General features: G+C 38.4%; 1 protein-coding gene across 4 annotated transcripts; it reads left to right on the plus strand.

Moving 5' to 3' along the window:
- The first annotated feature begins 11774 nt into the window (after window positions 1-11774).
- Window positions 11775-89194, plus strand: CYTIP (cytohesin 1 interacting protein). Of its 4 annotated transcripts, XM_035007994.1 has the most exons (11): window positions 11775-11831; window positions 13200-13298; window positions 13791-13893; window positions 58192-58351; window positions 65290-65339; window positions 65557-65611; window positions 69789-69891; window positions 70100-70193; window positions 73056-73125; window positions 83351-83417; window positions 86002-89194. In XM_035007994.1, exons 4-11 carry the CDS (start codon window positions 58196-58198, stop codon window positions 86457-86459), a joined length of 1053 nt encoding a protein of 350 aa, XP_034863885.1. In that variant the 5' UTR covers window positions 11775-11831; window positions 13200-13298; window positions 13791-13893; window positions 58192-58195; the 3' UTR covers window positions 86460-89194. The 4 variants fall into 4 exon arrangements, with proteins under 4 accessions (XP_034863885.1, XP_034863887.1, XP_034863884.1 ...); XM_035007996.1 differs by lacking the exons at window positions 11775-11831; window positions 13200-13298; window positions 58192-58351 and having other exon boundaries at window positions 13765-13893; XM_035007993.1 differs by lacking the exons at window positions 11775-11831; window positions 13200-13298; window positions 13791-13893 and having other exon boundaries at window positions 58122-58351.
- The last annotated feature ends 54985 nt before the right edge of the window (window positions 89195-144179 follow it).

Consider the following 144179-nt stretch of genomic DNA (forward strand, 5'->3'; position numbering starts at 1 on the left):
CCATTTCCAGTCAATATAAAGTCGTTAATTTCATTGCATTTCCTTTGGATTTAATACTTTGAATTTTTATTTTGTTTAAGTGCTCTGTCTTAAAATAATTAAATGCACAGTTTTATTATGGTAACTTTTCATTTTCTCTAGCCTCAATCTGGTCTCCTTTGACCACTAATTTCCCCATCCAGGGCTCATGTCTCAATTAATGTCACTTTAGGGGGCCAATACGTATTCTAGTTCCCATGGATGACTGTGTTTCAGAATTTTCTGGAGAGATTTGAAAATTATGGATTTCTAAGACCCATCCAAAGCTAGTGCACCATAATTCTTTTCATATCTGTCCCTTCCTTTCTATTCTCATTACTACCTAATCCAAATTTTCACTTGCTGGGTTGGCAATTATCCATTAAATGGTGTCTCCAGCTAGTCTCCTGTCTTCCCAAGAATGCTTTTGCTGGATTAATATTCCTAAAAGAGTATATCACACATGTTGTTCCTATGTTCAACAACTGTTAATTTATTCCAGTTGCTCTCAGGAATACAACTACCTTTAGTCTGAAATTTAAAGATTCTACCACTTGTCTTCTACACACCTTTCCAATGTACGTCAGTTTTTTTTTTTTAAGATTTTACTTATTTATTTGACAAAGAGAGATACAGTGAGAGAGGGAACACAAGCAGGGGGAGTGGGAGAGAGAGAAGCAGGCTTCCCGCGGAGTAGGGAGCCCAGTGCAGGGCTCCATCCCAGGACCCTGGGATCATGACCTGAGCTGAAGGCTGACGCTTAATGACTCAGCCACCCAGGCACCCCTGTACATCAGTTTTTAACTGACTTGAGTTCTCACTAGTACATAAGTTCGATGAATCTTTCTGTCTTAATTTGGGTTGCTATGACAAAATACCGTAGAGTGAGTAGCTTAAAAACAAGACTTTATTTTTCACAGTTCTGGATGCTGGGAAGTCCAACATTAAGGTGCTAGTAGATTCAGTGTCTGATGAGGACCCCTTTCCTGGTTTGCAGATAGTTGTCTTCTTGCTGGAAGCTCTGGTTTCCCTTTCTCTTCTTATAAGGGCATTAATCCCAGCAAGCGGCCTCACCCTCATGACTTAATCTAAACTGAATTACCTCCCAAAGGCCCTGCCTTCTAATATCATCACACTGATGTTAAAGCTTCAATATATGCATTTGGGGAGGATACAATCATTCAGTCCACAATACTATCCTTCCTATTAAAAGGCTTTCTTCACATGAGTTTTTTGATAACATAAATTATTTTTTTAAAACTTTATGTTGAAAAAACTTCAGGCTTACAGAAAAGTTGCTAGTATAAATAATTCCTGATTACCCTTTACTCAGATTCCTCATGTTAACATTTACCACATTTGTTATATCATTCTCTCTCTCTCTTTCATATATATGGCAGACATGATGCTTCTTTACCTCTACCTATTCAATTATGTATCTCCTAAACACAAGGGCATTCTCCTAGATAACTATGTACAGTGATAAAAATAGGAAATTACCATTGATAAAATGCTATCCTCTAATCAGCAGAAAATGAAGAAGCAAGACATTAAATAGAAGAAAATATGGGCAGAATATACATGTGCAAGGACCTTGTATTGAGGCTATTAAAAGAACTGTTATAATTCAACTATAAGAAGATAAATGCTCCCCTTCCCAATGGGCCAAAGGCTGGAACACCTCACAAAGAATATTGACAAATGGTTAATAAGTACATGAAGAGGCAGTCAGTATTAGAAATGCGAGTTAAAACCACAGTGAGACTACTATACACTCGGTAAAATGTCTAAAAACATGAAGATAATATAACAACCCCAGATGTTGCAAAACTATGAAGTGATTGGAGCTATCATGCATTGCTTATGAAATACAAAATCATTCAGTCACTTTGAAAAACTGCTTGGCAATTTCTCAAAAAGATAAACAATAGATTTTCCCTGTGAATCATCAATTTCACTCCTCTTTAATTGAAAAATGAAAACATATGCTCACAAAAAGATTGTACAAGTATACAGATAACATCTTCAGGTATAAAATCCAATAACTAGAAACCACTTGAATGTCCATGATTAGGGGAAGAGATCAGTTGTCGTCCTACTCATACAATGGAATAAGACAGTGAAAGAGACAGGAGTCAACTATATGATCAATCTCATAGATGTGATGTTGAGAGCAAAATGCAAGACACAAAAGGATAAAAACCGTATGATTCAATTTATACAAGTTCAAAATAGACAAATGTAACCTATAGTGATAGAAATCAGAATAGTTCTTACCTTGGCAGACAGTACACTGACTGGAAAGGGTCACGAGAAAACTTTCTGATGAGATGGAAATGTTCTATATCTTGATTGGAATGTGGGATTTCAGGTGTGTATGTTTTTCAAAGTTGATTGGCTCATGTGCATTTTACTGTGTCAATTATACCTTAATAATAAATGTAATACAAAAGATGTAGGCAGGGTGCACTGGAACTACAGAGTTATGCAGGAGCCCAGGTTTACCGAAAGTAGAGCTACTAACATCTCTGGATGGGAAGGCCTGGGTGGGAGCAGAGATTTCCAAAATTCAGGAGAGTGAGTTCCCTACAACAAGCCAGTGAACTGACTTCACTTAGGGGCACAGACAACCTTTGGTGAATTTGCAGGGATGGAACCAGGTACAACTTGATTATCCTCTATCCTTTCATTTCCTGCCAGGCTTTTCCATTGCTTGAACCATTTGAAAGCCAACAGGGCATGGTTGTTCTGTAATATGTAGTCCCTATAGGTCAGCTATAGAGAGGAGAAGGAAGGAGATTGGATCTTAAGATGAAAACAGAAGATATCGGCATTCACTTTATTTTTACTCAACTTCAAAGGGCATTATTTAATTGTCATAATGGTGGCTTGGCCAAGAGATTCTACAGATTGGGTGGCGGGGGGTGGTAAGTCAGTTGGTATAAGAAAGAGTGATCAAAAACTAATGATGTAATGTATGGTGATTAACATAACATAATAATAATAAAAGAGTAATCGGAATGATTGGTTCTGCAATTTAAGTTGTTTAGTAATGTAATGGATATAAACACATGATGGTATGATGAACAGTGTGATCCTGGTAGTATCAATGGAATAGAAGTCCCAGTAGGGTCAAAGGATTATTGGAGTTGGCGTACTAGAAGGAGTTTTGCAAATAAAACTATGGAGGGATTTCAATTAATAGTAGCAAAATGTCAAGTATATGTCCATGGGAATCAGTGGCTAAGGTAGCCTAGAATACAAAATGATTGAAGAAGAAGTCAAGGAACCAAACAATCGGGGTAATGGGAGAATTGTTTGAATATATCTTGAAATCATCAAGAATTATCACAGGATGGTGAGAGCGAAAGAGAGTGCGGAGCTAAAAGTTTCAAAAGAATGATGAGGAGTAATGAGAGCAGAACCAGAGATGACTACAATCAGGAGGAGAAGTGGGTGGTATAGTCTGTTAACCTGAGTCATCCTTGATACCTTCTCTTTCTCAGCCCGAGTTAACCAATCATTAAGTCCTGTCGATCTAATGCTTTTCTCAATATTGCACTACTCTAGTCACCAGTCAGATTTTTTTTTTAAATCATTTCTCCCTGTTTCATAACATTTGTTTTCTAATTGGTCTTCCAGTACATACTCTTGTCAGTTTGTTTTCTTTGCTGCTATCACAGTGAAATTTTCTCAGTAAATATGATCATGCAGTTCCCCCTTATCTTCCTCTAATCTAGCACTTAAATTTTTTCAGTGGGTCTCTGCTGATTTTAAGATTAGGGGCACAGTCCTTCAGGTCTAAAGGGTCTGAATGATCTGGCCTCAGGTCTACCCATCTAGTCTTATCCGGTGACATATTCTCTATCACCTCTCAGTGCATCAGTCACGCAACTCTCCTGTTCTGTTCTCCAACTGGCTCTTTGTAGATTCTGCTTGCTTTGCATGGGATGTGCACTCCTTTACCTCCCCATGTTTCACCAGGTTAATTAGGAGTCATCAGCTGAAGCTCTGTTCAAATATCACCTGCCTAAGAAAAAAAAAAAACCCAAACCAAAATATTCCCAACATTTCCCAGACTGGGTCTATGCTGGCGAGACCCTCTCTATATGGAACTGTATGAGTGCTTCTTATGAACGACATCCAAGGGGCTATCTCATATGGGAAATATTTAAAATTTATGTTGGCTTCTCCTTTGTTTAGGGTTATGCTCAGCTGGTTGCTGGGACAGTAAAGACTAACAGACACGAATAAGAGAACACCTTTAAAGAAGTCACAAATGAAGTCTGGTTTAATGACATAGTTTCACAGCACGAGTCTCGTGGAGGAGAACTGGTTTGGACAAGTGTGTAACTTTTGCTGGAAGCTCCCTCCAATGCCATTTTTATAGCCCAGTGATTCTAATTCCACGTTGAAGAATAAGGACTGATTTTGAGCTTCATGCTTTTGTTCCAAGTGAAACAGGTTCCGCTAGATCTAAGCCAGTAGGGGCGCTGCAGTAAAGGAAAAGCCCCGTCCCTCCAAGTAGCAGAATGGGCCTTTAATAGCGACACCCTGTGGTACCATGTGGTACTGACAAAAGTGTACCCGTTAGTGGCCTCAAACTTGATTTTCATCAGCTTTGAAAACGTACCAGTACGGGTGATGTTTGAACAACTCTATGAGTGTACTTGAAAAATTATTGAACTGTACACTTACGGTGTGTGAATTTACGGTATAAATTATACCTCAATAAAGTGATAAAAAAGTATAAAAAATGATACCAATGCTTGGTCCCATTCTTTAGCCAATTATATCAGAACCTCTGGGGGTAGGGCTTGGATATCGTTAGGTATTAAAATCTCCCCAGGAAAATTTAACAATATCTAACAAAGGTCCATATGCATTTACCTTTTGACTCAATCCTGTTTCCAGAAAATTATTCTGAAGACAGCATACAAATAACATGCACAATGTTATTCATTGGAGCACTGTTTGAAAATGCAAAATATGAAAAACCATCTAAATGCCCATACATAAGAGAATAGTCAAATAAACTATGGTGCATCCACACCAATACAAAGCATTATGCAGCTATAAAAAAAAAAATGAAGAAGACCTTTCCAAACCAACATACAGTGGTATCCAGGATAAACTTTGATGTGAAAGATAGCAAAGTTCCAAAATATATCAATAGGAGGGTAGGGTACCCTTTAAGTACAAATGAAGGAACTGTAAGAACATATACATACATCTGCTTATTTGGGCAAAAAGGAATATAGAAAGAATAAATTAGACACTGAAGTGCTGCATTATGTAAGAGGTGAGTGGGAATGGAGTGGAAAGAATGTGAGAGTGGGAATGGGTGGAAGGCATGAGTGGGGGCACATCTCTAAGCCCACCTTCTTGTATAGTTCTGACTATTAGGACCAAGTAGTGTTGCACATATTAAAAAAAATAGGTAATTAGTGTTAACTAGGATGTGTGGGGAACCCCAACAGAATACACATGGTAACCAATGAATCCAACCGCTAAAAATGAATACCATAACCACAACAAATGCGATAAAGAAGAAAATAATAGGCCTAGTACTAGAAATATTTGGCCTACGAAGCCAAAGACACACAAATGTGGCACTCTTTTTAGTAAATTTGTTTCTCACAGAGGTTTGTATTAGTAATTCTGAAACTAGATATATTCGAAAATTGAATAAATAAGTAAATTGTGGGTAGTGAGAGCCAATTTATTACTGTCAGAGAAAGGAGTTACAAATGAAGAAAGAGGGAAAGCTAGAATGAACTCTGTGGATTAGGAGCATAGGGATGAGTTTTAACTAGTGGTGTTCAGTATGTCTATAGAGAGGGAGATACAGAGATATACAGATGTGCATGTATTGGTGTATACTTGTATATATTTCCTGGCTCTGTTCAATTAGAGGACCTAGAAACAATGAAACCCCAGCAGCAATGAGTATACCTAATGCCCAAAATTTGGTTTCTAAGTACTATTTTTCAATGAAATAGCTGAGTCCAGGGCTGAGTGCCAGGTAAGCCTGGATCACCTTGTGGTGCCAGAAAGTGAATGTTCAGAAAATGATGGAAGCATATTGAAAAGGTCAGATACCAACCTGAAGTAGTTCCCAATTGCCAAAGCTGGGAATATTGGATTATAATTCAGAGGATAAAATAAATAGCCAAGTCTGTACTGATAAATCAGGTAATTGAACAAATAACTAAATACATATAAAAGAAAGGGCTGTTTTTCCTTACAGTGGAATTCCAATGAGTAAATGTAAAAGGAACAGTGGAAATATAAAATCACCATTTGGCAAATGCCACTGTAATAATTGTTTTAGGGAAGCCTCAATGGATGCTAAAATTAGTGGGCAAACATATAATTAGAAACAAGATATTTGCATAATCTCAGAATATCTCACCACAAGATACTAATTACAAAGAAAAAAGTAGTATCCTTACAGTGGAGAAACTTGGCAGACACTAACTTCACCAAGTAATCAAAATGAACGTCACCAACAGGGTGACACATTGACATCCTGGACTTCCTAATAGGATGGCCTGGGAAGGGCATGACATCATTTCTGTGGTTTCTTGTCAAAAATACATAACTTTCATTTAAACATGAAGAGACATCAGACAAACCCAAACTGAAGAACATTTTACAAAACAACTGACCAGTACTCTTCAGAAGTGTCAAGGTCATGAAAGACAAAGGAAAAGAGATTGAGGGCCTGTCCCAGACGGGAGGAGACTGAGAAGACGTAAGGGCCAAATGCAATGTGGGATCCTCAATTATGTCTTGTTTGGGGGTTGGGGAGGCTCTCTGGAGAGCCAGGCAGGACTCGGTGCTTTTGGAATAGGTGATTGCTTGAGTAATGGAAGAGATAGGGCCAAATGCACAATCCAGGATGTGGTACGAGTCATAGAGTTTAAGAATGGTCTTGTGTCACCCTGTACTTTTCCAGTGTAGCATTTATCAAACTATAATCACATGCCTGTTTCCCCTATAAGAATATAAGCTCCATGAACAGATAGGTGCCCATCTATCTCATTCACCACTCTGTCCTGGGGCTGAATCCATTATTCAATAAATGTGCAGAAAAACATACCCTTAATCTTCCTTTGCTGGTCAGGTCCCTGCAAGCACGTTCGTCTCTCACCTTTGCTCCGAGTACCTCCAGCGGTTGGAATGCTCTGTTCATAGGTGAGTGAGGGCTCTATCCCTTTATTTAATGCCTCTCCTTCTTTTGGATTCAATGCAAGCCCCATTTTTATTGGGAAGCATCTTGGGCTTTGGAGACTAGATATAAGTATTCAGGTGCCTGTTCTTTCGTACTCCAGCCTACAGTCCACCTCAGGTCTTTCCCCCTTTCCAGGCTCAGTTATTCAACAGTAAGCAATGATTTTTGAGCAGTGATTTTCAAACTGCTTTTAAAATTTGTTCTTTTGTAATTATTGATGAGTAGATTGTTTATGTTTACAGACCCCTTTTCTTTAAAAAAAAAAAAAATCATTGTATAATACCCAGAGTATACATAAGTAATACAGGTAAAAATGGAACTGCTTTCATCTGGTTGGAGGGGGGGGGGAAAGGAGGGGAGGGGAGTGGGGAATAATGCAGAACGTTCCCAACTGACCACCCCATTCCCAGCCGCCACTCCACTCTCGGAGCCTCTGAGGTATGGGTGACAAACATTTTGTCCATAGTTTGAAAACTCTGGGATAGGAGATTGCTACAGTTTCTCTGCCATCTTTAGAAGCACTGGTTGGGGTCTCCTGTGAACTCAGGCATTCATCCTGCTCCCTTCCATTTTGTATTTACTACACTACAACCTGGACTAGAAAGAACGTGTGTATCTTTTTAGACCCAAGACCTGACACAAAGCCTTTACCTCTTGATTCACTTGGTGAAAATTTCTTGATGATGGTCGCAAGACCAGGATTTCCAGAAATTTTCCTGAGATGGCCCCAAAATCTGGCCTGGGGACAGAGAGAGGATTTGAATTAGTGGGCAGAGCTCACTTTCTTTCTTTCTTTCTTTTTTTTTTAAGATTTTATTTATTTATTTGACAGAGAGAGACACAGCGAGAGAGGGAACACAAGCAGGGGGAGTGGGAGAGGGAGATGCGGGACTCGATCCCAGGACCCCGGGATCATGACCTGAGCCATAGGCAGTTGCTTAACCGACTGAGCCATCCAGGCGCCCCAGAGCTCACTTTCTTTTATCAGTGGGGGCTGTGCAGTAATGTCAGACAGAGGAGGCCATTAAGTGAGGAACCATTAGGAGTTTCGGAGGACACAGGGAGACATCATAGGTGCAGGATGGGCTGGAGTGGGGGAGGGGCGCTGACAAGGCCCATGAGTGTAATGGCCCACTGCAACCCAAGATGGCCTAAATCTAGAAACAGAAATGCTCACGCTCTGTCTTACATTAATTCCCTACGGCGGCCTCTTCAGCGGGTTATTCCAGGAAGGTAATTGGAACTGGCTAGTTTCCAGGTACCTTAAAGATCAAATCCCAGCAAAACGTGGGCAGACTCCAAAGCAAAACTTTCCCCGACATCCCCAGTCTTCATCCCGCAGCCCCTATCCTCGGCTCAAGCCCGAACTCTTTCTCAGATCCAGATGAGAAAATGACCGCGACTCTAATGCTGAGCACTCTCCGCTAGGTAGTTGTGCGGGCTTGATGGGCGGCGCCGGCGGCTCCCGGGCTGTTGGTGGGAGCATCCTGCCCTCTGCTGGATTTGGCAGGAAGAATGAATTTGCATTGCCTGCTAAGGAATTAATTAGATGGAAAGTTTTTGATTTTCTCTGAAAGCAAATATTTGCTTGCATGTTGATGAGGTCTAATTAATCAGGGAGCACATCCTTTAAATGATACGGTTTCTTAGGGGATTTCCAGGTATCCAGGACAAAATCATTTTCGAACGTCTACTTCCTGCTCAGTAAGCAGGGGTGTAAAATATGCAGTGCAGACATTTTTAAAGAACTGTGAAGAATCAAAGCCACGTCTCTAATAATTTTTAATGTATGCATATGGTCTGATGTGATAGAAAGAACTTCGGGAGTACCGTCAGATTGCTTGGGTTTAATTCTATAAGATACTAAATCTCCCTGAGACTGAGTCTCTTCATGTGTCAGGCATCGAACCCACTTTGAAAGGTTGTCGTGAGGATCGAGTGAGCTAATCACATATGTGAAGGGACTTGACTGCGCCCACTAATGCTGTGGTATTTTATACGTATGCACTATGCACAGGTTTGCACAAGAGGACACAAGTGTGCACGCACACAAGCACACACACACACAGACACACACAAACGAGGTTCACACAAAAGTACCAGGCGACATTGTTTGATTATTGACTTCTATTGACTTTCTGAAATTGATTCTGGGTAAAACTAGAAAACAGACCAATATTTCAAATCTAGAGAATGAAAGCAGCCTTCTTAAACATATTGAAAGAAAGCAGGATGCCCTTAACATAACTTTTGCAAGAGGGCCGGGAGACAGAGCAATATTTTACTGAGTAGTATTTACCTTCGAGGGCCTATCATCATGTTCTGTACAACCCATAAGAATGCCAGTATTTCTCACTTTCATAAACAGAAAAATGGCCAAAATGAATTCTAAGGAGAATCTTGTACAGGAATCCAATCCCCCCTCTTCCCCCCTTCCTTCTTTTGTTCTGGGTCCTTCCCTATTCCTCTCTGTCCTGTTCTCCTCCTGTTTGATTTGAAACCAGAAATAAGTTGTGTCCACTAGCATTGTCATTGCTGGTGAGGCTGAGCCTTTTCTTATCCCCTATAGCCATTCCATAAGCATACCTACCCTTTTCTCTTCGGTGCTATTATTACCATTGGAGTAGAATATGGCCCCAGCTCTTAAGTCGTTGGTCATCCATAGGGTGAAAAGTTGAACGACAGTGATGTTGTAGTAGCTTTTTAATAAAAAAAAAGATTTCAACTGAAAATTTCTTGATTTTATCCTATTCATCAGCAGCTCTGCTTAATAAAGGGTTTTAAAACCTCCCATTTGTGCTTGCAGCTGAAGACTAAACCCAAGTGTAATTGATCTCCTTGCCAGCCTCAGTAAGTGCTCTACTGATGTTTTATAGAAAATTTAACTTCAAGAAAAATGTAATACTAGTTGCTGAAGATACAAAGGAATAAGATACGATCTTGATACATGAGATATTCAGGCTTTAGATACCTATATGAATAAGTATGTGATAAGGTGGTGATGTGGGAATTGAGGAAGAAATAACCAGAAGAAGTCATCTAATCTTGAAGAATGAAAAATTTTCCAGATGGGCAAAGTGTGTGCATGTGTGCGTGTGTGTGTGCGTGTGTGTGTGTGTGGTTGGAGTAGTAGGCAAGGAGCAGCCTTCAAGGCAGAGTGTACCAGAGAAGTATGATATAGTATTATGGAAATCTGTGCTCTCGCTAGAATAACAGGGAGGGTGTGCCTGAGGCCAGAAAGGTAGTTTGGGGCCAAATGAAAACCCTATTTAAGGGCTGAGATACGGAGCTTGAATCTCACTGGGTATGTGTGTTAACGAATACACGTGAGTGGCAAATCAATATTATAGCTCTATAATATTCTGTTAGTCAGAGAAGTGTTTACTAGGGAGGAAAGTTGGGTTTAAAGTGGTATTATAATTCCCTAGTCTTTAAACACATGTGTAAGTTGCTGACTGAGAACTGCACTAGCCTCTATGTTCCGTGCAAACTGGGTTGAGTTAGTGACTCCCAGAACAGACTAGAATCCTTACTTAGCATCTTTAGAACACAACAGCTTAAATCCCTTCCGATGCATCAGAGAGTCATGCATTTTTAAGAAGTAGTTATGTCTAGTTAGTCTTAGATAACCATATACTCTAAAATATCTGGAATCCAGTGCCTGAAGAAAAGGGTTTACAATGGCATGTGTCATTTCCTATACCCGACCTGCCATTTTTTTTTTTTCACATAAAATAAAAGAGAGGTCAGGAAAAGACCTGTGGATAAAGGCTCTCTGCTCCACCAAACATGCTTGCTCACCTGACTAATCATTTTTAAAAAGCTGGATTATTTATATAAACTGCTTGGCGTGATATTACTGATCTTAACTCTCCTTGTCTGACTATAGTAATCCCATAAACATCGCAAGAGACAGGATTGCTCCCAATAAAGCTTTGTTTATGGCATCTTAGGAGAAAGCACTTTGAATTGATATTCCCAGTCCCTATCCTCATAATGAGATTTACGTGTAACCTAAAAAATTTTTCTTTTGTGTGTTTGCTCAGCACTTAGCACGTTATAGACATTCTGAAGAATGGAGCACATTCCATTAAACTATTTGGACAAAAATAACGTGCAAATAAATGTAAGTAGTGTAGCCTGGAGCTTAGTGCCCCCACCGCGGCTGTAGGAGCACAGATCATGTCTGTCTTGTTTGTTCTTCTTCCTCTAGTACCTGGCACACAGCGGGTGCTCAACAAACATCTGAGGGATAACGAACACAATGCCTAGACTCCCTTTCCTCGTGACTTTGCTTGCTGTGGTTATCCTAAGGGCGCAATAAAGTAATACTCCCTCCATGACTGCTGGGGCTCATGAGTTAATGTTTGCAAAGCACTTTGAACTTCTTGGGAAAAAGAATGGTGTTTTTGTTGGCACTGTATCATGTTTGCAGTGGCACATGAATTACCCCTCCTTCTCTTCCTCCAGGTGCTCGCTCGGTGCCCTCCCCCAGCTCTATGCTAGGCCAGGATCTCGCCGAGGACAGCTGCATTGCTCCTCCAGCCACCTCCAGCCCTCCAGCCCTCCAGCAGAGGTAGGGGCAGAGCAAACACTGGAAAGATTTCTCTCAGGCCTCCTAAGAGACTCCGGGGAACTGGAATTCGGGTGGATCCTAAGGATTCTTAGGGCAGTTGGGATTGAGAGGGATGCAGCTTCTTGGCCCACCATGGAGGGAGCTGTTAGGTTAGACAGGCTGATCCCTGAGCCTAGATTCTTTTTTTTTTTTTTTTTTTTTAAGATTTTATTTATTTTTTAGAGAGCGAGCGAGAGAGAAACAGCATGAGAGGGGAGAGGGTCAGAGGGAGAAGCAGGCTCCCTGCTGAGCCGGGAGCCCGATGTGGGACTCGATCCCAGGACCCTGGGATCATGACCTGAGCCGAAGGCAGTCGCTTAACCATCTGAGCCACCCAGGCGCCCTGAGGCCTAGATTCTGAAGGAGAACTAGAGGGCATCATACGGGCAACTGGGAGTATGTGCACAGGTGGTTTCTTTCGTGTATATAATTTTGTTTACGTTGGAATGATACCCATTTTTTTCAAGGATTTTATTTATCTGACAGAGAGAGAGCACAAGCAGGGAAAGCGGCAGGCAGAGGGAGAGGGAGAAGCAGGCACCCTGCAGGGCAAGGGAGCCCGATGCGGGGCTCGATCCCAGGATCCCGGGATCATGACTCGAGCCTAAGGCAGACGCTTAACCAACTGCACCACCCAAGCGCCCTTTTGTGAATATAATTTTTAAACACATAATACAAAGCCTTGACTAGTAACTGGCAGAAAATACAGTTTCATTACAAGGAACTCCTAAGACAAGCCCGATTGCTTTTACATGGGTAAAACTTTCAACTATTAGTACTCCTTTCTCCATAATTTTTAAATATTCGATAGTGGCACATAGAAGGGTTCTATTTCACAACAGATACAGGCTTCAATGTTTTCCAATGTATTTATGACTACAAAAATTGCCTTTATTTTTAGAAACTCAATAATTAAGCAGTTCAAGGTTGATTTGGGAAACAAGAATTTTTGTTTTCATTTTGTTTTGTTTTATTAAGAATGGCTGTCCCTTATGACCAAATTCGAGAAAGAGGTTTGTGTTTTTTTCAGGTTACAATATATTGACTTTCAGCTGATCACACACAACAAATATCTCAAAGTAATGCAGGGAGAGCTGGTTACAGGCAGAATAACCAAACTGACCATCAGCGGCAGCTTTTGCCTTAAAGGCAGGAACAGGTCCTATTTTCCACAACATTGAAGTGACTTGTTTTCCAAACCAACTCATGAAGTTTCCTCTGTGTGTGGAAAATTTTCCACGATGTATATTTATTTTTTTCCATGATACACATTTATATGCTTGTTTCTGTACATGTAGCAAATATGTTCTCTCTATATATTGTTCCTAGGGCCTGGAAATGAATGTTATGTGGACAAAAACTAACCTGGTTTCCTGTTAAAAAAGAACACATAAACAATGACTGTTTTGCTTCAGAGAAAAATCTCAGGTAAGTCTGGTTTTAGTTGACAGCATGAAGTTAACCAAAAGTCTTACATTTTGTTTAAAAAAATTATGGCAGGAAACTTCTCTCCAATTAAATTAGGCTCATTAATCTGAAAACAAACACAAGCAGAGGATATTTTATAGTAACAGTAAGCAGCATTTGAAACTCTGAGAGCTTAGTGTACCCATAAAAGCCACATGTGAAACATTTATTTGGGAGTGACTCCAGATAAGAAATGGTTTCTTTCTCTACTTGATTCATTATAAAATGAAGAACCCTGGTTTTCCATTTGTTTGGGGCTTGAAAATCACATAGGTGTTATTGACTTTTTATTATCCCCCCCCCTTTATTTGTAAGTTATTTGATACTAGGCAGTTTGCCCAGGTCCTAAAATAAACAGATGGGATCCCCCTTCAGGAAAGAGGAGGAGGGCAGTATGAATTAGGGAGAGATCAAATTTCTTTTTCAGAACGTCAGTGTCCTGTGGTATTGCAGGGGACTGTAAGTTCATGTAGAGAAGACAGCAGGAAAACTCGGGTGCCCCGGCTCAGAGACCAGGAGGAGTCACTGCCTGAGATTTGCCAACCAAAGTTCTATGGTAAGTTTGAGTTTGGAATGTGTGGGTTGATTCTCATTTTGCGTTATTTTCTTGCGTTTGGGAGGGGAGGAAGTGAACAAGTTTTAATGAAGTGTTATATATTAAGGTAAATAAAATATTGAGGGAATTATTGCTGGGAATTCCTCATTCAAGTGTTTAATGAGTAAGCCGATTGGCTCTTTCTGGTTTCTCTCCTAAATATCTTGGACTTCTACTTTTTGTTACTCAGTCTCTCTTTTTTGTTTTTGTTATTCTTCTTACTAGAATTCTACTTTTTCTGTACTAATGGGGTCAGTGGATTTGGTGGTGGGAATGTCTTCTGTAAAGGCAAATGTTGAGTTTGTGACAAACTGGACTATTTTTGGTCATAGCCGGAAGGTCCAATAAGTATGGGAGTGTGACATTACAGCAAGGAAAAGGGAAAAGAGAAAAGAATGGACTAGAACGTTGAAAGTTCTTATTAAGAGGAAAGAAAAGAAAGAGCTGGTTAGGAGCCAAGTTTAAGTTGGCTAAGCACTGGAGCTCAAGCCTGATACCGCCGTGATAAAAACAGTGTAGGACTGCTCATGGAAATTCACCGTGTGTGAGTGTGTGTGTGTGCGCGTCTCCTCAGCTCTGTATCATCTGCAAAGAATAAACAATCAAAATATTTATTGAACAAAAAAGCCATCTCTTTTCGTAGCTGTGACAAGAAAAAAAAGGTCAGCAAACTAGTTGCTCTCAGGTCCTTTTTGTGTGATGGGCCTGAAGAAGGTAAGCAGAACTCAGACAGAGGCAGCTGAAGCTCAGTTGAATAAGTTGCAGCCAGAAGGTGAGCCGTGAGCAGATCACCAAGTGTTCCCTCAAATCGTCATGATGGCAGTCACCCTTTTGGGTTAGACCACCAGGGGTCAGCGCATTGTCGCCAGGACTGGGTGTCAAAGGTACAGGGCAATGGATCCCAAACTTTTAAGAATGACAAGTGTTCGAGTACTGGTTCCTGGGTCTTACCTGTAGCGATACTGACAGGAAGTCGGGGTGGGAGGTGGGGGAATATCCCTGGGAACGTTCATCTGGTAAAAGATGCAGGTATCGAAGGACCTTACCTTTGAGAAAGATGTGTCGGGTTTCTCTAGTTTGTTAATCTCATTAGAGGACTCTTGGTTTGGAGGACACCAGGAGCCTGGTTCTGAGAGAGACTCACGGCAGCTGAGATGAAGAGGAAGTGCCTTTGTCACACGGACCTGGGTTTGAATCCCTTGTAGCTTTGCACAAAGTGCTTTTCTTGTCTGAAATTCAGGTTTCTCTTTTCTAAAAGAGGACAACCATATGTCTACCTCTGGGATTTACAGAAATAATGCACACAAGGCGCTTAGGAGAGTGGCACAAAATAAGGCAATTAGTAAATACTACACTTGCGGTGGGGAGAGAAGGGAAATGTCAGTGCTAAGCCCTCTGTGGCCAGGAAAATGGTCTGGGGCAGACAGAGCTAAGGTGTGACCAACCAGGAGGCTAGTTCTTGGATCTTGGGGGACAACGTCTGAAGATAGATCGTAGACCAGAAAATGCATAAACATGAGGGTGGGAGACACACTTTCTCACCTTTACAAATGTTTCCCAAGAGTGGTAATAAGCAACCCAGATGGCACAGTTAATTGGAATTGTCATTGATCCCCAAATAGTATTTAAGTCAATAGTTAATTGATTTTCCTCAGGAAAACCTTTATAAGAACTTCTAGAAGGGAACAAAGAGAAATGCATCAAATTCAGTGATTTGTTCATATCTGCCACCCACTCCTCATGAAAGGAGTAATGAATGAGGAGAAAAATGGAAAGGAACAGGGACCACAAATCATAAGGCTGTAATGAAATGAAATCCTTTTCTGGTAATTCAGTGCGATGTCAGGTCGTACTGAACCGGCTGGCTCGCTTGCACCTGACTGTTGCCAGGTACTCTCCCAAGATGAAGCAGGAAGGGTAGAGGAAGCAGGCTGATACCTTAGTTAGGTGCCTTTCTTCAAAGACAAAGATAAAATTTAGAGGCACTTAAATGTATGCTGTAACTGAAACAGCTAACAAATTAATGGATGGGGGATATGAAGGACCGGTGGGGGTGGGATGCGACCAGACTGTCCCTAGGCAAATTAGTTAGCCTCTTTGGACCTTACTTTCCTCCCTAAGTGCCCTTCTGATCCTGATGCACTGTGATAAGGCATAGATGGTGGGACAAATCTCAATGCTTTCATATTTTCACCTGGGAAGTAGTCCCTAAACTAGGGTACCTAAGTTATTGCCGAACGCTAGCTATTTTGAAGATTTTTGTTTACTCTGAAATAGAAATTTTTCAGTGATTTTCCATAAACCCAAATTTCAACTTAAATATATTTTGACCAGTGCTGTTATTTCTCTGGATGCTACTGAGTATCTTCTCAGTAAATAACCCTGATAATGCATGGTAAGGACAAATAAATGATGAAGAAAGAAATGCTAACAGTAGCTACCGTTTTTTGAGCACTTAATGATCTCCTAGGTATTAGGCTTGGTATATTTCCTCTTTGATCCTTATACTGACTCTGTTAGGAGGCATCATTGTGGTGATTTTCTATGAGGATTTTAAGAAGTCACAGAGGTAGCAAATAGTAGAGTTGGGATTTGAATCCAGGTCTTTCTAACTCTAAAATCCATGTTTCCAGTCCTGTAATATACCACAAATCTGATATTCTAAGTGCATTCTTTTACTTTTCACTTGTGAGCACTTTAGGGGAGCACTTTTCCTAACAACAATATCATATACTGATATATATATATGTACATATACATATATATGTATTTTTTTTTTTTTTTTTTTACTTTGAGCAGTGAGTTTACTGACTAGTGTGAACTTGCCTGTGGGCATATACATGAAAGTAACAATTTTTTCTTCTCCAGTTACTTAAGCTTGGTCAAATTTCCTTTTTCCTTGGGCAGATACCATGGTCTTTGTTTTTTCTATAAAAAAATGAAAACAAAACACTACTGACTCTGTGTTATAAAAATTCAATCTCAATCCAATTTAAAAGTATCTCCTTTGACATTATCCATTCATATAAGGTCTTAGAATGGAAGGATAGGCTGTGGTATGTCCCTGGGATACCATCTCTCTCTCCCTCTCCCAGGCTACTACAATTGGAGGAGATCTGGGGTAGGGAAGAAGGAGAAGAAAAGGACAAGTTTTTCACATTTCATGGTGAAGTTTTCATCCTTCCTCTAGTCAAGATTTTGATTCTTTTTCTGGTTAATGTTGAGTGGCGGGCTGAGGTCTGTGTATGGTAGGCATCCACATGACAGTTTTCAGAGTGTTCTTTGGGGGCCTCTCCAAATTATTGAGATGGGAGGTCCAGCTCCAGTAAGATCTTATCCATGTAACACCGCCCTTCCCCAACACTACCACCCAGCCTCTTGGGGCTGGGTCTGCTCAGTCAGCAGCCTGCGCTTGCTCATGGAATATGACAAGGTAACACAAACTGGCTTCTTCCCCTGAGTTTGCTTGCAAGTTGCCCCAGCGCTGTGCCCTCTCTCCACGGCTCTTTTTTCCCCTCAGTTCCAATAGATACAGTAAGTGAACTGGCAAGGCCACTGTCTATGCAGATGTCAAAGTTAGCCAGGACACGCTGGAACCCCCTTCCCACAGCCCCTAGCCCTGGCTTGAAGAATGCTTCTCTGGGTGGCCCCTGCACTGGGCTCAGTGGTGACAGGTGTGTCCTTGGGGAGTGGATGAAAAACCAGCAGAGTCACTCTCTTCCACCCTCGTCAAGGGCGCCTCACAGCTTTGAGGACTTGCTGCTTCTCTTTCCCTGCTCCAGTCGTGCTTTTAGACTTCCCCGGGGAAAGGGGGGGAGCACAGTTTGGGGTGGCAGTTGAGAGCAGCAGAGCCACTTACTCTTCCCTCAGGGAGCCTGGAAGGACATGGACACCACACTTGTTCTCCAGTTTCTTTATCCCAATATTGGGGCCCCCAGTGGCTCATTGCGGGGTGGCAGAAAAACTTGCACTTAACAGCTTTGTTACATTTGTGCACTTCTGGGAGCAAAAATTAATTGATATAAAATGAAAAACTTCTTCTTCGTAGAAGGCACTGTCAAGAGAATGAAGAGGCAAGCCACAGAATGGTAGAAAATACTGGCAAAAGACATATCTAATGATAAATTGTTATCCCTAAAGTACAGAGAACACTTAAAACTCAACAATAAGAAAATGAACAAACTGATGAAATAAGTGTGCAAAAGATTTGAACAGACTCCTGATCATGGAAGATATACAGATGGTGGATAAGCATTTGTATGATGCCCAATATCATATGTCATTAGGGAATTGCAAATTAAAACAACAATGAAATACTGCTACATACCCATTAGTACAATGAAATCCCAAATATTGACAACACTGAATGCTGGCCAGGATACGGAACAACAGGAACTCTCATTCATTGCTAGTGGGAATGCAAAATGGTACAGCCACTTTGGAAGACAGTTTGGCAGTTTTTTACAAAATTAAAAATACTCTTACCCTAAAAGACAATGATTTCACTCTTTGATATTTACCTAAATGAGTTAAAAAAAAAACCTTATGTCCATAAAAAAAACCTGCATAAAGGTGTTTATAACAGTTTTATTCATAATTTTCAAAGCTTGGATACAACTAAGATGTCCTTTAGTGGGTGAATAGATAAACTGTGGTATGTCTGCACAATAGAATATTATTCAGTACTAAAAATAAATGAGCCATCAAATCATGAAAAGAAACGGAGGAACTATAAATGCATATTACTGAGTGAAAGAACCCAGTCTGAGAGGTTACATACTGTATGATTCTAACTCTATGACATTTTAAAAAGGCAAAACTATGGGGACCGTAAAGAGATCAGTGGTTTAGGAGGAGGGAAGGGTGAGTAGGTAGAGTGCAGAGGATATTTAGGGCAATGAAACTAATCCGTACTTATTACAATGGTGAATACATGTCATTATGTATTTTTTCCAACTCACAGAACATACAACAGCAAGCGTGAACCCTAATGTAAACTATGGACTTTCAGTGATAATGATGTGTCAGTGTAGGTTCAATAATTCTAACAAAGCCCCTGGTGTGGGATGTTGATAGTGGGAGACACTGCGCATGTGCAGGGGTAAGAGGAATGTGAGAACTCTATACCTCCTGTTCCACTTTGCTGTAAACCTAAAACTGCTCTAAAAAGTAAAGTTTATTAAAAATTAATTTATATTAAAACTATTCTTTTTAAAAAGATTTTTGTTTATTTATTTATTTGAGAGAGAGTGGGTGTGAGAATGAGAGAGCAGGAGTGGGGAGAGAGGCAGAAGGAGAGGGAGAAGCAGACTTCCCGCCCAGCAGGGAGCCCGACCCAGGGCTCAATCCCAAGACCCTGGGATCATGACCTGAGCCGAAGGCAGATGCTCAACCGACTGAGCCACCGAGGTGCCCTATTGAAACTATTCTTATAAAGAGTCACAGGTAGCCAAAATAGAGAAATCTGCTTTCCAAATGGATAACAGATTTCTTCACATCTGTGTGGGACCAAGTAATCTGTTCTATGTTTGTCCATCCCTTGGACAGAGAATGCCTAGCAAATGATAGATGCAGTTTCGTCTTCTACCTCCTGTCTGTATTTTATGCTAGGAGATACTGATCCTGAGATGACTAGACAGCAGCCCAGGTGGAGGGGTACAGATACCTCTTCCTGGAAGCCTTCTCCTAGATAGTGCAGCCACCTCAAGTCTGCAGAGAACTCTGCATCAGTTACGGTTCGGCATGATGTAACTCTATAGTGAGTCATTATTACCTAAAAAAACGACAGCTGGGATTCTGTTTTCTTAGAACACTCTTTTCTCTGTTCACGACTTTGGTTGGTCTTTAGTTGGTAGAAGAAGCAGAGAAAGACAAAACTGAAGCTGTCAAGTCAGACATGGTATAGCTCTGAGACATTTAGTCTCAGAGGGCAAAACCGGCATTTGACTACTGTAGTGTCATTTCACGTTTAGTGTGGACATCCATTCTGTGCCTTGGTCTCTCAGACACCCGCTACCCACATAAGACGTCACACACAACTAACGAAGAGTTAATATTTGGCATTTTTCCCCCATGTGTCTCTAGGTGATGGGGTTATAAGTGATTTTAAATTACATTTATGCACTTTCTGAAAGTTGTTCTTATAATGAGTATGCATTGTTTATCATCAGAAAAAAATAAATCTATTTCCATATGAAAACTTGGATTACTCCCAAGAAAAATAGAGTAGTTATGAAAGCGTTGAAAGATGAGGGTTACATGGGCTTGTCCTGTTAACACAGAAGAAGGACGACAAATAGCCTGCACTTCTGTGGCACTCTGTATGTGCCCAGCACTGGTTCGAGCTCATTATTTTACAAACTAATGTAAGCTTCAGAACCTCATGAGGGAACTAACATTGATAGGCCCATTTTACAGAGAAGGAAACTGAATCACAGAAAGGCCATAACCAGCCCATTGTTAGATAGCTAGTCAGGGGTAGAGTTAAAATCTGAGAACAAGCGCTTAGCTTAGCTTAGCTTAGCTTTATCACTCTGCTGGGTTACAAAAAAACAAAATAGTAAGAACAACATTGCATTAGCTAAAGATCAGAGCTCTTAATGTAATAAAAATAAATAGACTGGAAATAGAATATAGAAAAGCTTAATAGGAAAAATGAAGCACCATAAATCAGTGAAACAGAAGGTGGGTAGTTTTACAGTGCTATTTGGGGAAAGTAGTTATTTAGACTTTAAAAATTCAGTTTAGCATACCCCCTCCATAAAAATAATTACCCATTTTATTCCACATAAATTCAGAAGTTAAATCTAAATAGTTAAGCCAAAATAACTCGGAAGAAATATAGATGGGTATCATCTGATCTCTGGATGAAGAAAGCTTTTCTAAACTTAAAAGCAATTAAGAAAATCACAGAGGAAAATACTGATGGATAAAATAAAAATTTTCTGTATATCCTAAGACAAGAAAAATAAGATAAACAGTGAACGTATTTAAGAAATTGTTATTTTTCACACATACCTATAAGAAGACCACAAAAGAGGAATGGAAGTGGCTAGGAAATATTAAACATACTCTCTAATAATACAAGAGAGACAAATTTTCAAAAATTCAAATTACAGCAAAAATTAGGTGGCATTTTTCAAAGAGCAAGTTTTAACTGGGAATAATCAAGGTTGTCAGGAGCTCTGCAGGGTGGATGGATGGTTGCATGTACAACCTTTCTAAAAATAATTCACCAATAGCCACAGAAAGTTTGAAAACAGCCGTGTTTTTCAAATCAATATTTTTATATAAGGATTTATCCTAAGAAAATGGTTATGTGGACAAATATTTGTGTTCAAGTTTTCATCACATCATTATTTCTAATAGTGAGCTGTTAGAAACTACTTAATATTTAATAAAATTGGATTAGTTGGTAATAACTGGAAAATATGGCATAGCTTTAGGGTGGACTATCCCACCACAATTAAAATCATGTCATGAATAGTTCTTAGTGAGAAGAGAACATGGCTATTAGATAGTGCTTTATTTATTTATTTTAAGGATTTTATTTATTTATTTAACAGAGAGAGACACAGCGAGAGAGGGAACACAAGCAGGGGGAGTGGGAGAGGGAAAAGCAGGGGGAGTGGGAGAGGGAGAAGTAGACTCCCCGCTGAGCAGGGAGCCCGATGTGGGGCTCGATCCCAGGACCCTGGGATCATGACCTGAGCCGAAGACAGACGCTTAACGACTGAGCCACCCAGGCGCCCCTAGATAGTGCTTTAAGTGTAACCAAAGGGGATACATAATTATTTATGTATCTAGTTAAAAATAATAACAATGAAAAAGGACTTGAAAGATCATGACAAATGTTCACCATGGTTATAAGTAGTGGTAGGGATTTCTATCTCTTATAAGCTGCCTAAAACAGATAATAATGGAAAAAAGCTTATTTTCAATAAAAAGATAAAAAGTATAGGGGCAATACAGAGACAAAGGAAAAAGGGCAGATCATTGAAAATGGTGAGAGACACACAAATATGATCCTAAATCAGGGATGATGGCAGAGTGGGAGGAATTCTAGAATGAATAAAAATAATGAAACCATTAACGCTCTTGGACAACCCCTTCAAAGCAAGAGAGTCAATAGAAAAACTGCAAGGATAGTTGCCTCTCTCTCTAACTGTGGGAAGAGCTGCCAATCCATCTCCTGGGATATGTTGATAGAAGCCGGTTTTTCTCTAAAACAAACCAGTTCTCTGCCCAAACTCATGTTTTTACAGATGTCACGTAGATTCTCAATGTTACCTCTAAAATGTCTGGCTAAGATGTTTTCAAAGGAATGAGTCTTGGAATTCAGTCGGTAGCATTTCTCTTTAAGTCTGTGAACTTTCCAATTCATACTCTATTATAAATTGGGGAGGGGGTCAGCAACAAAGGTATATGTAATTGGTCTATTAGCTGTTGCCTTTATTTTTCTATAAATACACACAGAATTGTCCAACTTTTCCCACTGTCATTTCAACTGGACTTTCTAAAATGTCTTAGAGAAATTTGAAGCTCTGATTATTTTCTTCAAACGCTTGTCTCTCCCGGGAAGTTGGACATATCTATCTCTTGTAGGCTCTGCTCCTTGTCCAGGAGGATTTATTTCCCTGCATTTTTAGTTCTCATCTTGACCTCTTGGTTCCAATCAAACCCTTCCAGAATTGGGCCCTAACATGCTTGTCTTCAGCATACCAGATCCCTGGTCCACACTCAAGTTTATGCTCTCAGTTTCTGTCTCCTCAAATTACTCTGGGATCTCTTCCTATGTTCCCTTGTACTAGCCTGCCTACCACCACCTAATCCCAGATGTCCAAAGTGAGTGGCCATGTATGTCAGCATTGTAGAAAAGAATATTGTTTTCTCATTCCTTTTTGGGAGGTATCAATGCATTTGGTTCAAACATGAATGTAATCATTTCTAATAAACTTGAACAGAAATTAGGTGCATTTCAAGCTGTATTTTCCATTGAGTCATCACTGAGTTGTTTTATATAGAGAAGAACATTTTTTCTCCCTTCTCTTAGTAACATCCCGTGGGCTTCGCCATCAGCCCACAATAGGAGATTCTGGCTGTTGGATCTCAAAAGGTGATGTCACCGATTCCAGAGCCTGAATCATCATGGTATGTTCATTGTGTCACTGCTTTGTTCTGTGACTCCAAGCAGATGATGTGTGTGAATTCACACTCCGCCATGCTCTCTTTCTTTCCTCTCTCATCTCTCCTTTCTCTCTAAGGGCAGTTTTGGCTGTCACCAAACACTGTCCCCCAAGTGCCAAATTTTCAAATGCCTATTTATAGGAACATCTTGTCACTTGGGCCAGGTCATCTTTCAGCGAGCACATGCCTACTGGTAGTATAGCTATGATTTTAGCTGCTGTTTTGTAAATATAGAAGTCAGGAACAGAATTGTAAAATGCTAATTTAAAATCAGAATGTCTATAGGTAGGTTGAAATGCCCGTGGAGTCACTCAGTGTCTTCAGAAGTGTGGAGCCTGTTTAGTCTGGGGTTGTACTCCACGTCACATAAACCCCTTTGTTTCCTCTTAGAAATCCTGGTGCTGTTAACCTCTCAGGTAACCCTGCCACTGCGTCTATCTCTAGCACTCAGTAACTCGTTTAGCAAATCTAAGGAGAGCACCAATCGCCAGGCATTCTGGTAGGTGTTACAGACACAAGTGAAAAAGAGTTGAGACCCTGCCCTGAGGGAGGGGCAACCTACTAGAAAATATGGAAAAGAAAGAGCCAGTTAATAATATGGTGTGGTAAGAAAAATCCCCCATGCTGTAGGACCATGAGTTCAAAAGAGGGATGCTCAGAATGGCTTTGGAGAGGGTTGGTCAGGGAAAATTTCCTGGAGAGGCAGTCTAGAATCTGAAGGAGAGAGGCAAAAACTGTGTGGGTCTGATGCTTTCAGGTCCCTCCTCCACGGGAGGCACCTTCCTGATGCGTGTGACCCAGGCACACACAGGGATTCCAGAAGCACTAGGGGGAGAGGGCAGTAAATCATGCAAACCAAACTTGGCCAAGCTCTGGGAAAATAACAACCATTCATCTCTGGTTCTGGGGATGTCTTGGTTTGTTAAAATTTGGGGGCGTTTTCTCAGTGTTACTAAATACACGTTCTACAAAAACTATATATAAATGGTGATTTCTTTTTTGTGAACAAAAATCTTGAATGTGTCTTGCTGGATCCCAGGGTTCTTCTGGTGCCCGACTGCAGATCTAACTTTCCTGGAAGTTAGCGTGAGGCCCAGACTGAGCTCTGAGGATGGACCCACCTCGTGAATAACCCATTTGAGAGGATCTGTGCCGGCAAGGCTGAAGCGACGCTGCCAGTTCCCCAGGATGCCCTCCATAAAGTTTTCTTTGTTCCCCTCATTTTCTTTGAACCTTTGTATCCTAACGCTGGCCACGACCGCTCTTCAACTTGATCTGCCTGTGATGTCCAGGGTCTCCACTTAACTCCTCCCTCCTCCTCATTCTCCCTGCAGCGTCCCGATATCCTTATTCATGTTATGACTAACCCCGCCCCCCCACTGCTATGACTTGCACAACTACAACCACCACCACCACGGTTTTTACTACTACTGCTATTTGTACTTCTACTCCTCCCACTGCTGCTACTGCTAGTAAACTACTACTTGCACTACTACTACTACGACTACAGCTCGTACAGCAATAGCCACTTCTTCCGCTACTGCTTAGACTCCTACGCCTTCTACTTCTCCCCCTCCTCCTTCTATTGCTATTTGTACGTTTTAAAGATTTTTTAAATTTATTCATTTGAAACAGAGAGAGAGAGAGAGAGTGAACATGAGCAGGGGAGGAGCAAGGACAGAGAGAGAAGCAGACTCCCCGCTGAGCAGGGAGCCCGATGTGGGGCTCGATCCCAGGACCCTGGGATCATGCCTGAGCCAAAGGCAGACGCTTAATGCCTGAGCCACCCAGGTGCCCCCACTTGTCTTTTCTTACAAAGGCACTAATCCCGTCACTAGGGTTCCACCCTTATGACGAAATTACCTCCCAAAGACTTCATCATCAACTACCACCTCGTTGCGTATTAGGGTTTCAATATATGAATTTGGCGGGGGTGGGGATGTAAACACGCAGTTCATAATCCAAGGCAAACAAAGGGTCTTCTTGGGGGCAAGTGGGCCTCATTAGAGGAGAAACACAGTCCGGAGGACTCCAGAATCAGCAGTCAGTGAGGAGCCCTGAAGACTCCATCCTGACACTCCGGGAGTGTCCCTAGGCGTTCCTTTCCTGTTTTGTTCTCTTTTTGTTTTTGTTTGTACTGTCTGCTGAGTGCTGGTTGTCATGGGCTTAGAGATGTTATTTCTTGGCCAAAAAGATACCCTGAGGTACTGTAGTTGAACCCCCCCCCCCCCTTGGGGACAGGGAAAGAGGTGCCTGGACTATGAGATCATTGTTAACATCAGCAATTCCTATGTAACCCAGCAAATATATGGACTCTTTGACATACTCTACAAGTTTTATTATTTTTTAAAAACCACTTTTTTTTTATGGAAAAAATCTTACTTATTGTAAGACTACATAAAATAAAGAACACATAAACTAATTACAACGTTTTTGTCTATGCTAGTTGAGGGGCTGTGTGCGCGTGCGCACTTTAACAAATGGGTCAGAGAATGTAGAAATTCCTTACCTAGAGGGCATGAAGATAGAGCAGGTGTCAGATTGGTCTTAATCAGACCACTGAAGAGGCACTTTTAGTGATGGAGAAAGAGGTATGGCCTGTGTGGCTAAGAATAGAAGGTGTGTTCAGCCTCAGGCCATGAGTTAGTGGGGCTCTCTCTCTTGTTGTTTTGAAGTAATGTCAACCTCAGTAGACACCTTCCTCCCCAAATTTATTGAGGTAAAATTGACAAAATTGTAAGATATTTAAAATGTATAACACGACGATTTGACATATGTACACATTGTGAAAGGCTTTCCCTCCTTGAGTTAATTATCACATCCATCACCTCACCTCTTTATCCCTTTCTTTGGTGTGGGAGAACATTTAAGTTCTATTCTCCTGGCAAATTTCAATTATATAATATGGGGTTAGCAACTAGAGTCCCATGGAATATATGAGATCCTCAGACCTTATTCATCTTAGACAGAGAGCCTTCTTGTTGAGGCACCCTTTGTGCTAAAGACCTGTGATAAAAGGGTACTTAGGAGATAAAAAAGAGAATCACTGACTATTGATTGCTATCTGAACATGACCTTCCTTTCACTTCCTTTTCCAGAATGTTGCCATAGACAGAGACAATGAAAAGCAGGGGAAAATGGTCTGGAGGAGGGCTGGGGATGACTGGGGTATCACACCAATCCCGTGTACAATGACTATTATTATTATTTTTGCTGGCAGCTTGAACCAACTTTCAGAAGTCCCTGCTAAGTGTTGCCACCAAATCTTTGTAGGTAATGCTTTTCCCCTTCAAGAACTTCAGATAGAGCTAATTAGGGATGCTTCGTGTCCCTATCCAATCCCGCCCTATGTGCTAGGGAGCACTCCGAGTATGCAGTTTGTACAGTCTGTATATTCATTACAATTCACGCGGACATTTGTTCATATTCGCTACCCAGTGATGGAATCAGCAAGATTTGTTTGTTACATAGTCATTCTCTTGGCTTATTTAATTTTATCCCTGTTTATACCAAAAGGGATTTAAAGTGGCTACATTTTAGTAAAATTGAATAAGCTGGCTCTTGACCACATTTAGCGTGATTTCTCTTTTCTTTTACTATTTTTGTTGTTGCTTAATTCATTGTGAGCATAGAGAGTTCTCTTGCGTTTGAGAAGCTGGTATCATCCCTAAGTAAGGAAAGGAAAATGGAGTTTTAAAACTGTGCCTGAAATGCCAGAAATTTGGAAGAGACGAAACACCAGATTCATAAGAAAAGACATCAAGCCCCGCCACCTTTAAGGAGCTGAAATAATAGTTCATCTGTTTCTAAGATACCGGGGGAAGTTAAATCAAACAGGAAACAACAGAAGTTTCTGAGTCAGAGAGGAACTGCTCGTTACTCATTTGACTCCGCAAGCATAATGATGATGCCATTGCCCTGAAACACACAGCACTTAAGATAACTCACTGTCGATTATGAAAATACTATGGTGATACTCTCGCATCATGTCATCTCATGGGCAACTTCGCCTTCTCCATTTCTTTTTGAGTCCGCCAACCCTTCATACCTTGAGAACTAGACTGTGTTTTCACAAACGTTTTAGAACATGGGGCACTCTGAGGAAGAAGGAGTTAGTTAACTTAACCCTCTCTGTCTTTGGGGTGACCTACCTCATCCTGTGTAACTCGAATGGGGAAACTACACAGAACAAATGGAAAGATCAGTATTCCTCTGGCATAACTGAGATGATGCCCAGCTTCTTAAAATACAGGCTAAAAATGAACGTTAGATGCAAAAGTGCTGTAAACACTAATCTTGGCCTCCTGCGGACGGCAGTCATCTGTAAGACGCAGACAACTTGTTACACCCGATGAAAACCGTGAAGGGGAAGCCAAATGGGGAAGTGGGATGGGAGGTTTTAAGTTAGTGGTCTCTTCACATTTTGGAAAAGGAGTAAGTCAGTGTGGGATTGGCAGAAGTCACACTGTAATCACTGCTGTCATATGCTCTCTTATAATGTACCTAAGAATGCTGGTTCCTTTTTACCCTTTAATCTTCATACGAGAGAGAAGGTCTCTCTTCCTAAAGCAACAGTCTGATTATTCTGTCCACACGCCACGGCAACGCTCAGCAGCTCAGGAATGCTTGGATCTTTGTATTCATGTTTGTTGAGGGCTTCCTCGTGGCAGGGACTTGTGCAGTGCTTGACTATCCACAGAATCCTACAAGGCTGGTACTATGTCCTACAGAGGTGAACACTGAGGCAGAGAGAGAAGATGAAGTTCTTCCTGATAGCTTTCATTGCTTCATTGCATTCGGACCCCATAAAGTGCATGTAGCACTCATTTATCTCCCCCCCCAACTTTATCATTATTTTAGACACTTAAACTGTTTTTGAAGTTACAGAAGTATGTGTATAAATAAGGCAAGGCGTAAAGCATACGCGGAGATAGACAAAAAGGAGTCTTCCCTCCCTTACACCTAAGGGCTACTCCACAGAGGTAACTACTATTAATTTTAATGTATTCAGAAATTGACTCTGCATAAACCAGGATGTACACACATAGGTGTGCACATTCATTTTCATTTGTGGCTCTCTTAAGGTCCTTGTGTTATACCTTGACATATTATGGTCATTTGTGAACGTGTTTATTTCCCTAAATTGACTGTGAGCGCTCTGAGGTCATGCTATGCCTGCTGTTCTGGTTATCTATTATGAAGTAACAAGTGATCCCAAGACTTAGAGGTTAAAACTAATGACAACATTTTTGTTTTTTTTCTTTTTGCTCATGGATCTGCAATTTGAGCAAGGCTAGGAGGGGGCATCATCTTTGCTCCACTCAGCATCGGTGGGGATGGCTCAGAGGCTAAGGCTGGAATGTGAAGGCTCACTTGCTCATTTGTGGGTGTTTGTGATGGCTTCCAGCTGGGACCTCAAGTGAGATGGTGGCCAGGACACCCACACATGGTCTTTCCGTGGAGCTGCTTGGCATCCTCAGAATATGGTGGCTGGGTTGCATACATCCCCAGAGAACAGGGCAGAAACTATATATTTTTTTATAATGTACCCTTGGATGTCACAGAGCCTCATTTCTGCAGTAGCCACAGCCTTACCCAGACTCAAGGGGATAGAATGTATAGCCTGCCTCTCAAAAATCACATTGTAAGGAAGCGTGTGGGATAGACTGTATCGATGAGGCCATCTTTAAAAAATACAACTTGCCTCAAGTAGCTTTCCATGCTAGGCTCATCCCTCTACTGTCCTGATTTATCTCATAGCTTTGTATATAGTAGATGCTCAGTTAATGTCCATGAAATTGAATTGTTGAATCCCAGTTAGGAAGAGGAAGAGGAAGAAGTTTTCTGCACTGAGCTGGGCTAACAAGGGTGGAGAGGTGGTGGCTGGTCCTTGTAAAGATACTTCCCCATTACCTCAAAAGGAAGATTCAGGTACAAAATCTCACTGGAGACAATTGTTAGGGGTTGCTGAAAAGGTGTTTATAAAATGACTCCCCTGTGGTAACCGGCAGATGCCTTTGAGCTGTCTTCTTTGTCCAAAAGGCGTGTGAAAAGTGTCATTTGACTGTGCAGGAGAAAATGGGACTAGTGTTGTGCTGAGTTTCATGTGAGCAGGTGCACTGGACCTGCATCCTCTAGGGACCACTGGCAGTGCATAAAGCCCTGCCCCTTCCTAGTGAAGCTCACCTGAATTGCTCAAAAGCCTGAGCAATGGTTTGGCAGTGGTTAAATGAGGATGAAAGTGAAAGTCTGGGTAGAAAAGATGAGGCCCAAGGTCCCGGCTATGTCCTACTGGCTCTTAGACTCCGTGAAAAGAGTTATTATAGGTGCCCATGAGAGAAAAGCCTGGACACGATGGTATCTCTGTTGGCCTTCTGGTACCAACACTAGGTCTATAACACCCACTGAGGTCTGGCATCAGAGAACACATCTCTTGACCAAGCAAAGCAGAGTAAGCTATGCATAGAGAGGTGTGGACACAAGAGGAATGTCCCTATTCACATAATTTGTTTCAAAACCCATTCCTATTATGTCTTATTTTGTCTTTTTTGTTTCTCTATCTTCTCCTCTGTCCCGCCCTTCATCCTCTCACACATGGCTTCCTCATTCAGCTCTCTACCTCGTCTGCTCACTAGACATTGACATGTTTATTGTCTCTTGGTGTCACATCACTCAAACCAAAACCCCCAAATGAGACCAGCGTGACCCCGGGGAATAATCTTTCTCCCACCTCCCGCCACGTTCACACGTACACCTGCAATACACATACTTGTAGTCTCTCTCATTGGGGTCTAATTGGGGCATTCAAGCTCCAAGTGTTCTGCTCTTCTTCCTAGTTTGAACTTGGTAGAGTGAGAGCATAGAATCATTAAGGTTCTGTGATGATGTGCTTATAAGAACTTAGACCCAGAGATATAACTTTAAAAGAGTTTGTGCTCATATTTAAGTGCATTTAGAAAAAATCTATCAGAGAGACAAGGGCAATATCTTTGGCCAAATGTTTCTGGCTACCTGTAGGAGCTTTCTGACATATTGCCTACGCTGAGTTCCCATCCATACGGGTACCCATTGTATTGTTTGACTCCATTTCCCCTTTAGTTTATTATTATTTTTAACATTTAAACTACTTTAATAAAACATTATTTTTGAATAGGTCATTAAAGGCCAACCTTCAGTTGCCTACCAATCACTGTCCACATTCTTCCTCTACTGATAAGATTCACTAGTAGAGTATGACTTCTTGGTAACCACTGGGAGTTGTCTCACATAGAAAGAGGAAGCAACTGAAACAAATTCAATGACAGTCTTTGGATGCTCAGGTCAGATTCTCTGGTTGGACAGTAGTCTGAAGGGATATACTATTATCTAGTATAGTTATTATACTATCTCTTGGCGTCAGTTATCAGTATAGTTATATACTAGATATATTATCTAGTATAGTTATTATACTAGATAATAACTAGAATTATCTAGTGGAGTTCAAGACATATATTTAGGGTAGTTTTCAGAACTATTGTTTTTAGAAAACTACAGAATTTTAATACTTGTTGACCTCCAGAAATGGCTTCTGTAGTGTGGGATAAAGAGAGAATTAGATTTCCCAATGTGATTTAATTTTTGGACCTCAGAGTTTGAGCTGGAATTTACTGTTTACTGGAGTTTGGCTGCAGCGGTGGCAGTGAAATTGGAATCAGACAGTGGAGCAAAATCATTAGGCTCCTTACCATCACTGTCCATGTATCATCATCCTTCCTATCACCCAGTAGGTCTCAGAATTCAACTCTCACTCCCATTGCGCCTTACATCTAAGAGTCACTATGTAAGTCCTATTCCTATCCTTCTCCTGTGCTTCTGGCTTCTACTCTTTCCCCCTTTTCTCTATGGGCACTGCTCTAGTTCAAGACTTTATTGCCTATTTCTAAGATTATGGCAATAGTCAAACTGGACTTCAGCTTTCTCCCTTCCAATTATCTTATAATCAAGTCAATTTTCCTAAAATTTCCATTTAGTTGATGTATGCCTCCGCTCAAAAAATTAGTGATTCTCCTTTGATTACTGAGTCAAGTCCGAAGTATTTAGCATAGTTAATAGAGCCCTCACCCATCCAGTCTCGGTAAGGTGTTTGGTAGCTATCTCTTACCCAGCAGCCCACACTTCTGAAACACCAGCCTTGTTACCAGTCTCTGATCAATTCTCTGTGTTTTCTCCTCCTGACGACTCTCTTTGTACTCTCATCCATAAGCAGAATGTTGATTCTCCCATGACTACCATATCTAACTGTTGAAATTATACTAATATGTCTAAACTTGTCTTCCTCCTTCAAAGACAACTCCTGCCCCATCCCAAGGAGAAATTAATCCCTTGGCTTTGTCTTCTTGAAATTCTTTGTACCATTCTCTGTCTTTTATTCTGTGGAAGTGAGTATGTTGATCTCTCACTAGATTATAGGCTCATTCTGGGCAGAGATGATGCTTTAAAAACTTCAGCATCACTTTTCCTTAGCTTAGAGCCAGATATATAGTAGGCCTTTCCTAAAGGTTGTTGTTTTAAATTGAATTTTCACAGATTCTCTCTGGGGATAAAAGTTAAATTTAATCCTGACTATCAACTCAAGTTTTTCTCTATACAAAGTGTGTAAGGCAAGTGTGATGAAAATGTACAATTGGTTTGTTTTCTTATTACTATGATTATATGTTCCAAGTTAAAAATTTTAAATATGGTTGAGTAAAGAATGCTTAAGGGATATAATTGTTGAAGGACAATAGGGACAATAGGACTGTTTCCTCAAACCCTGGATGTACAGTGACTGCACTTGCGTGGTAGAATTGATCAACTCTTGTAGATACAAACTCCCAATATATAGTAATACCAATAGTTGCTCACCGGACATGCTATGGGAAGTCCTTAAATATCTTGGTATATATGCATATCTTATGCCTTTATTTTCCTCATCTCTTTTTAGAGGTGACTCTATTGTGTGGTGTGCTCATGAGACATGAGACCACCAATGTGTCTTTCCATCTTCAACTACACTATCAAGATCTAACTGATGTGTGAGCTAGCCTGAGAATTAGGGTCACAGAAAATTGCATACTAAAATTGCATAAAACTGCTATTTTTAAAGAAAAGCTGTTTTTGTGATTTGTTGTTCCGAATCTTTCTTCCCTTGCATTAAAAAAATGATCACTTTCAGAACTGATTCTCTTTGCACCTTGTAATAATATTTAGTTATCCTCTTTTCAGTTTTGAATAGTGCATCATTTTTCCATCACTACCTCCAGGTAATGTATACTTTCTTGGGGGTAATGTTATTCATAATGGACTTGCTTTTTCAGTCCCCACCACACATTTAACTATTTCTCTTGGGCACAGATCTTTTTTTTGAAGCCAGTGGGAACTTTGTTCACAGATGAAATATGTGGCAGGAAGGGGGACATTTCCCACCTTCCTCTCTCTCTCTGACTCTTTCATCATGTGTAACAATGTTTTCCACTCCTCTGTAGATAAGAATCTTTTTGTGAATTTTCTATATTTAACACCAACACTAAATGCTGTTAAGCAGCATCAGCCATTCTCACCACACCCACCCAGATTAAAAGTGAGTCAAAGACAATTAGGTTACTCTAGCAGGAACTGTCATGCCACAAACTGATAATTTTTGACAGTATCCTCCAGTCCTTATAGATGCAAACAACGTGCTCTCTTCTGCAAAGAGACAGACTAAGGCAATTTCCTTTTTTACCACTTAAAAAAAAAATGTTTTTTAAAAGAGAATAGAATATATTTTCTTTATTTTGCATTCTTGATCCTTTGCTTGACTTGTTAGGGCAAGAAAGGTACTTGATGATACTCAGTTCTTATGTGTAATCACTGTATTTCATCCAACCGCCTTCCCTAGATGTCTTGCCTAATTTTGTAAAGCTTCAGAAAAAGAGACTTCACAAATTCCTTGACGGTACATGCTAATGTTGAGTGCTCTTTCCTTTCTGGAAAATGTCACCTCAAGTAGTCACTTGAAGAGTAGTAATAACCAGATTGCTCTTGTCTGGACATCTGAGGATGTCAAGTCTAGTCCTCTTTTAGTCAATTGAAAGGCTAATATCAGGTCAGCTCTTGTGCTTTATCCAAACGGTGTCATTCAAGTCTTCGCTTCTTCCTGACTTCTTCTCTGCTTCTTCCAAATATCCACAACTTAGGACAGGCTAAACCTGGGGCTTTCTTTACTCTAAAGTTAATCTCCATATTTAAGTATCTTCTTTATGAAATAAACCAAGTGGGGGAAGTTTGCTTTTCACCAACCAGTTCAACTCTGGCTCTTCTGGATAAGGAACTCAAGGCCCAGGAAGAATTACTCCTGTGACAAGTTTTAATAAAGGACATCCTTGGTCCTACAATTTAAGTGTTTTCATATGCATAAACACTTGAGGGCAGGCCATATATCTTTTCTGAATATTCAGCTGTAAATTACTGTTAAACTGATTTTAAAGCCCAGTGCCACCACTCTCTTACCCTGAGTGATTTTGTTTTGGAATTAATTTGTTTCTTCTAATTTATTTAGAATAATATTCTGTGTTCTTGGGCAAATCTAATACCGGATATGCTGACATGGGAAGTCCTTAAATATTTTGATATATATACATATCTTATGCCTTTATTTTCCTCCTCTCTTTTACAGGCAAATTTCCTTGTCTGTAAAATGTAGCAGAGGAAGGGGATGTCCTGAGGACATTTTTGCTCTAATAACATTTTTTAAATTTTGTGACTTTAGGTGAACTTTAGTGTGGATAGAAGGGTGATTGGAAAGGATGGCGGGGTAGAAAGAGAAGAATTCTAAAGTTAAAAAAGATTTGGGTGTCAGGCAGAACCATCTTCCTCCCTCTGCGAGAGTCTTCCCGTAACTCAGGAAGAGTCTGTGACTTCTCCTCTTCCTGCTGCTTTCTTTCTTATTCTTCTTTGTTTCCTATTTTCCTTCTCTTTCCCATTATGTTCTGCTTTCTCTTTCTTTCTTTTCATTTTATTCTTCCAGAGGTAAAAAGGCATAATTTTCCAAGCAGCACACTCGGAACATTTTGGGAATGACCACCCCAAGTTCTTATTCTTGTGTAGACTCATGTTGAACAAAAAGACTGTGGCAGTGTCCATGTGTATTTTTTACACTTTACTACTAGTATATTAAATTGAGTTTGCATTTCCCTAGTTTTCCACCTGAGACAAGAAAGGCTTTGGAGAGAGAATATTTATTAGAGCACGAGACGCCTTCCGTAGGCATAGCCTTTTTCCTTCTCATGAAGAAACGGCATGCTAATTCAGTGTGCACATTTAGTTCAATGGATTTTTATTGCTTTAATATGTTCATCTTATTTTCTAATGAAATTCCAGTTACCGTGGTTGAATCTATATTCTATCTCTTTTCCTACCCCACGTCAAATAATCAAGTACAAAAAGTATTTTAGTTTATTTAACTTAAAAGAACAGGCAAAAAGAAAATCAACATTTTATTTAGTGTTGTCTTATCTCAGACTTTTTCCAGGTACCAGAGGAGTGAATTTTTTTTTTTTTGCTTTCCTATAATTATGTTTTAGTATTGAGGGTTATTTTTTGTCAGAGTATATTTCTAACAATTTGGTTAAATGTTGTAAATCAGTCAGAGTCTTTAAAAAATTTGTCCTGCCAAGACTGTGAGATACATTCCTACATATTCATTTTTGAATTGATGGACGGCTGACAGGCCGTAGGCAGCAGGATTGAGTACTGAACGACTCTTGTGTCAGGCTTCAGAAATCGTAGCAGTCTGATCGGTAGCACATGAGAAGGAGTAGGAAAAGAGCAAAAACAGAAATACATATGAGAGTTTAAAGTCAGAAAATAGCAGTGAAGAACTATTTTTATTAAGAGGAACAGAAAAATAGTAAGGTTAGAGAGCTGGAACATTAGATACCATTATGAGCAAATGAGCTGATTGTTTTATAGTTTGTTGAAAAGTTACCTGCTCTCTTATGCCATGTCAGAGTCTTAGAGATTAGTTGAAAGACCATAAAAATGGTGGAAGGTTTAGAATGCTAGACTTATGGGGAAAGAAGAGAAGAAGGTAAAGTAGGTCCTAATGATGATCTTCCCGTAAAAGGTGGTGCAGTTTGGCAGAAAGAACACTGGTCTGAGAAGTGGAAGGCCTGCGCCTTACTCTGTAGCTACGCCCAGGGGTCCACGTGTCTCTAGGCAAGTGGGTTTCAACTCTTTGGTCAAATTGTCCATAGCAGTGAAACGAGGGCATTTTACTGAGTTACTCTGAAGGTACCCCCAGCTCAAATTTTCTAATGGCTTTTCATCTACCAGGAATACAGAAGAAATGTGCAGAGTGTATGAAGTTAGCCTTGGTAACAAAAAATGTACAACATTTTTAAAGCTAGGGATGAAAGAGTCATAAAATTGGGGAAAATTTTATTCAATCCATGATGTCAGCATTTGGGTGCAATGCTTATCTTCTTTTCTTTCCCTTTGCAAAGCCCATTGTGTCTTGCTTATTCTTAGCAGTTTTCAAATACCAGCTGTAAAAAAAAAAAAAAAAGATAAAAAAAGAATGTAAATAGAAAAATTAATGCCAAGTACAATTTCTTCTGGGGAGTCCACTGGTTTCCTCTCAGCCTGCCCCACTTTTTCTCAAAACTTGTTTGCATGCCAATTTTGTGTTTCTTTGTAAACCTTGTTAGAGTTTTTGCAAAAAAGTGGAGGCAAAAGGAAAAGACAGACAATTACAAAATTAAATAAAACTAGCAGACTACCAGTACTTAAAAGCAAAATAACACAGAATTACATTCCTCTCTGTACCTAAATCTGTCAGGCGCCCATGGAATTAAGTAAATAATTAACTTCTGCTTATTTGGGGACTGACAAAGAGGACCTCAGAGTTTGGTAAGCAAGGACTAGATGATCTTCACAATCCCATTTAGTTCATAGTTTCCACGACAGGAAAATCACATTTCAAAAGTGGTGGAAAAGGGAAATTTACACTAAGCCAGGTGGTTCACCTGAAAAGTACTAAAGCCATATTACCTCCCAGTATGTCCCCAAACACTCCCAGAATTTTCAAGTACATTGTTTTTCCTGGGCAGTTCACTGATTTAGGCAGTTTGATTTTCCATTTGTTCCTTGGGAGAGTGAACCATGTTCTGAAAGCTAAACCATTAAGCAAAGGAGAGCAAACAGCAAACAAGGGATACAGTAGAGAGTGACAAATCTATAATGGTGTGCACTTGTGAACCATTTACTCTTTTTTTTTTTTTAAGATTTTATTTATTTATTTGACAGAGAGAGATATAGCGAGAACAGGAACATAAGCGGGGGGAGTGGGAAAGGGAGAAGCAGGCTTCCTGCTGAGCAGGGAGCTGTGGGGCTTGATCCCAGGACCCTGGGATCATGACCTGAGCCGAAGGCAGACGCTTAACGACTGAGCCACCCAGGCGCCCCAAGTGAATCATTTACTCCTGAAGGGAATTTTTACCCTTAGAAAAATTCAGAGACATATGTTTAGTAAAGTCATCAGTTAGCAATTACTGGAAAACAAATCAAAGTTAATTGGAGTGAATACCATTGCTCATGTGATCCCTTCATTTTGGAAAGAATATTTCAAAAGCATTTATTCTAAAAAATCTCTTAGAGAAGTCAACTAGTAAACCAACTCTCTAGGCCAGGGGAAGGTGGGAGTGAACAGCCTGGCCAAAAAAACCCACCTTGTAATCCCTGGTTCTGGGAGTAAAACCTTGAGTCTGTTTTCTAGAGTGAAGAGGGAAGGAAAACATTCCATTTTTGACTACGTATCACTGTGGAACATGTACAGAATTTTTTTGCCAGGTGTATGAATGAGGCAAATATGTAACGCAAACCAAGTTTACCCCTGTGATTGCTATTATTTAGGAAGATGAAATGCAGCAGCATGAGAAAGACCTAGGGAATATTAACAATCTACTTACAGGCAGGGAAAGCGCTGTCCTACACACTGATTATGGAGTTGAATATCGTATCAGAGATAGCGACAGATCGATACAATCTGGCTCTTCCTTCATTCATTTTCTTAGCTTGTGGCTAGAAGCCAGTGATATATTTTGCTGTCTTTGTTCCTCACTCCACACGTGCTCTGGGAAGCAGTAACGATGCTTTCTTTCCTTTCTTTGCTGAGCCATGATCAGTGCTTCTCTGAGGTCCTAGTGAGAATTTTAATCAGTCCTGGCCAGTAATTACTGTCTCTCTCCAGATGCATCTCGAATACAAACTTCATTTTTATTCTTCTCCAGTGTTACAGAGGAGGGTGGTGCTGAAATTCTCCATGTTATAGAGCTTGTCGGCTGAAGTTGAACCACTAGCAGGGAAGACAGAAAAATGCTTCCTTTGCTTTTCCCATTAAATGGCATATTTTTTCTTCCTTTCCTCTTTTCTGTAAAATAGTGACATCTTTTTTCTGACATGGCTAAACTAAAGCAGGTATTTTGGTGATTACATACACTTTAGTGTTCCCCCTCCATGATCCAAGAATTTTTAATATTTTATCTCTTCTACTTTACATTTTTTCTACTTAGTCTGAACAAAAGAAATTGGTCAGGAACTATGGCTATTTTACCATGTAGTGCATCCTTAAGCATGTCAACTGTTCTACCACACTTCTGAGTGCCCCACCAAATGAACACATATGAGATAGCGTGAAATAAAATTCTTATTTTGAGTCATTTTTATCTGCTCTGACTCCCTCCATGTCACCTCAGAAACCTCCATGTGACATCCAATCAACTGAATTATCTGTTCTAAAAATCTTATTATCTCATTTGACATGTATTCGTTCAATTTTTACTAAACTAACATGTTGTTTAAGCCTATGAAGGTGACATATATAAAACGGGGTTCTCATCCTAATAGGAGGATGACTACTCAAATAAATACCTAGAATATATGGTGATGTGTCAAGGGCTGTGCGAATGGGGCAGACACTAAATTTTCGAGGAGTTCAGTAGTAGCAGTGAGGTATGCTGGCTGCCCTTATCAGGGAATATGTCACAGAGGACGTGGCAGTGGGGGAAATTTCAATGACTAGAAATGGGGATTGGGTTTTAGGAAGAGAGGGCACTTTGAACAAAGATGCAGAGGTATGACAGTGCTAGGTGTATTCTCAGGAGGAAGGCTTTTATGTCTTGGGGCCTCTAAATTTATTTAGATTAAAAGTTAAGACTGGAAAATTAGGTAAGAATTAGATTGTGAGTGATTTTAATGCAAGACGAAGAAGTCTAAACTCAAATTCAGTAGGACTGTGCTATGACACAGTTGGATAGGAATGGTTAGATTGGGAAGACTGTATATAGGGAGACCAGTTGCCTGCCTTTTGTTGTGTTGAGGGTTGAACCCAGGGCCTGGCTTGGAAGAGGCAGATAGGGAGTCAGATGTTAGACATTCTAGAGGCAGAAATGACAAAATATAAGGTTCAAGCAAGTAGAAAAAGAGAAGTCTGAGACAAATGAAATGAGAGGCTGTGTTCTGCAGCCTCTAGGCTAGGTGAGTCTAGTTTAACATGTGTCCAGCATGGAGCACTGAGGGGGCTATGTTGGGAGAAAAGAGCCCTAGCTGCACTTCTTCAGTTCTAATGCATATCTTTTCCATAGTTTACAATTCTGATATTAGGATGCTTCTTACCATCTATGGGTACATTTAAGGTGGAAGTTTTCCTTGAAAGGTATAGTAAATCAATGGTACATACTGTGGTTGATGGCACCTTATCATCATAGAAATAAGGTATAATATGTATATTATTGCTGTATTAAGTTTCCCCTTCAAACTACCGAATTATTTCATACTCATTACAATTAAGCCAAACAATTCAGAAAACCTAAATTACATTTGAATAATAAAAACACAGTAAATATTATTCATCAAATACCTACATTGCCCAAAGTAAAGAATCACCAGGAGAATAAATCAACTGCCAGAGCTTTGGGCAGGTTATGAATGTATTCATCAAATGCTTACTGAGAAGCTCTTATGAGAAAGTCACTCTTCCAAGTGCTAGGAGGTTACAAAGATGAATGAGGAAAGAACTCTGTCTTGGGGTTGCGGGTGGGGAGGGGAGCTCACAACTTATTAAGGGAGAAGAGAAAATGTGATTCATCATAAGAGAGATCCCCAAGTTGTGTTTTGGATGCCCTAGGGAGGTGGTGCTCATATATGCTTGGGGCTATCAGGCAAGGCTTCATGAAGGATATGGCATTTAAGTCAGACCTGGGAAAATGGGTAGGAGTCTATCCTCCAGATAGAGCTAGAATAGATAAATTCAGGTGAACAATGCGTTGTGAACAAAGCCACCTAAGAAGGTGGAGAGAAACTATTTGTATAAAAGGAACACAGTAGCACAGGGTGGCTGGAGGGCAAATATGAGTAACAATAATAACGATTGCAAGAAGCATTTATTGGGCAATATTATGTGCTGGGTACTCTTATGTTTTACTTGGTGATATGTGGTATACTTGGTCCTGTTTTATGGGTGAGGACAATAAAGCACAGATCAGTTCAGTAACTTGCCTAGGGGCCAAGAGCTCAAGCTGAACAGGCTGGCCTTACTCCTTTCATAGCAGTATACCTGTAGGGTCACACACAGGGATACACAGCTGGGAAAGGGTGCTAGACACAGGCCAAGGAAGGTGCTACAAACTACGTGAAGGACTCTGAAGTTTACTCTGTGGCTGATGTGATGGCATTCATACAACATCTCCACTGCAATGGTGAGTGTAATGGGATTGGACCAAAATGGTTTTTAGAAATATGGTACCAGAAGAGTGTAGGTTGTGTGTCAAAAGCCAGCACCCTCCAGGGAACTTTAAGATGCTTAAATTTTTACAAGACTATAATCTCATAGATCTTTTCCATTTCCTATGTCATTTATTTCAAACCTCATAATGATGTGGCCTTTCTCCCTGCGTTGGGTCCATGGAGAAACATACCCCAAATTGGCACTGGTTTTGCCAAAGCCCTAAAGCTGGTAAGTGGTAGAGCTGGGGAAGGAAACAAGATCTTCTGGAGCCTAGATCATTGCTATTGTCCTTACTCAGTCCTTGCTTACTTTTATCTTAACAATTCCTCTTTACAATCAGAGATGCAAATGGGCATACATATAGTAATTGATGGGCTTGCTCAACACTGGAAATCAGTACTGTTTTAAGTAGATTGTATCCTTGCCCAACAAGAGAAGTGGGCCCCTTTTTGGCTGCCACTAGCATGACCACATGATCATGTGCTCGTCCAGAGAAGCAGTAGCTTCTGTATTTTTCCACTGGTGAGGAGGGAAAAGCCCTAGCTGGATGCCTCAGGAGACTTAGTGTCCAGACTTCATGGCAATTTCCCAAGGCTTTTGTTTTGGGAACTAGGCCAGCTGTCCACCTATCTTAGGTTAAATCATTCATTTCCACAACCTTCCTGCTGGCCCCACCCAGCTCATTAGTAAAAAAGAATGTTCAGTGCTTGGCTAAAGAGTAAGTATCATTGTTTCCAAGTTCTGCATAATTCTTTGTCATGAATTTGTGTATAAAATTTCAATACTTGTGACTTCAAAGACCTTTCACTGTGTTCTGAGTCAATATCCAGACCAAAGAGGTGCTGAATGATCACCTTTTCTTGAGATTGACAGCAATTTCACCTTTGATATTGTTATACGATCTCTAAATATAAGGAAGAATGGATGTGTAGGAATTTCCTAGGGCTGCCATGACAAATTACCACAAACTTAGTGGCTTAGCTCAGAATTTTTTTCTTTCGTATTTCTAGAAACTAGAAGTCTGAAGTCAAGGTGTCATCAGGGCCATGCACCCTCTGAGACTCTGGGTAGAATCCTTCCTTGCCTCTTCCCAGCTTCTGCTGTGGCCATTCATCCCTATATTCATTGACTTGCAACTACAAAGCTTACTGTCTGAAATCTGCCTTTGTCACATTGTTTGATTCCTGTGTGTCTCCCTTCAACATGATGTTTTCTTCCTATAAGGACACCAGTCATAACAAGGGATTAGGGACCACCCTAAATCCTTATTTTATCTTGATTATATCTGCAAAGACCCTATTTTTTTAAAAATTTTTAATTGTTATGTTAATCCCCATACATTACATCATTAGGTTTAGATGTAGTGTTCCATGATTCATTGTTTGTGCATAACACCCAGTGCTCCATGCAGAACGTGCCCTCTTTAATACCCATCACCAGGCTAACCCATCCTCCCCCCCTCCCCTCTAGAACCCTCAGTTTGTTTTTCAGAGTCCATCGTCTCTCATGGTTCGTCTACCCCTCCGATTTCCCCCCCTTCATTCTTCCCCTCCTGCTATCTTCTTCTTTTTTTTTTTTCTTAACATATATTGCATTATTTGTTTCAGAGGTACAGATCTGAGATTCAACAGGCTTGCATAATTCACAGCACTTACCAGAGCACATACCCTCCCCAGTGTCTATCACCCAGTCACCCCATCCCTCCCCACCCCACTCCAGCAACCCTCAGTTTGTTTCCTGAGATTAAGAATTCCTCATATCAGTGAGGTGCAAAGACCCTATTTTTAAATAAGGTCACAGGTACCAAAGGTTAGGACTTCAACATATCATTTTGGGAGACACAATTCAACCCATAACCAACAATCGGCACTCTTCCTTTTATTATGGTTAATATATACAAGTCATATCACTTTATCTGATTGTAAATTTCTTGGGGGAATGAGCTGAGCTATAGTAGAGGAAATACTTGGCCCCTCTTTGGTAAATCCATAGTATTTTTTAAAATTATTGTCTTAATTTCTATCATACTGAGACTTTTTTCTCTTAGCTACCTGGATTCTGATCTCCACGAGGGCAGAGGTCATATCTAGCTCATCTTTATGTCCTCACAGTGTTAGAGCAATTTTGCAGAAGCAATACTGCACAGTGGTTAACACTGTTGTCATTGGAAATGCATGATGTGGATTTTAATCCTGGCTGTCCTAGGTATTAGCTGTGTAACATTACACAAGTATGTTAGCTTCAGTATCTTCATCTGAAAGAGGATGACAAATATAATACTATTCTTATGGTTTTATGAGAGTGACTACTTTAGGACATCACTTAGCTGTTACTATGATTATATACTCAGTAAATGCTTGAGAATTGAAGGAGAGCAAGTAGTCTAGTCATAGTTCTTCTATGGAAATTACTCTGTCTCTTCAGTGAGGCTTACACATATGTTCTAGGCCTTCATGGGGTTTTGTTTGTTTTGTTGGTTGACTGTTTTTGTTTTTTTACCTGAAAACTGAGGGAGTTAGATGAGATGGCTCTGAGGTTCTTCCTATGACTTCAAGGGTATGTATTTTTCATTTCTGTATTTAGTTGATTGTATATTGAAGATTCTAACAAATACTATGGATTTACCAAAGAGGGATGCATTGTTATTGGTTTGTCTCCTATGCTCACTACCTTGTAGTATCTATTTGACTTTATTGTTTTAATTAAATAAAGCTAGGAAAAATGTATCAGTGCCCATTGTTAGGCTCTGTGCTAGATTATGGGCACATAGAAAGAAATGACTAATATATTGTTCTTCCCTATATTACATTTGAATCTCAGAGAAATTAAGATTTCATGTCTTTTCCTCTTATTGTAAGTAGACAGGGATAGAAGTAAGATAGAGGGTTCTGATATTCCAAGAGGCTACCTTATCTCTCTTCTGTGGTTCCTTCTTCTGCTCACATACACACACGTACACCCCACCTCTCAAGACTCTAAAGACAAAAATGGAGAAGGTGAGGAACATTCCATTAAGTTGCTTCCTTCTAGCTTTTCTCTGCTGACTTTCTTCCTCTTGTCAAAGGCAAGTCCCTTACAGGTGGCAGGGTGAATCCAGATGGCTCTGGGTGTTCAGTAGATTGGAGAGGTGTTACTTAGGGAACTCCAAGGTGAACACTGTCCCCAGAGTTATTCCATTTGGATGTGGCTTATTTAACTCCTTTATCCATTCAGTTGGGAATAGTTGGGGCCTCTCCAGTAGGTGATATTTGAGCTGACATTTGGAGAGAGAAAGAGAGAGAGAGAGAAGGACAAGACACTTGAAGTTTGGTGGGGAGAGCACTGTTTCAGGCAGAGGGAAGAGTGAGTGCAAAAAGCCCTGAGGAGAAACTGCTTTCTGTTAGAGGGTCAGAGGAAAGGCCCCTGTAACCAGGATGTGGTATGATATGAGGTCACAGGACCTACTAGAACGTACACGACCTCAAAGGACAGGCTAACGAGTTTGGATTTTATTCAAAGGCCAGGAGGAAATTACCTACCTGTCAGGTAGGTATTTTATTGTTCTAAGTAGTACACAAAATTCCAGTCCCAAACAGGTTTCTGGTTTCCTAAGAAGCTCCTTTCTAAAACCCCCCAACCCCTCCCAACTCTGCGGGGGTGGCACTGCCCGCAGGCCCTGGGCAAGAGAAGAAGCTGAGCACCGAGGGTGACGCAGAGTGTTAGCTAAGGAAAGAGGAAGGAACACTGTCACTTGTTTACCTTGAATTTTGATGAAAGATTTGGATTTTGAAATGGAACTCTGCTTGTGTGGGGGGGGGAGGGGAGGGGTCATAAATGACTAATGAGAACTGAACTAGGCAGCTGAGAACTGCCGCTTCAGCATGCGTTTCCATAGGACAAACCAACGCCCTTTACCTGCATAACAATTAGTGGCCTGTGATTGTGTTCCTCTCCTTTGCCACACTGTTGTGGGGACTTTGGCAGTCCTTTCTGAGGGGGAAGTCTACTTGGTTGAAACAAAATGATAAAGAAATATGAAAGAATTTCCTAACTGGGTAAAAAAAAACCCATTAAGCAAAATGTTAGCTTCTTTTAAATGTTAGCCTATGAACAAACAGCAAACATCCAATAATTCTCATTGATAAGCATAAACAAGTAGGAGGACCTAGAAAATGCAAAGATATTATTATCAACAAAATGTGATTGGCTTCTTAAAATTCTCTGTGAATTATTGGTATTCTTAAAGCTGACTGACTAATATATGAATACATACTTATTATAAAAGGTTCATACCATACGTAGACTAAATTTTGTCAGTCCTGCTTCGCACCCCTCCCCACCTGTCCCCACTACTCCTTCTCCAGAGGTAACTACTACTCACAGGTTGATATATATCTGTGCAGTTTTTTAGGTTTATACATGTTAGAGTACATATACATACATGATCTTTCTTTAAGGAAAAAGCATGGGATTCTATTATGCACATTGTTCTTTCTCTTGCTTTATTTGCCTTAAAGATCTTTATGCATATGGATGTCTCTTTCATATTTTCTAACGGGTGCAGAATATTCCATCGAATTACCATCAGTTACTTAGACACTTCTCAATTGATAATACATTTAAAACTCCAGTTTTTCACAATTACAAACAATGCCACAAGAACCATTCTTGCACTGTTTTCTGCACGTGTAAGAGTACTTCTGTAGGGTAAATTCTTAGAAGTAGAATTCCTAGTATGTATATTTTAATTTCAAAACTGTCAAATTACTAATAAAGCTTTATTGATTTATATTCCTACAAAGTGTGAAAAGCCCACTTAATTGTAACTTTACCTGTGACCCATTTTTATTTTTTGTTCATCTGGTGGGCAAAAATTTGTATCTCTTATTTCAAGTTTTACTTTCCTGCTTGCTAATATGTTTGAATATCCTTTAATAAATGTGTCGATGCTTTGTATTTCTTTTACAAATTATCTGTTCACAGCCTTTGCTCATTTAAAAGTACTTTTTTGTAAAGTGTAACTGTAAGCACTCTTTATATATTATGGCCTTAATCAATTGTACATCACAAGAAATTTCTTGTTATCTGCCACTTAGCTTTAACTTATGTACATTATAGCTTTCATTGAACACAAATTTTTAATCTTTATGTTGCTAATGCTGTCTGGACTTTTGTATTGTTAGAAAAACCATTCCCAACCTAATCTTACTAAAATATTCTATATTTTCTGCTATTATTTCATCTATGTAAAATTACTTTTACACTTAACTGTTTAAGCCATCTGGAATTTATTATTGTATTGTAATAAAAGACTATGACTTAATTTTTTTCCAGGTGGGTACCATCCCCATTTATTGAAAGGTCTATTTTTTCCTAATGAAATAAATTACCTGGATGATATGATACATTTCTGAATATACATGGATAAGTTTTGGGAATCTCTATTCATTTGACAATATTGTATTTGTTAATATTCTTTTTATTGACCTTTTCTATTCGACAGTTTTAACTCTTATAATATCTTTTGATACCCAAGTGGGGCAGTTTTCTCAATGCCCATACTCACCCACTACTATTATTTTCAAATTCTTTTTGGCTAGTCTTGTGCACTTTCTTGTTCAGACGAGTGTAAGAATGTATGTCAAATGTGATAAAGAAGCTAACCAAACCTGTGGGGATTTTGATTTGCAGTACACTGGATACCTTAGGAAATTTGGGGATAATAGCTTTACAAGAAGGACTCTTCTCATATAGGAATATGGTATTTCTTTTCCTTAGTTTGGAATTTATAATGTTCTTCATCAAATCTTAAACATGTTAGGTTCATTCCTATTTTATGGCTTTTGGCTATTTTGATTATGTTTCTTTCCCCCATTAATACAGTTCTTTTCATCCATTGCTGCAGTATGATAAATTCATTTCTCTTTATATGTTGTCCTTTGAAACCTACACTTAAGAAAATCACTTCCTAAGTCTGTTCTTCAATGGATTGTGGATTGTCTTGGATATTCTAGTTATGCAACCATATCATCAATAAAGCTTACAGTTTTGTCTTTTTACACATTTTCTACCTCCTATCTGTGAAGCAGGGCACAACAGGGACAGGCATGAAGGCTATTGTCATCACTGTCTTCTTTCTCACTCCAGTTGAAATACAGGTCAACATTGAGGATGATATTTGGTGGCTGTTTCTGGCAGATACCCTTATGTTAAAAAAAAGTTTTCCTCCTATTCCTACTTGGATTTTTCAAATCCCTACTTGGGATTTTTCAAAGCAAAGATTAATCTTGATAGCTTTGGCATCTATTACATTGAAATTTTCTTTCATCCAGAAACTTAGTGATTTCTGTTAAAATTTTATGTCCTAAGGTTGAACAATCCTCATTTTCCTGGGATACAGCCTACTTGGTTGAGAGGCATTATTTTTCATTCACTAGTGGACTCAATTTGACTTAATTTCCTCCCTCCCCTTCATCCCTTCTGTTTTTTCCCCCTTCTTTCCCTCCTGTCTGTCCTTTCCTCCTTCCATTCTTCCTTACTTTTCACCTTCTATATCTAGTTTAAACTATATCTAGTTTAGATGCATTCTATAGCATCTTCTTTTATGCTCTGTGACAATTAAAATAAAGCTTATCCCTATCTTGGTAAGAGGTCGGTAACCTACAATGGCAGAAACATTAAATTGGCAGAGGACCTATTCACAGAAACCTGGCAGGCCAGAAAGGACTGGCATGATATATTCAGAGCACTAAATGAGAAAAATATGCAGCCAAGACTACTATATCCAGCTAGGCTGTCATTGAAAATAGAAGGAGAGATAAAAAGCTTCCAGGACAAACAAAAACTAAAAGAATTTGCAAACACCAAACCAGCCCTTCAAGAAATATTGAAAGGGGTCCTCTAAGCAAAGAGAGAGCCTAAAAGTAGCATAGACCAGAAAGGAATAGAGACAATATACAGTAACAGTCACCCTACAGGCAATACAATGGCACTAAATTCGTATCTTTCAATAGTTAACCTGAATGTAAATGGGCTAAATGCTCCAATCAAATGACACAGGGTATCAGATTGGATTAAAAAAACCAAGATTCATCGATATGCTGCCTGCAAGAGACTCATTTTAGGCCCAAAGACACCTCCAGATTGAAAGTGAGAGGGTAGAAAACAATTTACCATGCTAATGGACATCAAAAGCAAGCTGGGGGTGGCAATCCTTATATCAGACAAATTAGATTTTAAACCAAAGACTATAATAAGAGTTGAGGAAGGACACTATATCATATTTAAAGGGTCTATGTTTAAAGGGTCTATGTTATTAATTGGCTATGTTTAAAGGGTCTATGTTATTAATTGGCTTATATAATTGGCTGCTCCCATTTTGTTATTAATTGGCTTATATAACTGGCTGCTCCCATGTTAGGGGCATAGATATTCAAAATTGTTAGATCTAACAAACACATCGACAACAATACTATAATATTAGGGGACTTTAACACCCTCCTCACTGATATGGACAGATCATCTAAGCAAAAGATCAACAAGGAAATAAAGGCTTTAAGTGACAGACTGGACTGTATGGACTTCACAGTTATATTCAGAACATTCCATCTCAAAGCAAAAGATACACATTCTTCTCTAGTGCCCATGGAACATTCTCCAGAATAGATCACATCCTAGGTCACAAATCAGGTCTCAACTGGTACCAAAAGATTGGGATCATTCCCTGCATCTTTTGGACCACAATGCTTTGAAACTAGAACTCAATCACAGGAAGAAAGTCGGAAAGAACTCAAATAAATGGAGGTTGAAGAGCATCCTACTAAAGAATGAATGGGTCAACCAGGAAATTAAAGAAGATTTTAAAAAATTCATGGAAACCAATGAAAATGAAAACACAACTGTTCAAAATCTTTGGGATACAGCAAAGGCAGTCCTAAGAAGAAAGTATATAGCAATACAAGCCTTTCTCAAGAAGCAAGAAAGGTCTCAAATACACAACCCAACCCTACACCTAAAGGAGCTGGAGAAAGAACAGCAAATAAAGCCTAGACCCAGTAGGAGAAGAGAAATAATAAAGATCAAAGCAGAAATCAATGAAATAGAAACCAAAAGAACAGTAGAACAGATCAACAAAACTAGGAGCTGTTTCTTTGAAAGAATTAATAAGATTGATAAACCCCTGGCCAGACTTATCCAAAAGAAAAGAGAAAGGACCCAATAAATAAAATCATGAATGAAAGAGGAGGGATCACAACCAACATATTATGAGCAACTCTATACCAGCAAATTAGATAATCTGGAAGAAATGGGTGCATTTCTAGAGATCTATAAACAATCAAAACTGAACCAGAAAGAAATAAAAATCCTGAACAGACACATAACCAGTAAGGAAATTTAAGCAGTAATCAAAACTCTCCCAACAAACAAGAGCCCAGGGCCAGATGGCTTCCCAGGAGAATTCTACCAAACATTTAAAGAAGAATTAATACCTCTTCTTCTGAAACTGTTCCAAGAAATAGAAATGGAAGGAAAATTTCATTTTATGAGGCCATCATGACCTTCATCCCAAAACAAGACAAAGACCCCATCAAAAAGGAGACTTACAGACCAATATCCCTGATGAACATGGATACAAAAATTCTCACCAAAATACTAGCCAATAGGCCCCAACAGTACATTAAAAGGATTATTCACCATGACCAAGTGGGATTTATCACTAGGTGGCAAAGTCGGTTCAACATCTGCAAATCAATCAATGTGATATAATACCTTAATAAAAGAAAGGACAAGAACCATATGATCCTCTCAATAGATGCAGAAAAAGCATCTGACAAAGTACAGCATCAGTTCTTGATTAAAACTCTTTACAGTGTAGAGATAGAGGGTACATATCTCAATATCATAAAATCCATCTACGAAAAACCCACAGCAAATATCATTCTCAATGGGGAAAAACTGAGAGCTTTTCCCCTAAGGTCAGGAACATGGCAGGATGTCCACTATCACCACTGCTATTCAACATATACTAGAAATCCTAGCCACAGCAATCAGACAACAAAAAGAAATAAAAGGCATCTAAATCAGCAAAGAAGAAGTCAAACTCTCACTCTTTGCAGATGATATGATACTTTATGTAGAAAACCCAAAAGGCTCCACCCCAAAACTGCTAGAACTCGTACAGGAATTCAGTAAAGTGGCAGGATATAAAATCAATGCACAGAAATGAGTTGCATTTTTATACACCAACAACAAGATAGAAGAAAGAGAAATTAAGGAGTCAATCCCATTTACAGTTGCACCCTAAACCATAAGATACATAGGAATAAATCTAACCAAAGAGGCAAAGAATCTGTACTCAGAAAACTATAGAATACTCATGAAAGAAATTGAGGAAAACACAAAGAAATGGAAAAACTTTCCATGCTTATAGATTGGAAGAACAAATATTGTGAAGATGTCAATGCTACCTAGAGCAATCTACACATTTAATGCAATCCCTATCAAAATACCATCCACTTTTTTCAAAGAAATGGAACAAATAATCCTAAAATTTGTATGGAACCAGAAAAGACCCTGAATAGCCAGAGGGATGTTGAAAAAGAAAAGCAAAGCTGGTGGCATCACAATTCCAGATTTCAAGCTCTATTACAAAGCTGTCATCATCAAGACAATATGGTACTGGCACAAAAACAGACACATAGATCAATGGAACAGAATAGAGTGCCCAGAAATGGACCCTCAACTCTGTGGTCAACTAATCTTTGACAAATCAGGAAAGAATGTCCAATGGAAAAAAGACAGTCTTTTCAACAAATGGCATTGGGAAAATTGGACAGCTACATGCAGAAGAATGAAACTGGACCATTTCCTTACATCACACACAAAAATAGACTTAAAATGGATGAAAGACCTAAATGTGAGCCAGGAATCCATCAAAATCCTAGAGGAGAAAACAGACAGCAACCTCTTTGAGCTCAGCCACAGGAACTTCTTCCTAGAAACATTGCCAAAGACAAGGGAAGCAAGGGCAAAAATGAACTCTTGGGACTTCATCAAGCTAAAAAGCTTTTGCACAGCAAAGGAAATAGTCAACAAAACCAGAAACAACTGACAAAATGGGAGAAGATATTTGCAAATGACCTATCAGATAAAGGGCTAGTATCCAAAACCTATAAAGAACTTATCAAACTCAACACCCAAAGAACAACTAATCCAGTCAAGAAATGGGCAGAAGACATGAACAGACATCTTCCCAAAGAAGACATCCAAATGGCCAACAGACACATGAAAAAGTGCTCAACATCACTTGGCATCAGGGAAATCCAAATCAAAACCTCAATGAGATACCACCTCACACCAGTCAGAAAGGCTAAAATTAACAAGTCAGGAAATGACAGGTATTGGCGAGGATGCAGAGAAAGGGGAACCCTCCTCCACTGTGGGTGGGAATGCAAGCTGGTGCATCCACTCTGGAAAACAGTATGGAGGTTCCTCAAAAAGTTGAAAATAGAGCTACCTTATGACCCAGCAATTGCACTACTGGGAATTTACCCCAAAGATACAAATGTAGTGATCGGAAGGGGTATGTGCACCGCAATGTTTATAGCAGCAATATGCACAATAGCCAAACTATGGAATGAGCCAAAATGTCCATCAACAGATGAATGGATAAAGAAGAGGTGGTACACATACACAATGGAATATTATGCAGCCCAAAAAACCCCGAAATCTTGCCATTTGCAATGACGTGGATGGAACTAGAGGGTATTATGCTAAGCGAAATAAGTCAATCAGAGAAAGACAAGTATCATATGATCTCACTGATATGAGGAATTCTTAATCTCAGGGAACAAACTGAGGGTTGCTGGAGGGTGGGGGGTGGGAGGGATGGGGAGGCTGATTGATGGACACTGGGGAGGGTATATGGTATGGTGAGTGCTGTGAATTGTGTAAGACTGTTGAATCACAGACCTGTACCTCTGAAAGAAGATAGTAGGAAGGGAAAAATGAAGGGGGGGGGGAATTGGAGGGGGAGACGAACCATGAGAGACTATGGACTCTGAGAAACAAACTGAGGGTTTTAGAGGGGAGGGGGTGGGGGGATGGGTTAGCACAGTGATGGGTATTAAGGAGGGCATGTATTGAATTTAGCACCGGGTGTTATATGCAAACAATGAATCATGGAACACTACATCAAAAACTAATGATGCAATGTATGGTGACTAACATAATAAAATAAAATAAAAAAAAATTATCCTTATCTTGAAAATTTTGCATTGCACTGATAATCACCTGGATCTCAATATTTTTTAAAGGACAGACCTCTGACTACTTTTCCAATTTCTCTGATTTTTGGTCTATTTATGATTTCTACTTCATCTCTCTCTCTTCCTCTCTCACACACACACACACACACATATATATGTATATGTATATACACATATGTATATATTATCTATTTATAAATATTTTATCTTCTTGCCCAAATGCTTAAGGTCCTGCTCTTTGACTGAAATGGATTTGAATAAACTCATTTCAATGAATTACTCCTATATTCAAATGGAAACCACCCACTTTATTGATGTAATTTTTTGCTAGGTGTAGCTGATATTATTCATTTATTTCATGGTTATTAGAGCAATTATATATATTTCGTGATATATACATACATATGTATGTATGAAGATATCTATATCTTGATCTTTAAACTTGGTTGGCTGTATGCCTACTTTACGAGTTACCAAGTAACTTTAAAAGAAAAATAGCAACCTGTTTTTGCTTGTTTTTGTTTTGGGTAAGATAATAGCCCTCAAGCAAAGAAAACACTCTTATAATAGGTGGCCACTCTATTTCTCTTAGAGACTTAATATTTCTCAGAAAGTCATCTTCATTTCGTAGAATGATTTCTTGGGGGATGCAAACGTACCTCAGTTTGGTTAAACCTTCTCCACCTTTGTCTTAATTCATGAAGAAAAATTGTTTAAAGACTGTTTTCAACCAAAAAAAGTAGGAATCTTTTGACTACTGATTATGCTTTTTTTTAAAAATTTTATTACGTTAGTCACCATACATTACATCATTAGTTTTAGATGTAGTGTTCCATGATTCATTGTTTGTGCATAACACCCAGTGCTCCATGCAGAACGCGCCCTCCTCAATACCCATCACCAGGCTAACCCATCCCCCACCCCCTCCCCTCTAGAACCCTCAGTTTGTTTCTCAGACTCCATAGTCTCTCGTGGTTCGTCTCCCCCTCCGATTTCCCCCCTCCATTGTGTTTATGCTTAAAGAGAGTTTTTACTGTTGTTACAGCAGCAACAGCACCTACCCGCAGTTGCTAGGCAGGGATCCCCAAACCCAGAGCTGGCCTGGCTTAGGTGGAGAAAATGCCTCCTTCCTAACCAGCTGGAAGAGCCTCGTCCTGATTGGTTGAAAGGACCTAGTTCTGATTGTTTGGAAGAGCCTTGTCCTAATTGGTCAATATTGGCAGGAGACCCAGGAAGCTCAATGGTGCTTTTTGGAGCCAGGGTCCTCTGTTTTTAAGTCTGGCTTGCATATGAGGCTGCCTCCCGGCCACGTCCCGGTTCTGTTCCGTAACAGAAGCAGTTAAACAACAGCAGAGAACAGAAAGCGCCTAGGTGCCCAGTGTTTTTCATCTGGAGCTCGTTCCCATGGACCCTGTCTCACAATTAGGGCTTTTCCCTCCAAAAGGGAGCCATGTCTTGGATTTTGAGAAACTCATTTGTGGACTGACACTTTCTTATAGAGTGTACTTCAAAGGCTACTGTTCTTTGCACAGTATGTGTTGATTCTTTTCTCTCTTCTATAAGCCTGTTGTTTTCACTCAATTTTTATCTTTTAACCCAAGGAAACCATGTGGTATAAGGAGGAACACTGTCTAAAGCAAATAACAGCAGAACTACTGTGGTTAAAGTCAGGGCTGGACATCTCAGAAGCTGTCACCTTTACTTTCTTCTCCAGGTAACGCAAAGGATCTGCTTACATTTGGAGGAGTACAGCCTTAAACTTATCATAGAGACTGTCTCCTGAAGACTTAACTCTTCTGTATCTACAGAGCATTTTGTATAGATAACATTGACACGTCCACAAAGATCCCGTAAAAACCCTACACACATACCTATCATCTCTAAGTGGCCCACATATAACTTTATATCTTTAACATGGACCCTCCCAGAGATACATCTTTGGCATGTTTCACCATGCTCAGAGGACTCTCCCTAAACCTGAAGAGGGTTAAAAAAAAAATGAAAGAATATGCAGTTAATGATTTTTCTGTGATAAATACACAAAATGGATGTATCAAGATCATGTACTTTTACATTTAAAAGAAGGCTGGAAATTATCTTACTTAGTGGATTCATGAAACACTGATCTAGATAACCTGGTTAAGGCCCCAGAGGAATTCAGTGGCTAAATCTCTTGGCTGATACTCTAATCTACCCATAGCTTCACGATTTGATTGGATTAAGCTTTAATAGGTCAGCAAATTGTTTCCTTGAACTTCTAGTAAAGCATAATGGATATGCTCTATTGTTAGCTATTATTTATATTAGATTTAATGTTGTGTGCATGTGTATGTGTGGTTTTAAATACATACGTCACAACTCTAAGCTAATATTTGGTTTGTACCCACATTAAGATTTTCAATATAGGGACTTCATGACCTCTTTTTCTCTTATTTCCCTTTTCTGAGCTTGCTATTTTTCAGAACCAGGCCTGACTGTAATTTACCCTTTTCTGAAAAAGGCTCCTCCTCTTTTGGGAATGCTCTCAGAATCCCAGTGACCCACACTGAGTGTTTGGGGAAGATAGAGACACCCATCCACCCAGTTCAGTCACTCAAATAAGGTGAGAAATAGGAAAAAACAGTTGTCACTGTTGGTTGGCTCTCAGATATGAGAGTAACCTTACCAAACTAAATCTACTTTATATAAATTCAAACATAAAAGAATCAAATATTGTCTGGATGACTTTATCCTGTCTCTTATGTCAGTCCATGTAGCCAAATATGGGCTCCCTGTACAGATAAAGACAAAATGCTGAAATAAAACAAATAAGCAAAATGAAAAACCCAAACAAAACAAAACCCTATGGTTCCAGGAAGCAAATAAAGGCTTCCTGTGCAAATAAAGGCAAAGGGCCAAAATAAAGCAAAAAACTCAACAGCTGTCTTAAAATCTGAAGGACACAGAGGAATTCTTTTTTTTTTTTTTTTTTTTTTAAGAACCACTTAAACTCCTCTCCCATATCCACACTAATGAATAGAGTAGTTGGGCTAATGGTAATCCAGAAATTTCAGACATTGGCTCTGCCAATGCTTCAGAGGCATAACCTGCCTGGTATACGACAGTGAGGATCTTCACATGTAGTCTAGCCTCTAGACTGCTCTTGGATGGATGAGGTCATTCTGGCTACATATATGAGCGTTTGGTAGTAAATAAGGCAGTTCGTAGAGAATTCAAGTAATGTCCTTTGAAGTTTTTCCTTTGAATTCTTATTACTTAAAACTCAATAGTAATACTTTACTTTGTACCAAGTGCTATGCTTGGACTATTTGATCTGTTTCTCCCTAAAATTTTTAGTTTAGATATGTAAAAACTGAGGTTTAGAGAGCATATTAGTCAGCTTGGACCGATACCACAGACTGGGTGGCTTAAACAACAGAAATTTATTATAGTTACTATAGTTTATTACAGCTGGGAAGTCAAAGATCAAGGTGCCAGTAATTGGGTTCCTTGTGAGAGCTCTCTTTCTGGCTTGCAGACAGCTACCCCCTCTCTATGTCCTCACGTGGCAGAGAAACAGAGAGCAAGCTAGCAAACACTAGCTCTCTGATGTCTCTTCTAGAAAGACATTAATCCTATGGGATCATGAGTCCACCCTATGACTTTATTTAATTTTAATTACTTCCTTAATTACAGGTCCTGTGTCCAAATACAGTCACCTTGGGGTTTGGAGCTTCAACATACGAGTGTAGAGGGACACAACTCAGGCCAAAGCAGAAAGATTAAGTGACTTTTACAAGGTCACGGTACTGTTGAACAGTAGAGCCAGGATTTGAGGAGTTAGGCGCTGAAGCCCCTGTAGCTTCCTATAGCTGTCTATGAGTCTCATGGAGGTCCCAGAGTTGGCCAAGCTTGTCTTCTAGACCCTTCGGCCTTTCTGTGTTCTGTACTTTTGTCATACCCTTCTCACCTGCTCCAGCACATCATCCCCACGTTCCAGCTCCTCAGGATTCATCTAATTTGTACTAAAGGTTGATTCATTCCAAGAGTATTTGCATATTTATGAACAAAATGCCTCATATAAGAATACCCCCCCCCCAATAATGGGATGTTAGCTTTCTGAATACATAACAGACATATTTTAAAAGAGATTCTTTCCTCATCTCTCAGATTACTCCTTACAGAAGACTGTTGTACTTTGGCATATGGGTGCGTAATACAAACATTTTCTACTAGTTTAGAAATATGCTTTGATGCTTTAGAAGAATATTGTTTAATTCATTTTGTTAAATATCTACTTCCCTGCCCTTTTCTTTTTATTAACAAATATTTCTAGCCCTGCATCGGGCTCCCTTCTCAGCAGGGGAGTCTGCTTCTCCCTCTTCCTCTGTCCCTGCTCGCTCTCTTTCTCTCTCTCACTTTCTCTCTCAAATAAATAAATAAAATCTTTAAGAACAACAACAACAACACAAAAACCCAAACATTTCTCGAACACTTTCTACACATAGAACATGAATGTAAATTTAAAGATACAAAATGGCCCTTGCTTTCTAGGTATAATTTAAGTATAATATGTTAAATGTCAAAAGAAATATCTGAGAAAAAAAGATGATATGACATTTCAGAGAATAAAGTTAGCTAAGAACTGCAATTTTTAGAAGTTTTATTTTATTTTATTTTATTTTATGAACAATGAGGCATTTCTGAAATCTTTTGAGTAGGTAGATAGCTTGATCAGATTCACTTTTAGAATCTCCTTAATAAAATAAAGGGGAGGATGAAGAGGAAGAGAGTTCAGAATAGTGTAATTGCCCTGAGGTAAATTCTATAAAAAAAAAAGAAGTTGTAAATAGTAGAACACCTTTGTGAATCAAGGGTTTGAGGCTTGAAGTCATATTTGTATGAAAAGATTAGTGTTTTCCCACATTTTTATCACAAAGGATGTTTGATCAGGGATGTTATTCAAAATATTTAATAACCAGTATGACATAAGACTTTAACAATCAGAACAGGGAACTGGCCAATCAAAATAGACCAGGTCCTAAATATATAATTAACAGATGTGATCATACTGTTATGAACTGGCTGAATGTCAGATCTGCCTTTGTCTCTGGTGGTACAGCCAGGGATCTCATGATTTGAAAGATTCTACTCCTTAAACACATTTCATAAATTAAGTAAAAAAAATTATTTTCCGATTTCTTAATTTAATAACAGACTTCTGTAATTTATATTAGTTTAATATCAGTATAACATACAAAATTGATACAACTTTAGCATTCGTCTGTAACACTTGGTTGTCACCTGGCCTATATGGCCTTATATCAGGCAAATGTGTAATTTCCACTTGGCATTTTGAAATATAAAAATAATTACCTAACTCATAAAATTCCTAGGGGACAGGTGGACTGCTGTCCTCAATTAATAGTGTTGATTTAAATCATGTACCTCACAGCCTAGAGATGTTTTAAAATGTCTCTCACACACACACACTACATAAATATTTTCATAATTGACATATTATTTAGTTGCCAAAGTCTCTACCACTCTCTTTTGTTTTACACATTTATGTTATATTATTTTACCCACCTGGCCCCTGAAGGCAAATGCATTTATAATCCCTGATTTAGATATTTTTATGTTTTTATTTTTATTTTTTGTTAAAGATTTTATTTATTTATTTGACAGAGAGAGACACAGCGAGAGAGGGAGAGGCAGGCTTCCTGCTGGGCAGGGAGCCTGATGCAGGGCTCGATCCCAGCACTCTGGGATCATGAGCTGAGCTGAAGGCAGACTCCCCTATTTTAATGTTTTTAGAGACATCATTTTGTTCATGTCATAATCCAATTCCAATTGTAGTGAATTATGCTGTGATCAGGTTTTAAAAATTCCTGAAGTAGTTCTATCTCGTGAAGCACTGTTAACTCAGAAGATTTTACCATTTATATTTGTCAGGTTCTGCTTGAGCTGAATTCACCCTGACTTCCATTTTAGTTCACAACTTTCTACTCCTTTATATTCTACTCTTGACCTTCAAAATTATTTTGAAAGTCACAGTTGACTTTTTGTAGTATGTAAAACTTCTCTTTTTGATTTTTGTTTTGAATCTTTCCTCTACTTACATCCCCTGCTCCTCCTCTGAAACCAGTTCTCTTGAAACTACATGTGCCAATCCCCCACTAAAAAAAGTGTATGTGATCTTGTGTACTTCATGATGGTGCCCTTGGCCCATCTGAGCATGCAGGGACCAACAGGTAACATTCTTATGCCACCTTGGTTTGCCTGATACCTTCCTGTCCTTTCCATTCCTCCCCCAGGACCACACGCTGATGCTGCAATAAAGTGCAGTCTAAGATAGGGCCAACTTTGAGCTCTGAATGTGCTGGTCTTCTCTTCCCGTTGTTCCTTGTAAAGATGATGGATCATTTTAGTCAGGACAGAGTAGTAGAAGGGCAAGCAGAAGAATGCTGAATGGTTACAGACCAAGTGGCAGATACAATGTCTTTTTGATGAACATTAATGAGCTAGGGTATACTTCAGGGAAAGTACATTAAAAGGACTTTGTGAGACATGACTGGACCCTGTAATTCTTGCTTATATCCACAAGAACTCAATGTCTGCATATCCTGACTTTGACATTGCACTGCCCATAGTGAGTAGGAGAATGGGTGGGTAACACATGGCAGAACTTGGGGAAATTTTTCTTTCTTCCTTTAAAAAAAAAAAAAAGGCAGATGGTGTTTTGAACAAAACTTGCTGTAGAACATAAAAGCATGAGAGTTCTGGCTGTTTGAAAGAGAAAAAAAATAAGTTGATTTTTTTTTTTTTTTTAAATGGTAAAACTAGTTTCTTCCAGGGGCTTAAAGAAAAAAGCACTGAGAAATGGGAGTGAACTGCAAGATAGGGTTTGTGTAACAAGTACCTAAAACCACAGAAGTCACATGGGCTTTTTCTGCTTTGCTACTTTTGATTACTCGTCAGAGAGTTTTTAGCTTCCCCCATCCTGCAAGGCCACTCAACCATGTATGAGCTGGAGTAATCTTTATTCACAATGTCTTTACAAAGACTCATGCAACAGAGCTGCAATGGCAATTTGGTGGACTACTGTGCTGGTCCAGCATATAACTCTTACTCCCCGCTCACGGGCAGCTTCCGAATGGATGATAATAGAAGGATTCAAATGCTGGCAGACACTGTGGCTACTTTGCCTCGGGGACGAAAACAGGTATGATTACTGTTTTGTACTTTCAGAGTGTTCATGTTCTCTTGAGAGCAGAGTTGATGTGTTTGTCTGACTTCACACCGAAATTGTATTTTAGAGGCTTTGGAATTAGTCACTAAGAGTATGGGTGAGGAAGGAGACAGGGAGCCCAGAGAGCTTGTGGACTAGTCCAAAAGATTTAAGACCATAATAAAAAAAAAAATTTCAAGGCAAAACTTAAAAGAAGATTGTTTTTCTCATTTGAAGAGGTGTTGAAGTAAAATGAAAATCATTAAGTGCATCGAACTTAGTTCATATAGACATGGCCAGTTTGAGAATTATTGATTCCCCCCCCACCCCTACGTGTCTCATTGATTCCTTCCTCCCGGCTTCACTCCTTGATAGTCATTTCCAATCCAAGGAGAGCACTTTTTCTTCAGGACAAATTTTGTTGACTAAATTATTTTTAGGGCTGGGGTACAGGCACATTCCTAATGCTATTAGGAATTAAGGCTTTTATTAGATAAGTGAATGGCTGATGGAATACCAGCGCAGTCACTTCTTAGCTGTGGGATCTTGGACAATTCATTTGCCCCTCTAAGATTTAGTTTTCTTTTTTCTATAATGGAGATAACAACAGACCCACCCTAAGGAGCTCTTCTGTGGCTTAAGTGAGGAAGTGGGCAGTGCTTAACACAGTGACTGACATGTAGTATGTGCTTAAAAATTATGTTATCGTTTTTATTTGTACTGCAAGATATTTCCCTAGAGGTGAAAACTTATTTAGAAAAATCCATGTCCAGTTGAGTTAGTTTCTTTCATTCTATGATTTCCAATGTTTAAAACAATTTTTTAACCTCTTCAGGTTTTGGTTCTATAACTTGCTATCATGCTCCAAGTACATATCTGAATTTAGAATTAGAATTGCTTTAAAGCATGAGGTTTTGCCCTTAAATCCTACTGCACATCACGGGCTCCTCTTAAACCTTCTAATTTCAGGATTAGAGAGTTAAAGCATAGAGGGAGAGTCGTGATCTTTTCTCAGTGATGTATATAGCTGATTCCTCATTATTTTTCACAATGAAGATAAGGGCATAATTTGCCATGGTTCGGATTTTTGATCTTTTTAATCCCAAATGCTTTTATGACATTAAGCTTAATCAAATGATGAACACTTCTATCAATTTACTACTTGCCTGAAAATAAAGCAGCTGTGGGAAGCACCAAGATCTTTATTCAGGTTTCAGATATAGAGCAGTGTAGGAGGTACAGACATGAGAAGAACACATTTCCTGGCCTTGTAGGGTTATCAATTCAGTAGGCAGAACAAATGAATAGGCATTATACAACATAAATGCTCTAATCCAGGGACACGCCTTTTAATATAACCTTGAAGGACAGATATTCCAGTGATTGAGGGGTATTCTAGAGCAAGGCAATAATTAATGCTGAGGCACAGATTTGGGGACCTTTGGGGCACGTTGAGATAACAGCACATTATTGTGTCCAGAGTGTCTGTGGGAAGGGAGGGGAGACCTTGGAGCTGGGCTGCTTTATGAAACACTTGAGCACTTCCCCCGAGGATGCAGTCATTTGACCAGCACAGGAAGCCACGGGGTGTGTTTGAGCAGGAGAGGGTTTTAGGAACCTCACTCTAGAAATGTGGTGTGTCGGTAAGTGGGTAGGGATGAGTGGCGAGGGAGCAACTTTTGCAGTAGTTGGAGAAAGAGGAAATGGACGGAATGGAGAGGAGACCCAGAGACTTGGCTGTGAAAGGCAGTGAAGATGGAGGAGTCACATCTGGTTTTAAGCATGGGTTAAGACAGCGTGGACTAAGAGAAGGCAGTCAGTAGTAGGTTATTGGAAGGAGACTGTGAGAGGGATGGAGGGAGATGGAACACACTCATCGTGCATATGTAGATAACATATACTCGTGAACATGCACATGCACACATTCCCACACCAATGAATTTATCTGATGTTCTCTTTTTAGGTCCTCTCTTCTCCCTTTTCTCATGTTCTTTCCCATAGTAAACTCCTATTCGAAGAGCTTTTTCTTCCTGTTGTGAGAATTACTGTAAGGAAAAAAAAAAAAAAACAACCAAAACCAAAACCTCTTCTACATGATACTTAGGGTTCTGTACAATTCTCATCAATGAGACTTGATGTAAGTTTATCCCAACATTTCAGAATTTTCCAAATTGATGTTCATTTCTTTTAAGTGGTTTTTAGAGAATAATCACCCATTTTGCACCGACCGAATTGCAGGCAACAAGATCCCTGTGAGGCAATCCCACGAGCAGGTGTCTCTCTGCCCACTGTTATTTTCAACACTTTCAGGGCTGACGTCAACAATTCATACTTCTCGTTATTGCTGGCTTTGGCTTCTGCAAAGCTGTATCTGGTGAGCCTGTAGTTTCAGATTAATTTTCAGAGCATTTGGGTGTTTACACTCAGAATTGCTTAAAAATAGACTTCTGTGTGTGCATATTACCTCTATACCTGTATTTGCAGGAGGTGACAGACACTGCAGTGCAGCTTCTACCTCTGAACATAATTTTAGGGGAAAAAAAATCCCTGCAATGGAAAACACGGTGGAAAGGAGACCAGAGGAAATAAGGAGAGGCTTTATAAATGTGGTGATGGCAAAGGAGTAGTGCTTGTGCCTGATAAGCCCCGAGGGTAGTAAGTTGCATTTGGAAGACAGAGTTCACCAAAAGCTGCGACGAGAGCCAGGGACCTGCGGACCAGGCAGGAAGCTGGACTGTGCCTCAGTGGTAGCACAGACTGCCTTTGCCTGACAGTCTTCCCGTTACCGAATTATTGCTCAACAGGCACCTTCTGAAAGGGCGATTTCACTTAAAAGCTCAGATACAGAATTTTGCAAAGCGTGTATTTCTGGGGTGGATTCTGCCCTTCGGGGGCTTTCACCTGATTTCTGGCCGCACGCCCATCTGTTACCGAAGCTCCCAAGTGTTCCTAACTACAACAAGGTATTTGGATCATCTAATGAATACTTCAGGTAGAAAACTATTAATTTCACTACTAAAGAATTCGAGAAGTGTCCTCTAATCCGTATTGTGACATGCTTGGAATCAATAGCCCACAGTTTTTCTTGAAAAAGGAGCTCATGAATCCACAATGAGACTTTCTCGGGAAGCTGGGACTTTTATTTGGGTTCCTTGAGGGCACTTACAAGTTAGGAAACTGAAGTCAGCTCCATTAAGCAAGTATCTTAGAATAGTCTGCAGAGCCCTGCTATCCCAAGGCTCCTGGCTTAAAAGGGAAACAGGGACAAAAAAAGCCATATTCATGGAAGAATCAGGGAGAGGGAGGCAGGGACTCGAAAGTGAGCAGGGCACATAATTTGTGGAGGCTTGACACAATAAAAGCAAAAGAAACACCTTCCCTGTTAGTAAGTATCCCCTCCCCACCCCCGATACTTTCAGGAAGTGAGTTCACTGAGTGGGGACCAGGAAGTAACAATCTGTTACTTAGCAGCTGAAGTGGCTACAATACTGAACTTGGAGCTCCTCCCGGCCTGCTAGCTCTCTGAGCTACAGATGACCCATATCTTTTGCAAACTGACAGCTGAAATATTTGGTCTTCGCGTCCTACTAAAGAGGGGCACTGTGAATCACTGCATAACAGCAAAAATTACATTTTGAATATTAATGCCTGATCTTTTAAGTCATCTGACTAAAAACAAAAAGAAGAGGAATCGTAAGCTCACCCCCAGGCATCTTTCTATTAGTGGCAGCAAGGGGTTAAGGAGCTTTGTCTTAATCAGCAGTGGTAATTGAATGTGTAGTTTGCAGGCCTGCCAAATCGCCAAACCTAGATTTCTCATATTAGATAATGTGTAATAAAAGACAGCTGTTGCCAGCATATACCATTCGTTCACACACCAGCTCCTTCATTCGTGCGTCTCGCACTGCCATCCTGAGAAGACGCTCTGGCTGGGAGGGCACTCGGGAGCGCGGCCTCCACTGGTTGGATCTGAGAACAGGACAGCTCACTCTAGGAGAAGGGCTGTGGGCAATACATTTTCCAAAGCGTGAGTCCTTCCATAAGGCCTTAGGCATACTTCCTCCCACTTCGGCAGATAAGTTTGGTGTGTGAGCAAGGTGGAACCCTGAGAACCTTCCTTTCCACTTCGCCTGAGTCTGACAGCCCAGATCAAAGACGAGTAGGCTTTGTGTCAAGATGTGGCACGGGTCAGAGAATTTGATGGTACCTAATTTATTTAAATTCTTTTTTATTTAAATATTAGGTGCCGAAGAGAGGTTCATCGCTCATCCAGGGTAGAAACTAATTTATACTTTGACTTAGTCTGATCTTTTTGTGTGTCACGGATAACCCAAATCAGTCAGTCCACAGGAATTGAGTCTCTGCCATGCATCTTGCATTGTGCTAGGCAAATATTTTCAACTAGTCAATTAGCTAGATAGAAAGGTTAGCAGGAGAAGGGTGGGGCAGTTTCCTTCTGTGTGGAGGTCTTGGATTTGTCTTGTGGACTTAAAAGATTTTAGATTTGAATTTAAATATAATTTTTTTTTTTTATTATTTAGAAGGCAGATTGCAGGTGGGCCAGATGGAATCCTGAGGTTCCCATCAATATTGTGATTATTTGCCTGGCAAAAGGGCATTTAAAATTGCTGAGGAAAGGTTGGAAATTTTAATAACTCATTAATCCTTGCTATCATTTATTCATTTGGTGGTGATGTATTAAAGCATTACTAACTTCCTTTGCTTTCTGTTAGTCCTTTCTCTGTGGTTCTTGTTGTTTTTGGATTGAGATTTTTTTTTTTTGATCTTATTTTTTGACTTGATTTTCATTTTTAATGTTGCCACATGTTTTGGATTTTTTAAATTTAATTCTGTATTTTTAATGATTACCCTTGAGATTTTCCCGTGAATATTTAAAATTTGCTGAAGGACAAAGTTGAAAAGTATTTTAACACATTCCTCCTGCATTTGATCTTTCACCACTACTTAGTTACTTATACTGGTGTTTAGTAGTTTACTTCTGTTTGTCTGTTTAGCTATTTTTAAGTTTCCTCTCTATTCCAGGCCCTGCACTAGGCACAGGGGAATAACAAGTACATTCCCCAAGAGGCCCAAAGGATACGGATAATTATGTTCAGAACTGAGGTATTTGATCCAGCATACCCTGTATATAAACACACATACATGTCTCCTCATATATGAATATCTGAATGATATGATGAATATTGAAAGTCAAGAGTAGTATTTTTTAAATAGAAACCCTAGTTAACAATAACAGATAACATAAGTAGATATGACCTACCTAAGTACCTTAAAATTGCAAATAAGAGTAAAAGCCAGGCAGATACAAATAATGAAAACAGATTAAGACAATGTGAGTACAGTATACTGGAGAGATGAGAATGCTTGGGAATGTCAAGTTTATCACTCTCCTCCATACGAAGGTGGCCCCATTGCATAGCTGAGTGGTCCCCGCCCATGTCTGTGGTAGGTAAGACAAATCAGGCTGAAACAAACCATACAAATTGTTGGAGGCCTTCTACAGTTAGTCCTTACAAATTGAAAATAAATAATACTTTTTAGCAAAACTAGAGACTCTTTTTTGGGGCTGAGCCTTCCTAGTGCAGTCTTCAGGATGATATAAATGGTCTGAGGTCCAGAACTGAAAAGACAAGGAATTACAAAATGTAATTAATTTACATCAAATCAATGAGAGAAGACCAGCTCCTCTTTACAGTAGCTTTATTGATCAATAGGTGAATTCTGAACTCTGAGCCATTCCAGAAAGTTTGTGAGAATGCTGGCATTTGCTACTTGGTAACTCAAATTCATTAACAGTGATACAGGCTTCTCTCCAAACAAATGCCTTAATAAGGATTTTTTTTGTGTGCAGTAATTACTTTTATGCGTTTTTATCCTGTTTTTCATGCTCTATTTGTCTTATTTGTATTTGTTTGGACTATGTATTGAGAGTATATATTTGTATGTGTTTGGACTATGTGTTCATCTCCTGACATTTTTTTAATGTACTCACTGATCGATGACAAGCATATCAGAGTGACAGTGAAACACCATGGTTTAGCTAGTACTGTAAGCTGACATTTTGGGTCCCTGGACCAAGACTTGAGAAAGGGTTAATTAACTTGTGTTAATTCCTAAAGGAATGAAATAAAAACACACACACTCACAGCAATCACCTGAAAAACAAGATGCTTCCTTTTGCTTATTTTTCCTACTTACAGGGGTAGAATATATCCTGGGAGTTTATGTCTATATGATCTTTTTCCAAAGCATGCAGGAGAGTGAAGGTGATAGTATTCATACGGTTTATACCATTTTGAGGTTCCTTTCCTTTCTTGGCTAGAAATCTCATTGCACTTTTCCAAAACTATTGCAAAGATAAATCATAAAACAGAATTGAGGTTTTGAGTCCCTGGTTTCACCTCAGTTGTATTTCTGTGTATGTGTTGGTTCTTTACAGATTATTATATCCTCCTAAAAACAGCAACACATTGAACTATTATAGTAAATACAGTCCTTTCATCAGTATCTCAAAAAACTATCAAGTATTTTATATGCCATTCTATGGGTGTTGTTTTCTTTGGATTTCCGTGTGATTATAAATTGCTCTGGTTAATCTTTCAGGGGCTCTTTTCAATACAGATTAGATATGACATTCTTTTTGGAAGCTTTGGAGTTTTGCCACATTACACGAACTCTTTTGCCACGGTGTATTATTATCTGAGCCTCTTTTTAGCTTTTTAATGCTCGAATGTTCCCTGTCCGGGCTCTCCTTTGCTACCAACAGAGAATGGAAATTACCACTTTTACGTAACGATTTCCCAGAGCTGGGCCGAAGAAGGTGATAAAGAACAAAGTCCTTTGTGATTTAGAACATTTTATAAATGTGTCTTAGGACCTTTTGATAACTGTGTGCTTGTTATATTTTTCAGCTTGCTTTGACAAGATCAAGTTCTTTAGGTGACTTTTCCTGGTCTCAAAGGTAAAGAGATTCATGAATTTTTTTGGTCTCCTAGCAGCATGCACTAACACACACACACACACACACGTGCACACCCACACCCACACAAACACACAGTCTTACAAATTACAGTTTACCTGAATGTCAGTCATCTGTAATTGTGATAGTTATTTCATGATAAGAATGTGCCAAATGTGATGCTTTGATCTTCATGCATATTTTTAATGTTTTATTACAGAAAGCTCATTACCGTGGAAAAGCAAGATAATGGAATGTTTGGATTTGAAATTCAGGTGGGCAGTTTTCAATTTTCCAGACTTTTAATGAAGAAAGTGGTGCTGGTAGTGTGATATTTGCAAGGCAAGGGTGAAGTCAGGATTAGAGAGTGATGAACACTGTGACTTTTATTCAATGTGCAGTGGTTTGTTTGGGGTAGTGTTTCAGTAGGCTAGGTACCATCAAGGAAAGAAAACATTGAAGCAGTTAAAATAAAACCCCTGAGACATGCTCAGCAACTTGCTCTTAGTTGCTTTAGTTTTCCTGTAAGTCTGAGACTGACCAGAAATACTTGATATCAGCCAGGTCTCAAATAAGAAAGTGAAATACTCTTTACAGATGTGCATTTTTATATATTTGCATTTCAGATGTGTTTTGCATAATCATTTTTATACTGTATATCAGATTTTAAATCTATACTTTGGTATTCAAGAAATACTTGAAAACATGCAGATTTGTGTGTATGGGACTGCATGTATTCATATATAACTCCTGTTACATTTTGAAATACTAAAGATATCATCTCAGATATAAAGAAGAAATTAGGACTTTTATCTTTTTTTTAAGGTTTATTTATTTTGAGAGATAGACAGAGAGCATGTGTGTGCATGAGCAGGGGGAAGGGCAGAGGGAGAGGGAGAGAGAATCCCAAGCAGACCATCCTGAGCATGGAGCCCCACGTGGAGCTCGATCTCACAACCCTAAGATCATGATCTGAGCTGAAACCAAGAGTCAGAGGCTTAATGGACTGAGCCCCCCAGGCGCCGCTGGACTTTTTTCTTAATGACAACATCTTATAATTATTATTTGAAACATTTTAGAAAAGTTGGATCTACTTGCATATTATCTCATGCTCTAGGAAATTTCTAAGAGTCTTTATAGGTTTCTATTTCTTTCTTTTTTTAAAATTTTTTATTGTTATGTTAATCACCATACATTACATCATTAGTTTTTGATGTAGTGTTCCATGATTCATTGTTTGCATGTAACACCCAGTGCTCCAGTCAATATGTGCCCTCTTTAATACCCATTACCAGGCTAATCCAACCTCCAACCCCCCTCCGCTCTAGAATCTTCAGTTTGTTTTTTAGAGTCCATCGTCTCTCATGGTTCTTCTCCCCCTCCGACTCCCCCCCTCCCATAGGTTTCTATTTCTAATAACCTAAGAATTTCATTTCTCATTTGCTGTCTGCTCTTCCATGGCCATATTTGTAAAGATGGTGAGTTAGGCCAAATGAAGTCTAATCCAATTAAGTCCAACAGTAATAGCTTAAGTATTATTGTTTTTTTTTCTTCCATCACACTTTTGCATTTCTTTTTTATGTCTTTTGCATAATCATACTTTTACACTGCACATCAGCTTTTAGGTCTTAGCTTTGGTGCTGCTTTTAGAAAAGTTTGGTGACCAAATATCAACCCCCATATTGGAAAGTCAGTGTGTATTTGAAGATTAGGAACAGGAAACTGCCAAGTAAAACATGCTTTCTGAATAAAGAAACAAAACAAAATGGAACTCTAGCTATAATGACTAGGGAGAAGGCTATAGGAGGAAGAAAGATACTTTCTACTTTCTGAATTATTCTACTTTTAAATTTGGTGAAATCTATAATTTTTCTATCAGGCTTTAGAAGCATAGTACTCTCACTTCTTCCCCATTCACACGAAACACTCCCTTTCTGTTGTGGAGACATGGTGCTTTTTGTGACTGCTTCTTTTTAAATGAGAATTACCCACAGGAGGTGTAGCAGTTGCTACTGGAAACAGGATCAATGACTACTCACTTACCCTATTTAGTGCAACAAATGGGGATCTTTTTTCTGGCTCTTCTATGATATAGGTCACTGTTTCCCCCGTGTTTCTCCCCCATACCATGAATGCCAACTCTACGTGAAGCAAGGGTCAAAACTATCAGTACTGGACAGCAGGCTACAGCACCTTGAACCTTTGTAGATCAACACGAGCCAAGGATTTCCCTTCTGAACTGCAGCCTGTTCCAGGGAAGTAGGAACCCATTCTCCTGCCGATTCCCATTTAGTGTATGCTTTCCATTGCCACCTCCACCCCCTAATCTATCCTTTAGCAGTAGTCACCAAATAGGGGAAATGCCCTGGGAACTTTTTGAAGACCAGATAGAGCCTCAGGTCCCCCTACTGTGTGCCCATTGTTAACGTGTATTTGGGGCCTGGTCTCCCGAGTGAAGGGCATGTTGGAAAAGAAACAAGTCCACCTCCTTTTTGGATTTCCACGGGTGCTAATTTTATACTGCTAGTGAGAATCATGCTGTATGGGAGCAAGACAAACGTTAGATTCATACATACTAAGGTCATGCTCTCTCAGTGCTGCCTTGTGGGGTTTTTAGGAGTTTCAAATGAAATAACACATCTTATAAAGTACTTAGTAACGTGCCCGGTATCAGTAGATCAGCCAATGGAAGGCGTTAGCATTAAAGTCACTGGGCCTGAGAGAGCATAGTGTGACTTTTGTATCTCTCAGAAATGCCGGGGATTATTTTGTCATTGGCTTCTAAAAATGGGACCTGGAAGACCGGGTGAGAGAGAGAAATATTTGACTATTTCCATCCATAACGTTGGGGCCTCTGCCTTTTCTTCTCTATCCCCAACCCACGTGTTTTACACTGGTTGCAAACATATATCCCGGCTGTGTAAATCAACACGTTTCCCCCTCACTGGACTCACTTTGGTCACTGTACCTGGAGAGTAGATGCTCACCGATAATAAAAATTGTTCTAACAGTGGTTTCCCAGAGGAATGACTGTTAGAGCTTTGGCCCATGTACCACATGAACCAGATCACCTTTCCATTCCTGGAAGGGTCCAGGCTCTAGCAAGAAGACTTCCCGGCAGAAAAGCTGTTAAAGAGGTCTCTGCCATAGATGGGAAGGATGTTAAATGATCTTTAAAAGGTCCCTTCTACATTTACCATACGGGGATTCTAAATGCCTCGCAGAGAGAATAGAAATTCCTTAGATATTAACAAAGTCAAGTTTCTAGGAGTTGCTTGCACGTGACTGACTTCTGGGTTCTGGAGCCTGTGTGTCCGTAAAGTAAGAAAGAATGAACATCAGACATTAACTTCTCCACAAGGAAGCTGTGCTGTAATGTGGTTTAACTTTAGGAATCAGATTACTTAACTCAGGTGCTGATTTTGATTCTAAATGGAACTAGGCTTCATAACTTAGATGTGTGAAAAATACAAATCTGTTTGTTATAGGTCATTGGGCCACTCTCTCTAGCAATATTTATGCAGTATTCTTGGTACAATTTGACACAAAAATAAAAACAAAAACAAAACCAAGCTGCTTTTGCCAAACTGAGGCGAGAGATGAAGCATAAGTTTTTCTAATTTGGTTGGGTGACTAATGAACCGATGCGTATTCAGGGCAGGCACAGCAGAGAGCACTTAGACAAGAAGGTGATCGCGTCGATTATAGTACTTTTGAAAAAATGCAGGGCAGATTGTCATTATTTGCAGAGCTCTGATTTAAAATAATTATTGTTGGCATATCTCCCTTCCTGGATGTGTACTGTTCCGTATGCTGCTGTAATGAGTGCTTTAGCTTGGGAGAACTACACAGAGATTTTTCTCTTTGCTTTTGGCTACTATTGTTATATCCCATTGGGAAATAAGAGACCTGATTTTTCTTAATAGATATGTAATAATGAGAGCATCAGGTGGTCTCTTAGGCTTGAACATACAAAATCTTAAAGCAGTCTTATTCCTACTTTCTCCCTCAAGCTGGGATTTTTTTTTTTTTTTTAAGATTTTACTTACTTATTTGAGAGAGAGAGAGAGGGAGAGAGCATGAGTGGGGGCGGAGGGAGCTGCAGGCAGAGGGAGAGGGAGAAGCAGGCTCCCTGCTGAGCAGGGAACCCACGGGGTTGGATCCCAGGACTCTGGGATCAGGACCAAAGCCGAAGGCAGATGCTTAACCGACTGAACCATTCCGGTGCACCCTCCCACCCCCCTCTTTTTTAATGGTTGGGGTTGGCTACAGATTGCATCATTGAATTTCCCGATTGGTATCTTTGATTCAGTTCATATTCAAGAAAGCCTTTCCAAATTGTTCTTTGTACTTACCTACTATACTGCTTAAGGTAATCAACACATTTTATTCTTTGACACATGGATTTTGAGGCTTTTGAGTAGTAATTATGTATCACTTTAATTTTTACAGACGTACAGGCTGCAGAACCAGAACCTGTGCTCCTCAGAGATGTGCACTCTGATTTGCAAAATCCAGGAGGACAGCCCAGCACACTATGCTGGCCTGCAAACTGGTAATTTGTAACTTTGCTTGTGTTAGGAATTCCTTAAATAGCAAGAAAAGAAAACTTTATGATGTCAAAGGTTGAGATATGATTGCTGCTGTGAATTTTCTTAGCTCCTTTATGTTGCTAAGGTTTGGGGCTTGTTTTTTTTTTTGCATGTCAGGAGGGATTATTTAAGCAACTATCTTAACAGCTCACTTTTCTTGGCATCTCCCAGGTGATGTCCTTGCAAATATCAATGGCGTGAACACGGAAGGCTTTACCCACAAACAAGTTGTTGACCTGATCAGATCGTCAGGCAACCTGTTAACGTAACTATCCATCTGCTTCCCGTCGGGGCTTCAAAAATGTTACCGTCTTTCATAATGCCTGTTGAGTGAATGAATAGGCTTTTTGTTCAGGACCGCAAGAAGGAAGGCAGTGCACCATAGCTTTGGGATTGGGTACAGACATTGTTTATCAGTTCCTTTTGTTTCTCAAGGTTTCCTCAAATTTGAACATACTGTCAACATCTGAAGTCAGAGGACATCAATAACTCAAATGTCTGTGTGGGAGGGATAGCATTTAGAAAATTTATTTTTTTTTATGTCAAATTCAATGAAACTGGCACATATTCTCTTTGGTCAGAGAGGAACTGGTCCCATTTCCATGGTTGATATAATCTTGTGGTTAGAACAAATGAAAGGTCAGAAGGGCTGAAGTTTTTCTCTTATACCACAAGCCAATTGTTTTTCTTTTCTAGTGTCCTATTTGGAAGGAAGAAAAAAGTCTGCTCAATCCTCTCTGCCCTGCAACACACACACTCAACACTTACTAATATTCCAGACTTACTAATGGGAGAGTGGCCTCCTCAACCAGAGATTTGACTGACCTTTCCACCATACCATCCTTAGAACCTAGTAAGACTTCAGTAATTAGTTGAAAGATGGAATTTGCTCAGTCATTTTAATGATATTTATTGAGCAAATATGTTTCCAGCTTTGCAATAGGCTTAGGAGAGACATAGACAAAGACTCTTATAGTGCTTTATTGATTGTGGGAGGAGATGGACAAGGAGAGCCTCCAAAAGAAGTAATTTTGATATTTCAATTATTGATAACTGCTGTTAAGAAAATAAAATAAGGAATGGGATAGAATACTGAGTAAGAGGACTGCTCTGTAGCTTAGGTGTTGAAAGAGATCTCTGAGGAGGGGAAATCTGAGCTGAGACTTAAAGAAAGAGAAGGGATGGTCATATGAACTCCTGGTGAAAGCATTTCATGCAAAGAGAGAGGTGTCTGAATTCTCAAAATGGACTTGGCATGTCCAAGAGATAGAGAGACAACCAGTGTGATGGGTGGTTGGTAGATTAGGGAGAGTATAAGAAGTAAAGGCAGGGAGTTTGCCAGGGGGCAGAGCATGGGTCTTATCAGGCTAAGTAGTTTAGGATTTATTCCGACCAAGTTGGGTCTTACATTACCTCCTTCATTCTTCACAGCTACCTTGTGAGGTTAGTTTTATTTCTATTTATAGATAAAGTGACTGAAGCTTAAATTAGGTGGAGTGAAGATCAATGATCTAGTAAGTGACTGGGCTAGGATTTGACCATCTGCTCTGGATGCCAGGATCCATTCTCTTCGGCTACCCCACAGCTGCTCATTGCAAGTTGCCAGTAGAAAATCCACGGGATGCTCTTCAGTGATTCTAGTCTAAAACTTCAAAGATGTTCTGGATGTGTGCGAGAGTAGTTTTAAAAGACGACTCCCGATGGTAGAGGACTTAGTCCAACTCTGTGGATCTTGTGAGTTCAGGGTAGAGGATCGGGGTGCTCTTTACTCCAGAGAAACTTGAATCTATGAGGTTGGAGCCATATAGAATCCAAGGGGGAAAGGTGGCAGTGAGAATCAGAAAGCTACGTTCCAAATGGGTGAAGTGGGCAGAATGCAGGGATATAATTAAGAAGTAATGGGTGGAGACAAATGGAGATCCAGAAATCAGGAAAATGAGAGACATCTGTCTAAACACTGAAGAGAACAACCAATGTATGCCTGTGGTTTTGCACATAGACACCTATTGCTTGGGCAGGTCAGATGGGCATTAAGAGTTCTGTTGAAACAGATTCATAGGATCCTCACTAATGCCCAGAGACGAGGCCACCCTAATGAGAAAGCAGACAACATCCTGGCTTGCATTACTATCTCATTATCTTGGGAATGATGCTATTAGAAATAGAGAAAAATAAGTCTTCATATTTAATGCTATTGTTTAACTATGACTTGAAAAATTTCTGCATCTGAATACAATAGTTACAGCTTACTTATCAGAAGGAATTTGAACCAATATTTTAAATACTTAGGTGTGTGACTCACACATGAAATTTGTTATCTTATTCAGATTGCTGACTTAGTAGTCAAAATACAGGTGTCAACATGAGCCCACAAAACAAATCAAATGAGTCAGGATAGAACAAGTCTTTTTATTTTTAGAAAGGCATTTGGTATAGGGAGAAATGGAACACCATTAAACTGATAATTCTAGGACTGAAGTTTATAAACTTAAAAGGTTCTGAGATGTGAGAGTCATATGAAGGCTATTATCTCATAGTGGTTCTGGCTCTGTTTTTTTTAGCTGAAAAATTAAGGCAATTTACAGAGGTACAGTTTCCTAGAATCCTGGGAAAGAAAGGACTTTTCCCTTTTCCAAGAAATGGCATGTCTATTCCACTGTTTGAAGATCCCTATTACATGTTTTATTGCTGGACACCTCATGCTTAGCATGGTGTCTAAAGTCTGGCACGTGGTAAATGCCCAATAAGCATTGACCAAATAAAATAGGTGATTCAGCCAGAGCCCATAAGAATGAATTCCAGTGGAGAACGATAGTCATTGTCATACAGTGGCGTCTATAAAATAAGCTACAGCTTACAAGTGAACCAATATCTTTTCTTTCAACCACCCTCTCGAGGGGATTTTTGTTCTTGTTTTTGTTTTTTTTCCCACTTCCTTTCCCTGAATAGTGTCAGAAGATTCAGCCTAGGTCCAGATACTTGAAGTGCCATGAGAATCATAATAACATTTATATTGCTTTTTTAAGTATAGTCTGTGCTCAAAGTGTAGTACTCCATAAGGATGGTACTTGTTTGAAAGGATCACTCATGCTGTTCTCCTCCCCCCTCCCTTTCTTTCTTAAAACAGGATAGAGACTCTTAATGGAACAATGATTCTCAAAAGAGCAGAGCTTGAAGCAAAGCTGCAAGTTTTAAAGGTAATTTAATTTAATACAGTGAGGCACATTTTTCATCCTTGAATGTGTGAGTGGTAGAATAAAAATCTATTTGAGGGATTGAAATAGCCCTTGAAGATGAAATGTCGTGATGAGTCTAAACTGCTGAATTATCAAGAGCCACACAATTACCTTTACAGGAATATTAAACTCCACAAACCAGTGCAAATCACTTTCTTCCTTCCTCCTTCTGTGTTTCTATGAGGCTCAGGAAGGCAACAGGAAGGCACATCACTTGAAGAACTTTTCACTAATGCACCTGTGATCTCTCTTGATTTACATTTTGTTCAGGGGATGGGGGAAACAAAGGAGGAGTTGCTGGTCTTTTCCTCATTTTTCCAAGTGCTGCATGTGTGCAGGAGGGCCTGGAAGCTTTGCTTTTCCACACTTGATCTTAGCCAAAAGGCTGAGAAGCGATAGCTTTGCTTTTCCATTGTCCTCTTCTGTGTCCTTCTGTTCTGCTTCATTCTTCCTACAAAAATCATCTCCCTCTGCTCCTGTGGCCGTCCTTGAATCTACTTTCATTGGCAAACACACAATCAGCTTTTAAGTGGGAAAAAAAAATAAAAGTTTCCAGGAGATAGTACACAATGCAGAGTTCAGAGAAAATTCCCTGGGATGGCTCTTTGAGGGTCTTGAAAATCTCAGTTTGCTAGACTGGTGAGGCTCTGCCAGGCCATGAAGTGCAGACCCTCATCCGTGTGCATTTGAGTCATGGTCCTGCAGACCGCACTGACCTCTTTCTCTCAGAGATCTCCCCTGCGTGGCAGTGAGGTGGCGGGTCTGAGCAGAGACCACATGGCTTACAGGCAGGTTGCTCACTTGCACTGTGTTTGGCAATAGCTGGCTTTTATGAATTTTCTTTATGAAGTATGTACTTCTTAATTACTGAGCCCATGACTGTAGAGGAGTTACTATGTTTATCTTTTATCTTGTATTCTCCCCCCCCATATCTAATTCATCAATGAACCCTGTTTCCTTCTGTGTTCACACTGGTTTTATACTCTTGTCATTTTACTTGTCGTTATGATATTTTGAATTAATTTGTATAATTCCTTGAAATATTCCTCTGTTCAGATTATGATAGGAATTGACATTTATAGAATAAATATCAATTGACATCTTTATGGTTTTCACCTTTCCTACTTCAAACACAGGCTCTTGACCTTTTAATTCAGGTCTTTTATGTACTTCAAAAACATTTTCTCATTTCTTCATACACTTTTATATAGCTTTTATTATATTTATTCTTAGGTGCCTTCTAAGTTTTCTTGTTATAATAAACATGATTTTTTAATTTTAAAAGATCTTTTAATTTGTTGCTATTGATTTTTGTGTAAATTTTCAACTCCGATAGTCTTGCTGAACTCTCTTTATTCCAATGTTTGTAGATTTTTTATATAGGCATAATATCATCTGCAGATACTGAAAGTTTTGCCCATTTGCCCTGGTTATTCAACTGTAGTTGAATAACCTTGAACAATGCAGGTTTGAACTGCATGGATCCACTTACATGCAGGGTTTTTTGTTTTTTGTTTTTTTATAAGTAAGATACAATATTGTAAATGTATTTTCTCTTCCTTGTGATTTGCTTGAAAACATTTTCCTTTCTCTAGCTTACTTTATTGTAGGAATACAGTGTATAATATACAAAATCTGTTCATCAACTATTGATGTTATCGGTAAGGCTTCCAGTCAACCCTAGGCTATATTAGTAGTTGAGTTTTTAGGGAGGCAAAGTTATATGTGGATTTTTGACTGTGCAGGGGTCAGCACCCCAACCCCTGTATTATTCAAGGGTCAATACATAATTTATTTTTCTTCTTTTACAACATTGGCTAGGACTCTTGTAAATAGTGATAATCTTTTAAAGGGAATGCCTCTAACATTTTATCATTAAGTTCTTGTATGGAATAAACAGTGATTCATAGTACAGTTAGGTTTTAAAACTGTCAAAACTTAATTTGTTTTTATAAAAAAGAGAGTATTAGTGAGGATCATTTTTTAAAGTAAACATGGCTTTTTTATCTTTTTGTAGAAAAAGGAAAAAAATGTACAAAATAAACTGGTGGTGTTAATTAAAACATAACCGAACAAATAGGTCTATATTTCATGGAATAAAGCCTTCTCCAGCAAAAAGCACATTTCATGTTTCTAAGCAATTTCTGCTCCTTCAGTGTTTTCTCTTGAAGTTTTAATATTCACACCTACCACTTTTTTTAAATGAAGTATACATTTTTCAATATACCCATCCTCTCCTAGAACACCATGAGGACCTTAACATATTTAAATGTTCATCTCAAGGAACCATCTTTCTTATTATTGCTTTACTTTGGAGAATTCTATCAATTTTTGGAATAAAAATTGTTGTTCTGAGGTAACACATAGGCTAATGTGTTGAATTGATGTGCTTGCTGTTTTCTCTTCCTTCCCTCTGGGTTTACTTTCTTTCTTGCTGTAGTACTTCCTTTAGCAAGGGTAAGTAGGGCTTTCATTGTCCAAACAAATCTTTCACTGCTAATGTTGAAGGAGAGTTTTGTTAGGTGATTAAATGATTCTCAGTTGATGTTTTGTCTCCTTAGTATTTTAAATGTATTGTGTCTTTGATATTTTGCTTATGTAAGAGCTCTTATTGTTTATCCTTTGTAGGTAATCTGCATTTTCTATATTTTCTTCCAAAAGTTTTAAAGTTTTTCCTTTTTACACTTAAGTCTGAATTCACCCAGAATTAATTTGTATATGTGGTATGAGATAGGATTCTAATTTTCTTTAATTTCCATATGAATACCCAGTTCTCCCAGTACCATTTCTTTTAGTCCTTCTTTTCCCCCCTGAAATGACTTGCAGTGAAGCCTTTATTTTTAAGCAAGTTTCATATATGCATGGATTTTGTTATAGGCTCCGTGTTCTGATCCATTGTTTCTCTCAAACTCAGTTATTATACCTTTGTAATAAATATTGATATCTGGTTGAACAAACCTTCCAGGTTATTCTTGGTTCTTCTGATCATCTATATAAATTTTAGAATGAGATTATCAAGTTCTATAAATAAACTTTGGACTTTTGATTGGTATTAAATTTTATGTAGATAGCTCAATTTGAAAAGACTTAACATTTCCATAGTTTTGAGTTTTCTTAGTGATAGATGATCTCACCATCTTTTTTTTTTTTTTTTGCCCATTCCCCCACTCCCTTCCCCTCCTGCAACCACCAGTTCTTCCTATTTATGGATCTGTTTCTGCTTTTTTGTTTGTTTGATTGTGGGTGTTTTTGCATTCCACATATAAGTGAAATCATATGGTATTTGTCTTTCTCTCTGACTTATTTCATTTAGCATAATACCGTCTAGGCCCATTCCTGTGGTCACAAATGACAAGATTTTATTCCTTTTTATGGTTGAATAATATTCCATTGTGTATGTATACCACATCTTTATCCCTTCCTCTATTGATGGATACTTAGGTTGCTTATATATCTTGGCTATTTTTTTAAATGCTACAATAAACTAGGAGTGCATATATCTTTTTAAGTTAGTGTTTCTGTTTTCTTTGGATAAATACTCAGTAGTGGAATTACTAGATCATATGGTGTTTCTACTTTTAATTTTTTGAGGAAACTCCATACTGTTTTCCACAGTGCTGCATAAATTTGCATTCCCACCAACAGTGCATGAGGGTTCTTTTTCTCCACATTCTTGCCAACACTTGTTATTTCTTGTTTTTGATATTAGCCATCCTGACAGGTATAAGGTGATATCTCATTGTGGTTGTGCTTTACATTTCCCCGATGATGAGTGATATTGAATGTCTTTTCATGTGTCTGTTGGCCATCTGGATGTCTTCTTTGGAAAAATGCCTATTTAGGTCCTCTACCCATTTTTAATGAGATTATGTGGGGTGTTTTGATGTTGAGTGGTGTAAGTTCTTTATATATTTTGGATATTAACCCTTTATTGGGTATCTCCTCCCGTTCAATAGGTTCCTTTTTTCTTCAGGGATGTGCAAAAGCTTTTAATTTTGTTGTAGTCCCATAGTTTATTTTTGCTTTTGTTTCCCTTGCCTGAGGAGACATATCCAAAAATATGTCCAGTGTCTAAGAGATTGCTGCCTATGTTTTCTTTTAGGAGTTTTATGGTTTCATGTCTCACACTTAGGTCTTTAATCCATTTTGAATTTATTTTTGTGTATGGTGTAAGAAAGTAGTCCAGTTTCATACTTTTGCATGTAGCTGTCCAGTATTCCCAATGAATGAAAAGACTGTTTTTCCCTCATTGTATGTTATTAACTCCTTTGTCATAGATTGATGATCCATATAAGTGTGGGTTTGTTTCTGAGCTCTCTATCCTATTCATTGATCTATGTATCTATTTTTGTGCCAGTACCATACTGTTTTGAATACTTTGGCTTTGAGTATATCTTGAAATCTGAGATTGTGATACTTCCAGTTTTGTTGTTCTTTCTCAAGATTGTTTGGCCATTTGGGGTCTTTTGTGGTTTCATACAAATTTTAAGATTATTTGTTCTAGTTCTGTAAAAAGTACTATTTGGATTTTGATAGAGATTACATTGACTCTGTAGATTGCTTTGGGTAGTATGGACTTTTTAATGATATTAATCCTTCCAAACCATGGACATGGGTATATCTTTCCATTTGTTTGTGTTGTCTTCAGTTTCTTTCATCAGTGTCTTCTATTTCTCCGAGTATAGGTCTTTCACCTCCTTGGGTAAAGTTATTCCTAGATATTTTATATTTTTTGATGCAATTATAAATGTGATTGTCTTCTTAATTTCTCTTTCTGCTACTTCATTATTAGTGTATAGAAATGCAATAGATTTCTGTATCTTAATTTTGTATCCTGCAAATTCACTAAGTTTATTTATTAGTTCTAATAGTTTTTTGGTGGACTCTTTAGGGTTTTCTATGCATAGTATCACATCATCTACAAAAATTGACAGTTTTACTTTTTCCTTAACCTATTTGGATTCCTTTTATTTCTTTTTCTTGGTTGACTGCTGTGGCTAGGACGTCTAGTACTATGCTGAGTAAAAGTGGTGAAAGTGGACATCCTTGTCTTCTTCCTGATCTTAGAGGAAAAGTTTTCATAATCTTAACCATTTTTAATTGTTTTTTATGTCTTTCAATAAAGTGTTATACTTTTATGCAGATAGATCCTATACATTTTTCACTAGATATATTCCTTTCTACTTACGATTTTTGTTCATATTATAGTTTCTTTATGAAAACAATAAGTGTTTTGATTGAGGTTGATGGGTAGATTTGTAAAACCAATTTTATGCTGTCATTCAAACTATATAATTCAAACTATTTCTAAACTATATAATTTCTAACAAATTATCTGTAGATTATTTTGGGTTTTCTGTGAAGATAATAACTGTTAAGGATGACATAAAGTTCTCTTTCTTCACTACACTGGGTAGGGCTTACTATACAGTGATGAATAGAAACTATAATAATAAGTATCCTTGTTTTGCTCTTGATTTTAAAGGGAATTTCCACTTTTTCCCATCAGGAATGAACTCTCTCTATGAATATACTTTTCAGATTTGGGATACTCCCTTCCATACTAAATTTTCTAGTAGTTTTTATAGTGCTTGTGTATTAAATTTTATCAAACACTTTTTTCTGTAAGCGCTATTCTCGCTTATTTATTTTAAAAATATCTGTCAATATGGTGAATGACATTTAAAGATTTTCTAATGTAGAACCACCCTTGCATTTCTAGAATAATCCAACCTGATCATAATTTATAATCATTTTTATATAAATATAGATTTGATTTGCTAAAATTTTCTGTAGGATATTTGAAAGTAACTTCATTTTATAGGTAGAATGGCCTGCAATTTTCTTTTCTCAAACTATCTTTCTTTAGTTTTTGGTATCATGTTTACTGGACTCTTAGCATGAGCTGGGGAGAATCTTCCCCTTTTTCTTCTCTGGTAGAATTCTTGTAGCTATCTGAATCATCTGGGCTTAGGGTTCTTTTTTGGTGGGAATACTTCTAAACTCTGTTTCAGTTTCTTTATTAATTATAAGATATCTCAGGCTTTCTGTTTTGTTTGTTTTGCTTGAGCCAGTTTTATTGAATTAATGTTTTTGTTAATAAATTTTTAAGATTTTCAAATTTATTGTATGTGTTGATAATGAAAATTCTGTTCCCATATTTTTCTTTTCTTCACAAAGATTATGTCCCCATTTTTATTTGTATTACTTTTTATGCCTTCTCTCTCTCGCTCTCTCTCTTTTTCTTGGTAATTCTATCTAGAGGATTTTCTATTCTTGAGTCTTTTCAAAAACCAGTATTTCAATTTGTGGCAATATTTTTTCTGTTTCTGGTTACTTTTAAGATGTTCTTTTGTCTTACTGATCTAAAGATACACTGAAATGTGATTAGGTCTAGATTCACTTCTAAACTTATACTGCTTAGAAATTGCAGTACCTTTTCAATCCAAGGACTTGTGAATTTCTTCAGTTTTGGAAAACTAACAGCTTGAGCTCTTTGAATATACCTTCTTCACCATTCCTTGAATTATCTTCTGGAATTCCTGTTAGACATATTTTTAGAGTCTTTTGATTTATTTTCCTTGCTTCCTAACCATTCTTTCATATTTTGTATCACTTTATCTTTTTTGTTATGTTCCTGTTGAGTTCTTCAGTAATGTCTTTATTCTGTATAGAATGAGTTGTTTCCATTGAGTTTTAAGAGTGAATTCAGATCGGGCGCCTGGGGTGGCTCAGTTGGTTAAGCGACTGCCTTCGGCTCAGGTCATGATCCTGGAGTCCCGGGATCGAGTCCCACATCAGGCTCCCTGCTTAGCAGGGAGTCTGCTTCTCCCTCTGACCCTCCTCCCTCTCATGCTCTCTGTCTCTCATTCTCTCTCTCGCAAATAAATAAAATCTTAAAAAAATAATAAATTAATTAATTAAAAAAAAGAGTGAATTCAGATCATTCTTTTTCATGTCTATCTGTTCTTGTTTTATTTCTTTGTTTCAGATTTCTTGTTCTGATCAACATTGATCTCATTTCTTCCTCTGAAGATTATAAATATTTTTGTTTTAAAGTCTTCTTTGGACACTGTTCTGTTTTCATTTTTTTTTTTTTTGAGAGAATCCATGCTGACCATCAATTTTGTTGTCTTTCATACCTTTTTTGAGTTTATATTGCTCACTTCCCATGCATAGTGGTCTTTCCCTTCCACTCAGTATTGTACTTGGGTTGCCTCCACCTTGCATTTTTTTTTCTTTTTAAAAGATTTTATTTATTTATTTGACAGAGAGAGACACAGCAAGAGAGGGAACACAAGCAGGGGGAATGGGAGAGGGAGAAGCAGGCCTCCCGCAGAGCAGGGAGCCCGATGTGGGGCTCGATCCCAAACCAGAGCCAGGTCCTTCCTCGAGGATTCGTGTGCTGTTTGGCTCAGGTCATAGGCTGCATTTATGTACTCCGACTCTCCAGGCATGAGTCCCACATGAGCCATAGACATCAGCAGCAGCTTTTCTCACCCTGCTTTTCATGGTAGTAGAGCTTAGCCAAGGTTCAAGGAAGAAACTTGTCTCTGACCTCTGTCTCAGATAAATAAGTGCATTTGAACTATATATTGCCACAGGATCCAAATTCCTAGCTACCTGTTTCTGCTTCTCCAGGTCCGACAGATCTTTGGGTTCATTCTTGCTTATCTTCTTGCATTTCTTTTCCTTTTCTAATCTTGAAAGTATGTGATTTCCAGTTCACCTCTTGAACCAGAAATGTCTGGATCTGACCTATAACCAGGGTCAAGTTGGCTCCCCCTTCACACAATGACATTTAATTTGTGTGTCCTATGTAATTATGCATTCATATTTCAAAGACTCCATGAGGCCACAAGCTCTTCCTTAGAAATGGTGGTCTTTTCTGAGTCATGTTTTCAAGGATTTCCTTTCTCATAACCTATGATTTAGATGTTTAACATGAAAACAGCACATCCACTGTGCTAGCTGGAGGAGCTACTTTTCAATCTAGCTCTGCTTTTTACTGGGTTGGTAGTCCTTGGGAAGTATTTTGCTACATTTCACCTTTATTTTCTAATCTGGAACTTTGTAGGAATGTTAGGAAAATTAAACAGCATGTTATCCATGAAAGCACTGTAAAAGTATTAAAGATGGAAATGTGTAGCTATATGTCTCATGTATATTGAAAACATTGGAAATATATCCAACTCAAAATATCCATCTGTGTAGTTGAGTTTTATTTCAGGAAGCCATTCTTTGATATATTCATTCAACCAATATTTACTGAGCAGCTGCTATGTACCAGGCTCTGAGCTAGGTACAATGAGATGATAGGGCCCGGTATGGTTAGATCTCCCACATGTTTTAATTTTCTTCTAATGGGGAGACATCTCATTTGTCTAAATATACAACTGTATTGTTAATAACAGGCAGAAACAGATTGTGAGGAAAACGGGGAAGCTGAGATAGAGACTAAAAACTCTTAGTCACTTTGGCACATCTGCTCTTTACACTGGTGTTTTCTTGGTTTAAGTGATGACGTACTTAAATGACTGGGCCAAGTCAACAGATTAGATATTTTAAAACCTTTATTTTCACAAAAATTAGCTATCTGGCACAGCATGACTTTGTATTTCTGTATAGTGAGTGCAACAATACAATCTCCTCTTCTCTCTGTATTTAGTTTTGACTGTCAACCTATACTTACGCTCCTCTCCTGGATTCTATTCTCTTGCAGGAGATAGACCCCTTTCAGAGAGAAGGAAGGGGTTAGATCCTTGTTAGTTCTGTGCTCTGTGGGTCCTTAACTCTGACCTTCATAGGACCACAGTTGACACAGATGAAAGGAGCTGTGGCCCGGATAGCCAAGCAATCTTGCAGCCATACTGACTATCCTATAGGGCAGAAGGAACGAGAAATTAACTGAGCCAGGCATCTTATGGCTTTGATTTAGTGCTTGCATATTATATAGGTAACCGTAAGGGTTGATGCTAAATGTTACTGTGATCAAGGCTTGGAAAATCCCGCCCAGTGATTGTTCAGCCCCCGAAATGAGGAACCAACCATTCTTCCCTTAAGCAGTTGATGACGTTCTTGTAATTTTATGATTTTCTTTTCCTTAAGCCTTCTCCTTCCAAATGTACTTTTTCCCCCTTTTCCTTTTTAGCCTGCATCTACCTTTCCCAGACTGCTTCTTGCAAAGGAGTGCTTGTTTCCAATGAGGCTGCCTTTCCTTGGGATTAAGTGTCCATAGGCAAAGCTGAGCTGTGCCTGCCTGCTGGGCCGCCATGGGGATCTGAGTGGGCAGGGAAAGGGGCAGGGCAAAGGCCAGAGGGCAGGAGGGAGAGTGAGCCTCTACCTGTCCTTGACAGATGGCCTCAGCCTGGTTGCTTTGTTTCTCATCACCTCAGCCCCTTTGAAGGATTGGGTCAGGCCTCATGAGCAGTCTTGACCGTGACAGCAACCACTTCGTTGCCACCCTGGGCCACTGCTTGCATGTGCTGCGCAGTAGAGGAAGGAAGCAGTTAAGAAGTCAGGGTGCTTAGCAGTGTTCTAAGTTTAGCCCTCCAAGGAAGCCTTTCAGACAGTCTGGCTTCCCCTTTTTGCTGTGACAAATACATAGGTGTACAGCAATAAACACAGCTTTAATGCCCCAGGCTTACAGAATGATGCTGTTTGCTGAACATTTACTAAGCTCTAGTCACTGTTCTGAACATTTTACATCTACTAACTCTCCTAATTCTGAGGAAAATCCCAGGGTTTCGATTCTGTTATTGCCTTCATCTTACACATGGGTGGGGTAGCGGGGAGAAGCCTGGAGTGTAACTCCTTCCCTCAACAGCTAGTAAATGGACACAAACCCAAACAATTGGGTTCTCTACTATTTTAATAAATAAATAAATAAATAAATAAATAAATAAATAAATAAATAAATGTCATGGTTTCTATTGTCTGTTGTTTCTATTGAAACGAAGTCATTGTTTCAACGTTTTGGCGCCACTAGATTATTTCTTGAGAAAGTAGTATTCCCAGTATCTCCCTTTTGTGTAAAAGATAATCTTTCCAATGAATGGGAGGGGTTGCTACTGCTAGAAAGAAAGGAAAAAAAGAAATTAATGACAAATCTCATCACCTAGAAGTAAATTGCTATCTTCACTGGGGATTCCCAATTATCAACACTTTTTTTTTTCTTTTTTATCAGCAAACCTTGAAGAAAAAATGGGTGGAGTTCAGATCGCTGCAGTTACAGGAACAGCGTCTGCTTCATGGTAAATGTGATTTCCTGTTCAGAAACCGCAGTAACATTCATCTTTTTGGTATTTCTGCCTCTAAGTTGTTGTAAGATTATCATCATTATAAGAAAAAATTGTCTAGCGTGGATCAAGAATACTAGTCTGTGTTTTTGGCATGACCTTTGGAGTGACCTTTGTTTTCGGAGGGTGAGTAGGTCAAGTCATATCCCCTCCATGTATATACCACATATACACATGAAAACATGCACACACTCCCACGTGTGCACACATTTACAAGAGGCACCTGGAGATTTTAGGAGAGCAGTAAGAGTGATAGATAGCTTGATTTTCCTACCACTACAGTAGATGAATTCAATTTCTGAGAACGTTTGTGGCTCAAGGGTTGTGTAGTTCTCAGAAATTACTGAGGCTGGAATGGGAGCATGTTTCTTGGGTAGAGATCCTGTCATTTGTTCATATTATACAAGTTACATGAGTGCAGAGAAATGCCTCTTCATGGCCTGCAAACCTAAGACAGAAATACCAATGATCATTCTAACAGTAAATGCATGGCTCTTGCTGTTGTGTGAATTCTGAAGGGAATGGTTGAGTTTAAAATTTGTTGATTTGGGGTCACCTGGGTCGATCAGTCAGTTGAGTGTCCAACTCTTGATCTTGGCTCAGGTCTTGATCTCAGGTCTCACGTCATGAGTTCGAGCCCCGTGTCAAGCTCCATGCTGGGTACGGAGCCTGCTTAAAAAAAAAATAAAAATTTGTTGATCTGACATTTGCTACGTGTCTGGTGTAGCCTAAGGAATGAACTTGTTTGTACAAATAATTCACTGAAACCACTAGCTATGTGGGTGTGAAATGTAGGTTATACCTTCTTAACACTGAGCTAAAGTCTCTATTTATAACCTAGAATGTTTGTTTCAAGTAATAATTTATTTACAGGAAAAAAAGATACATTTAATTCATAATTAAGCACTAATGTATGGCTTAGAGGTTTGTGTTTAAATTCTGTTTTTTTTTTAAATGAAACTTCTATATAAGTTACTTCTCTTTTGTATATTTTTAAATTAATATGCTAAAAAATTCTTAGTAGATTTTTGAGGGGTCTGAAGTTTCCTAGCCAGACAAAGGTATAAAATCCAGCCACTCCTGGATTTCTGTAGACCTGAGGGTGTTTGGGAAAACTTTTCCCCCATTTCTGGAACATTCTGGAGTGGAGATGGGGTTTGGCCTAATATATATAGGCAGTCCTGGGGTTCTATAGGAATAGCTTGTATAGACAAGGTCTTTAGTTCAAGATTAAGGGGAATGACTCTTCATTAAAGCCATTGTTGTACCCATTTTTTTGAGAGATTGAAGGAGTTCTGTAGTTTACTTTTCCTAGACGCAGAATAAATATACAGGGCATGAGATTCTTAATTGCTTTCCAATCAAAGGAATTCATCAACTCGTTGCCAGATGAAATAAGTAGGTTTTATTAGTAAAAAGGAAAGCATTCTGACTAGTCAGTGCAGAGCTGGCCGAATTTAACCTTGCAGATTAAGTGAAAAATCTGTCTCTTTTTGTATTGCTATTCAAGGACAAAGGAGAGCAACAATAGAGAAATAATCAGCACAAAGTAAAACCATTTCTGAGTGTGCAATGTTCTATTACTTTTCCTGAAGCAGAGTCACCTTCTAGACTGTCGTTCTCAGACTGGTATAACAAATAATTCCCTTCCTTTTAGTAGCATACCAGCCAGCTCAGATAGTACACAAGCATGTGGGGTAGGGACAGGATGTTGGTGTGCGATTAAAATTTGAGTTTGGGGAGCCCAGATATAGGTTATGAAAGGTTGATGAAAAAATTCAGCTAAGCAGATAAAACTCAACTTCCACAAATGAATTGTTATTTATTTGAGGACAGGGCTGTTTTCTGGGTATGGTACCATTCCAGAACATTTGAGTATTAAAGTATTCTAGGAAGAAGCATGGAATATTGAGGCTGGAAGATATCCTCTCTGTTTTAAACACCTTTGAATTCTCTATAATCAGCCTACGGGTGCAAGTTATATAACTGTGTTTCCCATACACTTCGAGTGATGTTATAATAATTTTATAATTATTTAAAAAATACAGTAACTGAAAATCAGAGGAACTTAATGGAGTAAGACGGCATTTTCTCAAGTATATTCTTTTTTTTTTTCCCAAGTATGTAGTTTAGAATGCAATTTCTGTGAGCACATTAATAGAAGGTTGCAGGGTCACTTCCGTTTAAGAAATGATACGTTTGGAGATTGACAAGTCACACTGGCATACTCTCAGAGGAGTTGACTGTTCTTATGTGAAGAATCTATTTACATTTATTTGATTTAGCATGACTATTTGTGACCGTGGAACAGTTTTACATGGAAGCCAGCCCATGAACAATGGTTTGGGAAACACCACTCTAAGGTTTTATCAAATGACCTCATAAAGAGTCATTTATTCATACGGGCGAAGCTCAGTGAAAAATATTCTTCACTTTTACTCTTTCTTTCCTGCACCGTTTAAAGAGAAATTTTGGTGTTTGCTTGTAGGGAGTGATACTCATATCCATTCCACAGTGGACTTTGTTTTCTGCCTTCCAGGTGACATAGGTAACTGCCCAAGTTTGGAAAACATGGACATAGATGAGTCGGTTTTGTTTGGAACTCTGCCGGGGCCAGGCCCAGCCCTCCTGGACCGGAATCGCCTATCCAGTGAGAGCAGCTGTCTGAGCTCCATGACGATGGACAGCGAGGACGGCTACCACACATGTGTGTCTGAGGACTCCAGCAGGGGAGGCTTCAGTCGACAGACGAGCACAGATGATGAGTGCTTTGTCCCCAAGGATGGGGACGATTTCCTGAAGAGGTCTTCTTCGAGGAGGAACCGGAGTGTTAGTACGGCCAGCAGTGGGTCCATGTCCCCCTTGTGGGAGGGCAACTTCTCAAACATGTTTGGGACCCTGCCCCGGAAAAGCAGAAGGGGAAGTGTCCGGAAACAGCTCTTAAAATTCATCCCTGGCCTTCACCGTGCAGTGGAAGAGGAAGAGAGTCGCTTTTGATGGGTTGTCCTGACCTTTCTTATTTCGTAAATATCTCTAGACTTGGTTAGACTAACTCCACCCAGCCTGGTGGGAAATTGCAGTTGGATTGCAAAACTGAAACCCCATACCATGACGATAGTGACCTTTATTTAAATTTTTGTATCATAAGGTTTGCTTCTTAAGTCATTTTTTGTAACCAGAAAAGCGCAGGTGATAAACAGAAAGTAGGGGAACTAGGTAATAAGTTGGATAAGATGACAAATTAAGCACATCCTTGCTTATCCTAATGCTGCCTGTGAAGACCAGGGTAATATTTATTTTCTAGATTGTGTGAGAATTGAGAACTTTTCAGTCAAGTGTAAATAAAAGAGTGATGGAATATAATTATTTGGGATACCTTCCGTAGGTTCACTGGTAGGTCATAAAACTTTGCTTAAGGTCAGTAGCCTCCAGGGAGGCTTAATAATAGGTCATTTTGAATGTTTCTGTTTCCATCTGTGAAGGATTATAAACAAAGAGGATCATCAGCTATTTTTCACATCCACAGCAACAATAAAGCAGGAAGTATGAGATACAATAAAGCAGGAAGTATAAGATTCAATATGAGGGTTTGGGATCCATGGGAACATGTTGTCTAAGATGGGTGCTGAGCAAGATTATGATAAGGGCTTTTTAATAGACAGCCTAAACAAAGTGGGTGAGAATGTCATTCTTACTTAATTCAATTTTTGTTCTGCCTAAACATTGATGGCAAGTCTAGAATTCTCAAGATCCTGCATACAGCTTTGTAAATTTTTTTTGGAGCAGATGTCTGAAATTTGAAAAATTAGAGCCAGGGAAAGGATTTTCCTCCTGTAGATTTTTTCACATTACTCCTCACTTTATGTTATATATTCCCAACAGTTATTGCCTCAGCACTCTTTTGCCTGTTGGTTATGTTGGTACCACATTACTTCTAGCCTTTCAATCACATTTTTATTCAGTACCCATTCCAGCCCATGATTTCTGTTCTGGTGATACAGCTGCTCATGACCTATATTCTAGAGTAGATAATGCAGACAATGTAATAAATAGTCCTTACTGATTTAAAGCTGTGTGTGTGTGTGTGTGTGTGTGTTTGGGAGAAATACAGACATTTGATAGGTGACTTTGAGTGTTACCACATTTAAATAAATTGAGTAAAGAATGAGTCATTTTGAGAAAAAAAAGGGGAGAGTAAGGAAGCTTGTAGGGTAAGAAATGAATATTAAAATAAAATATAAAAAGATTGCTAATTGCTACCTGCTGTCTTTTAATTATTTCAACTCCAAATTATCCAGTGCGCTCAGCTTTGGCATCATTCATATGAAAAGCAGGGTGAGGTGTTTTGAAGGAACAATAACAATGCTGTCTACCATTTACTGAATACCTAGCAGGTTAAAGATGCTTCCCGTTGATCCTAAAACAACCCTGTTAGGTGGGTGTTAACCATACATAAGGAGCAGGAGTTTGGAGAAGTTCCCACGGCCAGTGGCATGGCTGAAATTGGAAACCAGTTCTTTCCGACTCTGGCCTAGTCTCAGTCTCTCTAGATACTGTTTACTCTTTCGCGGGTTCTGTGTGGTCATCCCTACAGGACTTCCTCCCATCCCCCACCCCCCCACCCGTCGTGGAATACTTAAAACACACAATTGTAGATACTGCATGGATAAAAAATGTCTTTGGTTAATAAGGGAACAAACAGACATTTAGAATGACTCTTTCTCTTGGCCCCCACAAGCAAGTTTTCAAATACAGGCACATTAATAACTGCATGATTAACAATACATTTATTTTCAACAAAGCCTTGCAAGTCCAAGTTGTGATTGGACTGACACTGCTTATTTCCCATCTTAGACTAGAATTATCATGTTAAAAATCTGCTTCCGTGAACGCAACATATCTTGTTAATCCCATCTTGCCAAATCCAGGGGAAAGAAAGAATCACATTTATTTGAGGAAAGGTGACTTTAAATTCTTCTACAACATGATCAGGGTTTCGAAAACTTCCACAAGTCATCTGGGAAAGCAGATTATAGGTCATTTGCTTTTCTCATGGCTTGAAGTGTTAAATATAGTGTAATTCTTCCTCCTTACAGTAAATATCAAACTCAAAAAGGTGAAGGGAAGGGACAGAGCAAGTTTCACTGTAGTCTGAGGTAAGAAGCATTAGAGTCAAGAGTTTGAGATGTTCTGGAAAAAAAGAAAAGCAGTTTTTAACCAAAGTACAGGAAGGAAGGGTATGTCATGTTTTGTGTGTTCACAAGTTGTAAGAAAACTAGTTATTGTTAGTGGAAATGTGGGTAAATTTCTCACAGCACAGCTTTTCAGACTATCTGACCTCAGTGGGAGTTGAGAAGATTTCATTTCTCTAATCTTCTGGGGCACAATGACTCACTTTGATGTAACTTCCTGGGAAATGAATTGAAAAGTGAAGTGTTTTGTTTTTTGCTTACGCCCAAATTGTCAAATGTGTGATATTGGTGGATTTCATTAATTGACAATTGGCTATGAAAATGCACTTTTGTAGCATGGCATTGATAAACCAAATTCGAATCAAGCGTATTGAGAATTACTCTGTCCTGTGGCTGAAGGAACACCACCCACCATGTCCAACAGGTTGGTGCTCTACTTTTTGAAATGATCTTTTATTTGTCACTTTCTACTTTGCAGTACTTTTATGTCTTAGTTGCATGTACAAACAGTATTAAAAATCCTAGTTTGAACTGAAAAAATCAAACTTGGGTACAGTTTGTGTGTACTGATCATATAAGTATTTATGGATGTATATAATCTAAGTATAGTAAATAATACATAACAACTATATTGAACCCTTCAGATCACAAGATCATTGGTACTTTATATCCATTTCTTTACAGAAATATGGGCAATAAAAAAAGTTGATACCTTTCTGAAATAAAGAATACTATTTTTCAGTGTCAGATCTCTCTTCTCTCCCTTTCTCTCCCTCTGCCCCATCTCTCTATCTCTCAGTCTCTATCTCTTTACCTACTTATCTTAAATGAAATGATAGTTTTCAAGGCAGATTTTTTAAAAAATCTGGGGCGATATCTTGATACCTCCTCTTTGAGGTTTTTATTTATTTATTTATTTTTAAAATTTAATTTAATTTTATTATGTTAGTCAAAAAGGCATGACCTATTTAATTGAGGCTTTGCACTTGTATTAGTTTTCTGATGCTTAACAAATTACTACATACTTAGAGGTTTAAAACACATTTATTACCTCAAAGTTTCTGTGGGTGAGGTGTCTGGGCAAATCTTAGCTGGGTCTGCTCAGGGACTCATGAGGCTGCAGTCAAGGCATCACCCAGCGTTGAACTCTCCCCTGGAGGCTTGCCTGGGGAACGATACGCTACCAAGCTCCCTCAGGTTGTGATCAGAATTATTTCCTTGTGCCATAGGATTCGTGGCAGCTTGCTTAGTAAAAGCCAGTAATGGAAAGAGAGAGGCTGCAAGCAAGACAGTCTTAAATAATGCAATGTAAACAAACTGACGGTTGCTGGAGTGGGGGGTGGGGTGGGAGAGATGGGTGACTGGGTGATAGACACTGGGGTGGGTATGTGCTCTGGTAAGCGCTGTGAATTGTGCAAGACTGTTGAATCTCAGATCTGTACCTCTGAAACAAATAATGCAATATATGTTAAGAAAAAAAAAAGAAGAAGAAGATAGCAGGAGGGAAAGGATGAAGGGGGAAATCGGAGGGGTAGACGAACCATGAGAGATGATGGACTCTGAAAAACAAACTGAGGGTTCTAGAGGGGAGGGGGGTGGGAGGATGGGTTAGCCTGGTGATGGGTATTGAGGAGGGCACGATCTGCATGGAGCACTGGGTGTTATGCACAAACAATGAATCATGGAACACTATATCTAAAACTAATGATGTAATGTATGGGGATTAACATAACAATAAAAATAATAACAAAAAGAAAAAGAAAAGAGCAAAAAAAAAACAATGCAATGTAACCACAGGAGTGACATCTTCTCAACTTTGCCACATAGCAGAGCATAATGACACAAGTAAGAGCCTACCAACTATGCCATATTCCGTTTGTTAGACACAAATCATAAGATCCATCCACACTCAAGGAGCAGGGATTATGCAAGTTCATGAACATGAAGAGGCAGGGATCAAGGAGGTACCTTAGGATCTGTTCACAACATCATTCAAGGAGTTCACAAACTTGATAATATATTGAGTCTTTTCTAAACTCCTTTGAACAAATATAAATGGTGGATGTTATAATTTTTAATAGAGAAGTAGTAAGATCTCTGATATTAAAGAACCTGGCCAAGATTGTATAACTAGCCAAAATGCTGAGTAGGAAACTGAATCCAGGTCTCCTGACTTTGTCCCTCAAGTGCATGAAATGATAGGAAATTTTAAAAGAATATTAAAGTGTGAGCTAGTTACTTGCCTTAAAATTCTTCTCAGGGAATTTGAGTGTATTTAAGTGAATTAGTGATTGGCATGATGAAATTTATCACTTCTATATGGGTACATCTTTATGAGCACAGGACAGGAATTCCACAGAAAAACAAAATAAAATTCTCATAATCAAAACTACAATGCACAAAAGGAAATGATCAACCATGAGGAAAAATCAGGAGGTAGCACAAATATCAGAATTATCAGAACCAGAGAAAATAAAGCAGTTTGAAAGAATATAGATATGTATTTCTTAGGATAGAGGATAAATAAAGAACATATGCAAAGAACATGTGCAACCCAATAAAGAACATATGCAAATATCATAATGGTGAGAAACAGGCTCCTTTCTCCCCAAGATCAAGTACAAACCCAGGATATCCTCTCACTACTTTTATTTACCATTGTGCTGAAAGTTTTAGCCAGTGTACTAAGATAAGGAGAGGAAACAAAAGTTATACAAAGTGAGAAGGAAGAAATGAAACTGTTTTTGTTTGCTGATGACACTATTGTCCATCTGGAAAATCATGAAGAATCAACAACAAAAAAAACCCCTGAAAGTAATAAGTGAGTACAATAAAGTCACAATATAAATTACTATACAAGCAATGAACAACTGGGATTTGAAATTAAACAAACAGTAACTTTATAATAGTACCCCCAAAATGAAATGCTTAAATATAAACCTGACAAAATATGTACAGTATCTATATGTGAAAAACCCCAAAACTTTGTCCAAGAAAATCTAAATAAATCGAGAGATATTCTGTGTTCATGGATTGGAGGACTTAAGAGTGTTAAGGTGTGACTTCTTAACTTAATCTATAGATTTAGCGAATCCCAATCAAGATTCCAGTAAACTATTTCATAGACCTTGACAAACTGATTCTAAAGTTTATATGGAAAAGCAAAAGACCTAGAATAGCTAAAGTGAGGAAGAAGAAGGAGAAGGAGGAGGAGGAGGAAAAAGAGGAGGAGAAAGTTGGAGGAATCACAATATTCAATTTCTAGACTTTCTATAAATCTACAATCATTAAGACAGCATGGTATTGGCAAAATACAACATATAGATCAACAGAACAGAAGAGAGTGCCCAGAAATCAACCCATACAAATACAGCCACTGACCTTTGACAAAGGAGTAAAGGAAGTTAAATGGAGAAAGGACAGAGTTTTCAACAAATGGTTCTTGAACAATTGGCCATCCATATGCAAGACCTTACACATTTCACAAATTATAGACCTATCTATAAAACATAAAAGTATAAAACTTCTGGAAGATAACATAAGAGGAATCAAAATCAGTTTGGTTATTGAATATTGGGTTTGGTGATGAATTTTTAGGTACAATAAAAGGATGATTTATGAAAGAAAAGGTTGATATATTGTACTTTATTAAAATTTAAAAAAATCTGCTTTGGGAAAGATACTGTAAAGAAAATAAAAAGGCATAGATTGAGAGAAAATATTTGCAAAAAGCATATTTGAAAAAGGGCTTGTGTGCAAAATATAAAAAGAACTTCAAAATTCAAAAATAAGAACACAAGCAATGTAAGTAAAACATGTTCAAAACATCTGAACAGACACATCTCCAAAGATAATACATAGATGGCAAATAAGTGCATTGAAAGAATGCAGTATCATTTATCATTTGGGATTTGCAAATTAAAACAACGAGATACCACTATATGGCTGTTAGGATGACTGAAATCCCAAACACTGACAATGACAATTCATAGCAAGGATGTGGAGCAACAGAAATGCTCTTGCATTGCTGGTGGGAATGAAAAATAGTACAGCCACTTTGGAAGAGAGTTTGGCATCTTTTTTTTTTTTTTTATAAAGTTAAAGATAGCTTTACCATACGGTTCAGCAATTGTGCTCCTAGATATTAACCCAACTGACCGAAAACATATGTTCACACAAAAATCCCCACACAGTTGTTTGTAGCAGCTTTATTCATAATCACCAAAAATTGGAAGCAACTGACATGTCCTTCAATAGGTTAATGGATAAACTGTGGTATATCCTTATAATGGAATATGATCCAGGTCCAAAAAAATGAGCTATCAAGACAGGAAAAGACATGATGAATCTTAAATGCATGTTGCTAAATTAAAGAAGCTATTTGGAAAGAGTTATTATTATATGATTCCATTTACATGACATTCTGAAAGAGGCAATACTATAGCAATAGTAAATAAACCAGTGGTTTCTGGGGGTCTGGGGGTAGGATGGAATGATGTGTGTTTGGAGAAAGTTGAAGAGATGGAGCCCTGGTGAGTTTTATAGAGTTGTCTAAGTTTAGTTGGTCTACTGATACAAAATACTGCAGACTGAGTGGCTTAAACAATAGAAATTTATTTTCTCACAGTTTTGGAGGCCGGCTGCTCAGCAGCAGAGCTGGGGTGGGGGTGGGGGTGGAATGGCCATTCAAGGACAAAACAGCCATCTGCAAGCCAGGAAGAGAACTCTCTCCAGAAACCAAACCCTGTGGAACCTTAATCTTGGACTGGATCTGGAATCATCATCCGGAACTGTTAGAAAACTATTGTTTAATCCAGGATTGAATGCAGAATGGGACAAGACATTCTCAATGTATTGCTAATATATGAAACAGCCTACTTAAGAAAAATAGAAGGACTTTGGAAATGATTAGAGTCTGTAACTTAAAGGCAAAAGAAACCATACATAAACATTGTCGTCCATTTGAGAAAATTGCTTCCCACAGGGGTAGCTGTTAATCATTCTGATACTGCTGTACATATATATTGGAATTGAACTATTAATAAATGACTGACTAATGATGGGAGACAAGGTTTTTTTCTGTTGGAGTGGTAGTTTACAGGTAATTAAGGGAACAGGCTAGGATGATCCATGTGGAAATGGGTTAGAGATAGAGACATCAATATGCACTCAATACTAGCTTAATATAGATACAGATGGTTACATAGAAAAATATTTATAGATATATACAAGGCTTAATATACATACACATATTAATTTGTTGACAGCAGAAAAGATATAGAAGGAATGAGCAAACTTAATACCAAAATCTCAGTTTCTAATACCATTTCCAGTAAAAAAAACCAAGATTCCTTGGGTAAATGATTGATTCCAGGACTATGGCAGGAAATGTATAAGAACCTGGGTTATTTTGCAGCGCCAGAATTTAAAGAAGTATTTAAAATAGAAAATAAAACCTTACAATAAGGGGGATGTATCAAAGGGAGACAGAAGTCAATTGAATGGGACTCCAATCAATGGCCAAATATGGAAGTTTGAGCAAAAAATTAAGTAAAAGAGTATTAGACTGTAGCCAAAGATATAAAATAAATAACCATGGATGGTTCCACACTGATATAAAAAGATGAATATTTATTATATTTGTTTATTCTATAATACTTATTATAAAATAAATAATAAATGGAGTGAGGAGACAAATCTGTGCAGAAGAATTCCAAGTAACTTATGTAAGATATTCCACTCTCAAGGAGATGGAGCATAATATCTCACTCCTTAAACATGGTTACTTTCTTGCAAAGAGTACTGCATAGAAAGGGGAGAAAAAAAGTAACTCTATAGCAGAGATACCCTGACAAGCACTATTCAGTCAGGTGATCAAGATCAATATCAGTACTGTCAGGTCATGTTGATTTTATGTATGCTTATATGATGTAGTGAGAAGGGCTACGTATTTGTGGTCTTCCTCCTCAAACCCATAGCTTATAATGAGAAAAACAGACAAATCCTAGTTAAGAGACATTTTACAAAATACCAACTGGTACTTCTCAATATGGTCAAGGTCCTTAAAAACAACTAAAGTCTGAGAAGCTGTCATAGCCTCAGAAGCCAAAGTGGACATGATGACTAAATGTAATGTGGTATCTTGGATGGCACCCTGGAACAAGAAAAGGACACTAAGTAAAAAGAAATTCTGAATAGCGTAGTTAGTAAGAATGTATCCATATTGATTCATTAATTGTAGCAAATGTATGGTGATGACAGTAATGGGGGAAACTGGATGCGGGTATATGGGAACTCTGAAGTATCTCCAGAATTTCTCTATAAATCAAAAGTTGTTCAAAAAATGAAGTTTATTAAAAATAAGTACATGGGGGGGGTGGCACCTGGGTGGCTCAAGTAGTTGGGCTTCTGACTCTTTGGTTTTGGCTCAGGCTTTGATCTCAGGGTTGTGGGAATGAGCCCTGCCTCAGGCTTGATGCTGAGTGGGGAGTCTGCTCAAGATCTCTCTGCCCCTCCCCCTGCTCACCCGCATGCACCTGCTCTTTTCTCTCTAAAATAAATAAATAAATCTTTAAAAAAAAAGTACATGGACACTGATTAACGAGAATAAAAAGAAGGAATAGAAACCATAGTGGAATTTTTAAAATATCAAGATTAACTGGGAAGATTTAAATAAATACAAACACATTTTTATTCTGAAAACATTGTCATTGAAATTAAGTCCTCTAGATGGGAGGGGCAGCACATCCAACATAGATACAGAGAATCTGTGAACTAAAAGATCTAGAAAATTACCTTGATGTAGAGAGAGAAAGAAAAAAAGAGCAAACCTTAAAAACAGGTTACAGATGGGGGGGGAGATAATGAAAGCATCCATTATACATTGAATGAAACAGAAAATGAGAGAGATGCTATATTTGAAATGCTGATGAATGAGAATTTAACAGAATCCATAAAAAAACCCAAACTTTGAATTATGAGAGTGAGAAAGACTACATTATGATGAACAGGGTAAATAAAATTAACCCACACTCACACATTATGGTGGAACCATTGAGCACTTAAGTCAATGAGAAAATCTTAAAAGCAACTAAAGAGAAAAGATAGATTACAAGGAACAATAACGATGCTGGCAGAATCAAGTTTCTAAATACACACCAGTGAGGACACCCACCACTAACTGAATCCTCCATGATAAAGAATGCCACTTTGTGATATCTTTTGTCAGACTGCTGCTAGCCTTTTGTAGGTACACAACTTAATTTACCTTTGGTGACATGTGCAATTTTCCTTCTTACAATTCTGTAGCCACTAGCTGAAGAAGCTATTTATTAAAGGGAAAAGAATTTTGATTAACAAAAGTGCTTATGTTCAATTTTCATTTGTTTCTTCAATCACTCAAGAAGTCAATGAACAATTGCCCAATTTTAATTAGTGGGAACTGTGTTCGAAACTCAAAACAAATAAAAGTCCCTCACTTCAATACTTAGAGTTGTGTCAGAAGACACATATTAGAGTATGATAAATTCTAAAATAAAGAAGATACCTAATATATTTTAAGAGCCTATTCAAGGGCCACCTAATTCAGTTTGAAGTTAGAAATGTGATCATTTTTGTACATAAACCCTTCAGGGAAGGAGTGCAAAGAGCTTCACTTAAGCTACGACATCAAGTCAGATGTATGATAAGGGAAATTACAAAATTGTTCATCCAAGCAAATAATCTGGATCTGAAGTAAGCTTTCCCTTTACTTTACAATAGTGTCAATTTAGTGATTAGAACCTGAGAGCATTCTGGGCAGATTACAGATTCATTACTGATGTCCATGCTCAAAATGATGAATGTACAAAATACCGCCTGGTACCCACTTCCCTTCTCCACAGATGTTTGAAGACCGTGTCTTCCATTCTTGCCACAACTGTTTATAACCTGGATCTCCAAATGCTAATGAACCCATAGTGCCAGCAAGGAAACGAGAGGAACAGTATTTACACTGGAGAGTAGAAATTTTCTAATTGCTTTTTCCTCAAATGTCCATAATCAAGTAACAGTATCTTTCAACCTCATCACTACCTCAACTAAAGAGTGGAGAAAGATAAACTAATTGACTAGACAATGCAGTTTAATACTATAAAATTACATAATTATGCTTAATTATGGTAACTATCATTCTTGACCATCAATAAATGATGCCTAGGCAAATTTTTAAAGTGTTTTTATTAAATAAATAGGTAAAACACAGAAGAGGATAATGGGTAGGAGTCTGCTCCTAACTAGCTTGAAGACACAGTTGTCATTTCCTCACCACAGTGTGTGACTCTTTTATTTTAGTTTTAAAACTATAGACAGAGCCACTGATTAAAAACAGGATGTGGGTGAGTAGTCATGCACAAGACTTGTTGGACTAGACATGAGCTAAGACAGTGGTTCTAAAACAACAGTCTTCAGACAAGTGCTGGCTTATTGCAAAAGAACCACCTGGGAAACTTGTAAAATGCAGATTCCCAGGCATCCGATCCCAGAAATTCCATCAAATAGGCCTGGGTGGCATCCAGGAATCTTCCTTTTAAACAAGCTCCCTAAAAGATTCTTACACAGATGGCCAAGGAACCATGCTTTGAGAAACAGTGCTCTAGAAACTCATTATTCTCTGCCAGCTCTGTTATTGGTAAAGGGTTGGACTCTGAGTGAAAAAGGAAAAAAAAAAGTATAGGAAAAATTATGAAAAATGTCAAAAATTAAGTGTCTTTAGAAGAAAGCTACTCCCTAGTAGTTTCCTATTAGATTTCCCATCATGGTTGTGTGAAATCTTTACTCCTTCTAACCTCAATTTCTCCCTCAATTTTCAACAAGGAGTGATTCTGACTCCTACTTCACTGAAATGGAAGGCATCTGAAAGGAATGCCCTCAATTCTTTTATCCCCAATGATTTCTGTCTCCTTTTCCCTCTGCCCCTGTTTCTGAAAAAAGATACTGACGGATGTGAATCCATGTTTTCCCCACATCTCACATCTTTTTTACTTATCCACAGATTCCTTCCATCAGGCCTATAAATGTTTGCCGTTTTTCTTTGTTTGAATTTAACCATTTGGGCCTGCTTTATCAGCATAGAATAAAAAGAGGTCATATGTCTTCAACATTGAAATTAATTTTGTGAGCCTCTGATTTGCTCAACTTAGCATGAGGAAACTATCATTCATGGATCCTATTCCATCTTCCTTCCCAAATTCCATGAGAATGTTGGGGTCTTAGTTGGTTGTGCTTCCAAACTTCCTGAAAAGAGATATGGAGAATGTGAAAAGTTAGTAGGCAGCCCAGGTTCAATTACTGTTGCTTCTGTTGGTGTCACAAAATGTCATTACTGACATCCTGCCTTCCAGAGTTCAAGGCACTGATATTGTTCCTGGTCCCAAGGCTTCAATATCTTGGGATTTTTTGGAAAGAGGCCAGTCTAGGTCATCTGGTGTTTAATTCAGCCAGGAGAATGTGAGCTCCCAAGATGACAGTTCTTTTTTTTTTTTTTTTAAAGATTTTATTTATTTATTTGAGAGAGAGAATGAGAGAGAGCACATAAGAGGGAGGAGGGTCAGAGGGAGAAGCAGATTCCCCGCAGAGCAGGGAACCCGATGCGGGACTCGATCCAGGGACTCCAGGATCATGACCTGAGCCGAAGGCAGTTGCCCAACCAACTGAGCCACCCAGGCGCCCGACAGTTCTTTTAAGCTTTAATTTGCATGCTTAGTCTTTGTCTTCAAGACCCCTTTCATATTGGGTTGGCTAAATTGGAAGGAGTTATGGTCTAATTTTCACACCAGAGCAACCCTCTTTGCATGTCTAGCAGGGTTCTGGTATTGAGCAAAGACCATCTGTTGAGACTACTCCTTCCCTTGTGTGAAATCTCCTTTGCATACTTTTCCTGTGAGTGGATCTCATTAAGGACAATCTCAATGCATCAGAGGTCTTAAATCACTAATTTTAGAGTCTAAAGAGAGGGATCAGCATTTCTTTCCTGGTTTCTTGACTCACCTGCAACAGCATCCAACTTTGCATACCAGAGACAGCTGTTGTTAGCTGATAAAAGTTTCTATTATTTCTTTACATCTAGGATAGTAGGTTACATTTAGTAACTAAAGAGCCACTACAGTGGCTTCCCTTAATAACAAAACCATACTCCAAGATAACTTGTCTCCACTCCTAGATTTAGGGAATTCTGTCATAATTTTATATGTTTTAAATACGTGTGTATATCTAGAGCTATATGTATATACACAGAAACGTAAATGCATGTATATGTATATATCTGTATATATGAATCTCCTCTTGGCTGATTTCTCCTTGAATCTGTTACTGTATCTTCCTTCTCTTAACATAACTCATCTTCTCGGAAAAGTGTAGCACCCATTCACTGTCTTCACAGCTTTCCAACGCAATTACAGAGGCTCATCCTCTGTGATCTAGTTTCTGTCTAGCTTACTGTCATCATTCCTTCTTGTCATTGATCACCTTCTAAAGAACAATATTAAGGCTTTTTATTAATCTAGGTCTTTCTCAAACTCTTTGTAACATTTGCTGTCCGCAATCAGACTCTCTCCATTATGAAATACTCTACACCCGCCTTCTTGATTATTCCTTTTCTAATTCCTCTTTCAGAGACCTAAATGGAGTCATTCCTTGAGTTTTATCCTCTGCTTTTCCCTCTCTCTGCTCTTTTCCCTGGGGTTCCCTGTGAAATATCACTTGGGTTCCTCAGCCATTTTCCCAGGCCAGAACTCCTTGCTTCTATTTTTTTTTTTTTGTAAGATTTTATTTATTTATTTGACAGAGAGAGACACAGCGAGAGAGGGAACACAAACAGGGGGAGTGGGAGAGGGAGAAGCAGGCTTCCCGTGGAGAAGGGAGCCCGATGCAGGACTTGATCCCAGGACCCTGGGATCATGACCTGAGCCAAAGGCAGATGCTTAACTGACTGAGCCACCCAGGCACCCCAAATTCCTTGCTTCTAATCTAACCATCTGACCCCATCACTCCCTGTCTCCCGTAGAGATCTTTTCAATTGTATCAAATAGACAAACTTTTCTATAACTACAAAGATTAGGGAGAATACAATACATGAGTGAGTGATGTGGGCAAGGAAAAGACAAATCAGCCTCAGTGTCAGGACAACAGAAAGAGATGGGGACCGCAGGGCTTCTGGCTAGATGGCCAGCTGGTACTCAGCTCCAGTGAACTGTTTTCCGTATTTAATTGAGCCATACATATTCTCCCGGTTTCTAAACACTGACCACTAAATTTGAATTTTAGAAAACACAGTGCAGTGCAAGCCAAAGAAAATACATTTGTCAGCCATATTCAGCCTCCTGGAAACCAGTTTGCAATTTCTGACCTAAATCTAGATTGTTGAAGAAACTTCTTACACAATCCACACTCTTCCTCCACTCTCTGCCTACTCCTGCTCGCCCTACTCAATTGCTAGATTAATCTTTCCAAGGCTAAAGTGAACTGCAGAGCATGTCATTTCCCAAGTAAAATATTCCACTGTCCATCAGATTAACCACAAAACCTTAGCAGAGCTCTAAATGCCCCCTTCAACATAGTCACGATTTTATTTTCCCCTGCTTCCATACATGCATCTCATGCCTCTGGAGTGAAGTAGAGGCTTTTTAAACATACCTCTGCATACGTGCCTCATCAGACCAACACAAGCTCTCCATGCCCGTGTTAATTCACACTCGGTGTGTTCATGTGACTTCTGCATTCTCTTGTTAAGGTGGTGTACGCTGTCCAAGGTTTCGTTGTGTTCCCAAAAATTGTTGATGAAATGGAAGAAAACAGTAAAAACCCCAAATTCTGCACTTAGATTGCTTCATGAGGGTCTTTTAATTCTCCTCTCACTTTAAAGAAATTAGGGCTGGATATTCTGGATAATGCTTTATACGAAATGATACTGTTGGCATTCCAATTAGCAAGTCCATACTCAAAGGAGAGGGATTGGTTTTAGATCAAAATGTTGGTGAATGAGTCTACACCTGTATATTTTAGGTGAAATCTTCAGGTTTTTATGATCACCTGCTTTAGCAAACTTTGTAGATTGATCAAATGGATGTCAAATTATCTTAGGTTAAATCAGGTATTTTGCACCCTCCTTTCACCCCAAGCTTTCTTGATATTGTTGTCTTGTTGATGCTGTTCCCATAGTCTATAGGTCCCCCTCTCTTCATTTCGAATTTTCTCAAATTCAGTGAATTGTTTACAAATTGATTCAGTTGCCACCCTTCCCATCACCCCACAGATGTGCAAATACACACATGCACACACACCCATACATACACCCACAATTTTCCCCTTGATTTGTCCTCCTTGATTGTGAGCTCTCCATCCTTTAGCTTTCTTTGGCTTTACGCTTCCTTTTCCTAATAACTAATTATATTCTTTGTTATACTGTATATAACAGTGTACAATATATAGTGGTTCATGTTCTTATGCTCCTAAAAATGCCACCTTCTTTAAAGGTAAATTTGTTTACTTATTCATTTTCATGTTTCTCCTAGTACCTAGCATTGTCTATGCAAATGGGAAGTATTGAGACTGGCTTGGTTTCTTGTGCTTCAAAACTCTTCTCTTTCTTACTTGGGATCATGTAATGCTGACGGGCAGGCTCATCTGGGCCTCAGATGGGTGCTCAAACCTACTGTTAATCAGAGGGCTGTGAATGGATTGTATTTGAATACTCAAGAAACTTAGGATCTGTCTCAGAATTTGCAGGCCAGTTATAACAAATGAGTGTCTCCCCTTTTTCTGTCATTGACAGATAAACCAGCCCCTGGTAAAAAGATACACTGAAATTAGAAATGGTATGTTTCCAGACCAATGCTGAGTTCATTGCTTTTAGCAAAATCTTTGGATTTTAGGGTGTGGTTGATCATGTTTGCAGTATATATGTTGATTTTACACTTTGGGGGGAGGGATTATAAAAGAATGCATGTGCTTTATTTACCTTTGTGTAATTGGAGTGTTTTGATTGTTACTATTTTAGAGGGAAATTTTAATATAATATCCAAATATCCAAAAGATATTTATTGACATTTTTTGCCTTATAAGCAAAAAGATTTTTAAATGTTGTGTATGCATCACTAGGTACGGGACATATGAAAATTTGGCAGTCGTTTTAGAAAGGAATAGAAACGTGTGCGCTTTGGGCTTATTTTGGAAACAAAAAAGAATTCAAAAATGTCAGGTTTATAAGAGCAAAATCCCCTGTGAGGTGCCAGAAAAAGGAACAAGCATGGATTACTTACCAGAAGTCAAGCATGGATTGCCAGACTATCCTCAAATGAGAATGTCCACGAGCATAGTTGCTTAGCAGTGACAAAATAATTTTTATGCTTTTATTAAATCAAATTAAAAATGTGTCCAGTTAGCTCCAACTCATGAGTTTTCCTACAGGCCTTTGGGCACTTATAAGTTAAATTGTACCTAAAAATATTTATAATTTATATATTAAATGGTAGTTTTTAATATCTAAAAACCATAAAACATTTAAATGTATCTACATGAACTGAATTTTACTATCTATAATGTTCCACAGCTTTATCTTTAAACTCCATCAGATGCATATTTTTTGAACCTTTGATGTATCAAAACATTTCTGCTTTGCTTTCTCAGGTGAATGCTCTACTAGTGGGATAGTGCTTTAGGATGGCAGCCCTTTCTCAAGATGGTAATATCATTGATCTTTTGTCTTCTCATTTTGCATGTAAACAATCCAAAGCCTGGTTCTTTTTCTTTTACAAAGTATATTCTGCAATACTTATTCTTGGATTCTTGGATACTTATTCTTGGAAAACATTCTTGGAAATATTTTACCTATAAAACAGACTAAGGAGTATGAGTGGTGTGTGTGTGTGTGTGTATTAAACTTGTTTAGATTGATCTTTTGACTTGAAAAATTATCTTTTTCGTCCATCTCACTGATAGTTTACTCCTATTTTTGTTCTTTGACTATTGGCTTTAGTCTATCTTTATTTTCTCGAATTCCCACTTTGTATAGTTTAAAAATCCAAATATTCTGTTCTCCAAGTCTTTTCTCTTTTTTTCCCTCTGTATTGCCATTGTTTTTCTTCTTTTTTCTTTATTCGTGATGGTGTTCCTTCAAAATCAAGGTCTATTTTCCCTTTTGGTACATCGACTTATTTTTGTAAAACTCAGAATCAAGTTCTTAATTTCTAGAACCCTTTAAAATTGAATTACTTCACCTTGAAATTACTAATTACCTTTCTAAAAATTCTCTTCTAATTAGTATATTAACTCGACCTTAATAAGTCCTTTGTTCACTGTGATCATTCCTGCACATGCTAATGATTCCTGATTTTCTTATTCCTTGTCTATGCTGCAGATATTCGATCTGTTCCTTGAAAGCTTGGTAGTACTCAACTATAAAGTCATCTGGGTCTGCTATTTACTTCTCTGAAACACCTTTAAATTTTTATTTGACTTTCTTCACTAATTATAGGATTATTCAAGAATTCTGTTTCTTCTTGGGCCACCTGCCTGGCTCAGTTGGTAGAGCATGTGACCCTAGATCTCAGGGTTGTGGGTTCGAACACTGAATTGGGGGGAGATTACTTGAAAAAATAAAATCTTAAAAAAAGAATTCTGTTTCATCTTGAGAGATTTTTAATAATTTACATACTTCTGGGACTCTGCTCATGTCATGTAAATTTCCAAATCTTTTAGTATAATAATTTTCATAGTATCACTTTATTTTCTTTTTAATCTCTATTAAATATTGAGTTATGTTATCTTTAAAAATCCTAATATTTGTTTATCTCTTCACATTTTCCCCTTTCAATCTTGGATAAGGCTTACCTACTTCAGTAGTCTTTAAAGTATACATTTTATCTTTGTTGTACTTATTGTATTTTGTCTTTTATTTGATTATTTTTGCTTTTTTTAAAAGGTTTTATTTTTATTTATTTGAGAGAGAGAGAGCAAAAGCACAAGTAGGGGGAGGGGCAGAGGGAGAGAGAGAAGCAGGCTCCCCGCTGAGCAAGGAGCCCAATGTGGGACTTGATCCCAGGACCCCGGGATCATGACCTGAGCTGAATGCAGACGCTTAACCGACTGAGCCGCCCAAGCACTCCTTGATATTTGCTTTTTAAAAATTTTCTCCTTTCTGCTACTTTCTTCTGGTCTACTGTTATATTTCTAATTTGTTAGGATGGATTTGTGTTTTTTAAAGTAATCATTTAAGGCTACAGATGTCTTTCTAATTCCTAGTTTGGATGCATCCCATGGGTTTTGACAAATATTGGATATGTATTATTCTTATTATTGTTTAGTTCTAAATACCTTAATTTGCATTATGATTAGTTATTTTGCAAATGAGCTATACAGAATTGTGTTTTATATTTCCAAATGCATGGGATACTTCATTTAACTTTTGTGTTATTTAATCCTTTAATTAATTACAATTCAGATAATACAGTTTGCATGATACTTACTGTTTAGGAATAGCTGGGATTTGTTTTTAGCTTATTACATGGTTGCCTTTTTTGTTGTTGCTCCATGTGCATTTGAGCAGATGTGTAATCTCTAATTTCTGGATGCAGAATTATATATAATTCAATTTTTTATGCTTGGCTATTAAATGGAGGCAAATACTTAGAAGTTTATCACTTTGGATTAGATTTGTCAATTTCTTGTGTTTAAAAAATTTGCTTTACATATTTTGAAGTTATTTTGTAGACCTGTAAGTGTAGAATTATTATATTTTTCTGATTACTGGAAACTTCTATCACTATGTAGAGATGTCTTTTTCTCTAATGTTTTTTGGAATAAAGTCCATATTTCTAATATAGAATAGCTATTATGGAATTCTTTTATGGTGGTTATTTATTTGGCACATCCTTCCCACACTTTCAACATATGTGGATCTTTATTTTTCTGATGTGTCTCTTGTAAACAGAACATAGCTGGATTTTTAAAAGTCCATCCTTAAAAAGTCTATCTTTTATTTGGAATACTTAGTTTTATTTTATTTGTTTTGATTATTCATTTTATTAGTATGTGTCCTATTACCTTATATTGTACTATTGATTTGCTTTCTCTATGCTTTCATAAATTCTCCTTTTAAAAAAATAAATTCAGGGGCACCTGGGTGGCTCAATCAGTTAAGCGTTTGCCTTCTGCTCAGGTCATGATTCCAGGGTCTGGGAATTAAGCCCTGCATGGAGCTCCCTGCTCAGCAGGGAGTCTGCTTCTCCCTGTCCCTCTGCCATTCTCCCTGCTCATGCTCTTTCTCTCTCAAATAAATAAATAAAATCTTTAAAAAAATACATAAAAATAAATAAAATAAATAAAAATTCTCTTTTTTAAATGAATGGGTTTTGTTTTTGCTTTTCACTCTATTAGGCTGGATTTGAGGGTATACATTTCTAGTTTGTTCTTTTAATGGACACACTTGAACTTGTACCGTGTGCACTTAATAACCTAGCAAGGTCTGAAATTAACACACACAGTTAACCTCCTCTTTTGAAGAAAGCAAGGATATTACCCATTAACTGTGATTACCCTTCTCTTGACTTGTATGTTATTGTTTCCCAGCATTTCAATTCTTTCTTCTACCCATACAAAATAAATAATAACAATGATTCTTTTGTGAACATTTACTACTCTCATCTTTATTAATTCCTTACCTTTTCTTCTTATATCTCAGGCAGTCCTTCTGACATCATTTTCTTTCTTCCCAATATTGAATTTTAGTGAAAGTCTAATAACAAACTCTCATTTTTTAATATAAAAAAATCTTTATTTCACATTTTTTGAAATGTGCCTACGTGTTCATTTCTTTTGTTTATCCTGAATGGCATTTATTTCACTTTCCATATCTAAGGCTTCTTATCTCTCATCAGATCAGGGATTTTTCAGCCGTATCTCTTGAATATCACCTCTCCTTCAGTCTCCCCATTTCCCCCCTCCGTATATTGAATTAGATGTGTGCTAAAGAATCCCATTCTGTGTTTCTGTGTTTGCATGTCTCTTTTGCATATTCCATTTCTTAGTTTCATTTTGTTTTCATCTTGCTTTCTTCAAAGTTACCAATTCTTGATAATTTCTTCAGATGGTCCTTTTAGCTGTGCTTATCTACTATTTAATTCATCCACTAAATATTTAAGTTCAATGCTTCTATTCTCTAAATTTTCATTACTCTTTTTTCCTTGTACATTAAAAGAGAAGTCAATCTTTTATTTGTAAAAATAACTAGTACACCACTATTTTATATTCTGTATCTGATACCTCCAATATCTGAAGACCTTAATGATACAATCTGTTGCTTCTTGTGACTCTTACTGAGCGTTACTTGTCTTTACAGTGTGTTCTTGATCACTGTAGCTCTTCATTGACTCCCTTTTCAAAATTCATAATCCCTTTGATTTTGTAAGAGCATAGAACATGATAGCTTAATTGTCTTCTATTTCTTAGTGTACGATTTTATTTGTCCTTGTTCTTTTGTTCATTTTAAAAGTTTTTTGTAGCTTCTGGTTGAGGGTTTCATGTTGGAATCTTTATGTTTATTACTGTTCTTGAATGAAAAAATTAATGTTACTGGCACTTAGATTCAGAGCAGTGTGGAAAAGCACCAATGACCTGAGCTGGAGCCATGGACAGCTTCAGATCAGGAGTGTTGCCTCACTAATCCGCATCAACTCAACATTGTTTACTGACCTTGTAGCATGATTCTTTTCATGGTGAGCACGTGAACTGGTCCAAGGTCATCTTGGGTTTCAGCAGAGCCTCGTGGCTTACTGTGGTTTTAGAAGTGGTCATTCTGGATTTATTTCTGCTCAGTTGCATTCATCTTTAACTACAAATCTGATCTTTGTTCTCTTTTTATTCTTCTCCTCCTCATGTTACCTCCAGATGGTTTTTTGAGGTCAAATATCCCAGCCTTAGTGTCAATTTCTCCTATGCTATTTGCATAGTGTTGACTTCGACTTTCTTAGGGATATTTCCCAAGTCTTCTGTGGACTGCCATTCCTTTGTTTTTTCTTCTTTTATATAAAATGCCATTGGGGAAAGTCCTTAGCAATCCTCTGGCTTACTTTAAGATGTATTAAGTTTATAGCTTTCTCCTTCATTTTGGCCCACATTTTACAGAAATTGGTAGATTTTGTGTGAGTATGCTCCCATTATTTTTTTTCTATGTTTGTTTGTTTTATAGCTCTTTTCTGAACTTGTAACGTTCTTCCCAATTTAAAAAGTTTTTGGTACTTTTAATAGATTCCAAGGAAAAATACAGAATAAATATGTCATTAATCTGCATTATTTCCTTGAAACTCCTAATCAAACAATTTTAGAAGGATAGGAATAAATATAAGACCTATTTCTTTCTCAATGTAAGCCTGCAGGATAGCCATTTCATGTGGTGTACTATGAAATGCCATCTAAGGTGCTCAACCTGAACAGCAAAGCAAGAGAAAGAGTGCATACACTATTAACTTCTTTCCAGAAAAACATTTTTAGGAGAGTCTCTTTCCTCCATGTTACTTTGATTATAGTGAAGTGGCACCTTGCATTCCTGTTTCTACACCAGAGTCTTATAAATATTTTGAATCACAGAAATAGTATGGAAGCTTTCACTTACAGCCTCCTCTCTCCATAGGAATTGGATACTAGTTGACGTGGAGAGTGGGGTTGGAGGCAAAGTCCTCTTATTAGGACAAGTCCTAGTAAGATTAACCACCACCAACCAACTGTAGCATTTGTTTTTTATTTATTTATTTATTTTTTATTCTTATGTTAATCCCCATACATTACATCATTAATTTTAGATGAAGTGTTCCATGATTCATTGTTTGTGCATAACATGCAGAATGTGCCCTCCTCAATACCCACCACCAGGCTAACCCATCCTCCCATCCCCTTCCCCTCTAGAACCCTGTTTGTTTTTCAGAGTCCATCGTCTCTCATGGTTCGTCTACCCCTCCGATTTCCCCCGCTTCATTCTTCCCCTCCCGCTACCTTCTTCTTCTTCTTTTTTTTTTTCTTAACATATATTGCATTATTTGTTTCCAACTGTAGCATTTGAACAGCATGTGATCAGGCCAAGGTCTTTCTAGGAATTTTCACTCTTATTATTGCAACTATGTGCTTCATGGATCTCAAGAAATGACCAAAGATATTTGTATGGAGTTTAGCATTTCTATTCAGAGAACATTGTTGGGTAGAATTAAAATTTTAGTTGGCATTTATTTAATGCTTACTATATGCTCTAGCACTCTGCAAACTCTTACCTGTACATTGTGTCATCTCTGCTCATCTTACTCCAAGAGCCAGTTATATTATTTTTCACAGAAGGACATTGTGGCTCACTGAGGTTATATGTCTTGCCCAAGGTATGTACACCTAGTAAAATGTGATTTTAATTGAATTTTATAATGATTAAGAGTTTGGGTTTGTAGTCAGATAGCTCTGGAATCAAATCCTGCCGCTACTTTTTGCTAGCTTTGTAATATTGGGCAAGGCAGCAACTTATCCCTTCGGGGCCTGTTTCCTCAGCCATACCACGGAGACAATAGCGGCATCTAACTGGAGAGGGCTGTGAAAATTAAATGAGATAAGTTATACAGAGACCTTAACACAATGTCTGACGCATACTGAGCTCTCAATAAATGCCAGCTACAGAAACAATAAATAACTCCTATCTCCATTGAAAGCAAGAGGTTACATCACAGGAGGGAATTCCTGTATATCAATCTGAGAATCGGAGTTTACAGAGATTTGTACCTAGTGATAATTTCAAGAGGAAAAGAAAATGGATTATTGTGTTTATAAATTCACTAAAAATAGGAAGCCCAATATGGAGACTTTCACAGGCTCTTAAAGAAAATGACAATGACAAATTGTCAGACTGTACACCATATCATACTGCTCCTTTTGAAGAATTCAATCCCATAAAGTATGGCTAAATACCAGGAGGCTGTATAAATGGAGATGTTTGAGCAGAGGCTCATGACATTTAACAGTGTTACCAAATGGTGCAGTGGAGTAGTTGAGAACTAGGACTTTGGAATCAGATGCTCGTATCCTCTGTCTAAAAATTGTATGATCTTGGCTTCTTTTGTTAATTTAAAAATGGATGGCAAAATATTACGTACCTCGCAACATTGTTCGGTGATTAAATGAGATTGTTAATAGAAGCTCTCAGTACAGTGCCTGGTCCACAAAAAAGATTCAGTAAATGTTAATTACGTTAAAAAACTGCCACACTTTGGTATCTGTCTTCCCAATTCTTTTAAAAAGGTGAAAGTTGATAAATTTTTTCATTGCTTCTAGAATTTCTCTTTATTTATGGATAATCCTACTTGAGTTCCCATAACTCAGATCATTACTTTCCAACTAATAAAATTCACCTTAAATAATTCCACATTTGGTGTTCTTCTCTAGAAGCTCTGATCCCCTTTCTAAAAACACCATTGAGAGAGAAGAAATTGCCTATCTTGTTAGCCTCTTACTTTAACTTATTCCTTTGATCCCTAAGCCTGTAAAAAAAGGCAAGTCTCCCATTATCTGTTATCTTAAGACTCCAAGATAACAGGAAGAAGTGTACTTATGTAAAGAGGTGGTTAATTCATTGCCACTAATAAAATCCCTCAGTATCATTACAGAGGGAGGATGCAGTATTTTAAAGGACAATGAAAATATGGAATTCTTTTAGTTTTCTTATTTCTTGAATAATGCAGATTTCCTTTAAATACAAATTGATATAGTTTTGCTACCTATACCAGCGAAGACAACTGTGAATTCAGATGTGAATGTGTTTTAGGTATTTTTTTTTTTTTTAAGATTTTATTTATTTATTTGACAGAGAGAGACACAGTGAGAGAGGGAACGTAAGCAGGGGGAGTGGGGGAGGGAGAAGCAGGCTTCCCGCCGAGCAGGGAGCCCGATGTGGGACTCGATCCCAGGATCCTGGGATCATGACCTGAGCCAAAGGCAGACGCTTAACGACTGAGCCACCCAGGCGCCCTGTTTTAGGTATTATATACCAAGGGTCAGGCCCTTTTAAGGTGATGTCTCATTTATGTCTTCCAACAGGTCTATGAGATTAATTTTTGAATTTTAATCTTACAGTTAAGGACACTGAAGGTCAGAAAGGTGAAGTAACTAGCCCTAGATCACCTGGCTGGTAAATGTTGGAGTATGGATGCAAACATTTCTTTCTTACTAGATATTCTGTACTTTTTTTTGCAATACCATATGGTCTTCCTATAAAGTAGCCCAAATATATGCATTAAGCTATAATCTTACTTAAGCATTTTGTTTTTGACATTTTTTTCCCCAGATTTTTCTTTTAGCATTCCAATATGCTAGTTCTTTTTCCTCTGTTGATGGAAAATATTGCTTCTAGAGGAACACGCTGGTACTAAGAAAAAAAAAAAAGGAATACTTGTTCTCTACTTTTATATCACCAGAAATAATGTGTCTGTACCTCCAGCCCCATTATCCAATTTACCTTGGCCATTTTATTGTTAATAGTTCTATATGCTTATTTTGTGGAGCAATACCTCCATTTTAACTCCAGTACCACTTGGTTTTATTTATTCATGTTGACAAAATATCTTCTGTAACTGTTTAAAAAAATGAGTTAGAAGAGTTTAGAGCTCTGAACCTTTAAATTTCCCCTCTCTTTATTCCATGGCTAAACGCACCTGACTTATTTCCCAGACGTAATGAACTGATAAAAGTTGGGTGTTTACAATTACCTTGAGACTTACAGAAGTAAAGCTTTATAAAATTTTCTACAACCCAGGTCTACCTTCGTGACATTCATATTGAAATTCCCTTGCATCATTTATAAGGCTATGAAACTAGGTTTACCAAAATACCAAGGACCATGAAGTTCAAAGAAGCAGCTTTCTATGGGAAGCCTTGTGCAATCATATTTGTACTTCAAGGACTTAGCCTGTGATCCCACATTATTCTTCCACTAAGTGCAATGGGTCCTGGTCATTATCCTTGTAATACCCATACAGATTGCTGACTTTTTCTCTTGATCTTTACTGTTTCCCTATTTACAAAGCCTTCACAGACATAATGTGATTATTTCCAAATCCTGTCACAAAGAGTTCAGACCTTTGCATTGCCTGGCAGCCTGACGCAAGGTTTCTAGATGAGCCAACAAAGAGGATTAAAAAAAAAAAAAAAGAGGGGAAAGGCCTAAAATGCAATGGTTTGTAGCCCTAATTCTCTGCAACATTTCCCTTTCAGCTTTTCATGAAAGTTGGTTCACTAGACTCCTCTTTCACTAAGAAAACTAACATACTGAACTTAAAGGATTAGGTTCATATATATATATATATATATATATATATATATATATATATATTTTTTTTTTTTTTTTTGCCACTGAGAAATTCATTAGAGGACTTTGTGATCTGCTTCTCTTGAGTAGATTCAGTTTTAAATTTTTCCATTAACAAAGACACTTTATCTGTCTTGGCCACCTTTTGAACTCGCTCAGTTCAAAACTTCCTCAGTTCAAAAGTACACAGGAGCTGATGATCAGAAATGAACTTTCTTTGTATTCCCCAGGCATGTTTCAGGCTTCTCCCCTCTATTTCTTTCATCCTTTTTGCCTTTACATTGTTTTTTCACGGTTATTTTGTTTTCTCTTTTCATTGTCTTCACCTTTGCTGACCAAATCTTACTGAAATTAAGTAGTAGGGTTTTGTGCTTAATGTAACATTGTGCAAAAGGTATAGTCTTGTAGAAAATGCAAAGACAAAGTAGGCTCATCTGTTATTACATAGGAAGGAAGTAGAAAATTCAGAATCTCTGGTCTTCCTACAGTGATCATACAACCAGGCTATGCAATGCAGAAACCAGTATAAAATAAACTGCGGGGCAAGATTCAGAAATTTCTGCCTCCATCCTTCATTTTTCCTTCACATGTCACATCAATTAAAACATCCATTGGCTTTGTCTCCATAACGTGTCCCGAATCTGACCACTCCTCACCATCACCATTTCTTCCCACCTGCCTGTCAACAGTAGTCCAAACCCTGAGCTTGTTTTTGGTCTGTGCTACTAAATGTTTCAAAAGCTGAAGTGATTTCCCCAATTCCATTCCTATCCCCCAAATAACCAGAGTAAACTCTTAAAAATGTAAATTAGATCTCATTGCTTCATTACTAAGACTCTCATTGCTTCCCATTGAATTTAGATTCAGTACAAACTCCTCATCACCTTGCACACACCCATGTAGAATCTGGCTGTTGTCTGTCACGCTGACCGCATTCTGATTTCTGTGGTCCAGCAACTCTGGCCTGTCTTCCCCAAATGTGTCATGCCACTGTCGTTCCCTGTGCTCTGACAATTTTGTCCTCTGATGTTCAAGCGGCAGGCTTCTCATCACTCGGCTCCTCACCTCCGAGGGCCCACCATAATCACCCCATCTAAAGATGTTCTTCCTCATCCCCATCTCTGTTGCTTCTCCTTATTCTGTTACCCATTTTCTTTTCTTTCTAACACTTGATTCCATCTGGAATTATCTATTAATTTATTTCCTTGTTTACAATCTGCCTTCCTAAAACAGATTTGTGTGTATGGGAGCAGAACACTCATCTGTCTTGTCGACTACAGTATCCTCAGCCCCGGAAGAAATGCCTTAACCCAGTGTAGATGCTCCATAAATGTTTGTTGAATGAGTGAATATCTAAAGATGATCATGTATTGAGGAAAAAAAAAAAAAAAGCAAAGCATCTCCTACTCTGATGTGACTTCCTTAAGAGTTAGCCACAACAAGAAGATTGGTCTCAAACAAACCTATTGTCATGGACATAAAGATGTTTAAATAATCCATGCACTTGTCTTTTTAGTAACCAGAAATTAACTGCAGCTTCCCAGCTACTCAGTGAAATGATTCCCAGAGGCTAAATGTATACAGCATATTAAAATAAACATTAAAAAAAAAGGCTTAGATGCATGTATGACAAAAACGGCACAGGAGATCTATTTTTAGTGATATGTCATGTGATTCTTAATTATTATCTCTGCTTATGCCGAGAACAAGAAATGTGTTATGACAGTCTCTTGGGTATTTCCTCTAGGATTTATTGTCTAAATTGGAACTCAATTTGGTTTGCAGAGATTAATATGAAATATAAAATAATTGGTGGTTCTATACTTAAGAATCATGGAGGGAAAGCAAATGGTAGACCACGAGGAAAAGAAAGGTAAGAATCAAGGCAGAGCTGCTGGCGTAGTAAGTTCATCACCTAGAAGGATGCCTCAAGTTTTTTTGTTCCTTTGAAAATCTCAAATGCCCAATTTTCTTCTGAGCACCAAGCAGGCACTCTACAATTGCCTGAAAGAATTTATTTTGCTAACTGAATATTGAGGGAAACAAAATCCCGTGATGTGAATCATTTCTGGATTAGTGTTAAGGCATTACAGAAATTTTTGCAACTTATGCAGAATTGTCATACTCATGTTATAAAATATGATTCTCACACCTGAAAGTCAGGTCATAGTCTCTCTATTTTTCAAATAAGGAAACCACATGTTGGAGATATTGAGATCTGCTTAAAATCAGCAAGTAAGAGCCAGGGTGGGACATGGAAAATAGATAATTGTGTCCATGTATATTCACATCTTATTCTCATTTCTCTTTTGTCCCTCATTAATAAATGGTCTAGATTAGAGGCTTTTATTGAAAGAAGTAATATGACGTTATGTTTTGTATCAAATATGGTACCAGTAATCTATTATTTCTATAAGACTTAAGATTTAGTTTATCAATACGAAGAAAAATAATGGGTTAGAGTTATGCCCTAATATAATAGAATGTTGGTATCAGAAGGGACTATACAAGAGATATTACTTAATCCCTCATACAAAACAGAAGTACCTTCTAGAACATTCCTATGAGATGGTGGGATTAGATGGGCCGTCCAAAGTGTCTGCCATTTATATCCCCTCCTAAGAATGTCCCACATATAGGTTGAGTGTTTGCTATGCTGTGACCACATCACTCTGGGCACGTTCAGTAGATCGTGGCTGGGTGGCAGTTCCATAAGGCAGCTGACTGGAGCATGCCATCTGGAAGACCGCAGTAAGAGAATTCTTTATTTTTTTTTATTTTTAAAGATTTTATTTATTTATTTGAGACAGAGAGAATGAGAGAGAGAGAGCATGAGAGGGGGGAGGGTCAGAGGGAGAAGCAGACTCCCCACCGAGCAGGGAGCCCGATGCGGGACTCGATCCAGGGACTCCAGGATCATGACCTGAGCCGAAGGCAGTCACTTAACCAACTGAGCCAGCCAGGCGCCCCGCAGTAAGAGAATTCTAACAGTGCTGCACTCTGCTGGATGTTAACAGGCCAATCCGATAAGATGATCTTCTAGGAGGTTTTCAGGTTAAGGCAGAGAGAAAATCATCAGAAAGCACAGATGTCAGAAGCCAAATGACAGAGAAACTAGTGAGGAGAAGCCATGAGGCAGTTGCTCCTGCCTTGAGGTGTGGGAAGCCATGAGAGGGAAAGACGTTTGTGGGTTGTGGGGCAGGTCAATGCAGTTAGAGCAGCAAAGAGGAGAAGCACGGTCTCAAGCATAGTCAATTACTAAAGTTGTCATGGGGTCAAGAGAAACAGTTCTTGGATAAACAAAGGGGCTATTCAGTTCTGGCCACCAGTAAATAAACTTTTATTTCTCTTTTAAACATGGCTATGGCATTTCTGAGACGTCCTTTTTCACTACTACTGAATTTTCAGAGCTCATCCTTATTAAATGAGGCAACTGGAAAAATACTTCTGATCTTTGGTGACTTTCAAGAGACTGTCTAACGAGCCTAATCCTTCATCAGTCTATTTTCTTCTGAGACAGCTTATTGAATCATTTTGTTATCTGACATCTAAACATAATCCCTTATAACTATAAATTGTTACTCCTAGTTCAGGACTCTAAGAAAACACCAAGTAAGTCTATACCATTATTCTTATCACAGTCTTAACTATGGGAAGAATGTTAACTACCACATCTTAGCGACCTCATAACTCCAGTAAAATATTTACAGCAATTAAAATATTCCCAGCTTCCCCAATAAATTCATGTGATACAGTTCCCAGAACTTTAAACTTCACTGTCCATGTCCGATTTTCTTTTAAATTGTCAACATTCTGGGGCGCCTGGGTGGCTCAGTCGTTAAGTGTCTGCCTTCGGCTCAGATCATGATCCCAGGGTCCTGGGATCGAGCCCCACATCGGGCTCCCTGCTCAGCGGGAAGCCTGCTTCTCCCTCTCCCACTCCCCCTGCTTGTGTTCCCTCTCTCGCTGTCTCTCTCTCTGTCAAATGAATAAATAAAATCTTTAAAAAAAAAATTGTCAACATTCTATTTTAAGGTATCATTTAGGGCCAGACATATACCTAATCTCCCTTGATATAGACAGCATACTCCTATTAATGTAGCCTACGATTTCATTGGTTTTTAGCTTTGTCATCATCTTTAGACTTGCAATAGCCCTTCTCTCGGGCATTTTAAAATGCACTGTTGGCCTGAATTTTGTTCTTTTGTCATTGGACTTTTAAAGTACCTAATATCTGATTCAAATTTATCTGTATTAAATTTAGTCTTATTGGTTTAGTTCTATTATAGCCTTTGGCTGCCTTTTCCAAAATGCTTCCAGTGGAACATTCATGTGCTCACAAAGGTAGTAAGAACACAGACACACAGACACACAAAGACACACACACACACACAAATACATTTCCCATCATAAGTTTGAGAAGTCCTGCATTAAAGAGATATTAAAAAGGTTAAAAAGATTGATCTCTGCACGACTCCTTAGAGCTTAATCTCTAGAAGAGAGAAACGGTGGGAGCTTTTTTTTAAAAAAAAATTATTTAATGCCTTAAACTTATGAGTAAGGAAAAAAAAATTATTTACCATGGAACTCATTTTGTAGAATACTTACCAACATTTGCAGGAACACAAATATCTTTGTGACCTCAGGCATGTTATTAATCTTCTAGAATGAATATAAAGAAAGTGATGTATTTGACCCATAGAGAGAGCTCAAGGTTTCCTGTTGTTTTATTCTCTTTTGTTAAGATTTTTAGCTAGTATCCAAAATCTATAAAGAACTTATCAGACTCAACACCCAAAGAACAATAATCCAATCAAGAAATGGGTCAAAGACATGAACAGATATTTCTGCAAAGAAGACATCCAAATGGCCAACAGACACATGAAAAAGTGCTTTCATGCCTCACAGTTTCCTTTACTGTTTCAGGGCAGACTTTCTTCCTCAATCCTACAAAAGGAAACTGTTAGAACCATACTTTCATTCCCATAAGTACACATAACTGGTGTGTGTGTGTGTGTGTGTGTGAAATATGTGGGCAAAATTTGGAGAAGAGAGCACTAATTTTTAACACTCCTTTCTACTCCCCATTTCCTTTATAAAGTGAAGGCTCATCCTGATTTGTCCTCACTTTCTTAGCAAGACCCCAACCTATCCCCGCCTTGTATCCAATCATAGGACTCTTTCTTCCTGTGTGGTGACATGGAAGCTAATGGGGTAATCAATATGTTTCTTTTTCTGTCACTTATAAGATTTCTGTTCATGTTATCACTGTGCCACTTTCTATCTGGCTGATTCTGGCAAGTCTCTTAATAAATCTGGGCCTCAGTTTTTTCATATCTAAGATGAGGGCACTGGATTAGAATGACTCTTAGGTGCTCTCCAGTTCTAAGCTAAACTTTAGTTAGTAACCAAGGAGATGGAAATTTTCTTAACTTCCTAAGTATGCGATTTATTTCTTGGTAGAAAGAGCATGGGGCTCAGAGTCAGATAGCCTAAGTTCTCAATCTCACTTCTTATTAAATTACATCACTGTATCAGTCAAGGTTTAACCAGGACAATAGAAACCTCTGTGGGGGACATAGCGGGCTCCCTATGACTTAGGTCACACTGCTTTCTCTTCAGAGAGATGTGGAAGTCTTTTCTTACTGGAAACTGAAGAGTGGTGGTAATAAGCTGTTCCAATAAATGATGCTAATAGTGGGCTTTCATAAAACTGTGGTCCAAGGACTTCTTGAACTTCATAAAAATATTTTTGGTGTAAGAGATCCTGTTGGGTTTTTTTCTAACAATTGGTTTATTAGAAGACTTCAGGGAAGGGTGGCACAAATGTAAAAGGAGGGTAAATAGAGTTTTGACCTAAGGATATGGTGAAGGAAGAAAACACTATTTAGGAACATGAAGAAATATATGTAAATATAAAATTCATATACTACAGGTTGCTTCTATATGCAATAAACAGGTGCTAACATGCATTCCTGGTCAGAAAATTTGGGAGTCACAGACTTACATATGGACGCTTTCAGAAGGCAGCCAATTGTCCCAAGCTTTGTTTTTCTCTAGCAGAAATCTTGTCTTCTTTGAGAAAGCTGAAGGGAGTATAGAACTTTCCCCAAGGCTTGGTATACATTCATGGGAGGAGTATTATTTGCAGTATTCCATTTCCAAGTGCTATTGTTCTGTTAGAAATGCTGTTAATGAGCTCCAGAGGTATGGCTTTCTTGAATCTGACAAAAAAGAAACAATCAAAAGTTATTCATGGTAAACACACACACACACACACACAGAAGGTAAGTGAAAAAATAGGACTTGAACAGAAGCAGCTTGGGAATCTGAATGACAGACCAATTATAAGCATTAGTAAGATGTGGAAGTCCATTTATTTTCTGTTTTCTGCAGAAGGGACAAGAGCATAGTAGCCATATTTGATTTTAACCACATATATATGAACTAACAATAATAGCATTTTAACAGAGGAACTGTTTCACCATCAAAAGTTGCCAGAGAGGATACTAAATATCTTTTGCGAGTTGAATTTCTGATTGGACAGATGAGGAAGAATAGTTGCTTCTTAAGGCAAATGATAAGCTAATATTGGATGCAAGTCAATTGAAATACTCCTTTTAATATTCTAAGACATTCTTAAGATTGACATTATGAATAACACTATTATGGAGCTGGCTGGTGTGATAGAAAGAGAAGGGATTTTGTATTCAGACAGACCTGGATTTTAACCTTGCTCTGCCCTTCACAAGTTCCATAACCTTGAGTAACTTACTTAAATTTCTAAGCTCAGGTTTCTTACTCCATATAAAGCAGCCAGCAACACTACCTCACTGGGTTGTTGGGAAGATGATGGGAAAAATTGCTTACGGGCAAAATGGAGCTTGGTCTTTCACAAAGTTGTTAAACCAGATTCCTACTTGAGGGCAGATGGAAGACTGGTGGAAAGCTTGTTATCAGCAAGCAGTCAGCCAGCCTAATGTTCAGAGGATTCAGAAATCTAGGCTCCAATGAACAACCTAGCATGCCAGACAAATGTCAGAATTTTGGATTCTAGCCAACTATGTTATTTTGGCAGTCATCCATGTCACTTTTTTATTAAGGGCCTTAAGACCAAGAGTCAAAAATAAAGGAAAAACATAGTACTAGTTGAGAGGATTATATAGGCTTAAAGAAGAAGCTAATCAAATGGAATTGGTGTGAACCCTACTAACCTGGCTTAAAGGACAGAGGATTTTAAATCTACCTCTGGCTGGCCTTCCTCTGCAGCTTTTGGATTTCCTTTCAGATATTCTAATGACAAATAATGCTTCTCATGAATATTTAAATATCTTCCACGATGAGGTTCTGGAAACATTTTACATTTCATTTTGGCTTAGGACTTTGAGCAACTTTCCTTGTGATTAGAATGCAGAGGAGGTTACTTTCTCTTTCCTATTGGTTATATAGGATTCAGGTATTTCAGACATTAAAATGTCAGCAGCCCACAAGAATATGGATGTGAGTGAGATCCCTGAAGAGTAACATCAAAGGTCTCACCTTCTGACTGTTGATAAAGACCCTCTTTATAAGATACGTGTTGTCATGGTGATGGGGAGCAGGGACTGAATTGGGAAGGAATTAGAGAAGACAGTATAGCATGGTAAAAAGGATTAGCATATATATGAACTATGGAGAAAAGTACACTTCCTTGATCTAGTCTTAGACATCACACAGACTGCCTGCAGGGTCACTGGCACGCTTTAGGGAGGCGACATATAGCTGACGATTCTGTGATCCCAACTGGTTTCTTTCGTCTCCACTTTATCTGAGCTATAATTTCAAATTTGAGAGTGGAAGTTAGGTGTGGAAATTGTCCTGCTTTTTGACATCTGGAGGCACTTTGAGGAGAGCCGAGAGGCACTGATATCTTAAACATAAACTTTCCCTATATGCCTACATGTCAATTCAAACATTTGAAAATTTACTTAGCAACAGTTGTGCACTCAGACTCTGATGGTTACTGTAGGACATGCGAAGGAGGCAGGATATCACCCCTAACTTAAAGGAGATAAAATCAGATATCAATGCAAGTTGTATTTTTATTATTTATTGATTAATCCTTTTAAAATTCTGTGTAAGAAGTTTTGAGAATCAGCCTAAGAAACTGTACCAAGCACTAAAGAACTATTTTTCCTTAGTAATAAGAAATAACTTCAAGATAAAATATAATTTCATTGATAACACTAGTATAATACATTTAGAAATTGAATTATAGAATATTTCCTCACTTTTTTTTACTCTTTTAAAAATTAACATATTATGTATTATTTGTTTCAGGGGTACAGGTCTGTGATTCATCAGTCTTACACAATTCGTATTGCTCACCATAGCACATACCCTCCCCAATGTCCATCACCCAGCAACTCGATCCCTTTTACCCCCTCCACTTCAGCAACCCTCAATTTGTTTCCTGACATTAAGAGTCTCTCATGGTTTGTCTCCCTCTCTGGTTTTGTCTTGTTTCATTTTTCCCTCCCTTCCCCTATGATCCTCTGTCTTGTTTCTCAAATTCCTCATATCGGTGAGATCATATGATAATTATCTTTCTCTGATTGACTTATTTCGCTTAGCATAATACCGTCTAGTTCCATCCACATCATTGCAAATGGCAAGATTTCATTTTCTCTGATGGCTGCATAATATTCCATTATTTATATATATATCTTCTTTATCCATTCATCTGTTGATGGACATCTTGGCTCTTTCCATAGTTTGGCTATTGTGGACATTGCTGCTATAAGCATTGGGGTGCATGTGCCCCTTCCAATCACTACATTTGTATCTTTGGGGGTAAATATCCAGTAGTGCAAATGCTGGGTAATAGGGTAGCTCTATCTTCAACTTTTTGAGGAACCCTCATACTATTTTCCAGAGTGGCTGCACCAGCTTGCATTCCCACCAACAGTGTAGGAGGGTTCCCCTTTCTCTGTATCCTCGCCAACATCTATTGTTTCCTGATTTATTAATTTTAGCCATTCTGACTGGTGTGAGGTGGTAGGTATCTCATTGAGGTTTTGATTTGGATTTCCCTGATGCCGAGCGATGTTGAGCACTTTTTCATGTGTCTGTTGGCCATTTGGGTGTCTTCTTTGCAGAAATATCTGTTCATGTCTTCTGCCCATTTCTTGATTGGATCATTTGTTCTTTAGGTGTTGAGTTTGATAAGTTCTTTATAGATATTGGATATAAGCCCTTTATCTTGATATGTCATTTGCAAATATCTTCTCCCGTTCTGTCAGTTGTCTTTGGTTTTGTTGACTGTTTCCTTTGCTGTGCAAAAGCTTTTTATCTTGATGAAGTCCCAATAGTTCATTTTTGTCCTTGCTTCCCTTGCCTTTGGTGATGTTTCTAGGAAGAAATTGCTGTGGCTGAGGTTGAAGAGGTTGCTGCCTGTGTTCTCCTCAAGGATTTTGATGGGTTCCTGTTTCACACTGAGGTCTTTCATCCATTTTAAGTCTATTTTTGTGTGTGGGGTAAGGAAATGGTCCAGTTTCATTCTTCTGCATGTGGCTGTCCAATTTTCCCAATACCATTTGTTGAAGAGACTGTCTTTTTTCCATCAGACATTCTTTCTTGCTTTGTCGAAGATTAGTTGACCATTGGGTTGAGGGTCCGTTTCTGGGCTCTCTATTCTGTTCCATTGATCTATGTGTCTGTTTTTGTGTCAGTACCACACTGTCTTGATGATTACAGCTTTGTAATAGAACTTGAAGTCCGGAATTGTGATGCCACCAGCTTTGCTTTTCTTTTTCAACATTCTTCTGGCTGTTCGGGGTCTTTTCTGGTTCCATACAAATTTTGGGATTATTTGTTCCATTTCTTTGAAAAAAGTGGATGGTATTTTGATAGGGATTGCATTAAATGTGTAGATTGCTCTAGGTAGCATTGACATCTTCACAATATTTGTTCTTCCAATCTATAAACATGGAAAGGTTTTCCATTTCTTTGTGTCTTCCTCAATTTCTTTCTTTCATGAGCATTCGATAGTTTTCTGAGTACAGATTCTTTGCCTCTTTGGTTAGATTTATTCCTAGGTATCTTATGGTTTGGGGTGCAATTGTAAATGGGATCAACTCCTTAATTTCTCCTTCTTCTGTCTTGTTGTTTGTGTATAAGAATGCCACTGATTTCTGTGCATTGATTTTATATCCTGCCAGTTTACTGAATTCCTGTATGAGTTCTAGAAATTTTGGGGTGGAGTCTTTTGGGTTTTCCACATCAAGTATCATATCATCTGCAAAGAATGAGAGTTTGATTTCTTTGCCAATTTGGATGCCTTTTATTTCTTTTTGTTGTCTGATTGCTGTGGCTAGGACTTCTAATACTATGTTGAATAGCAGTGGTGATAGTGGACATCTCTGCCGTGTTCCTGACCTTAGGGGGAAAGCTCTCAGTTTTTCCCCATTGAGAATGATATTTGCTGTTGGTTTTTCATAGATGGCATTATGATATTGAGGTATGTACCCTCTATCCTTACACTCTGAAGAGTTTTAATCAAGAAAGGATGCTGTACTTTGTCAAATGCTTTTTCTGCATCTATTGAGAGGATCATATGGTTCTTGTCCTTTCTTTTATTAAGGTATTGTATCACATTGCATTATTTGCAGATGTTGAACCAGCTTTGCAGCCCAAGAATAAATCCTGCTTGATCATGGTGAATAATCTTTTTAATGTACTGTTGGATCCCACTGGCTGATATTTTGGTGAGAATTTTTGCATCCATGTTCATCAGGGATATTGGTCTGTAAGTCTCCTTTTTGATGGGGTCTTTGTCTAGTTTTGGAATCAAGGTAATGGTGGCCTCATAAAATGAGTTTGGAAGTTTTCCTTCCATTTCTATTTCATGGAACAGTTTCAGAAGAAGAGGTATTAATTCTTCTTTAAATGTTTGGTAGAATTCTCCTGGGAAGCCATCTGGACCTGGGCTCTTGTTTGTTGGAAAATTTTTGATTATTGCTTCAATTTCCTTACTGGTTATGGATCTGTTCAGGTTTTTTATTTCTTCCTGGTCAGTTTTGGTAGTTTATACATCTCTAGGAATGCATCCATTTCTTCCAGATTGTCTACTTTGCTGGCATATAGTTGCTCGTAATATGTTCTTATGATTATTTATATTTCTTTGGCGTTGGTTGTGGTCTCTCCTCTTTGATTCATGATTTTATTTATTTGGGTCCTTTCTCTTTTCTTTTGGATAAGTCTGGCCAGGGGTTTATCAATCTTATTAATTCTTTCAAAGAAACAGCTTCTACTTTCTTTGATCTGTTCTACTGTTCTTTTGGTTTCTATTTCATTGATTTCTGTTCTGATCTTTATTATTTCTCTTCTCCTGCTGGGTTTAGGCTTTATTTGCTGTTCTTTCTCCAGCTCTTTTAGCTGTAAGATTAGGTTGTGTATTTGAGACCTTTCTTATTTCTTGAGAAAGGCTTGTATTGCTATATACTTTCCTCTTAGGACTGCCTTTGCTGTATCGCAAAGATTTTATACAGTTGTGTTTTTATTTTCATTGGTTTCCATGAATTTTTTAAATTCTTCTTTAATTTCCTGGTTGACCCATTCATTCTTTAGTAAGATGCTCTTTAGCCTCCATGTATTTGAGTTCTTTCTGACTTTCTTCTTGTGATTGAGTTCTAGTTTCAAAGCATTGTGGTCTGAAAATATGCAGGGAATGTTCCCAAACTTTTGGTACCAGTTGAGACCTGATTTGTGACCTAGGATATAATCTCTTCTGGAGAATGTTCCATGGGCACTAGAGAAGAATGTATTCTGTTGTTTTGGGATGGAATGTTCTGAATATATCTGTGAAGTTCATCTGGTCCAGTGTGTCATTTAAGGTCTTTATTTCCTTGTTGATCTTTTGCTTAGATGATCTGTCCATTTTGGTGAGGGGGGTGTTAAAGTCTCCTACAATTATTGCATTATTGTCAATGTGTTTCTTTGATTTTGTTATTAATTGGCTTATATAATTGGCTGCTCGCATGTTAGGGGCATAGATATTTAAAATTGTTAGATCTTCTTGTTGGATAGACCATTTAAGTATGATGTAGTGTCCTTCCTCATCTCTTATTATAGTCTTTGGTTTAAAATCTAATTTGTCTGATATAAGGATTGCCACCCCAGCTTTCTTTTGGTGTCCATTAGCATGGTAAATGGTTTTCCACCCTTCACTTTAAATCTGGAGGTGTCTTTGTGTCTAAAATGAGTCTCTTGCAGATAGCATATTGTTGGGTCTTGTTTTTTTATCCAATCTGATAGCCTGTGTCTTTTGATTGGGGCTTTTAGCCCATTTACATTCCGGGCAACTATTGAAAGATATGAATTTAGTGCCACTGTATTGCCTGTAAGGTGACTGTTACTGTATATTGTCTGTGTTCCTTTCTGGTCTATGTTACTTTTCGGCTCTCTCTTTGCTTAGAAGGACCCCTTTCAATATTTCTTGTAGGGCTGGTTTGGTGTTCACAAATTCTCTTAGCTTTTATTTGTCCTGGAAGCTTTTGATCTCTCCTTCTATTTTCAATGACAGCCTAGCTGGATATAGTATTCTTGGCTGCATATTTTTCTTCTTTAGTGCTCTGAATATATCATGCCAGTCTTTTCTGGCCTGCCAGGTCTCTGTGGATAGGTCTGCTGCCAATCTAATGTTTCTACCATTGTAGGTTACAGATCTCTTGTCCCGAGCTGCTTTCAGGATTTTCTCTTTGTCTCTGAGACTTGTAAATTTTACTATTAGATGTCGGGGTGTTGACCTATTTTTATTGATTTTGATGGGAGTTCTCTGTGCCTCCTGGATTTTGATGCCTGTTTCCTTCCCCAAATTAGGGAAGTTCTCCACTATAATTTACTCCAATATACCTTCTGCCCTCTCTTTCTTTCTTCTTCTTCTGGGATCCCACTTATTCTAATATTGTTTCATCTTATGGTATCACTTATCTCTTGAAATCTCCCCTCATGGTGCAGTAGTTGTTTATCTCTCTTTTTCTTAGCTTCTTTATTCTCCATCATTTGGTCTTCTAAATCACTAATTTTTCTGTCTTATTTATCCTAGGAGTTAGAGCCTCCATTTATGATTTCACCTCATTAATAGCCTTTTTGATTTTAGCTTGGTTTGATTTTAGTTGTTTTATTTCTCCAGAAAGGGATTCTCTAGTACATTCTATGCTATTTTCAAGCCCAGCTAGTATCTTTATAATTGTCATTCTGAACTCTAGTTCTGACATCTTACTATTGCCTCTTGTTCTTTTTTTGAGGTGAGTTTTTCCATCTTGTCATTTTGTCCAGAGAAGAATAGATGAATGAGAGAATAAAATGCTAAAAGGGTAACAACGACCTCAGAAAAATATACACTAAACAAATCAGAAGAGACCCAAAGCCAGGGGTAAAAGGAAGAAAGAAAAAAAAAAAAGTATATGATCAGGCTGGTGAATAGAACAGAACCACACACAAGATTTTGGGTGTATTTTGGTCTGTTAGAAGAAAGTGCCTTCTAAAATTTTAAAGAAAGAAAAAAATATATATATACAAAAAATAAGGTTAAATACAATGAAGGGATAGAATGTAACTGTAAAAATTAAAATTAAAAAAAGATTTTTAAAAAGGAATTGATAAGATGTTGGTTGAAAAAGGAAAGAAGAAAAATTTAAAAAAAAGAAATAGAAAAAGAAAAAATAAAGTAATTTAAAAAATTAGCTTTGAAAGACTAAAGAATCATGGGAAAAAAGTCATGGATTCTATTTGCTGTGTTCCCCTAGCGCTGGAGTTTTGCCGTTCTCATGGATCGGTAAACTTTGTCTTGGCTGGATGTTCTTGCTGATCTTCTGGGGCAGGGGCTTGTTGCCGTGGTTCTCAAATATCTTTGCCAGGGGCAGAATTGCCCCGCTCTTGCCAGGGGCCAAGCTAAGTAATCTGCTTGGGTTTGCTCTTGGTAGCTTTTTTTCCCTGCAAGCTTTCCTTACAGCTTTGGAGGACGAGAGTGAAAATGGGGGCCCCCCCAATCTCTGGCCCCGGAGGAGGTCATTTCTCAGTGAGCCCTCAGAGAAAAGCAGTCAATCACTGCTGTCTCCCTGGTCTCCAGCCGAACTCCGTGCTCACCTGGCCTATGACCGAGCGTTTCTATCTCTGGCACATGACCACATTTGGAGTCTCCAAACCCAGCAGATTCCTGGCGGAGGAAGGGGAGTCTCCCTGGATCTGCCGCTTGTTGGGTCCCTGCTGGAGGAGCAGTGGCCCGACTGTGCCGTGAATCACAGTTTATGGTGACCCCGAGCTGAGAGCCCACTCCTTGGTTCTGTTTTTGTAACCAGCTTCCCTGCTTCAATACCTGGGAGCTCTGTCACACTCAGGCACCCCTGTCTTTCTGTGACCCTGAGGGTCCTGAGACCACACTGTCCCAGAGAGGGACAGTTCCTCAGTGGAGCAGACTTCTAAAAGTTCCAATTTTTTGCCCTGCTGCTCTATAACTTGCCAGTAGCCAGCTGATAGAGGCTCCCTCCCCCTGTGGTCTATCTTCCCGAATATCGCCTCAGATTCACTTCTCCCCATGCCCTACCTTCCAGAAAGTGGACACTTTTCTGTTCAGAGAGTTGCTGCTATTCTTTTCTTTGATCTCCTGTTGAGTTTGTAGATGCTCAGAATGGTTTGATAACTTTCTAGCTGAATTCCTGGGACCAGATGAAATTTAGGTCTCCATCTTGCTCCACCTCTCCTCAGTCTTTTATATACTGAGTTCATGACTTTTGCCAAAGCTCAACACATCTGTACCAGGTTTTACTTGTTATTTAAAATAAATCAATGAAAAAAAATGTTTAAATTAGTTTATTTGAAAAAGACATGGGAAATTGAAAACAAATATTGCTTGCCATAAATAGAAGGTAATGTTAAAAATAAATACAATTAAAACAAAATAATGTAATTAAATTGTAGATAAATTGTAGATAAATTCTGTTGCCAGCTGAAAGGAGGCCTGTGACCGTACTAGAACCAAAAAGAGATTTTCTTCTTTATATAATTAGAAAGATTAAAGAGTATTGAAATATTATTCTTACTATGTGATTAGTAATACTATTTAGCTCATGTCCAACAGCCATCTAAAGCATCAGGTCTCACACTTTGGAATTCACTGTCTTGAGGCTCCAAGGTCAAGTTCATGTACACTATTTTATTTAACCATACAAGAACCTTATGAGATTTGCACTAACAGAATATTTATTTATTAACACAATTTTAGAGTTGTGGAAGCAAAGGCACAAAAAGGTTAAAAGACCCCTTCTTTGTTTAGTGGTAGACAACAGACAAGCCCAGATTTTTGAAAAGCAAAGCCCTTTTCATTATGAGATCATTGTATTATCTCATTATGTTATATATTATACAACTATTATTTCCAGCTCCTCCCCCCCCAGCTTTATTGAGCTATAACTGACTTATAACATTGTGCAAGCTTAAGGTATACAATCCGTTGATTTGATACACTTATATATTGAAAAATGATTATCACCATTAGCATTACCTAACACCTGCATCATGTCACATAATTACCTTTTTGTGTGTGTGGTGGGAACATTTAAGATTTATTCTCTTAGCAACTTTAAGTATATAATACAGTATTATTAACTATAATCACCATGCTATACATTAGTTCTCCAGAACTTATTCATCTTGTAACTGGAAGTTTGAACTTTTTCACCAATATCCCCCCATTTTTCCCACCCAACAGCCCCTATTAACCATCATTTTGCTCTCTGTTTCTATGAGTTCAGCTTTTTAAAGATCCCGTGTATAAGGGATATAATACAGTATTTGCCTTTCTCTGACTTATTTCACTGAGCTCTTTTATTATTAAATATCTCAAATAAGTGAGTAACAATAGAAATTAGCAAATTTTTTTTTTATCAAGAAACAAGAAACTGAGTTTCCTTATTTCAATATCTTGATGATAGGCATTTTATTAACCAGAGAGGTAGTCAGCCTCTGCTAGTGATTTATTTCAAGAGGGATCTAGATTGGAAGTAAATTTTTTATTCATCTGCATTTGTATAGAGTGCAATAGATGTATGGAGAAAGAAGATATTTGGTGTGGGTGGCAGCATAGAAAGTGTACTAGACTCTGAAATGACCCCCACTTTAGAGCAATGGAAATAAGGGAGATTAAATACTAAAAATATTAAGAAAATATAAGGTGACAACAGAGCAGAAAGCAAAGATCTGAAGATCAGATTTAGAAAGGCTCAGGTCCAAAATGGGTTGCAACTTATGATAAAACAAAAAATGATCAAAAGATCTTAGTTGCAATTAGGACAATAAGATCACCATAAGAACGGGCTCAGGAATAGGGCAGTATGTCACAATTCAGGGATAAAGCTGATGGTTGACATAGCAGAGTAGTACTCTTAAATTCCTATTTTGCTTTGTCTTTTCTGTGAGAGAGACTAACTTCTACACTAAACTGTATAGAGTAAGCATTGGTATGGAAGAATAAAGATTAATATGAGCTAAAGTAGTTTGATAATCCTGCTGCTAAAAATGAGTTCAAATTTTCTGCTGTGGGGAAAGCAAACCCCAGAGTACAATATCCTGGGGTGCAAATGAGGACAGTGATATATGAAGAAATCTTAAGGACAAAGGGGAAATGGAAGATAGGAAAATGCAAATGTAGATACAAATTTTAAAAAGAGGAACAAAAAAAGAGTGTATTCTAGATTAGTGAACTTTAAATTAATTTTGGGCAAGGTTCCAGAATGAATTATTAAAGAGATGATTCATAAAATCCTAGAAGAGAATTAGCAAAAGTTCACTATGATCAATTCATGGCAGAATTCATCATTTTGATTTTTAGTAAAAAAAAAAATGCCTGCTTTCTGAGTATGTCTGATATTCCACAGGCACATTGCAATTTTTTCATAAAGTGTCTGGGGAAAGGATGGAGAAGTATGTATTTAAAGCAATGGTGAATAATACCTTAGGTAACCATTGCAAGATGGTTCACATATGCCTGAACAAGGGATGCTTAACAGAATGATGTCATCCAAAGAGGTTTTTAGTGTTGTTCCTCAGGATTCTTCCAAGTTTAACATTTCTTGCAGGACAGGTCTGCTGGTGATGATTTGTCTGAGAAAGTCTATTTCCCCTTCACTTTTAAAGGATAACTTCACAGGAATGGAGTTCTAGGTTGATGGCTTTTTCTTCCCCTTTCAGTAATCTATTTCATTCTACTTTTTTTGCTTGCAGAAGTTTGCATCATTCTTATTCTAGTTCCTCTGTAGACAAGGTGGGCCCCCCCACCAGCTTTTTTCATGACTTCCCCTTTTTGTGTTTAGTTTTCTGCAGTTTGAATATGATATGAAGTGTTTGTTTTGTTTATCTTATTTATCCTGCTTGGTATTCTCTGATCTCCCTGGATCGGTGGTTTGGTGTCTGTCATTAATTTGGAAAATTCATGGCCATTTTTACTTCTAATATTTCTTCTGCTCCATTCTCTTTCTCCTGATATTTTAATTGTACATGTGTTATGGCTTTGGAAATTGTTCCATAGTTTTTACATGTTGTGCTATCTTTTTAATTATTTTTCTCTTTGCATTTCAGTTCAGGAAGTCACTTCTGACCCATCTTTAAATTTGTTGATTTTTTCCTCAGCTGTATTGGGTCTACTGATGAGCACATTAAAGGCATTCTTCATTTCTATTACAGCATTCTTTTCTTTATTTTGAGGATTTCCTTTGGATTCTTGGTTCGAGTTTCCATTTTTCTTCTTGCATTGCTCATCTGTTCTTTCATGTTGTATATTTTTTCCATTAAAGCCCCTAACACATTAGCCATTAAAATTATATTATAAAATTCCTTTCTCATTTTCAATATCATTTCAATATCTATGGCATATATGAGTCTGGTTCTGATGATTGCTTTGCCTCTTCAGACTGTGTTTTTTGTTTTCTTTTTGGTATACTTCGTAATTATTTTTTTGAAAGTCAGACAGGTAAATAGGTAATAGGTCTTTCATGTAAGGATTTATGTTAAGCTGGCTAGCAGTTGGGCTGTCTTTAATGTCCACTAGAACTTCAGTTACCAGAGGCTTCAAATTCTTTCTTAAATGTCTCCCCTCCTGATTTGGGCTTCCCTATGTGCTTTTTTTTCAGATAGACTTTGTCTTGCAACTCCTTCGTCTATAATCCATTGTTATTATACCAAAGCCCCGTTGCTGTGGTGGGAAGGTGTGGGGGAGTGGAAGCATTTAATAATTTTATGATTAAATCTCAGTCTTTTCTTTGTGGGGGTGGTGCTGTGTCTGTGGATTGTCACCTTCACAACTGTTTATTCAGTGGCATAACTTTTTAATTTCTTCCTTAGGTTGTACAAGAAAGCAAGAGGGGGCTGGACTGAAGGAATGCCCTCCCTTAGCTGGAATAAGGCTCAGGAAAGTCTCCCCCGTCCCCAAGAGTAGGCCTTTGTTATGGAGAAGACTCTAGGATATTTCACAATGATGCTTCTTCCCCATTTTCTGCCACAGCCAATAGGGAATCTTTCTCAGATCTTCACCAGGAGAACCTGGCTGGGTTTCTGGAGGTAAAGCTCATAAATGTGTGGGAGCACCCCTAAGACTGTGACCCCAGGAATTTTTCCTCTCACATTAATTTTCACTCAGCCTCTAGCAGATTGTCAAAACTACTCTGAAATGTTCCTAGTGGTTTATGATTCCAGTACCTTCTGCTCTAAGTAAACACATATCAGCTATGTCTCTCCAGATTACAGAGTAATGTTTTGTCCTCAAACCTCAGTTCTCTGGTGGGTACAAGAAAAGTCATTGAGTTTTAGTTCATCCAGATATTTTAATCATAAGGCTGGAAGGGATGACTTCCAACTTCATTACACTTTGAAGCTGAAGGTGGAAGTCCTCAATTCTTCTGTTTAACATTTATAATTCTTGGTCTGAAGATGAAGACATGGTCAACCAGTCTGAGGATAGTTATACGAAGAAGAACAGTGACCACACAGGATGACAGAGTTGTGATATTGACAAGCTGAAACAATGGCATGAATTCAACCAAAGGTAATATAGGAGGGATAAAATTAAATTCCTGTCCTTGGGTTCAAATCACATTTTTCAAGGAGGGGAGAGGTGAGATGACCCTTAACAATGACATGAAAAATATGTGGGACTCTGAGTCATCATTTAGATTACCATGACTCAACAGTGAGGATCAGCTTCCAAAATAATTAAAACGTTGGTTCACTAAAGTGTTTTCGGGTATTAAACAAGAAAATGGTCAAACCTCAAACCATTTTCTTTATTGAAGACTGTTTTAGAATCTTTAATGTGCTCAAGTTTATCATGATTTTGCAAGAGGATAAAGAACTGGTAGCATTTCCCAATTTTTTTGACCATTGATCTGTTTTTTAACTCTAACCCTGGCATTTAATAGTTGTGAAACAATGGGTAAAATATGTAACCTCTGAGGCTCTTAGTTTTCACATTTATAGAATAGGAATAATGCTGACTACTTTATAGTCATGCTATAACAACTCAATGAGAATAATGTTTGAAAACACTTGCCATTGTGCCAGGCACAGAAGAATTTCTGAGTAAATGTCAGACTTGTAAATTTGTAATTTTTTTAAATTTCAAGGCATTATCTTTAAAAAGATACTTAAGAATGGGTCATTTTTAAAATATTTAGCAAATAATACAATTTGGTCATTTACCAATCAATAAGACAGTGGTCTATGAACAACCCTTGGTTATTGGTCATAAAGATATCAAGAGGGTCCCAGATGATGGGGAAGGGCGGTGGTGAACACTCAGAGAGAGACTTAGCATCACAGCTTTTTATAGATCATAGTGAAACTATTTCTATATTTTAATACACTGTATCTGTAACAGTGTATATCTGCCCACTATCAGCTCCATATATGGGCAAATAGGAATATGTCCAGAGAAGAATGTTGAACAGTGTAAACTCAATTTAATGTTATAAGAGGAATAGCTAAAGGAGCCAGAGATGATTATTCCAGAAAAGGGAAGACTTGGGGGACAGGGATGGGCATAAAGGCTGTCTTCAAATATCTGAAGAATCGTCATGTGGAAGACAGACTGGATTTGTTCTGTGTGGCTACAAAGGGCTTAATCAAGAACAATAACTGTGTGAAAGCTTTAGGGCATGAAAGTTCAGCTCCACACAAGGCTAAGTTTTCAGAACTCAGAGCAGTTCAAAGCATGGATGTCCCCATGAAGTGATGGAAATTTCCATGATTTTCCATGATTTAGAGATTCAAAAAGAAAATAATTAAATGCTGGAACAGAAGTTGTAAAGGACATTAAACTATTGGACAGTACATGACATAGATTCAACTCAAAGTTCCCTTCATCCCTAAGCATCTGGGCAGAAATAAATGAAAGCCAGAGAACCACATAAGCTAGCCAGCAAGTTAAGGTGCTAGTAAGTTGGACTACAATTGAGAACCACTTCATCCCCGAGGGCTACTAACCCAAAGAGAGACAAATAAAAACAGTTTGCTATCTTGAAGTTGTACAGAGAAATTCAAGACTGAGGTCAGCTTATTTTTTTAAGAGGTGTGTTTTAATGTTTTAATTTTCCTTAATTTAATACATAAACAACATATTTTAGTTACTGATTAATGCCAGTTAGTTTAATGAACATGGAAGCAAGGGAAGATAAGAAAGATTCAGAGACATAAAGAGAAAAGATGAAAGAGAACTGGAAAAAAGGAGGATGGTTGTTCATTTTTTATTCTCTTTTATTTGCCTGACACTTGCCTCTCTCATGCCTTAACTTTTGCTTCATGAAACTTTCCACTTCTATGAAGTTTGAGTTTTTTATTTATAAATGAAGGAATTTGGGTAAGATACTTTGTTTATTTACTCAACAAACATTTGTGAAGTGCATATTTGGTGGCAGGCACTGTGTTAGTTCTCTGTGGGTGATGCAAAACTGCAGGTCTTTGCTCACCCTCAGGTTCTCTCAGCCCATGTCAATTCAGTGACAAGATGTCTGTGATCCTAGGTTGCCAGGCATTGTCTTTGAAAAACTCTTAACTGGACTCAGTCTGAAATGATTTGCTTCAATCATATGAAATGAATGCCTGGGGCGCCTGGGTGGCTCAGTCGTTAAGCGTCTGCCTTTGGCTCAGGTCATGATCCCAGGGTCCTGGGATCGAGTCCCACATCAGGCTCCCTGCTCGGCCGGAAGCCTGCTTCTCCCTCTCCCACTCTCCTCCTGCTTGTGTTCCTGCTCTCGCTGTGTCTCTCTCTGTCAAATAAATAAATAAAATCTTTAAAAAAAAAAAAAAGAAAGAAATGAATGCCTGGTTGGGAAAGACTGTGACCCTGGAATGCTCCATCTATACACACATGATTATTATCCCGAAGCCCGTGCACCGAGCAGGAGGGGTTAGTAATGAGAAAGGGAACAAATCACTGTTGAATTGTCACCAATTCCCCTTAAGGATGACTATGAGTTCTGATTTCTGCCATTTCCTTACTTGTTTTCCTCTTCTGCCTTGGGATTTTGGTTGGAAGAAATGGCAAGTTGCTCCTTAAAATTGGTTGCAAAAGCCAGCCCTATAAATGAATTTCATTCTCAGAGAATCTCTGAAAACATACTTGGGAAACACTACCCATTAAACTATGTTTCTTGCTTGTAGATGGTAAAAATGAGGTATAACCTTTAGGTTTTTAGGTGCACATTAGCTCTTTCCCCCCAAACAGCCTTCTGTAGAGATTGCTAGGACTTCTGCATCCCTTCACCGCTGTGAATCTTGACTTCCAGTAAGGATCAGTTGGTTTTATCAGGCAGCTCATTTCTGAAATTAGAAATGCATACATTGCTGCAAGTCTGTCCATGAACATCAGACTAAGAAATGGTAACGACAGGAATTCAGTGTTGGGATATTGTAAGGTAAAAGAAGTGGAGAACTACTGGAAGAGGAGAAATTAAAAAAAATAATAGTGGTTGAATGCATTAAAAGGCAGTCTGTGATTACAGTATTTGTGACCTATTGTTCTTTTGAAGAAGAGCTCTTTAGTCCACATGATTTGGTTTGGTAAGGAATATTGCTATATTTTTTTTAAATTTTTTTTTTAAGATTTTATTTATTTGCGAGAGAGAGAATGAGAGACAGAGAGCATGAGAGGGAGGAGGGTCAGAGGGAGAAGCAGACTCCCCGCCGAGCAGGGAGCCTGATGTGGGACTCGATCCCGGGACTCCAGGATCACGACCTGAGCCGAAGGCGGTCGCTTAACCGACTGAGCCACCCAGGCGCCCGCTATATTTTTAATAAAGGGTGGATCTGTGTTTAACAGCATAGGCTCTGGAGCTCGATTTTTTTGGTTCAGAACCTGGCTCCTGGCGTTGTCCCTTGTAGAAAATCCTTTTGCGGGGCACCTGGGTGGCTCAGTTGTTAAGCGTCTGCCTTCGGCTCAGGTCATTATCCCTGGGTCCTGGGATGAAGCCCCGCATGGGGCTCCCTGCTCTGCGGGAAGCCTGCTTCTCCCTCTCCCACTCCCCCTGCTTGTGCTCCCTCTCTCGCTGTGTCTCTTTCTGTCAAATAAAATCTTAAAAAAAAAACAAACAGAAAAACCTTGGCAAGTTAGTCAAACTTACTGTTTCTTCATCTGTAAAATGATGACAACAACAGTGCCTATCTCAAAGGGTTGTTTTGAAGAGTAAAGGGCTATTGTATTAAAAGCTCTTTGACCAGTCGTGGTGCATAATAAGTGCTAGAGTGTGTTGGTTATGATTATTATTACTATTATTTTTTATTATTACTATTCCCAGAAGTTTGTCTCAAGGCTTTAGGTTTTAAGTGCTCCAACACGGTTACTACCTTTCATTTTTGCCTCGGGTAGAGTGTGTTGGAGGTAGAAAGTGTAATGCTTATTAGAATGTATACCCGAATCGCCCAGGTGCTTGTTTATAATGCATATTCCGGGCCTTAGCCAAATCAGAATATCTGACAGCTGGTAGAAATCCATGTTTTAAATGAGGAGCCCAGGCGATTTGGGGCAAACTGAAGTTTGATGACAACTAAATAGAACAAGCATGCCCTGCTTTAGCTCAATCACAGCGGCAGGCCCTTTCTACAGCATGTGTCCAACACCAGTCACTGGGCTCTCTGGACAGGATCTTGGGCCTCTGAGGGCAGGTCCTGTCATACTCTCAATTTTTCAGATCAGGAATTGTGACTTTCAAGGATTAAATGACTTGCTCAAGATCTGCTGGTGAGCAGAACATTGAAAGATGGGATTGGGTCTACCTGGCCAGAGTCTGGTCCTAAGCATGTCAAACAAGTTACATCCTGACTGGGCACATGCTCCTCTTCTGTGGACGCTTTCTGCTCTGGGAAATGTGGCCAAAAATATTCACCTGCAAATTAGGGTTGACTTAGAAACCCCTCTACTACAGGATAAGTAATACATTCTTCTAATACAGGAAGAATGTATTAGCCAATGTACATTTTACAGAGAGGGTCTGTCCAGTGAGCAGTCGGGAGGTGGATGAGAACTTCTGTGCAGCCATAGAATTAGGTGTTTGTTTCATTTTCTAACTTAAATTCTGCCTATCTACCAGTAGGTGGTGTCTTCTAAATCCTACACTGTAGAAAACCCAAGGAATGCTTAGATCCTGAATCCCTAATATTTAATAATAACAGATTTATAAAAGAAGGATGGGAAATTGGGTCAGGGATATGTTCAAATGAATTTTACTGTCACAGTCGAATGTCAGAAAGCGCTACGGCCAATTCAAAGTGTATGTATGTAACATAGACCATGAACCAGGTGCAATGTTTGCTCCTGCAGAAATACAAAAATGAATCACAAAAAACTTGCAAGGAACTAATAATATATTAATAAATAGTACAGCTATTATAATTCAGCTATCACTATGTGTCAGGCACTAGAACAGGTTATCCACATATATTTTGTCACATAATTTAATCTTTCGAAAAATTCCATGAGGTAGGCATTCTTTGGATGCTCTGAGGTTCTGAAAATTAAGTAATTTGCCTGAAAATTAAATTCAGTCAGCTTTTCAGTGGCAGAAATGAGATTTAAATTGAGGTTTTTCAATTACAACATAAGATTTTTTGGTAGGGAGGTAAAACAATTGTACAAATAATAATGCAAGGCAAAATAATGAGATTTCAGTAAAACATAAAGATAAACTGTGAAGGAGGCTCAAAGAAAAATCCAAGTAGAAACTGTGGGCACAAGTGTCCTAAAATACTTTGTAGAGGATGTAACGTTTGTGATGGGCCTTGAAACATGACTGACTTTTGTGCAGAGTGAAAAGGATGCTGGGTGATGTGAGGAGGCAGGTGTTCCAAGTGTGGGAAAGAATGAGCCAAGACATGGAAAGGGGAAACCATGTTTAGTAATATAGAATAGCTGTCAGTGAGAAGGGTAAGAAAAAGAACTGGGCAAATTTTTGTGATAAACCTGCAAAATAGCTGCATCATGTTATGAGTTTATACTTAATATGACAAATAATGGAGCAAATGGGCAAAAGCTGAGTTTGCATGTGTGTGTGTGTGTGTGTGCGTGTGTGTAGGAGATTATGGCAAATAGAGAATCTTTTAAAAATTCATTTTTTTAATTAAACATCTACAATGAACCAGATAACGTACTATGAGATTATTCACAATATCTCAATTTGGAGGTGGGGGACAAAGGATTGCAGACTGGAGGTGGGGAAAACTAAGCAGAAGACTATTAAATGGTCCATGTGAACAAATCTGAGGGCCCAAATTTACTTTACTCTGTCAACCCCACTGAGTGAGCGTGCTGTTCTCCCCACTTTTGTCTTGAGCTGTTCAGCCCCTGAAGTGCATTTTCTGTTTGCCTTCAAATGCTTGGGGATGAGTAAGTGAATCAATAGAGCTTTAAAAACATTGCTCCCTGCCCCCACTCACCCTCTCATCTAAAAGTCAGGAGAATCTACACAGCTGTCCAACGTTCCTTTCTTGGACTCAACACAAAGGCTTTACAAGAGTTGCTAATATATCTGCAGATTTATTTCACTCACTGAGAATGTGTGATTTTTTCCTTTGTACTCTGAGACAAAGTTTATTGAGCCAAATTATTAGAGGCATTTTAGGAGAACTATATTAGTTCATGGTCACATCACTATCACCTTCTTACAAAAGCAGAGATGACTTTTTTTTTCTTTAAGGAAAAATGTGTTTAATTATTTTGTTGCCTTTCTCCTCTGAAAAACAACATGTTGCCCTAAACTCCTAGTGACATTCAAAATAGTTCAGGGGAGATGCTGCTGATAGTGACATTACCTTCATACATCTCTGCTTCCCCAGGAGGATTATAAAATACTTTTAAATTACCAAGCAGTCTATATGCATATACAGTTAAAGTTCTTTTTCTGTGGTTTTATAAACACCTGTGCACATTCCACTTCTATCTACTGAACACTTACAGACTCTTCATGAATAGAGAAGCAATTCTTTCCATTACAATGCATCAAGGAAAATCCCACTGTAAGTAAAACAGGATTATAACTGCCTGGCTAAAAGCTGTAGAGAACCCAGTCCATTGGGGAACTCCCTTATGCATGTAGGATAGTATGTTCTTAAACTTATTTTGTATGGCTTCCTTTTCCTTATCTGTGCAATTGCTCTCCAGTATTCTCAAACATAATTCACTCAGGATTTACAGAGCCACCCCATTATTTCATACTTTCTAAGGATCAGTTTTTATCAAGTCAATGCAATGGGGTATTTGTAGTGGCCATAGACTGGGACTCACACACTAATCCCAATCCCAGATAAAAAGAATGAAGTCATGGTACTCATCCCAATGTTGTTATTAGTTGGAACAAATGCCACCATTGTTTGCAATGATCCCCTACAACAAATTATTTTAAAGGTGCCAATAACTAAAATATTCCCAGGGACTACGGGAAGGGACAGGACTGAAGCCACATTAGATCTAAACTCCATGTATGTGCACAAGTCTCAGAAGCAGGCATGTCTAAGCCTCCACATTATCTCCTACTGATAACAATAGCCCTTCAGTGATCAAACTCCACCCAAACTGCTGCAAGTTTCAGTCAAACCTGTACCATCAAAAAGATGAGAGAGAAGAAAATACAACCTTATTATGAGAGGTCTTTTTGTCCCGTAACAAGCAGTCCAAGATAGTTGAGATTCAAAAATATGTATCCCACAAATGGTTGGAAAGCTAAATTTTCTTCCCCTAGCCAGTCAATGAATATGAAGACAAAGAAGCAAGAAGTTAAGTGTATTAGTTTCCTATTACTGCTGTGACAAATCACAACAAATTTCGTGGCTTAAAATGGTACAAATTTATTCTTTTTCAGTTCTGGAGGATCATATGGTTCTTGTCCTTTCTTTTAATTAATGTAGTGTATCACATTGATTTATTTGTGTATGTTGAACCAACTTTGCAGCCCAGGAATAAATCCCACTTGGTCATGTCAAATAATCCTTTTAATGTACTGTTGGAGCCTACTGGCTAGTATTTTGGTGAGAATATTTGCATCCATGTTCATCAGGGATATTAGTCTGTAATTCTCCTTTTTGATGGGGTCTTTGTCTAGTTTTGGAATCAAGGTAATGGTGGCCTCATAAAATGAGTTTGGAAGTTTTCCTTCCATTTCTATTTCTTGGAACAGTTTCAGAAGAAGAAGTATTGATTTTTCTTTAAATGTTTGGTAGAATTCTCCTGGGAAGCCATCTGGCCCTGGGCTCTTGCTTGTTGGGAGATTTTTGATTACTGCTTCAATTTCCTTAGTGGTTATGGGTCTGTTCAGGTTTTCTATTTCTTCCTGGTTCAGTTTGGTAGTTTATACATCTCTAGGAATGCATCCATTTCTTCCAGATTGTCTACTTTGCTGCCATATAGTTGCTCGTAATATGCTCTTATGGTTGTTTGTATTTCTTTGGTGTTGGTTGTGATCTCTCCTTTTCATTCATGATTTTATTTATTTGGGTCCTTTCTCTTTTCCTATGGAGAAGTCTGGCCAGGGATTTATCAATCTTATTAATTCTTTCAAAGAACCAGCTCCTAGTTTCATTGATCTGTTCTACTGTTCTTTTGGTTTCTATTTCTTTGATTTCTGCTCTGATCTTTATTATTTCTCTTCTGCTGGGTTTAGGCTTTTTTTGCTGTTCTTTTTCCAGCTCCTTTACATGTAGGGTTAGGTTGTGTATTTGAGACTATGTCACAAGTAAGGTCACAATTCACAACTTATGGGCATTAGGACTTAGATATCTTTGGGGTGGTCATCATTCAGCCTACTATACTCAGCTGTGATATGGGACCCAGAAAAAGATTGAACCCTGAGATTCACCCAAGTACCTCCTAATCTCTTAATATTCACCTTGTTTGTGATAGGGAGAGAAAGGTTACCTGTTACATTGTGTTTAAATGCTCAGATCCAAATAAGTAGGAAACCAACTCTGGACTTTCTAGTTAAATGATCTGTTAAGTTCAAAGAATTTAAGATTCTTTAAATTGAGTTTCTATCATCTGCAATCCAAACAGGTCTGATTGGTACACTTGCCCAGCGTTAAAAAACAGCAAAGCTAGGATTTCATGTCAAGTCATCTGATGCCTGAGTCCATCCTCTTGACCACTATAGGGTTCACTGATGATAATGCCCATTTGTCCTTTGTTTGAGGGTTCTTCTTAATTCTTGGTTGGTACTCTCCTCCCCATCCCCCACCTCTCTTTATCTTGGCCACAGGGACTTATGTTGTGGCTCCTTTCTTTCAAGGTATACTCTTCTCTCATTCTCAACAAATGCCGAGCCTGTTTCTTCCAGTACTTTTCCTTAAAACTTCAGGCTCCAGACTCTAGGACCTCAAAGAGATATACCTTTCCTGGGGCATAAGAAATTCCTCATCTTTACAGAGATGATGGACAGCCCCCACCCCCCAATCCCGACTTACCTCCAAGATTGGAAAACATGCTTCTTGTGAGATATGGTTTTAATTTTCAAATTCTATTACGTTAAATTGTTAAAACTCACATACTACCCATAGACTTCACTATTGGTTTGCTGGGGGAAAAAAACCACAAAACATCCTTTATACTTTAAGATCTTATATTGCCAGAATGGCAGCTATTGTTTTATACCAGACATAAATATAAGCACAAGGTACTAAGATGGTATCAGATAATCAACTTTATCTAATTTATACTAGGTGGTGGGCAATTATTTTTTGAAGTGAAATATATAGATATTGATAGATTTTGTTATGTTATATTTTATATTTCTATTCACATTAGCTGGGTTGTCCCTTTAATTTGGAATGTTAATCCCTTAAGTGAAACAATTCAGATAATCTAATATCCTTCAGGAGTGCACATTCCCTTGAGATTTTACCTAGTCTCTGTAGAAAATTCTAGGGTTATTGGTAGGATTTTGAGCAGAAAATTTGCACGTGGTACCACGCTGGCTCAGAGAGATGCTGAAAGCCCATGGTGGTGATGCTCTTTGTCAACCTGGCCAGTATAAACTACATTTCCCAAAATTCTCTTTCCTGATTGTTTCCAGGAAAAGAAATGTGAGCTAAAAAAGACATTCTTGCATGAGATTTGTCCGGCAGAAGTGAAGCAGCAACTATTTTGTAACTCACACACTCTTATTAACCTGTTGGCTTACCTGTTGCATGGCTTCACTGAGCCTGCAAGTGCCCCATCTTCCTCTGGATCTTCCTTCAGCTTCTCTGATTCCTAGGCCATGGCATGGTAGATAGATAATCACAATAGATCAATCTATAGATCTCTTAGTGCTTCTACATTTCTGTTTCAACCCTGATTGTTCGAATACCCCTTTTCCAGCCATACAAATCTGTTTGTATAACAATTGGCTCCAAGCTGTCAAGATCAAAAGCTGATCTTTCAAATTTATTTTTTGTTTTTGTTCAGTGATCATTGGCCATCTCTTAGATATGACACTGACTTGTGGCTTGGCTTTTTACATATTATTAAAGGTCAGGATTTTATGACTTTTCCTCAAATCTTATTTCTGGACCTAATATAGCCTTAACATTTATCATTTGGTATTTGACAAATGGAGTCTGGATATTTGCATACTTTTTTTTGATACTTGACATTCCCAGGTGATGATCCTTTCATCATTATCATAATTTGTTATAGACATGATAATGGTTATATTTATATGATGTCCTTTACCATTAAGCATAATAACCAGGAAAAAAAGACAAACACCCCACTAAACCATCTTTAAAAAAGTCATATTTCATGCAGTGGAGATTATGCAATAGTATTTGAAGTAAGAACCATTAGTGCAAATTCTAACATACTATACAAGTCATAGGTTGTTACTGAGGAAGAAAAAAATGTTGCCACCCCAATATATGATTCTGGACTACTGATTATTTTAAGCTTTTAAGAAACTACAGAAAAAGATAAATTTTGAAAAACAAGTAGATATTAGCCTTTTGTAAGAGATATTCACATTTATAAAAGATATTTCCATTTGTAAGGGAGTCTTTCTGCTCTACCAGAAAGAGGGGAATGCCTCAATCTCTAGAAACTCTTATCAGTGGAGAAGACAATGACTTAAATCTGCATAACAAACTTACCCTTATGGGCTTTTCCTGGTAAGCTTTCATAACTGACTCTCCATCCCTAACATCTTCTGTCTTTAGCTAAAGATGGTATTTAAGGTGATGGCTTCAGCTGTGTCAGGGAGTTTTTCTGGGTCTCTCTTGTGTATATAGGATGTGTATGTGTTATAAAACTTTCATTTGTTTTTCTCTTGTTAATCTGTCTCATGTCAATTTAATTCTTAGGCCAACCAAAAGAATCTTGAAAGATAGAGGAAAATTGTTCCTCCCCAACTTTACAAACAATCAGTGAACAATCAGTGACAACTTACTTTTTATGGATAAAACACCTTATGTTTTATTTGGTAGTTGGATAGACAGATCTTGGTGCTAAATGTATCTTGTGTTGCCATATGCTTGTAGGAAAGATAATACGTGTTATAAACCATTTACCTGACCTCCTTTACTCCATAGGACAGTGTTAAAAACTATGGTTTTTATAGAGGTGAACATGCTTATTAGACAGAACTCTGGATTATTTTTCTATGCTCTAAATATGAAATTCTAATGCCAGAAAAAAAAAAAGTCAAAGCAAGGCAGTCAGAAAAAAGATAATCCAAAAAAGAAAAATGAAACTCCCATAAAAACTAAGGTATAAATTGCACATTGCTATAGGGTCACAGAAATTTAGGAGTAGGAGAGAGATAAACTAAACTCTTTAAACTCTGCCATATCCCTGAATTTTTTTAAATATTTTTATTTATTTATTTGAGAGAGAGAATGAGAGAGAGAGAGCACGAGAGGGAGGAGGGTCAGAGGGAGAAACAGACTCCCCGCTGAGCAGGGAGCCCGATGCGGGACTCGATCCCAGGACTCCAGGATCATGACCTGAGCTGAAGGCAGTTGCTTAACCAACTGAGCCACCCAGGCGTCCCAGCCACATCCCTGAATTGAAATGTATGGCAGTCTTGAGGGAATTGTGAATGATTGTGGAGTTAGGACTTTAAAGCTAATGTGAGCATTTCCCCATTTCTATGTTTATTGTTGAGCATTTCATTGAATTTGTGTCACTTCCTGCCCTAAGAGTCTCACAATCTAATATAGGCTCCTGTGTTGCTAGCTTTGCTCTTAATTTCTTCATTCCCCATCTGATTCCATCCAATATTTTCTTCTTTCTCCAGATCCAGGGCTCTTCTAACTCTAAATTAGTGAGGCAGCCTTAAGTTTTAGATTCTGATCTTGGAATTAAGTGGATAACCCCTGTTATTCCTGGTGGGAGGAAATTCCCTGTCTTCCCAGTACTGGCCACTGCAGCTGGGGTGTCTGTCTTGGGAAGGCCCTAATATGGCCTCAGGCCCTCTGCTGCCCTCTCCTGGCTACAACTACTGCTGCCAAGGAGGTTAATTCATCAGGCTGGACGGAGCCCTCTGGGACCTCCGGCCCAAGGAAATAACAGCAGGTAGGCCAGGGATGGCACTACCTTTCATCTATATTGCAAACTCTCATCAGTAAGTTTACTAGCTATGTGACCTTGAGCAAGTTTCTTAATCTCTCTGTGCTTCATTTTTCTAGTGTGTAAAATGGGGATGATAATAGCACCTACCTTATAGTGCTGTTATGAAGATCAAATGTGTTACTATTTGTGAAGCAAATTGAATAGTGCCTGGCATATAATAAGTGCTATATAAATATTAAAGAATTTTTTAAAAGATTTTATTTATTTATTTGACAGAGATAGCGAGAGCAGGAACGCAAGCAGGGGGAGCGGGAGAGGGAGAAGCAGGCTTCCTGCCCAGCAGGGAGCCTCATGAGGGGCTCGATCCCAGGACCCTGGGATCATGACCTGAGCCGAAGGCCAATGCTTAACGACTGAGTCACTCAGGCGCCCCAAGAATTTCTTTTTAAAATAAATGAAGGTAGCAGATTATGCTACCTCAAAATATACCACTTTATAGGTAGAGGGACAATTATTTTGAGCTTATTATTTTTGAGAAATACCAGACACTGAAGAAGCTCTGAAAACAGAGTATAAGTTAGCCTTGTGTAGGGGAAACTGATGTTTATAAAGAAAATTTTCATTTGTATGTCTTTCTCTCTGTACCAGGAAAAAAAAAATGACTAAATCACAGTGGAATCTCACCAATGGAAAAAGCACGCACTTAAATCTGCATAACAAATCTTACCCTTGTTTACTATTCTTTTCTTGGAAACTCTTTGTAACTTCTCCTGCCACCCCCAACACACACTTTTTCTTCTTTTGTCTTTAGCTGAAGATGGTATTTAAGTTGGTAGTTTGGGCCATTTCAGGGAGTTACTGAGTTACCATGGCTATCTCCCTTGTATACGTGAGATACAAGTTAATAAACTTCAATTCCTTTTTCTCTTTTTTTTTCTTTAAGATTTTATTTATTTATTTAACAGAGAGAGAGAGACAGCGAGAGAGGGAACACAAGCAGGGGAAGTGGGAGTGGGAGAAGCAGGCTCCTCGCTGAGCAGGGAGCCCAATGTGGGGCTCGATATCAGGACCCTGGAATCATGACCTGAGCCGAAGGCAGATGCTTAATGACTGAACCACCCAGGTGCCCCCCTTTTTCTCTTGTTAATCTGTCTTTTATTGCAGGGCTCTCAGCCAAGGACTCAGAAAGGCAGGGGGACAATTATTTTTCCTCTCCTACACAAACAATTAGTGTGTTGGGTAGAGAAGAGCTGGTGATGACAAGGGAGAGCATGTTAGGGTCTGTTAAAGATGTCTTCTTTAAGGGAAGAAGGAGTGGGAAAAGAGGATGAGGCCAGAATGCCAGGTATTTGTCATACCTGCTATAGACCCTAATGGGCTCAGCTTTACACACAATTTTAAAGGTGATAAATTTATAATTATTTGCCAACCTCTATTCTTCTTCCTTTTAGAAATGACCTGAAGTGTATTCTCTTGGGAGTGAAATTTATTTATTTATTCAATAATATATATATTTAATATAAATAATATGTATATTTATCGAGTATTTACCTCATTCAAAGCAGATGGCACAAACTAGAGACACATGTAGAAAAGCCAAACAGGGTCTCTGACTAGAAAAATCTTAGGTTCTGGTTGGTGAAAGAGACATTAGATGGATAATTGTGCACTTATGTGTTTAATCACAATTGTGAAGAGTACTTTGAAGGACAAAGGTAATGTGAAATAGGAGTCGCATCTGAATCTAGTGGATCAAGGAAAGTGTCTTTGAAGAGATGATATTTCACCTGAAGAGCTCTGAGAATTTAAAGGAGCTGGTTAGGAAAGGGGTTTGGCCTTGAGGAAGAGAAAGGCATTCCAAGCAGAGGCAGCAGCATGGGCAAAAGTTTCTGGAATCATTTTGCACTGTATGAGATCCTAAAAAGAAAAAGAATTAATGTCTTCCTTTAAAAAAGAAAGGTTGGTGAGTTTTCAGAATTAAGATGGCAGAGTAGTAGGAGGTCCCTGAGCTTGCCTCGTCCCTCGAAGAGAGGCTTCCTGACATGTACCAAGACTACTGATCATAGAGTGCTCCAAAGTGCCAGCTTCAGTTCTGGTGGAAATAGGACCAT

This window comes from Mirounga leonina, unplaced genomic scaffold (assembly GCF_011800145.1).
Source record: "Mirounga leonina isolate KUSES-001 unplaced genomic scaffold, KU_Mleo_1.0 Mir_151, whole genome shotgun sequence".
NCBI lineage: Eukaryota > Metazoa > Chordata > Mammalia > Carnivora > Phocidae > Mirounga > Mirounga leonina.

Coding starts and splice junctions, on each gene's coding strand:
- CYTIP (XM_035007993.1), top strand. CDS start 58,178: ATGTCTTTACAAAGACTCATGCAACAGAGCTGCAATGGCAATTTGGTG. Junction 70,194..73,055: donor TCGTCAGGCAACCTGTTAAC/GTAACTATCCAT, acceptor TTCTTAAAACAG/GATAGAGACTCTTAATGGAA. Junction 83,418..86,001: donor GGAACAGCGTCTGCTTCATG/GTAAATGTGATT, acceptor TCTGCCTTCCAG/GTGACATAGGTAACTGCCCA.